Raw genomic sequence first — 130907 nt, forward strand, 5'->3', positions numbered from 1 at the left:
TTAACCACAAGGCAAACAAGGCATTTGCCTAGGGCGGCATTTTTTAGAGTGGGAGCACTGCCCCCTGGAAGAAGGGACATATGCAGCATGGGGACAAGATGGGATCTGAAAGAGGCTGCGGGCTGCTTAATGGTGTATGCAGAGCCCAACTGTCGTTCCTTGGGATGTCCAGAGCTGTAAAGGTGAGTGTCTTTTTCTCTGTCGCCAGGCAGGTGGGTGTTAGTGAAAGGCTCTCTTGGGTGGGGGAGTAATGGGGCAGGGGTGTTGTTGGTCACTATGAGGCTCTCTCCGTGGGGGGGGGGGAGGGGGTCTGGTGTTGTTCAGTGTCAGGCTCTCTATGCCGGGGAGGAGGGGCATCTGATTTTTGTGTTGCCTAGGGCAGCACAAAACCTAAATACACCACTGCATCCACTGCAGTTGTGTGCAAGCAGACTATAGAAGTAAATGCAGACAAAGCAGCTACACAGCCCCAGTGCACAATATCTGCAGTCCAGATGTCACAAAAGCATAGATGGGCCAGAATGTCCAAGATATGTATGTCAGTTATGGCTAAAAATATTGGTACTCCTGCATTTCTGTCAGATAATGCACCACTTCACCCAGATAATTGTTTCAATTACAATTGCATTGTTACAAGGCATTCTAATTTTTTTAATTTATTTTCTTTGTATTGGTATGACACAAAAAAGCAAAGCAACAAAAAGCCAAATCTGACATTCCACTCAAACTCCCAAAAATGGGCTGAACAAAATTATTAGCACCCTCAATTTAATATGTTGTAGCACACCCCCTGGAAAAAATAACTGAAATCAATCACTTTCTGTAACCATCATTGGGTTTTTTTTACACCTCTTTACTGGAATTTTGGACCACTCTTCTTTTGCCAACTGCTCCAGGTCTGTCGGATTGGAAGGGTTCCTATTCCCAACTGCTGTTTTGATATCTCTCCACAGGTGCTCTATGGGATTGAGATCTGGACTCATTGCTGGCCAGTTCAGTACTCTCCAGCGCTTTGTCTGAAACTATTTCTGGTTGCTTTTTGACGTGTGCTTTGGGTCATTGTCCTGGTTTAAGACCCATGACCTCTGATGGAGACCCAACTTTCTGATGCTGGGCCCTACTTTGCAACCCCAGAATTCTTTGGTAGTCTTCAGATTTCATAATGTCATGTACACGGTCAAGACATCTAGTGCCTGAAGCAGCAAAGCAACCCCCAAACATCATTGAACCTCCACCATGTTTAACTATAGGGACTGTATTCTTTTCTTTAAAGGCCTCATTGCTTTTTATGAAAACAGTAGAATGCTGGGCTTTACCAAAAGCTGTAATTTTGTTTCGTCTGTCCACAGCACATTCTCCCAAAAGGCTTTTGGCTTCCTCAGGTAAGTTTTGGCAAACTTCAATCTGGCTTTTTTATGCTTCTGTGTCAGCAGTGGGGTCCTCCTGGGTCTCCTAAGATAGCGTTCCTTTTCATTCAAATGGTGATGTATAGTGCGAACTGACACAGTTGTACCCTGTGCCTGAAGGTCAGACTGAATTTTCCTGGAAGTTGATCGAGGTTCTTTATCCAGCATTTGAACACTCCTTTGTTGCAATCTTTGATCAAGTTTTTCTCTTTCATCCACATCCAGGAAGATTCGCCATAGTGCCATGGGCTGTAAATTTCTTGACAATGCTGTACACAGTGAACACAGGAACATAAAAATCTGTTAATCGATAGAGATGAGTTTAATTACAAATTACAGATTTGGCTTTTTGTTTCTCCACTTTTTTGTGGCATTGCAATACAAACAAAAGAAATAAACATGAAAATGCCTAAACATTTGTAAATGCAACAATTTTCTGGGCGAAATGGTACAGTATCTGACAGAAATGCAGGGGTCTTGGACATGACTGTATATCTTCTGTTTCAGTAATTATATGCTTGGAAGGAATTTTGATGGTTTGTGTGGTTTACTTTCTGGTTGGTGTTGTTTTAGTGTAGGGGTAAAGTTAAGTCTGTACTCCGTCCAAATGAATTCAGGTATGTGTTTAGTTTTAAAAAAATATTACACGTATTAAATCATAGAGACCAGATGGTTGAATTAATCAAACTGCTGATTCCCTTTCCAGCCACTGGCTAGGAGTAGGTAGGTGGAAATACAGAAAAGGCGCAAAATGGGTAGTCACTTCTAAGATAATTAGTCCAATGTATTAGTCCCAAAGATATACGGGTGAAACTCAAAAAATTAGAATATCGTGCAAAAGTTCATTTATTTCATTAATGCAACTTAAAAGGTGAAACTAATATATGAGATAGACTCATTACATGCAAAGCAAGATAGTTCAAGACGTGATTTGTCATAATTGTGATGATTATGGCTTACAGCTCATGAAAACCCCAAATCCACAATCTCAGAAAATTAGAATATTGTGAAAAGGTGCAATATTCTAGGCTCAAAGTGTCCCACTCTAATCAGCTAATTAAGCCATAACACCTGCAAAGGGTTCCTGAGCCTTTAAATGGTCTCTCAGTCTGGTTCAGTAGGAATCACAATCATGGGAAAGACTGCTGACCTGACAGTTGTGTAGAAAACTATCATTGACACCCTCCATAAGGAGGGAAAGCCTCAAAAGGTAATTGCAAAAGAAGTTGGATGTTCCCAAAGTGCTGTATCAAAGCACATTAATAGAAAGTTATGTGGAAGGGAAAAGTGTGGAAAAAAAAGGTGCACAAGCAGCAGGGATGACCGCAGCCTGGAGAGGATTGTCAGGAAAAGGCCATTCAAAAGTTTTGGGGACTTTCACAAGGAGTGGACTGAGGCTGGAGTCAGTGTATCAAGAGCCACCACACACAGACGGATCCTGGACAAAGGCTTCAAATGTCATATTCCTCTTGTCAAGCTGCTCCTGAACAACAAACAACGTCAGAAGCGTCTTACCAACAAACAACGTCAGAAAAACAGACCTGGCCTGTTGCTCAGTGGTCCAAAGTCCTCTTTTCTGATGAGAGCAACTTTTGCATCTCATTTGGAAACCAAGGACCCAGAGTATGGAGGAAGAATGGAGAGGCACACACTGCAAGATGCTTGAAGTCCAGTGTGAAGTTTCCACAGTCTGTATTGATTTGGGGAGCCATGTCATCTGCTGGTGTTGGTCCACTGTACTTCATTAAGTCCAGGGTCAACGCAGCCGTCTACCAGGAGATTTTGGAGCACTTCATGCTTCCTTCCGCAGACAAGCTTTATGGGGATGCTGACTTCATTTTCCAGCAGGACTTGGCACCTGCCCACACTGCCAAAAGCACCAAAACCTGGTTCAATGACCGTGGAATTACTGTGCTTGATTGGCCGGCAAACTTGCCTGACCTGAACCCCATAGACAATCTATGGGGCATTGCCAAGAGAAAGATGAGAGACATGAGACTGAACAATGCACAAGAGCTGAAGGCCGCTATTGAAGCATCCTGGTCTTCCATAACACCTCAGCAGTGCCACAGACTGATAGCTTCCGTGCCACGCCGCATTGAGGCAGTAATTACTGCAAAAGGGGCCCAAACCAAGTACTGAGTACATATGCATGCTTATACTTTTCGGAGGTCCGATATTGTTCTATGTACAATCCTTGTTTTATTGTTTGCATGTAATATTCTAATATTCTGAGATTGTGGATTTGGGGTTTTCATGAGCTGCAAGCCATAATCATCACAATTATGACAAATCACAGCTTGAACTATCTTGCTTTACATGTAATGAGTCTATCTCATATATTAATTTCACCTTTTAAGTTGCATTACTGAAATAAATGAACTTTTGCACGATATTCTAATTTTTTGAGTTCACCTGTAAGTATGGTTCATCCAAAGTAAAATAGTAAGATGATTGTCCATCCACTCAGGGCAGCCTCTTGCTGGAGCAGAAGCAACATCCAAAGCACATAGAAAAAAAAGGGAAAGAGAAGTTTAGACATCCAGTAAAAATGTATTAATTAACCACTTGCTGTCAAAAAGATTTACCCCCCCCCCCCCTTCCTGGCCAGGCCATCTTTTGCGATAGGGTGCTGTGTTACTTTAACTGATAATTGTGCGGTCATGCAATGCTGCACCCAAATTAAATGTATATCCTTATTTTCCCACAAATAGAGCTTTGAGTATTTGATCACCGTTTTTTATTTTTTGCGCTATAAACAAAAAAGACTGACAATTTTGATTAAAAAAAACCCAATGTTTTTGTCTTTTTGCTATAAAACATCCAAGTAAAAAATTTAAAAAATAAAATGTTTTAGTAAATTTAGGCCAAAATTTATTCTGCTACGTGTCTTTGGTAAAAAAAATCCCAATAAGTGTATATTGGTTTATGTAAAAGTTATAGCATCTACAAATGGCGGTACATATAATGGAATCTTTCTTTTTTTTATACTAGTAATGGCAGCTATCAGCGACTTACAGCTGGATTGTAGCGGGCATTCTGACACTGGGGGGGGGGGGGGGACTGGCAGTTAGTCAGTCCCCAGTGACACTAATACAGTGATCAGTGCTAATAAAAAGCACTGACACTGTAATAATGACACTGGGCAGGAAGGGGTTAACATCTGGGGCCATCAAAGGGTTAAAAGTGTGCTATGTGTGTTTTACTGTGTGTGCTGTGTTGTATTTTACTCCGGAGATGTGCTGTTTTGTATCTCTCTGCCGTGCACAAATACAAAACAGCATGTCCATGCTGACAGGCTAGAGATCAGTGTTGTTTACACACAGATCTCTCCCCTCTCACGACTCCCGATGATCACTGAGTCCCAGTCTTTGGAGTGTGGGAGGAAATAGGAGTACCCAGAGGAAACCCACACAAACACAGGAACAACATGCAAACTCCAGGCAGGTGGTGCCGTGGTTGGGATTTAAGCCAAAGACCCTAGTAATGCCAGGCAGAAGTGCTAACCATTTAGCCACTGTGCTGCACGATAATATATCTTTTTTTGGAACATCTTTGGAACAGTTCTGTATATTATATAATAAAAGGGTGCAACCTACAGGCAAAACTAATATGGGAGACAGAAGGAGAGTAGAGCTCTTCCCGAAGGCTGAAGGTTTTTTAGCTTAATGCATTCTTAATTAATTTTCAGCCCCCCCCATCATATTTACCTGAGACCAACCTCAATCCAGTGAGGTGCACGCGAGTAGAGGTTCTCTCAGCTCTCTCTATCCTCACTGGCTCACAGAAAGCAGCAGGAGCCATTGGCTCCTTCTGCTGTTAATCACAGCCAGCGAAGAGGGAGACAGGTTCAGAGCCTAACCATACTCTGTGTTTATGGACACACAGAGCTCGCACACAGGTGTGCCCCGTAGCAAGCAGCATGCTATGGGGACACTTGGGGGGAGGGAGGAGCCAGGAGTGCCAGTGAGGGACCTGAGAAGCGGAGGATCAGGGCTGTTCTGCCCTGATTGTACATTGCAGGTAATCTTTGCACAGAGCAAGTATGTATGGCATGTTTGTTTGTTTTAAACTTGAATGTTACAATCACTTTACTTAGCCCTGGTTCACATCGATGTGACTTGTCATGCGATTTTACCATTCCAAATCGCATGACAAGTCGCACCCTTTTGCTGGCAAGGGAACCGTTCAAATCAGTGTGATCCTGACTCCACTGGGGTCACACCAAATTTAAAAGTAGCTCCTGTACTATTTTTTGAGCTCTCAGGTGTGATTTGTATTGACAGCATTGCATGAAGCCACTGTTATGTCAGGCAAATCGCATGTGAAATCACACAGTGTCCCAAATTTGAAATCACACTACTTGAAGTGAAGTGGCGCTATTTCAGTTACGTTTGGTGTGAAGCGAGGCTAACTATACTACTAGGTTTGTGTGTGAGAACATAAATCAAAGACAAAATAAATTTGCATGGCAGAACCTGTAGCATCAACACAGTATGAAAAGCCATTCTGTGTACTAATACATTTTCTAGCATACTAAAGGCTGATCATAACTGCATACAGTCCTCTAAACATCATTCTTATCATAACTGTCAGAAATTACATAAACTGCTTTTACATAAACTGTAATTGTTTTTATCTCTTCTAGGTCAATTTCCTGTATTAAGCTTGATGGTTTGATCAACTGTGATGAGGTTAGTCCCAGGTCCTGTCAATGAGGATGGAACAGTGAATTTTAATGTATTAAATGACACAGATGAATTGGCAATTGCTGAACAAAGAGTTCTTGTTGCTGCATCTGTCACAGATTGGTATATCTGTTGGTATATTCCAGGTCAGCATCTTACTCATGTAGCACAAACTATATTATGATATTATACTAGTAATTGTCATTGAATGTATGAGAACTATTAAAAATGCTAAATATTTTCTGATCATTTCCATGGTCTAAAACAAATTAGATCTATTTAGATTCTTCAATTATTGAGATGGAGAATGCCAGGACCTAATAAACAGTCTCTGAATGGTTCAGATACCGGCCTATGTCATCAGTAGTATGCATTAGAACCCCTGAGGAGTGTCTAATGAGTGTTGTTCCTTTAAAGGGGCCAGTTGGGTTGGGTTTGACACTTCCACAGTATTCCTCTACTGGCCCTAGCTAAGTATCAGGCTACTGAATTGACTGGCAAAAGGTTATCCAAAAAGAGGTAGAGGCTGTGGCCAATGGTATTTAGGATAGCTGAATTCAGACAACAAAAGAACTATTGCATCACTGAAAATCTTCTCTGCTGCAATTTTCCCTGATTTGTTTTGTGTAGGGTAGGCCTGTGTAAGGTGAGTGAAGTGATCAGTAATAACCAATATGTATTCATAACCACCTCTGCTCTTCTCTAGGTAAAGAAAATCCACTGAGACAAGTTCAAAGGAGCAATAGATTTAAAGCACCCCAAAGGTGCTCACTTGTTTCAGACAACTACATCTTTTCATGACATAATCGATTACCGTATCTGCTTTTGCATGAATGGCCAAATAAAATCTCTCTCTAAAGCTCTAAAATAGAGCTTTCTTTTAGTGGTATTTGATCACTTTTTTTTCGTTTCTTGTGCTATAAATGGAATAACACAGACATTTAAAAGGAAAAAAATATATATTTTTTACTTTCTCCTATAAAACATTTCATTTCTTCATAAATTTAGGCCAAAATGTATTATGCTACATATTTTTGTTAAAAAAATCCTAATAAGCTTATGTTGATTGGTTTGCGCAAAAGTTGTAGCATCTACAAATGGTGGTATATAAACTAGAAATTTTTTTTTATGCTAGTAATGGCGACAATCAGCGACTTATAGTGGGACTGTGATATTGCGGTGGACAGTCTGACACTTACTGACACTTTGTGAGAAGCAGTGACACTAATACAGTGATCAGTGCTAAATGTATACACTGTCACACTATTATGACACTGGCTGGGAAGGAGTTAAACATATAGGTTGATCAAAGGGTTAATTGTGTGCCTAAGCCAGTGTTTATGTGTTTACTATCTGCTGTTTTTGCTAGGCAATCTGCTAGATTTTATTCCCCGAATAAAATCTAGCAGACTGCTGTTGACATAACACAGCTCTGCCTTGTTTACATAGGCAGAGCTGTGTTATGTCAGTCTCCTCGGCGATCAACAGATGCCAGCGCCCATCCATTGGCTTGTACCTGTTGATCAGATTCTGCTGTGTCCAATCACAGCAGAAGCGGTGATGCAGTGGTAGGCGTGCACCCCCCAGTGGTGGAAGTGCAAAATCATGTTTATAAATCTGCTATAGGACGGACGGCAAGTGGTTATAGTGGCAGCCTAGGCCACATGGAAAAGCACATCAGTCTGTGTTAGGGAGTAACCATTACTAGCATATAGGATACTAAACAGGAATAGTGAATGTCAGAACAAACACAAAACTGTGTAGACCAGAAAGACCAGAACGAATAGCCCTTTAACGTTCATGTGTTTTATGTACTGACTGCCTATCTAATTTCTTGAGGTCCTAACATGCCAGGACAGTACAAATACCCCCCAATTGACCCCTTTTTCGAAAGTAGACCATCCAAGGTACTTAAGAAGAGGCATGGTGAGTTTTTTGAAGTTGTCATTTTTTCTACAATTCTTTGGAAAATTAAGAACATAGATAAAATTTGGGTTTTATTTCCACAAAATTGTCACTTTAACACATTAGTTCGCACACACAGCATAGGCATACTTGAAATTACACCTGAAAACACTGAGTATAGCACAACATGTGGGGACTTTTACACAGCCTAGCCACCTAGAGGTGTCCAAAATCCAAAGAACACTGTTGCAGATGTTGATGGAATACTTGTATAATGTGACAGATGTTGATGGTACACTGGCACACTGACAGCTGTTTTGTGCACTGGTACACTATGACAGATGTTGATGGTACACTGACAGATGTTTTTGTGCACTGGTACACTGTGACAGAAATTAAGACACTGGTATACTGACAGATGTTTTTGTGCACTGGTACATTTTGACAGATGTTGGTGGTCCACTGGGGACACTGACAGATGTTTATGGTCCACTAGGGACACCAACAGATGTTGATGTTTCAGTGGGATATTGTTGCAGATGTTGATGTGCACTGGTACACTGTGACAGATGTTTTTTGCACTGGTACACTGTGACAGATGGTGATGGGACACTGATACACTGTGACAGATTTTTTGTGCACTGGTATACTGTGACAGATGTTGACAATCCACTAGGGTCACTGCCAGATGCTGGTGTTGCAATGGGGCACTGCTACAGTGTGACAGATGTTTTGTACACTGTTCATTGTGACAGATATTTTTGTGCACTGTACACTGTGACAGCTGTTGATGGGACACTGGTACAGATGTTGATGTGCACTGTGGGCAGGGACATATGGTGCTTGGTATGTGTATGATATGGCTGCACTGTGAGATCTGTGTTTAGCTGCACAGTAAAATCACAAGCTACATACAGACCACTAACAGGCTGCAGTGGTTCCCCTCTAACCCTCCTCAGTAAGCTCTCTGAGCTCAGAAGGAGAGCTGATGCAGAGGCACACGCCTCTGTTGACATTGTGTGATGTTTGTGATTGGACTCAGCATCACATGATCGGGAGGGCAAGTCAGAGAGCCCATGTCCCGATCTGTGATGCGCTGTGTCTGAGGGTAACAGCCATCATGGAATCATGTGCAGCACAGCCCCGAGGCCGCGCATGGCACAGGTTCTGACAGGACATATGGGTATTTCCAGTCAGAACCAGGGGCGGACTGACCATTTGGAAACTCGGGCACTGCCGGAGGGCCCGGGGTCAGCAGGGGGCCCCATGACATGCCCCTGGTACCTTTTTCATAGGCTTTTTTGAGTTTGGGCAAGGACACAGGGGCCCCATGATCCCCTATTGCCCGGGGGCCCCATGAGTTGTAAGTCCGCCCCTGGTCAGAACGGTGCTGGTCCCACTCAGACGTTTATGTACAGTGGCCTGGTGGGAAGCGGTTAAAACCATCTTGCCACTGGCCAATTTTGTATATCTATAATATCTGCGGGATGACAATCTTAAAGTGGTAGTAAGCTCTCTAAAGAAAAATGAATTAAATGGTCCCCCTGCAGGTTAAAGTCAGAATGTACTAGTATGCACTATTATGCAGAAGTTAGCCAGACCGAGTTGTACACAGGAACACAGGCAGGAACACACTGGAGATCATAGATCACACAAGGAGGGAATGAGCTAAGCTGCTAAAATAGCAAAAAGGGCTGGCTGCAGGCTAGACTAATGAGGCGGGTAATGCTATCCAGGTGAGTCACTGTGGAGACGAGTAGCTGGTAATTAACCAATAGCTGAGCTGCTACTGAGCACTGAAAGAAAGGATCTGCTTGTTAAGTAGCAGGAGCCCAGCCCTGACAGAGAGACTTACCTACAAACTTACCAACTGAGCCCTCCAGCTCTGGACTATCACGGCTCCCCAGATCCCCTATGGCTTCCATGTTAACCTGCTCTTCCTTCCAGGTTCCGAAACCTTCGGCTGCTTGATTGGCTGGGCTGCGGTGATGTCACTCAGAGTCACTTTGCCACGGCATGCAGAGTGCACTGTAGATGCGTTCAGAGTTGCACATGCACAGCTCGGATCACATCACCACTGATGGCAGGGGTAAAACTTATGACAGAAGAGATCTCTAGAGTCCCTTCTATTATAAAAACCCTGTCTGTTAGTGGATTCTGGCATGCGGGAGTTTACAAGTACAAAGATTGTCAAACTTGGCACTCAGAAATGGACACCATCACTCTAGCTGTGATCCCACAGACTTTTCACAACCAGGACTGGAAAGAAATGGCGGTGCAGCCCTCTTCAGACCTGGGAAATTACCAACCTGGAGCAATATGAAGACTTTGACTTTCTGTATTCTTGTTCTAAATCAGTTACTCAGACAGCAACTAACAGATGGCCAGCCCCCATATTTCTTCCAGGACATATTCACTTTAAAGGCTAAGTTCACCTTTTTTTTTCTAAATTCCAGCTCCCCTATGTACCAATATACCATAAATGTACTGGTTTTGCAGAAATACAAAAGCTTTCTATTTGTCCTACCCACCCTTACCTCAGTGTCCAGCTGGCTGTGTAAAAAACATTTCCATTACTTCTCCATGACTTCCTGGACAGACCTTAGGACCTGACACAGGAAGGAGTTCACCAGCTGACCTCATTAGTGCACACCCTGCATCTGCCCTCCCCCTAATTGCAGCAGATTACTACCACCCAGCGAATACCGCTCTCACTAAATACACAGCCATAGATCATTCATATGGCAGAGTGTGCAGGAGCTGAGCGATCACAAAACAGCCTATGGATGTGGATAGAGCTCTAGTATTGAAAACAGGAGAAGTATGTCCTTGGTTCTGTAAAGATCACCAAACACTACACAATCTGATTGTACAAACTCATTTCTCCTTTTTTGATCTACCACCAACTATGTAATACAAGGGCCTACCTGATTGGATACAGAGGGATTGGATAGCTGGTGTGTCCTCCTATTACATAGTTGTGGTAAATCTAAAAGAGATCATACAGTCAGATTGTATAGTATATGGCCACCTTTATACAGCTAAAATTAACTAAAATGAAAAAAATGCTGCTGCGCTTATGAATGAAAGCAAAAAATGTCAAATAACTGTAATGTGTAGCAGTCCTAATTGTGAACTCATATATACACAATTATAAATAAATACCATATGGACCGCACTCAGCAGTGCAAACAATAGCAACTTAGTGACAATAAATAAATAATTTGTGACATTCAATAAACCTTTGTTATACTGGTATTAGTGATCAGTCCCAGTATGTGAGAATAAAGTGCACACGTGCTATGCTCTTGATTGTGAACTCCGTAATAAATAGACAGGTGCTCCACTGTGCTCAGACTGGTGCCCCACATGGATTTGCACTCACCGTCATCCCATGACCACCTATCTCTAGGATGGTCATCTGCGCTGTTGGGACTATCCCAGTGTGCAGCGTTGCTATGGTAACCAGTGTTACTTCACAGGGGCTATGCAGCTTTGCTGAGCCCTGACAATCATAACATGCCAGACAAACAGATCCTGATCACTACTTGCTTTACTGCCTGAGGAGGAGAGGAGGAATTTTGGTATTGATATAGCCCCTGTGAAGGAATATCGGTTACCATTAGCAACGTTGCATTGCCCCTGTGAAGGAACACTGGTTACCATAGCAACGCTGCACACTGGGATAGTCCCAAAAGCGCAGACAACCATCCTAGAGATAGGTGGTCATGGGATGACGGTGAGTGAAAATCCATGTGGGGCACCAGTTTGAACACAGTGGAGCGCCTGTCATGATATTACAGAGTTCACAATCAAGAGCATAGCACTTGTGCACTTTATTCTCACATACTGGGACTGATCACTAATACCAAATAACAAATGTTTATTGAATGTCACAAATGATTTATTTATTGTCACTAAGTTTCTATTGTTTGCACATCCGATGCGCAGTCCATTGGTATTTATTTATACCTAAAATTATCTAGTTGAGTTTTCAGTGCCATTAATTGTTAATGGCACACCAAACATAGAAGCAACACACATTTTGTCACATAAAAATATAGCCGACAAACGCAGCAAAGCACACACCAAAAAAAGTGCAATGTAAAATGTCCAATGAGCTACTTTGCCACTTGTAGGGCAGCCTACTGAAGACATTGGGTTGCCCTATGCGTGTCATGGAAAAAATAATCCAAAAAACGTGCGCTCCAACTACACTATTATTATTATCATTATTATTGTTATTGTACAGGATTTATCTAGCGCCAACAGTTTGCTCAGTGCTTTACAATAAAAAGGGAGACAATACAGCAACGATACAGTGCAATACAAGAGGGTTAGGAAGGCCCTGCTCCTTGGAGCTTACAATCTAAGAGGGAGGGGCTGGTGGTGCAAAAAGGTAATAACTGTGGGGGATGGACTGGTAGAAGGAAGAGAAGATTCCATTATTAGGCAGGATAGGCTTCCCTGAAGAGAGAGGTTTTCAGAGATCGTCTAAACGTGGGTAGGGTAGGCGATAGTCTGATAGATTGGGGTAAAGAGTTCCAGAGGATGGGGGAGGCTCTGGAGAAGTCCTGGAGGCGAGCATGAGAGGAGAGCTAGAGAGCAGGAGGTCATGGGAGGAGCGGAGAGTACGGTTTGGGTGATATTTGGAGACAAGATCGGTGATGTAATTTGGGGCAGAGTTCTAAATGGTTTTATATGTTATTGTCAATGTTTTGAATTTTATTCATTGGGCAATGGGAAGCCATTGGAGGGATTGGCAGAGAGGGGTGACAGATACAGAACGGTTAGTAAGGTGGATGAGTCTGGTAGCAGTATTCATGATAGACTGAAGAGGGGATAGCCTGCGATGAGATAGGCCAATGAGGAGGGAGTTACAATAGTCAAGGCAAGAGATAACCAGGGAGTGAATACGTTGCATAGTAGTTTCAGAGGTTAGATGTGAATGGGGCCTGAAAGTGAAATTGATGTGTTTACACAAGAACAAAGAGGCTCCATTCACATCTGTGTGTTTCAAAATGCATGGCAAACCGCACAGAAAATGCATGCTTTGCTGTGCCTTTCAGAAATGCCCTGCAAATGCACCAACATGCACCATAAAAATGCCCGTGCTCCACTCTAAACAAAAATTCTGGAGCGTTTGTTGCACGTAGGGCAGCCCATTCAAGTAAATGGGATGCCCCCCTGGTGAACGAGGCCTGACAGCTGAGTGTCTCCATCCACTCCCTCCTATGTACTTGTATAAAGATGGCCATACACTATGCAATCTGATTGCACAATTTCTGTACAATTTCCTTTAGATTTAACAGAACTAATGAATAGGAGGATCCATCTGAACAATCTACTGAATTTATATCAAATCAGGCAGGCCCTTGCACTACATAGATAATGTAGATCTAAGGGAGAGGGAGATTGTATAATCAGATTGAAATGTGTATGGTCACCATAAGGGGAAAAGTGAGGGAGGTGTGGTTTACAGTGGTAATACACGCCCTACCACCCCCTTTTCTGTGATGCAACAACACAATGAATGATAGGAGATGACCTACAAGAAGTGACGTAGAAAGATTTTTTTAAAAGTCAGACAGAAACATGAAATTTCAAACACTCTGTGAATGAGGTAAGTGAGAGATAAGAACATTGGGATGACTGGGCCAGAAATGATATTACAAAAGGATTCCATTTATTATGAAAAGTGATATTCTGAAAAACGTGAACATAGCCTTTAACGTGTTATAAATGATATATACTTTAATAAAGATGTAATTTTAAAGACATCAGTCCCATGAGCAATCCTGTTCCTGGTAACAGGCACGTTGGCATTACTTTCACCTACTGACTTTATGTAAACACAGTGGGGTTGATTTACTGAAGGAATAGAGTGTGCTCACTTTGAAAAGTGTATGTACGCTTATTTTAGCAAATGGGGTGAAGCTGTGTTCACTTCAATCCTCTAAACATATGCTGGCAAAAATCCTATTTTTTCTTAATTTCTCTTCCAAATGATTGGGTATTCAAAGGGAACATGGCTGAGGTGGTTTTGGATTGCAGGCAAAGCAGGTCAAAAAATCCTTTTCTTGACAAAATCTTCATATTCCATTTGAATGCATGTGTATGAGCAGCACTGCGTATCCTAGAGGTGCCAAATATATGCTTGAATCCTGGTCCACTCTGATTGGCAAAGCTACAACATTTCCTGGTAAATGCCCACTTCTTCCCACCTTCCATACTTTCCTACTGACTCATCAATATAATGGGCTCCTTTACTACCTTATAGAAAGTTGTATTAATCAGGATGGGGAAACTTAGCTTTGATACCATCAGGAAGTTCAGGAGCTTGACCAACCAGATCAGCTCAGGGAGCCTGTCTTACATTACGGTGGTACATCTACTTTTTGGAAATCAGTCAGGGTGGCAGAACTACCACCTCCTCCTACAGTCATCTTGTACATTCACTGTTGAGTTGTCTGAAACTCAAGCTGCTTATACACCAGTAGAATCTAATTCCAACATTGGCATGGACATTTAGAAAAAAATGTGTCTATCTTGCCATCATCAAGTCAACTTATTTTGTGCGAAAGTCCTTTAAATGCCTGCTACTTAAAAAAAATTCCAAGCTTATAAAAAGGTTTCATTTGTGCCCAACATGTATGCATAACAATATGTATAATTTCTTCCCAAACATACAGTTAGAATTCATTCTAGAAACATTTTTCATCATGCTCCTTCAAATATTCTGATCACAATGGTCTAAAATGATCATCATTGTGACCCCACTATCCATTAGAAAATCAAACAAATGTTTAAAAAACAAACGCTTTCAAACAAAATTCTACTGGCATATGGTCAGCTTCACTCTGGCAGTCCAGAGTGGTCAGCACTTGCTAGCTTTTAAGGTGTTGTTTTATGACACAGAGAATAGCTGTGATTCAGAGGATCGCAGCTACTCTCTGGTCATTCACAGTTTATAACACTCAGGAGATCAGCGGAGAACATGTTCAGCCCTTCAATGGAGATCTTTGTTCTCCCTCCAGATTCTCCAGCCCAGAGCTGGAGAATCGGAGGGACCGCAAACTAAGCAGCGATAATTTACCTCTGTTTAGTAAACTGATCTTTTACTGTAATCTCGTGAGATTATAGTAAAATCAGCCATTTTCCAGCGTTTGGAGACCGTTCTCCCTTCATTTGGAGAACTGATCTACATCTGCTTCATAAACGGCATTCACAGGAGAACTGTGTTCTCCGAGAATGCCGGAGAACTGAGCAGCGATCTATTACCGCTGGTTCATAAACGGACACCTTAGTTTGCAGAAAAGCTGATATTGCCTGTTTGAATCAACTATAGCCAGAAGAAAGGGAACTTGTTTTCCTGTTTTTAATTGAAAGTAAAATAAAAAGCAATTTCTAACCATATCTGTATGGATATATTAAAAAATAAACATTCTCAAAGGAACTGTGATATCAGTTCTTAAATCGATTGAAGTCCCAAAGGTCACAAAATCTTCTTCTGATTAGTCAAGGTTAATCATTACTATAGGCAGTCTGAGCCTGTACGTGAACACGTGTAACATTAGTGGAAGAAACCTCTATCCTCCAACACCTTCTTCTAACGGGAGCTTACATTACACCAGTTGTTTTCTTTCTTGGAATGACATGAAAGGTAAGAAATTCTTACACAAATGATAGCATTTTACAGCAAAATGGCTTTAGGTTGTATTAAAATGTGCATGAGATAACTCAGGTAATTCACTTTTCACTTCGTAAAGTGTATGTGTACTTTGTAAAGTGAATGTTCACACATCTTAGTAAATGAGATGAAATAGTTTTCTCTTTAATTATCCAATCCTTTGCAAGCAAAATCCATTTTTTTTATTTGCATTGTACATGATTGGGTATTCAAAGGGAACACAGCCTTAGGCGAACAGCCTTTACTTTCTTTAGTAAATCAACCCCACTGAACTGTGTGACGAGCTTAATAAATCTATTTTTGTATAATAGACTGTATGAAAATTAAGGTCAATTAAGGCAGAATCATTTTGGACCAACAACTTTATGAAAACACAAGAAGCGGCATTTATAATTTCCATCACATAACAAGGGAATGCATAAATTCCTCCCTCAGCTGCTCTAAAGTAGACAGAATGAAACTTGCCCCAATTGCTACTTAGTCCCCAATCACACTTAACGTAAGTGTAGTCAGGCATATTTTTTGTACGTTTATATGCAACTTGTACTACCAGAGCAGAATCTGACATTTTTTGCCCCATAGACTCATAATTCAGAAGCAGATATGTGTGTATTTAGTCACATAGGCTTTTAGTATAGGAGCATAATCAGGGATTTTGGTCCCATAGACTTGTATTACAGGAGCAGAATTGGGGACCATTGGCCCTATAGTCTTGTAGTACAAGAGCATATTTAGGCATTTATGGTTCCATAAACTTGTAGTACAGGAGCAGAGTTGGGTGTTTTTGGCCCCATAGACTTGTAGTACAGGAGCATAATGAGGCTTTTTTGGTCCCATAGACTTGTAGTACAGGAGCAGAGTCAGGTGTTTTTGATCACATAGGCTTGTAGTACAGATGCAGAATCAAGCATTTTTGGTGCCATAGAAATGTAGTACAAGAGCAGAATCAGGTGTTTTTGGGTCCATGTACTTGCAGTACAAAAGCAGAATCTGGTGTTTTTAGTGCCATAGATTTATGATACAGGAGCATATTCAGGCATTTTTGGTCCCATAGATCTGTACTACAGAAGCAGAAATGGACATTATTGGCCCTATAGACTTGTATTACAGGAGCATATTCAGGCAGTTTTGGTCCCATAGACTTGTAGTACCGGAGCAGAGTTGGGTGTTTTTGGTCACATAGACTTGTAGTACAGAAGCAGAACCAAGCATTTTTTGTCCCGTAGAAATGTAGTACAGGAGCAGAATCAGGTGTTTTTGGTCCCATGGACTTGTAGTACAGGAGCATAAACATGCATTGTTCATGCATTTTTCAGGCACTCCCATTGAAGTCTATGTGGCCAGAAACTGGTTATTCTTTCCCAAAGAAACTCATATAGTTTTTTGAGCTTCACATTACAAGCGACAAGCATTTTCAGACACACATAATAAAATCTATGGAGGCAAAAGTATGTGATTCCCCCCAAAAGGAGCTCATGTAACGTTTTTGACACAGCTCTTAGGAGTGAATGGGGGTTTAATTGTACGTTGGTTTAAAGAGGAAATATATCACAAAAAGTGATAAATAATTTTCATACCTGTGCAAATCTGTCGCAGTTGGTTGCCCAGGATTTCAGTCGCAGGAGTTACAAATACACAAAAAAAACTGTTGCATGAACATTGATAAGTGAAAGGCAGCCTGATTTGCATCTAATAGTGTTGCTCATTTGCTTGATAAATATTACCCAGGAAATCTATTATATATTCCATGTCTCTATATGTATGTGTTTGCATGTTCAAACTGTTTATTGGATGTAAGCTAGATTAGGTCTTTTGTATCCCTCTTTTACATTATCTTTGGCTTGTTGTAGAGGATTTTCATTGTCAGAACGAACATAGGTAATCTTTTTATACAAAAAGTAACAAAATGAACCAGATCAAACCCTTTGGCATTGCAGGAAAATCTACAGTGTCCATAAACTAGAGGCAGCTTAAAGCAGACCTTCCGTGGAAATTTTAGCATAATTCCTGTATATTTTAGACACATGCACTTTCAACTAAAGTATATAGAAATGCATAAAAAGGAATGTCAATGAACATTACTACATACTGTACATTGATATGCAGTTTCATGGATTTGATTGATTTCAATAAAAGCACATGTGCATTAAAACAAAAAAAAATATAAAGAAAATAAAAAGTGTGAATGCAGCCTTAAGAATAGATACTACCCAACTGGTTTCCTAACACAAACCATTAGAAAACTCCTCTACCACTTTATAGTAATTGTCTAATGACAAACAAAGCCAATTGATAGTATACCTCTAGACACAGGTGTTTTTTTAAGTAATCTTTATTTTTCAAACAAGGGTTTTCATATACATAAACAGAAAAAAAGAACAGTAACATACATAGAAGTTTGGGTAACAGTGTTAGCATGTGTCATGGCTAACACTGAGTTTAATGTAGGCATGAGGGAGAAAGTCTCTGCAAAAATAAATACACAGCAGAGGTTACTCTGTGATCATTTGGCTCATACTGCAATATGTACCTAGAAGCCATGAGCAATAAAGTAGGAAGAGAACAAAAAGGGTAAGCAACAATAATAAGAAAAAAGGTGGTGGTGGTGGGGGAACACAAAACATTCTCAACCACTCTGTTATGTAGGCAAATCTACAATAATGGCAAACTCGCAGTTCTGACTCAGGCATAAACATACAGAAGCTTAGGTTCGGATATCATATGAACTCAAGTACATGGGAGCATATGAGAAAGTACTTTGGGAGTGAGTATCAGGAAGGCCCTGGAGGGGGGGGTTGTGAAGCCCCTGAGGACCCTAAGGTCTCTGAAGTGTAGTGAATCCATGTAGCCCAGATGGAATAAAACTTGCTGTATAAGTCCTTGCATGTGGCCATTCATTCCTTCGCCTTCATCACATTGTTCACCAGCTTGATTTACTCGACTCAAACAGGAACCTGAGACTTTTTCAAACACATTGGGATCAAGTGACGTGCGGCGTTTAAAAGATGTGGGAGAACAGTTTTCCTGTAGTGGTTGAGAGGGATGGAGGGCATGAAGCAAGAACTGCAGAGGGGATTCAGGTCCATCAATGTCATGGATCATTTTAATTTGAGCTCTAATGTCTTGCCAAATGGGATGTAGCTTGGGGCACTCCCACCAAATGTGGATGAAGGTACCACAATGGCCACAATATCTCCAACATAGGCCAGACACAGAGGGGTAAATCTTAGCTAGTTTAGAAGGGACTCTGTACCAGCTAGTGAGCAGTTTGAAGCTGTTTTCCTGCATTTTTGTATCAGTCGAGCTGGTATGGGTTAAGTGGTATAGGTGGTCAAGTTGAGTGTCTGAAAAGTGATGCTGAAGGTCTCTCTCCCATTCCGCATGAAAAAAGGTTTCCCAGATGGATCCTTCGACTGGAACAGTTTGTTCAACACCGAAAGGGAGTGAAGGACTGTGGCGTTTCCAAATTGTGTCATAGCAGAAGGAGGGTGAATTTTGCGTGACTGGTTATGAACAAAATGATGGAGCTGTCTGTAGTGTCATCTATCCGTTGGGAAACACCCATACTTCTCCCGTAGCACTTCCAGGGTAAGCAGACCCTACTCATGAACAAATCTAACCACATCGCATCTCACCGTCCACCGCCCACAACCTGAAAAAGGAGTTGTTCACCTGGTTCAAACCAGGTGAAACCCCCTAAACAGGTGAGAGGGGAGACCAGGGGTGACAAACTCCCTTGTCTATTTAACACATCCCAGAGAGTCAAAACATGGGCGGTAGTGGAAGAGGTGGATGCAGCAAGTCCTCTGAATGAGCAGGGTAGCCATGAGGCATGAGACAGGTTGTGGCCGGTCAAAACCTTCTCCAGGGAAACCCAGCGTTTATCCGTAACATGATGGTGCCAATCCAATAACTTCTGTAGTGCCATGGCCTCATAAGAGTGGTGAAGGGCTGGGATACCAAGACCACCCACTTGTTTAGGGTGCTCCAAAATGTGAAATCCCAGATGAGGGCAGAGCTTTATCCAGACAAAGCATATGAAAAGGCTATTGAGGCTTGAGAAGAAAGACCTGGGCAAAAATATAGGTACCATTTGTAGATAAAAGAGAATCCTAGGCAAGATGTTCATTTTCAATATATTTACATGACCCATCAAGGAGAATGAGGTGTGGTCCAAAGTGGTAAAGTCTGTTCATATAGTGTTGAGCAATGGGGCATAATTACAGGAATATAGCTATAACAATGAGTCAGAAGGTGGATACCTAAGTATTTTAAGGAGTTCTGGCACCAAGTAAATGAGAATGAAGCTTGCAACTGTGTTCAGGGATGGAAAGCGGCAATATATCAGATTTGCTAGTTTATTTTGAAGTTAGAGAGTTGATGAAATCCCTGTAATTCAGCCATGATGTTAGGGAAGGATATCAAGGGGTCTGTCACATAGAACAATACATCATCCACGCATGCAAAAAGCTTATGCTTAGACATAGATGTTTTATATATAATATCTTAAATTAGAAGCCAACAATGAATACCCAAGTATGTCAGATTTTTTAAGCCCAGTTGAAGTCTGACATCTTTTTATCTCTTTATAGTCTTGAACCCAGGTTATTTTTTGTGACTGATTTTGGAATGGAAATGTGTTAAAGTACCTGTCCCTCAAAAATACTGCCCTTCTCACCAGTGTTCTGCACTGCCAATAGTCGCAACTCTCAGTACAAGTATCCTCACACAAACTTGTATTACAGAAAAAGGGGTGGAGGAAGCTCTCAGACCAGCTCTGTTGCTGAGTGCTGATTATTGACAGCACTGGATCTAACTCTGGTGACCATTGAACATCACAACCATATTCAGATACCCAGCTCAGCTGCTGTATCAGAAAAGTGGAGTTATGACAATAGGACAATGTCTAACAATATATTTCAGTGATTTCAATTGTGACTGAGGCTTGTGTTGCACATCTGTAGTGCAGTAGAAAGATGCATGTAATATTTTTGTAATACATTGTACCACAGTGCACTGTTGCCCCACACATCATGGAGTGCTACAAAGCATGCTTATTTACAGGTGCACAGTATAGCAGTGAGAGTCCAGCCTTTGTACTTTCCAGGGAGCAGGTAGATCCCTGGGAATACTTTTCTGTTTCAATATTTTTATTAGGAAAGTTTTGTTTTTAAGAATATAACAAGCTCAAAATATGCCCTCGCAGGGGCAGAGCAGAATAATAGCATATAAACAGAGACCTCCTGCTGACTTGTATTAGTCAAATAACGAAATGTCCAATGACATCAAGAAGGGATGGCAAAAAAACTGAGCCAAATAGCAGCAGTAATCCAACATAACATCGGAAGAAAAGAGAAAAGAAGAAAGGTTACAAGAAAAGAAAATAAAACAAAAGGGAATCAGAAAGAAAACATTAAAGAAGGGAAACTAGAGGGATCACGGATCCGGGGCTATCACAGGCAGCGACTATAGGAGGCCATAACTAGTAGGAGGCAGGGATGGTAAGGAATAACGTATCCAAGGTTCCCAAACCTTAAGGAATCTCGGATGAGAATCATGAAGAATGCTAGACATCTGTTTATTGAACAACATAGCATTCATCCGGGTCTTCACCTGGGAATACTTTTTTCACCTGACAAGCATATTCACAGTGCTGAGTGGCTGAGCTGTGAACAACATCTTTAGCTTACAATAATTCAGTATGTAATGCAAAAAATAATTAGAAGTCAGCTGAAAACTCTGCCAGCCACCTCTCCCCCATATTTATCTTTGCACTGGTGCCAAAAGCTATGGAATTGATTTACTAAAACTGGAGAGTGCAACATTTGGTGCAGCTGTGCACAGTAGTCAATCAGCTTCTAACCTCAGCTTGTTCAATTAAGCTTTCATAATAAAATCTGGAAAATGGTTTCTATGCTGAGCTGCACCAGATTTTGCACTCTCTGGTTTTAGTAAATCAACCCCTATGTGTTGTGGTAATTATATTCCAAAGATGTCAGACTTATGTTTCTGGCAATGACCACAGTCAGTATTTTTGTTAAAGGACAGCTTATCACTTGGAGCAACATTTATTCTCAGTGACAGCTTCCTGCATTGTGGCACAGCATAACAACTTAAATTTCGATATGCTGCCCTTGATGACCATCATTGCTTTCCTATCGCAGTATCTTCATTTTTCTCATTTCTTTGCTTTTTTCAATTCTCCAGATACTTGCAGGGCCTGATTTTCCCGATTGGTCATGGTCCAATAAGCACAATTATTTCTAATTGGCACAATGTGAAGTCTTTGTTTATTGTCTGGATGTCTAAAATGCAAATCCACAAATTTGAATGTGAACTTTGAAAGTGTTTATATCATGATTTATATGTTTTTTATCATGTTTTTGCAGTTTCCCAGGCAACATATATTCAATAATGAACTATATCGATCAAAAACGTTATCTGTCTAAAGATTACATACACTCAGTGGTGTAGTTTGTAGCTGCCCTCTTTTTCTGTACAGTAGAATTTTCGTAACAAGTACACCCAAATTAACTTTTGACAGCTACAAAAAAAAAGCACAATTCCTTGCCTAAATCTGCAGGTAAAGTACTAAAAGGGCACAAATATGCTAATGTAATAACTTACAATAGCTTAAAGCAGAAATAAAGTCATACTTACCGCCTCACTAATGGCCTGAAGTCTGCAAGGGGTCCCTTGCCAGCACCCGCATGTTCATCCCAGATTCTTTTGGGTGCTGGTCTTCAGACATTTTCATTGGCTGGTGCAAGATTTAGTCATCCCAGCACACAAGGACTATGCCAGCAGTGCAAATTGAGCTGCACATGTGCGGCCACAGAAGACTGCAATCATGTTTCTTTAGAAACAATTAGCCTGCCTGCTCATACATTTTTGTATGATGACATTAATTCCACTTTAAAGTAACAGCCTCAGCATTGGTTCAAAACAGAAAGGGCATGAGATAATAGTTAATAATTTTTTCTGTCTCTGTGAATTTATTTCTGGTTCTGACCACTGACCTATGGGGGAGGAGGGTGTAAATGTAGTCTGCAGTATTTTACAGTGTAAACATGATTTTGTAGCAACTATTGGAACATTTTTTCCAGTGTTGGGGACAGAAACAACTAGAGCAGCTATCATCTAGCTTTTTTATTTAATATTACAAGTTTATTGAGAATAAAATTACAATATAGAAAATGAAATACACGAACATGCTCATATTCATCTCTGCATAAAATGGAATGCCAACAAGGTTGGAATCAAAGACTGTCATTGATATAAAACAGTTTTCATCTGTCTAACACATACAATATTGTTCCATGCTAGTTCAGCTGGTGCTTATAAGAAAGTGGTGGTAGACCAACTCATCAAATAATAAGCCTATGATGTTAGTTATTCTCAAAATCTGTGCAAATGTTAATCAAAACCATGTAGGCTATTACGAGATAAAATGTTAATTAAAGAAATAAAGCAAAGAGGTTAAGAAGAAAAGAGAAGAGATACCCCACACTTTCCACAATAAAAGAAACCTGCACATCTGGAAAGAAATACGAACTCAAAATATTTCCACAGAATGCACACATAGTAGATCATCTTCTGTGAAAGGGCTGCTCGTTTCTCAAACTTTTTACACCTTACATTTGTGGTCAGTCGAAAGAATGTCCCCTGTACCCCATTCTGGTGGTGGCCAGAATACACCCTGTACAGACTGCTAAAACAAGTACTGGTGTCATGCAGCTGTCTTTGCCAAATGGCATTGACCCCGAAACTATGCAAGCACCATAAAATGAGATGTCAGTCAGCCACAGCTTAAGGAACCCCTAGCAACTTCTGGAGGAACCCTAGGGTTCCACGGAACCCTGGTTTATAATGACTGTACTAGATAATATGTAAACAGCATTACTTTTTTAGATGCTTCAAACACACTTTGTTTTTATATCAGCTATGTGGTTGGGATGCAAGGTAGGACCCGATGTCAGAAAGTTGGGTCTCTGTCAGAGGTCATGGGTCTTACAGCAGGACAATGACACAAAGCACACTTCAAAAAGCAACCAGAAATGGTTTCAGACCAAGTGCCGGAAAGTACTGAACTGGCCAGCAATGAGTCCAGATCTCAATCTCATCAAGTACTTGTGGAGAGATCGCAAAACAGCAGTCAGGAAAAGGAACCCTTCCAATCTGAGAGAACTGGAGCAGTTGGCAAAAGAAGAGTAGTCCAAAATTCCAGCAGAGAGGTGTAAGAAACTCATTGATGGTTACAGGAAGCAATTGATTTCAGTTATTTTTCCAAGGGGTGTGCTACCAAATATTAAATTGAGGGTGCTAAAAATTTTGTCCAGTCCATTTTTGGAGTTTGGCATGGAATGTGTCAGATTGGCTGTTTTTTTCTTAATTTTTTTGTGTCATATCAATACAAACAAAAGAAAGAAACATGAGGACGCCTAAACATTTGTAATTGCAACACTTTTCTGGGCAAAGTGGTGCATTATCTAACAGAAATGCAGGGGTGCCAATATTTTGGCCATGAATGTATCTTGTGATTGTACAACAGGGTATACCATTTGGCTGATTCTATCATGTAGCAACTTGACCTCCAATGGGGGAGATTTACTAAAACTGGTTCAATCAGAATCTGGTGCAGCTGTGCATGGTAACTGTCAGGGCAGGAGCTGAGGAACGGACAGGCAGGCCTAACAATGTAACGCACTGGCTGACGACAACCACCACCCACAGACCGAAGTCCCTCAGGGCGCGGAGTCTAAGTCCCAGGCTGCCCTTCACCAGGGCCCCTGATGGTGGGGATGGACTTGACGCAGCCAGGAACCAGGTCGCGGCCCCCGAGACACCTCAGCTGCGGTAATGGCCGCCGCCAATGGCGTGTAGCTGGTGGAAGAGACAAAAGAGTAGTCAGACAAGCCGGGGTCAACAACAACAGGACAGAACAGTACAGGACAGCAGACGAGAATCACAGGTCACGAGCCGGGTTCAGCAACAGAGGGTCAGATCAAAGGAGAATACAAAGAATAGTCAAGACAAGCCGAATCAGATACCAGGAGAGTCACGAGAGTCAGAACAGAGTAACAGCAACACAAAGACACAAGACACAAGTGCAAAGAGCATGTGCGGGCCACAGGCTTATATGTCATCAGCCACACCCCTCTGGAGGATGGACCACAGAAACCTGAAGGCATAAAAGGGCTCCCATCATGCACAGCAGAATCCAAGATGGACACCAGCACATGAAGTAACATAACCACAGGGAAAAGGTAGGACCTTGACAGTACCTCCCCCTCAAGGGCCCCTCCCCCTCCGCGGCTCAACAAAAGGTTTCTGAGGAAAGCGGGTATGAAAAGCGCGGAGGAGGGCAGGAGCATGGACATCCGCGGAAGGAACCCAGGAACGCTCCTCGGGACCATAACCACGCCAATGAACCAGGAACTGTAATTGACCGCGCACCAATCGAGAGTCCAGGATCCGGCTCACCTCATACTCCTCATGACCGTCAACCCGGACAGGACGGGGCCGAGGAAGAGAGGTAGTGAAGCGATTGCAGATCAGAGGTTTCAACAGGGAAACATGAAAGATATTGGAGATCCGCATCCCAGACGGAAGGGCAAGTGCATAGGCCACCGGATTCACTTTGCGGAGAATGCGGAAAGGACCGACAAAACGGGGAGCCAGTTTGGGTGTGGGCACCCGAAGATTGAGGTTGCGAGTAGACAACCACACCCGATCGCCGACCTGGTATGAAGGAGCGGGCAACCGTCTGCGATCAGCCTGGAACTTCTGGCGCTGAGCTGAGTCCCTCAAGGCCCTCTGGATCTGCCCCCAAGAAGAACGCAGGGCAGCAAGATGGTTCTCCACAGCCGGAATGTCCTGTGGTGAGAACCTCTCAGGTAATACCGCGGGTTGAAACCCATAGTTGGCCATGAAGGGAGACATCCCGGTGGAGGAGTTGACCGCCGAGTTCCTGGCAAACTCTGCCCACGGCAGGAGATCGGCCCAATCATCCTGATGGTCTGAAATATAACACCGAAGGAATTGTTCTAAGGCCTGATTGGAACGCTCCGCAGCCCCATTGGACTGCGGGTGGTAGGCTGATGAAAAGGAGAGACTAATACCCAACTGGGAGCAGAAGGCACGCCAGAATCTGGACACGAACTGACTCCCGCGGTCTGAGACAATCACCTTAGGTAACCCATGCAGGCGAAAAATCTCCCTGGAAAAGACCGTGGCCAGTTCCTGCGCTGTGGGTAATTTCCTGAGTGGAATGCAATGGCACATCTTGGAAAACCGATCGACGATCATGAGGATGACCGTATGACCCCGAGACACCGGGAGGTCTACAATAAAGTCCATCCCTAGATGTGACCAAGGACGCTCCCCATTGGGAATGGGTTGCAGAAGACCCAAAGGGAGATGCCGTGGAGACTTATTCTGGGCACAGATCGAACATGCCGCTACATAAGAGGCAATGTCGGCACGGAGGGTTGGCCACCAGAATAAGCGAGAGACGACCCAACACAGCTGGTTCTTCCCTGGATGCCCGGCAGTTTTGGCGTTATGGTAGGTACGCAGCAGGCGGGTGCGCAATCCCTCGGGTACGAAACATCTACCCTCCGGCCTCCCGGGAGGAGCATCAGTTTGAGCCGCCAAAATCTGCTCCCCAAGGGGAGAGGTCAGACTGGTGCGAATGGCAGCCAGGATCTGATCTGGAGGTATAAGTGAGATTGGCTCAGAGTCCTCCCTGGAGAACTCAGAGTATTGCCGTGATAACGCATCAGCCCTGACATTCTTGGAACCAGGCAAATATGAAACCACATAGTTGAAGCGTGACAAGAACAGAGCCCATCTGGCCTGGCGGGGTGTCAATCTCTTGGCCTCCGAAAGATAAGTCAGGTTCTTGTGATCGGTAAGAATGAGGACCGGAACCGCGGAACCCTCGAGCAGGTGCCTCCATTCCTTGAGAGCCAGAATGATGACCAACAACTCTCGATCTCCAATCTGGTAGTTGCACTCAGCCGAGGAAAGCTTCCTGGAGTAGAACCCGCAGGGAAGTAGGGGTCCATCGGGTGACCGACGCTGAGACAGGAGAGCCCCTACTCCCGTCTCGGAAGCATCAACTTCGAGGACGAAGGGCAACCCAGGATTGGGATGCGAAAGAATCGGAGCCGAAGCAAAGGCAGCTTTCAGAGCCTCGAAAGCTCTGATGGCCTCGGATGGCCACTCGTGAGGGTTACTCCCCTTCTTGGTTAGGTCACAGAGAGGCTTTGCCAATGTGGAGAAGTTCCTGATGAACTTCCGATAGTAGTTGGCAAAACCCAGAAAGCGCTGAATGGGCCGAAGACCATTGGGACGAGGCCACTGCAGAACTGCCGCAACCTTCTGAGGGTCCATGGAAAATCCCTCCGCGGAAATTATGTAGCCCAAAAAGGCAACCTGGGATCGATGGAACTCGCACTTCTCGAGTTTACAAAAGAGTCCGTTCTCACGCAATCGTTGCAGCACCTGCTTAACATCCTGGACATGGGACTCCATGGAGGTAGAGTAAACCAAGATGTCATCCAGGTAAACCACTACGCATTGCTGCAACAAATCACGAAGGACATCGTTTATGAATTCCTGAAAGACCGCGGGCGCGTTACACAATCCGAAGGGCATCACCAGGTATTCGTAGTGCCCAGTTCTGGTGTTAAACGCGGTCTTCCACTCATCCCCCTGTCTGATCCGTACGAGGTTGTACGCCGCCCTAAGGTCGAGTTTGGTAAAAACCGTTGCTCCCTTAAGGCGGTCGAATAACTCAGAAATCAAAGGAATTGGATATGCATTTTTAATGGTAATCCGATTGAGACCCCTATAATCGATGCAGGGCCTCAATTCCCCACCTTTCTTCTTTACGAAAAAAAACCCCGCTCCTGCTGGGGAAGTAGACTTACGAATGTGCCCCCGGGAAAGCGCATCCACCACGTACTCCTCCATGGCCTTATTCTCCGCAACCGAGAGAGGGTACACCCTGCCACGTGGAGGAGTGGCCCCGGGTTGCAGGGATATGGCGCAGTCGTAAGGACGATGCGGTGGTAAGGTACCAGCACGTACCTTATCGAACACGTCCCGGTATTCCCCATAGTCGGTGGGCAACGCAGAGTCTGAGGAGGCACACAATACCTTAACCGGCCCCCGGATGCACCCGGCCCCACACTGTGGAGACCATGAGAGAATCTCGGCTGTTTGCCAATTGAAGGTTGGATTGTGCCTCTGGAGCCAGGGATACCCCAAAACCACCGAATAGTGTGGGGAAGAAATCACCTGAAAACAGGCCAACTCCCTGTGAACAGCCCCAATGGCTACCTCTATTGGCAGGGTCTCGTGGGTAACCTGCGGCGGCTGCAGGGGCCTGCCATCTATTGCTTCGAGAACCAATGGGGCAGCACGAGCCTGCAGGGGAATGGAGTGCTGCGCAGCAAACGAGCTGTCCAAGAACAACCCACCGGCCCCAGAGTCTACCAACGCCTGGGCCGTCACCGAGCCCCCTGTCCAAGAAAGGACCACGGTGATCAGTGGCTTATCCTTGCGGAACGCCGGGGACGAGGAAACTCCACCCAAGATCTGTCCCCGACATGATCTCAGGTGCGAGCGTTTCCCGGACGGACCGGACAAGACTGCCGAAAGTGCCCACCGAGGCCACAGTACAGGCAGCGACCCTCCCGACGCCGAGCGGCCCGCTCCCCCTCGGAAAGGCGAGCAAACCCCAGCTGCATGGGTTCCCCACCAGACAAGCTATCCCCAGGAGGAGTGGGAGGAGAGGGAGGAACGGGTGGGACAGAAAACGCAGGTGCCAGTCGATTGGAAGGCCTCCGCAGGCGTTCCTTGAGTGAAGGCCTCTCCCTGAGCCTGGTGTCAATCAGGATCAGGAAAGAGATGAGCTCCTCCAACACCACAGGCAGTTCCTTAGCTGCAATCTCGTCCTTCAATGAGTCAGAAAGACCCTGAGAAAACGCAGCCACCAGAGCCTCATTGTTCCAACCGACCTCTGCCGCCAGGGTACGAAACTCTATAGCGTACTCGGCCACGGTCCGTGAACCCTGATGCATGGTCATGAGCAGCTTGGCCGCCGAGGCGGAACGAGCCGGTACGTCGAATACCCTACGGAAGGCATCGACAAAACCAGAAAAATCTTGAATCACCGGGTCGTTCCTCTCCCATAAGGGATTTGCCCAGGCCAAGGCCTTGTCTGAGAGCAGTGAGATGAGGAACCCCACCTTTGACCTCTCAGACGGAAAGGCGTGGGGTATTAATTCAAAATAAATACCCACCTGGTTGAGGAACCCACGACACTGACTCGGCTCACCCCCAAAGCGCTGTGGAAGAGGGGCTGAACCGGTCATACCTCTGGACACCGCGGGTGCCGCATCAGCCGCGGCGGTAGGCACAGCAAGCGGAACAGCAGCGGAAGCGACCACCGGAGCGACAACCGGCCTAATAACACCAGGAGTAAGGTGCGCGGTGCGTGCAAGCAGAGTTTGCAACGCCTGAGCGAACTGATCCAACAGGTGATCCTGTTGATCGAGTCTGGCGACTAGCATTGGGAGCGAAGGCGTGCCTGCACCGTCAGGGTTCATGGCACTTGTGTAATGTCAGGGCAGGAGCTGAGGAACGGACAGGCAGGCCTAACAATGTAACGCACTGGCTGACGACAACCACCACCCACAGACCGAAGTCCCTCAGGGCGCGGAGTCTAAGTCCCAGGCTGCCCTTCACCAGGGCCCCTGATGGTGGGGATGGACTTGACGCAGCCAGGAACCAGGTCGCGGCCCCCGAGACACCTCAGCTGCGGTAATGGCCGCCGCCAATGGCGTGTAGCTGGTGGAAGAGACAAAAGAGTAGTCAGACAAGCCGGGGTCAACAACAACAGGACAGAACAGTACAGGACAGCAGACGAGAATCACAGGTCACGAGCCGGGTTCAGCAACAGAGGGTCAGATCAAAGGAGAATACAAAGAATAGTCAAGACAAGCCGAATCAGATACCAGGAGAGTCACGAGAGTCAGAACAGAGTAACAGCAACACAAAGACACAAGACACAAGTGCAAAGAGCATGTGCGGGCCACAGGCTTATATGTCATCAGCCACACCCCTCTGGAGGATGGACCACAGAAACCTGAAGGCATAAAAGGGCTCCCATCATGCACAGCAGAATCCAAGATGGACACCAGCACATGAAGTAACATAACCACAGGGAAAAGGTAGGACCTTGACAGTAACCAATCAGCTTCTAACTTCAGCTTGTTCAATTAAGCCCTGGCAAAAAAAAAACTGGAAGCTGATTGGTTTCTATGCAGAACTGCACCAGTGTTTGTGCCATGCAGTTTTAGTAAATAACCCTCAAAGTTTTTCATTTTTTCAAACGACTTGTGAGTGCCAGAGATTGTTATTTGAACTTCATAATTGAATATATTGTCAAGATCCTTCAGCTGGTTATCTTAATATATTGATATTTTTTGTTTTTCAGATCAGAAGGTCAGTACTTTTATTTAAAAAAGAATTAAGCTTTTCGAGCAGCCACTTGCATTTTTAAAATGGAAGCACAAGAACAGGATGCAAAGAAAATGGAGAATAAATATTTGGTATCCAGACCTATCTATTCTGAGGATTCCTTCAGTGCTGATCATGAAATAGTAGAAAGATCCCATACCACAATAGTGGATCTCCTGAAACGGACATGTGGGTAAGTAGAAACAACACTTACAAATACAGTACATATGTTTCATCAGCTTACCCAGCACCTTGATATGCTTTTAATTAGGCCATATTTGTCATTATTTCACTTCAAATGCTGTTCCATTTTAACCTGCAATTCCATCCCATCAAAAAGTATTTGAAAGAAGAAAGTAGGAAACTGTTTATATTTCCAGGAAATCCAAGCTATCTGATTTATCTGCCCATATTGCATTTTGTCTTGGAGTATGACAATGACCTGTTGAATTTTAATAATTCTCTATAATGTTGTGTTGTTTGCAAAAACAACAACATTCCTTTCTATTTTATCTATCATTAATATACAATAAAAGACAATTCTAGCCAACAAATACAACTGAACAGCAAACTCTGCAGCTGTGCTTAAGTCAGAACATTCACATCATTTAGCACAATCTGAGTTCTTTGTGATCCTTTGCAGCCAGATGGCACAGAGTTCTTCTAAGTCAGTGGTCACTAAATGGCGGACTGTGGTCCAAGAATGGCCCCAGCAGTGCTCCCTTCTGGAACGCCAGCCCGCAATGACAGATCTGCCACTGAGCAGGGCGGTCATCATGGCAACATGACATCACAGTGTGGGCCCCACCCCTTGCAGCAGGGGTATAGATAAGGGGGAAGTCAGGGGGGTCTGAACCCCCCCCACCCAGAGGAGAGTTGCCAACCATCCCTGCAGCCCTCGAAATTTCCACTCGCCCGTGAGTGGAAATAATGTGGGGGACGGCAAGCAGTGCTAGGACTAGGGGTGTGTGGGAAGGGTGGCAGTGGAGGCAGTGACAAGCAGCAATCTCCTGTATGGCTTTCACTAAATCAGCTGGAAGCTACAGGAGACAGAGGAGGAGGTGCAGCTTCCAGCTGCTTTATTGAAAGCCATACAGGAGATCGCGGCTTGTCACCGTCCCCACCGCTGCAAAGAACATACTTGATGACTCAGTTTTCTTAATACCCCCCTGCCCCCCTCCCTTCCACCACTGCTGTGTTCTTCTCAATGCCCAGCCCCTCCCTCCATCCTCCGCACTAATAGGAGAAGAGGGGAGAGAGACTGGATATGCTCTGCCTCCCCCTGTGCCCGCGCACACTCCAGTCCGTGCAGCTTCAGAGGATGTGTGAGTGGGAAACTAAACACAGCAGCTGACATCACTTTTGCATCTGAATGAGTCATGTGAGTCCAACCTACCTTTCACCCACCCACCCCTCCCTTCCTTCCACCCCTCCCTTCCTTCCTTCCACCCCTCCCTTCCTCCCTTCTTTTCTTCCACTCTTTCCTCCCTTCCATCCACCCACCATTTCCTTCCTTTCTTTAGTGACCGGACCTCCTTGAATTTTAATTCAGTACCCCTGATCTAAGTGGTGTGCAGTGTGAGTGTGTAAGTGAGAGACAGCAAGCAGCCTGCAATGTTTAATAGCTTTCTTCCTAAAGAAATGGAATTTTTCTTAATAACTGTATGAATCTTCAATTTATTATTAATCAATATTACACCCAACACCACCCTCCCTCACTGACTGTATCTCAGACTATCCCTGTATTTGAGGGATGATGTTGGGAAGCGTGGTGCTCAATGGCAGCTTGTATTCTCTTATCATTGTTGGGGCAGGAACATGTTTATTAAATTATATTAAAGAGCATGCAAAACTGATACGGGATAATACATCTAGTATTACGCCATTGTAATTAAAAAATCATTAACCTTTGGAATTATTCATGTGGCAAACATGCAGAGAACAGCAGAGTAATAATCACCGATAATACTAGTTCACCTTCTGCCTATATCAATTCTAAACATTTACGTTGGTTTGTTCTTGATAGTTTACGATTGTCCTCCCTATTAGAGTTTAAAAACATTTTCAGAATTTTAAAATGAGGAGACAGAGACCTGGGAGAGCCACTTCTCTCATGCACATAACTAGGTCAAGATGGGGCTCAGGTGGGTATAAGAGGGGGTGCTGCACCCGAAGGCTTTTTTCCTTAATGCATAGAATGCATTAAGGCAAACAACATTCTGCTTTTATAACCACTTTAATTTTATTTTTAGCCTGAAAGCAGTCCCTGATTGATAGCTAGGAGCTCTTTTTCCCATCGTTGCTACTAGGTATCTGTATACTTAGTCCAAAAAAAGGTAAATTAGTGAAGAGGCCAACAGGATTCTGAGCATAAGAGATGAGAGCAAAGGGGAAGCCTCACTGTCAGAATCAGGCTCAGAATTTAAACCTGTAGAAAGCAGCAGCACCCTGACAGCTAGCTCAGAAAATGTTGAAGAGGTCCCTGCTAAAATTAGGCGTGCCCAACCCCACGTTGCTAAAGTGCTAGACGTGCATGATTATGCTCAGCTGTCGCAGGGCACAAATGCTAGCTCTGCATTACTTTTTGGTGATCTGGCGAGCACCAGCGATGTAGTACATCCTGGCCTTTTAGACATCAGCAGTACAGTATTTCATGGTGAAGTGGCAAGCACCAACAGTGCAGTGCAAGCTGGTGAGGTGGCTAGCGTAATGTAACCACAGCCACCAAGAATTAGTAGACTTCCAGAGGTGCTTGCAAACCTCTATTGGCTGCCCCCAGATTCAGCAGCACCCATTATCCCCCCATTCACACCCCAGGAGGAAATAGCCAGCTTACCAATGCCCCATGACTTTTTTTTAGCTGTTTTTCACCGAAGACCTCTATAATTTGATTTGATGTGATAGTGTGGAACTTGTTATCACCCTTATTATGTAAGGCATACCATTTGTACATGGTCAACCTTTATGCAAGCATACCATTTTTTAGACATTTGTTCCTTCAAAAAATTGGCTGCTGTGGTACCATGTGATCTAATCGCAGGGGCTTCCCCCAACAGTTGGTTAACCCCCCACTTAGAAAGGGGGAGAAAGCATGCTTTCTAACCTGCTACCAGCAGGAAAATGGAAGGACAAATGTGATGTATTCATCTTGTTTTCCATTCACCCAGACTCAATGGTCCAAATTAACACAGCGTCTGGTGTCATTGAAAAGGCTCCCTGCATCCATTACTATAATCTAAATAAGGGAGCTGTAGACTTCAATGACCAAATGATGAAGCCATATTTAGCCTCCTACAGAGCTAGACACTGGTTCAAAAAAGTTTCTATATATTTATTTAAATTGGCTCTATACAATGCGTTTTTTTTTTTTACAAAGGTACTGGAAGAACCGGATCCTTCCTAAAACTGTAGCCCATTAGCATAGCATAGTGTAGGGATCTATACAATTCTGCGCAAGAAGGGTCTCTAAAGATGTTAGGTAGTCAGGAAACAGGCTGGACAATAAAAAGAACTTTGCATGTATGCCCAACATTAGGGGTGTGGCAGAATCATCTTATGCTTTCCATACATGCAATGTTTTTAAAGGCCATAAAATGCCAAGACAGGTAAAATACCCTTAAAATTATCCCTTTTGGAATGTAGATACCTCAAGGTATTTGCTGAGAACCATGTTATGTCCCTGAAAGATTTCATTTTTTTTAGTTTTTAGAAATGCGAAAAAAAAATTATATTTTTTACACAAAGTTGTCACTTACTGTAAATGATACAGATTCTGCTACTTTACCTGAGTATGGGGATACCATATATGTGATACCTTTTTGGCATACAGGGGTCCAAAGTTCAATGACCACCTTCAGGATTTCAAAGGTTGTAAAGGTTGGGCATTTTAACTACCCATAAATTGACTGGAGTAATGGTACTGATGGAACAGTTAAAGGGCAAACATTTTTAAGCCTACTACAGGACAATTTTATGGTACAGTTTATAGAGGCCCCAACTAGGAATGATGCTCTGCTGGACTTGGTAATCTCAAACCATGCAGAGCTTATTATTAATGTCCATATAAAAGAACATTTGGGTAGCAGTGACCATATCATGATTTCATTTATTGTTAGCTGTAAACAGCAAGCACATATGGAAAAAATCAAAATGCTCAATTTTAAAAGAGCTAATTTTCCAAGGATGAGAGCTGCTCTCCAAGACTTAGACTGGGAGGGAATATTGGCATCAATGAACACAACACAGAAATGGGAGTTCTTCAAAAAGACTGAATGTGAACACACTGCAAAATATATTCCCATGGGCAACAAGTTTAAAAGGCTAAAAATCATACCTATGTGGCTTATGGCCAAAGTTAAAAAAGCTATAGATAATAAGAAAATAGCTTTTTATTAAATATAAAAATGAAGGAATGTTATCATCGTTTAAACATTGCAAATAATATAATACAATATGCAAAAAGGAAATAAAGGCCACAAAAATTGAAAACGAAAGACACATTGCAAAAGATAGCAGGACCAACCTCAAAAAAATTATTCAAATATATCAATAGTAAAAAGATCATGTAGGCCCTTTACAAAATAATCTAGAGTGGGTGACTGGGGACAAAGAGAAGGCAAATGTATTAAATACCTTCTTCAGCTCTGTGTTTACAAAGGAGCATGGGAAGCTCTTGTCCATAATGGGCATGGTATTGACACAGCTCCAGATGATCCACATTGGCTCACAATTGATATGATCCAAAAATATTTAGACAGAATAAAGGTGAATAAAGCACCTGGACCGGATGGCATACACCCACAGGTCCTTAAAGAATTGATCTCTGTCATTTCAAAGCTATTGTTTCTAATTTTTAGGGACTCTTTAATGTCTGGCATAGTACCACTGGATTGGCATAAGGCCAATGTGGTGCCAGTATTTAAAAAAGTGTTAAAATATTTACCAAGTAATTATAGACCTGTTAGTTTAACTTCTATAGTTGGGAAGATACTGGAGAGTTTAAATAAAAGACCACATAGATGAGTTCTTGCTGGAAAAAAATATTTTAAGCAACAGACAGCATGGATTCATGAAAGACAGAAGTTGTCAAACAAATCTGATTTCTTTTTATGAGCAGGTGAGCAAAACCTTGGACAGAGGGGTGGCATTGGACATGGTATACCTGGATTTTGCAAAAGCATTTGTCATACACGGCTTATGAGTAAGGTAAAGTCTACAGGCTTGGAAAAATCTGTATGCACCGTATTTTCCGGCGTATAAGATGACTTTTTATACTTAAAAATGTACCCCAAAAATTGGGGGTTGTCTTATATGCGGGGTATACAATGTTAACCTTTAGTTCGTTTGGGTCAAGCTGGCTCAAAACAATCGTCCCTAATCTGTCAGCCCGCTGGATGTGCGGTAATACTGTATGTACGGTAGCTTCGGCTACATACAGTATACAGTTTTACAGTATACCGTGCTGAGCCAAGCTGGCTCAAAACGAATGTCCCTACAGTATAAACCATTAACCATTTTAATTAAAAAATCTGATGTTTTTAAATGGTGTTGCCTCAGAAGGGGGGTAGTCTTATTCAACGAGTATAACCCAAAACCTATGTTTTAACTGGAAAATTAGGGGGTCGTCTTATATACCCAGTCGCCTTATACGCCGGCAAATATGGTAAATGGGTAGAAAACTGGCTAAAAGATCATATTTAGAGAGTAGTGGTTAATGATTCATACTCTGAATGGTCTATGGTTGTCAGTGGTGTACCCCAAGGTTCAGTGTTGGGACCCTTACTTTTTAATATATTTATAAACAATATAGGGTCTGGGATTAAAATTACCATTTTGGTCTTTGCAGATGACACCAAGCTGTGCAGTGGAATAACATCCTTACAGTGCGTCTCCAACTTACAAGCCGACCTCAATGCACTGTTTAATTGGGCAACTATGTGGCAAATGAGGTTTAATGTTGATAAATGTAAGGTTATGCACTTGGCGGCTAAGAATATGCATGCATCATACATACTAGGGGGAGTACAACTGGGGGAATCAATGCCAAGCCGTGGTTTCTAAAGCGAGCAAAATCTTCTCTTGTATTAAAAGAGGTATAGACTCCAGAGAGAGCGATATCATTTTACCCCTTTACAAATCATTAGTAATACCTCATCTGGAATATGCAGTTCAATTTTGGGTACCAAATCACAAAAAGAACATTGGGGAACTAGAGAAAGTACAGAGAAGGGCAACCAAACTGATGAGGAAAGATTATAGGAACTGAATTTATTCTCTCTTGAGAAGAAGAGATTAAGGGGGGATTTGATCAACATGTATAAATACATCAGTGATTCATATAATGAACTCGGTCGGTCACTGGGAGCCCACCATGTTACTGGACTGGAGCTCCCTCAGAATAGGTAAGTATAAACATCTTCTTTATACAGTGTAGTTATTATAGGATTTAGAAGGGGTTGGAAGCAGATTTAAGCTTAGTAATTCTAGCCTGGAATTCTACTTAATATAACAATGATTTTGTGCTTTCTGTTTTTAAAGGATGCACAAATAATCGTACACATCAACATTTTGCTTGAAAACTGTACATTACTGTAAATCTGTTTAGAGGCACTAGCCTGTGAAATCATATATGTGGCCACAGCAGGCATATCTGTGCATGTGCATTGTGAAAACCCCAGTGCAGCATGCATCATGGCCTTTTTACATTTAATATTTTTTGATAGTTGTCTTTAATTATATCAATATGTGGTTTTGTTACAACATGGGAGCCAAGTGCAAAAAAGCAGAAAATCCCATTTCGTATGTCAGACACACCACTGCTTAGCTGGCATATACTCCATTAAATGCCACACCTATTACTAATTAGCCATATGTACACTGTGCATGCATGTGCAAGTGAATCACAGGCCTATTGTAAACAGTGCAAGAATATGATATGCACATCATTTTTGTTAAATCAAGCTCAGTCTGTGTAAGGTCAGGCATTTGATACAGCAGATAGTGCCCATATGACCTCTGAACTTTGACTCTCAAGCTGAAAAATCAGATTGATATGAAGTAAGTAATACAAAATAAGGAGTCAACTGAGAGGTTATGACAGGTAAGGTTGTACAATTGTAATAAATTAATAGAGAAGAGTTAAAGTTCTTGCATAAGTCCAGTTGTGACTGGTTCTCTTTAAAGTTGTCCATATGCTTGTTTGGCTGTTATACAACTATTCAACTATTGAAAGGCCTCTGCCTCCATCAGCGCCATATTGTACAAATGTGCAGTTGTTGTGTCCAATGCCATTGCACTTGTGGTTGATGTTCAAATTATTGAAAAATGGATACAATGTATTTTGTAACTAAAAGCTATTTTCTGGACAGAGTTTCCAACCCTGTTTGTGTGACAGGAACAAGGGGGTTGGCTTTTGCAACCTATGTGTTTTGCTAGCTAAAAGTATATTTTATTGATAGTCCTCATCAATAAAATATACTGTGAGGGTCTATGCACAGTCGATATAAAAAAATGCCACTGTTTGAGGCGTTCTGCTTTTTTTTCCTGCCTGCATTCGCCCCTCCATGTTAGCCTACACTATATTGCCAAAAGTATTGGGACACCGCTCCAAATGATTAGATTCAGGTGTTCCAATCACCTCCATGGCTACAGGTGTAAAAAAATCAAGCATCTGGGAATGTGGACTGCTTCTATAAACATTTGTGAAAGAATGGGTTGTTCTCAGGAGCTCAGTGAATTCAAGCATGGTACAGTGATAGGTTGAACTTGTCACCTGTGCAATAAGTCCATCCATGAAATTTCCTTGCTACTAAATATTCCATGGTCAACTGTTAATAGTATTGTAACAAAATGGAAGCAACTGGGAACAACAGCAACTCAGCCTCAAAGTGGTAAGCCATGTAAATGACAGAGCGGGGTCAGTGCATGCTGAATTGCACAGTGTGCAGAGGTCGCTGACTGTCTGCAGAGTCAATAGCTAAAGACCTCCAAACTTCATGTGGCCTTCAGCACAACAGTGTGTAGAGTGCTTCATAAAATGGGTTTCCATGGCCAAGAAGCTGCATCCGAGCCTTACATTGGATTCAGTGGTGTAAAGCACGCCAACACTGGACTCTAGAGCAGTGGAGATGTGTATTCTGGAGTGACGAATCAGGCGTCTCTTTCTTGCAATCTGATGGATGTGTCTGGGTTTGGTGGTTGCCAAATGAACAGTATTTGCCTGACTGCATTATGCCAAGTGTAAAGTTTGGTGGAGGGGGGATTATGGTGTGGGGTTGCTTTTCAGGGGTTGGGCTTGGCCCTTTAGTTCCGGTGAAGGGAACTCTTAAGGTGCCAGCATACCAAGACATTTTGGACAATTTCATGCTCCCAACATTCTGGGAACAGTTTAGGGATGGCCCTTTCCTGTTCCAACATGACTGCGAACCAGAGCACAAAGCAAGGTCCATAAAGAGATGGATGAGCGAGTCTGAGGTTGAGAAACTTGACTGGCCTGCATAGTGTCCTGACCTCAACCTGAAAGAACACCTTTGGGATGAATTAGAGCAGAGACTGTGAGCCAGACCTTCTCATCCAACATCAGTGTCTGACCTCACAAATATGCTTCTGGAAGAATGGTCAAACATTCTCACAAACACACTCCTAAACCTTGTGGACAGCCTTCCCAGAAGAGTTGAAGCTGTTATAGCTGCAAAGGGTGGGCCAACTCAATATTGAACCCTATGGACTAAGACTGAAATGGCATTAAATTTCATGTGCATGTAAAGGCAGGCGTCCCAATACTTTTGGCAATATAGTGTATGTGCCCATGCACACAAAGGTGATTAGAGGAGCTTAGAAGCAGGGGGGGGGGTTAGAGGCAGAAAAAAACCTTTCCTTTTGCATTTAAGAGTGGAGTATTTTGACATAACAAATGGTAAAAAACACCAAATGTGGCAAAAACGTGTTAACGTGGCAAAAATTGCATGTCAATGCGTGTTAATGATAGACTTGTTAAACACTTGGGTGTTTTTTCATTACATTCTGCCCAATGAAATTATGAAACGCCCAAGAAGTTGACACGCATAAATGCATTTACAAAACCATGGTTTAGGCACGTTCTTTTCAGCTACTTTTCTCCTGCCAGGAAGAAAACGTTTAGGATAGTGCCAGTGTGCATGCACCCTGATACATTTTATGCCATGGTCATTATAAACTGTTATTATGTGAGACTAAAATGAGTCACTTTTACTTTCATTGTAGATGTTCCTCTCAGAAAGCTAAGAGAGTTGCCTTATCTTTCTTCCCTATTATTTCCTGGCTCCCTGCTTATCGATTTAAGGAGTGGATTCTCAGTGACATCATATCAGGAGTTACAACAGGGCTTGTAGCTGTATTACAAGGTGAGCTCGCCTTACACAAATACAAAAAAAAAATATTTGAAAACATTGGCAGGCACATTCACCATGCTGCATGCAGAGTGAAAGGGTTGGAAGTCCAAAGGACCCCTAGGACCTGTTAACAACAGAAGATGTGGCTATTGCACATAGGTTGGTGGCACATAAGTCCCCTCTCCTTATTAAAGGGGGATGCTGAAGAACCCTGGCATATCAGCATCAAGTCTGGTACTTTTAGAGAAGTATTTTTGGGAACCCCTAACAAAGCATGGACAATGTTGAAAGCGATGTGAGTTGATGTATTCACGACAGAGAGGCACATGTTGGCTGGGGATAGCAACCTATCTACTTGGTGTCCTGGACCAGTAACATTAGAAAGGAGGCAAAGAAAAAACAGCACTAACCTGCGACATTCCAGCCTCACAATTACTACTAAAAAGGTGCTGCTTGTATGCATTATACATTATAAATACAAAAAAATGTTACGCAAATGTTAGCAAGTGCAGACCTGTACAGTAATATTTCAGCTAGCAATGTTCCATTGAATGTTAAAAAAAGAAATTAGTCTTTTGTATTCATTTTTAAATTTCAAATCCATTATTTTTCTCCCACTAAAATATTCAACAGTTTATCCTATGAAACATATATCCATAACATAGAGTATTTATAAGCTAAAATACCAAAATCAACTTAACTGCCAAAAAAGGAACAGGTAACGGGACTTCATATGTGCCACTGAGAAATCATGTTGAGGTAATAAAAGGTCCTAGACTCCAAAGACTATGAAACTGTCTATATATACGGATTCATTGCTTTTAACGTTGTCTTTGTATCTCGTTGAGGTTTTTATGATCACACAATAAAAGGTTGAGATTTTATTACCTCTCTGTGATTTCTCAGTGGAACATATAATGTCCCGTTACCTGTTCCTGCTTTCATCAGTAAAGGTGATCTTTGTATTTTTTGTGTCTACGTGGGGATGGTGTCCACTGAGAAATAATTTGTTCATATAGTATTACCAGAACATAACTCTAAATTATTTAACTACTTGCCTACTGTGGCCAATTCTGACATTTCTCACATTTTCTCAATGTAAAAATTGACATTTTGTTTGCTAGAAAATTACTTAGAACCCCCCGTTATATATTTTTAAGCAGAGTCCCTGGAGAATAAAATGGTAGCTATTGCAATTTTTCTTATGTCACATGGTATTTGTGTAGCGGTTTTTCAAAAGCAAATTTTTGTGAAAATTATTAGTGAACACAAACACAATATAATACCCATTTTTTTTCATAAAATATAAAAGATTATGTTATGCCAAATAAATAAATACCTAACATGTCACACTGTAAAATTAGATATGACCATGGAATGGCACCAGACTACAGTACTACCTAAAAATCTCCATAGGTGATGCTTTAAAAGCCTTTACACTTTACCAGTTTAGAGTTACACAGGAGTTCTGGTGCTAGGATTATTGCTCCTGCTCTGGCGTTCGTCACGATACCTCACATGTGCATTGCCATTACTGTTTACATACGTGTGAGGGATTTACGTATGTGCTCACATTTGTACACACGCACAGGTGGATGAGGGTGCTTTAAAGACAATTATTTATTTTATTTAAAACTTTTTTTTACACTGTTCCTTTAATTTTTTTTCAATCAACTTTATTGCTTTCACAAGGGATGAAAAACATCCCTTGTGATAGCATGGGCTGTGACAGGTCCTCTTTATGGAGAGATCTGGGATCTATTAGACCCCAGATCTCTCCTCTGGTCTTCAATGCAGCCGATCAGAGACAGATTGGCCTGATTGGCTGCTTCACTGGCCAGCAGGGGGGGACTGACCATTTGGAAACTCGGGCACTGCCCGAGGGCCCGGGGTCAGTAGGGGGCCCCATAAGATGCCCATGGTACCTTTTTCATAGGCTTTTTTGAGTTTGGGCAAGGACACAGGGGCCCCATGATCCCCTATTGCCCGGGGGCCCCATGAGTTGTCAGTCCGCCCCTGCTGGCCAGTAACAGGCCAGAAAACAAAGCACCAAAACGGAAGTGACAAAACCATGCAGCTTCCAGTTTCTGATCACACAGAGAGGTAGGAACAACATTAGTTCTTCTCCCTCTCTGCAGTGCACAGGATGCAGCTGGTCAGAGCAGTCTCAGACTACCCAATGGGGCAGGAAAGCCTGGGAAAAGAGGGGACAGCGGTGGTGGGACACCTCCTTCCACCATTTGTAGAAGTAATTGTGTGGCTGTAGAGCCACTCAAATCAATCCTACAAAAAAGAGCATTAACGGCTGCAAACTTTGATATTGGGAGCATGCCTGTAGCTGCAGGAATCATCCTGGTACAACCACTTAAACCTGAGGATGTCATATGCACATCCACCCAGAATTAAGTTGTTAATAGGCTAACTCCACCTTTTGGACCATGTTACATGTTATGCCTGTATTTATGGTGTAACATGTAATAAATAAGTAAAACCTTGCCAGCAGCTCAGACTCACACTTTACACATACTCTTTAATGTGCTATCTAACAAAAACCCAAACAATGTGCCGCGCTGTATCATTAACATACTGATATCCCCAAACTCATATGTGTCATCAAATTACCACATAACTGTGTACATCCTCTGTTCAATATGACAAAAATGAACAATAAAAAAGTGAACGTGAAATAAATAAATGTTTTAAACCAATAAAAGTCCCATAAAAATAGTGACATCCTTATTAATAATTTTCCTAATCAGTATAGTGCCACCAATCAATGAATATCCTAAATATATGCTCAAATCTTCTCTCAATTTGTGCACCTTCACCAAAACACCCGATGTGCTCTCACCTGGAGCTTTTGATCTCACATATAAAGTTTGGTCAAATAGCACTTGTGTCCCTTTAATTGGACTTTGTAGGGATGTCTCCTGGATTATGATTCTCTCTTGTGGGCAGATCAAATCCTCTATGTGCAACCCCCTCCTTTTAACTCCACCGCTCAGCATGCAGAAACACATGGGCAAAACATAGTGCTTTATTGTTTAAAACACATTGATACCAAAACATAAAAGCTTAACAATGAGCCACTCATATTCCCTTGGTGCTCAGTCTCACCAGATACAGCCAGCATGTATAACAGCAATATGTCTTATGCAATACTATTGGTGTTCTCGTGTTACCAATCCGCCGGACACTGATTGTCATGACGTCATCAAGAGGGGCTTGCTGCACTATTGCTGCACTTGTGGTCCATTCATATTACACACATGCGGCGCTTAACAAACTAAATAATGAAAACAGTCCATATAACGTGTAAATAATTTCATCCAGGGGGAAGGAAAAAGTCCCAACACCAACTTGAGTGCGGAAATATTCAAACACAACACCACAGTGGTAGAGCCAAGCAGCTTACAAAATTATAAGACTCTCAAATTAGAGTGGTCTTAAGTGCTTGATGTACTAGTAGGCATCCTGGCTTTATACCACTTCATCCACATCCAGCATTCTAGGTTCTTATCAAAATCATTCTTAATGCATCAATCTCCTTGGACTCCAAATAACGTAGCCCAAAAGCATAATTTGGAGATTTCGGGGCGTCCCTCATGACGTCATTCTGTGATGAAACGCATAGAGCGGGACTTGTAATGTATGACGTCAGCGCGCTGAATGCTGCGGCCATCTTGATGTTTGTTTACATGCATTTTATACTGGAATTCATGTGAGTGTAATACTATTAATAACATTTACCATTTCAAACTTTCTTCACTACGGACGTTTTTCTTATCCTGTTTGAGGTAAATTCTTTTCATCCAATGTCATCCCGAAATGATGCTTTTGGGTTACATTATATGGAGTCTGAGGGGATCGATCCACTAAGCATGATTTTGACCAGAACCTAGAATGCTGGATGTGGATGAAGTGATATAAATCTAGGACACCTACTAGTACATCAAGCACTTAAGGCCACTCTATAATTTGAGGGTCTTATAATTTGGTAAGCTGTTTGGCTATACCACTGTAGTGTCATGTTTGAATATTTCTGCACTCAAGTTGGTGTTAAGACTTTTTCCTTCCCCCAGGATGAAATTATTTACATGGATTGTTTTTGTTGTTTAGTTTGTTAAATGCTGCATGTGTATAATGTGTCTGTTTTATTCGTGATCAATCGAATGTATGCTGGCAGCTTTTTTATTTAGGTATCCAAGCGCAGTTAATGCTTTTTATTTTGTACTTGTAGTCCATTGACACTTCCTTCAGCTCTCCAACTTAAATCCCACACCTTGTAAGGGCAGAGAGCTGGAAGAAAAATTTGTAAGAGTCTGGCATTGCACCGATGATCCACTGATAGTGATTGCGATGATTTGCAAAAACATAATAAATGCACATTATTATTATCTATTACAGGTACTTATACTGTATAGTGATGCCAATTTGTGCAGCGCTTTTTCATATATATTGTACATTCACATCAGTCCCTAACCCTCAATGGGTGTAAAATCTAAGGTTCCTAACTCACATTCATACACATACTAGGGCCAATTTAGACAGGAGCCAATTAACCAACCAGCATGTCTTTGGAGTGTGTGAGGAAACCAGGGTACCTTGAGGAAACCCATGCAGGCACAGGGAGAACATACAAACTCCAGGCAGGTGGTGCCATGGTTGAGATTCAAACCAATGACCCTAGCACTGCAGGGTGGAAGAGCTAACCATTTAGCCACTGTGCTGCACATTGTTTGCTGCAACTATATGAGCTTTTTTTTTTTTTTGCAAAAGCAGACTTATCCTTTAAATACAGACATTTCAGCAATACAGGTATCGGCATTTCAGTGACAATTGTCTGCCAATTGTAAAGACATCTTTAAACAATTTCCCTTTTGTAGTTTCAGTGGTCAGGATAGCTGTGTGTTTGGGTCATATGCAGACAGTTTTTTTCTCAGTAATACAACCTTGATTTAGAACAGTTGTGTCAAATGTGAAATATTATCACTTGTGTTTGTGTTTAAGGTTTGGCTTATGCACTCCTCGCAAATGTCTCGCCTGGCTATGGATTATATACATCATTCTTCCCAGTTGTAGTCTACTTTTTCCTAGGAACTTCCAGACATATATCAGCAGGTAAGTTACATGACAACATAATATAAGAGATGTGTGATGACAGTCAGTAGGTATACATTGTGTAAATAGACACAAGGCTGAAATGTGTAATCATTTCTATCATTTTATCTGTTTAGGCCCTTTCCCTGTCGTGAGCCTGATGGTTGGCTCAGTTGTAGCTACACTTGTACCTGACGATAAATTTGGAAATACAAACTCCAGCACTACTAACTCTACTTCTGAAGATTTACTGAATAACGAACGTATCATTGTAGCAGCATCTCTTACGTTTCTGGTTGGAATTATTCAGGTCTGTCTGGTCATAAAACAATGATTTCCAAATAATGACATGAGCTGCCTTAAAATCTGCCTTGTCAGATCAGTCCCTAATCTATAACTCATGTTAGAGTTGGTTAACTTAAAATGGATGTATAGCAAAAAACATAGTTTTAAGTAGCATATGAAATGTTTAAAACACATTTCAGTTGTTTTGCCCTTTGTTTCCTTTTATAGAGACTACCCTTCAATTGCTATTCCATGGATGCAACAGTAAAGTTGGCCATAGATCAATCAGAATTTGGTTGGTTCAGCGGAGACCGGACTAATTTTGATCTTTCTGTGGCCACTGCAGTTAACTACTTCCCACCCGGCCTATAGTAATATGATGGCCGGGGCGAGCCTCTCGTCTCCCCGGGAGGACGTCCTTCCCGGATTGCGCCTTTCGCGTGTCCACAGGGCCACACTGTGGCGAGATCTGTCACCGGCTGTGTACCTTGGACACGGCCGATGATAGATCTGTGTACCGGCCCCGTTGCCAGTACCATGTGACGTGCTGTGATCAATCACAGCAGGTCACCTGACAGTTGTAAACAATGGATGGCTTCATTTCATGCCATCCATCGTATACAAGTGTGTCTAGCTGTGAATGGTCACAGTGATCACATGCACAGGCTGGGCCAATCACAGCCCATCTGTGTCATGTGATTAGCTGAGGCCAATCACAGCTAATCACAACAAAAAATCTGAATGAATCGATTTCATTCAGTTAAATGCTTGCTTATAGCAAAGAAATTCTTTGCTATAAGCAATCAAATTGTGTAAAAAACAAAAATACTGATCTCTTCCCCAAAGTAGTACCATGTTCTTATGGTAAAATTATACTACTTTGGTCATAGTGTAATATGAAAAAAAATCTTACAATAAGAGAACAAAATGTAATAAAAAATGTAAAAAAATTTAAATTGTTTACAAAATTATCAATCTTTTTTTTTTCATACTGCCACCAGTCAGTGTCCCTGATCACCACCACACCAGTTATATGATGACGCTGTACGGCACTGGTGACAATATGTAAAAAGGAATTATGAAAATAATTTTTTTAATTTCTTCATTTTCCGAAAAATTATGACAAAAAATTACAACTTCAAAAAACTTGCCATGCTTCTTATGAAATACGTCGGACTGTCTACTTTGCAAAACAGGGTAATTTGGGGGATATCTATACTGTTCTGCAATTTTTGGGCCTCAAGAAATTAGATTGACTGTCGCTACTTCAGGATTGATCAGTTTTCAGATATATCTCATAGTTTGTGAAGTCTATACCTTTCCTACAGACTAAATAATAAATACTGATTTGAGGGTTATCTTCACCAAAGAAATGTAGCAGAACACAATGGCGCTGCAGGAGGCATTCCCCCATCAACACTGACTGTGTTGATGGGGGAATCAAGTTGTTTTCTTTCCTTCCACCTATGGTGGAAGGAAAGCAATTGAATCATATATGGACTACCATATTCTGCAATTGTTGAGAAATTCTTGTAGTCTGCCATGAGGCCTTTTCCTCAGAAACATCCAAAAAGGTAATAAAAAAAAGGATTTTAGGTATGCTTTGTGAATGACAATACATAACAAACATACAGGATTAGCGTTGCTAAAACTGGAACACTCACAATCTGGTGCAGCTGTGCATGGTAGCCAATCAGCTTCTAACTTCAGCTTGTTCAATTAAGCTTTGACAATAAAACCTGGAAGCTGATTGGTTTCTATGCAGAGCTGCACCAGATTTTGTACTCTCCAGTTTTAGTAAATAACCCCCATAGTGTGTTTTTTTTTTTTAAATTTGACTGTGATTGGGGAAATACATTTTAGGCAACATACATAGAGGCCCAGATAAGAATAATTTGATTGGGTGAAAAGATACAGGTAAGTGGAGTCAAGCTTTGGCGGCTGGACTGAGAGGCTATGCAGAAAATAGTTGTCAACAACACGTCTGCATGTAATATGTCAACTTCTTTATTTTTCATGTGAAAACAGTGTAGTGATGTTTTAGAGCCATCAAAAGACTAATCCCTAAAGGTCGTTAAGTGACATGGTATTTTAACAGTGCCATAAAGCAAGGGTGGTTCCCAAGCTCCATGATGAAAAGTGATGTCTAGGCAAAAAATGTTAACATACATATGCGCAAAGATAGAAACCAAAGTAATATTGTATTGAAGTCAGCTTGCAACTAACTAATATCTAACTGTTATTAGTAACCGTAATAAACATATTTTAGCTTTTTTATTTTTTGTTGTTTTACATTTCTGTTTCAGTTGGATAAAAGTATAATACTATTATTGTTATATTTTTTTGCAGTTGGCTTTAGGACTTCTACGAATTGGCTTCATAGTCATATATTTGTCGGAGCCCTTAATTAATGGTTTCACAACTGCTGCAGCAATTGAAGTTGTGGTGTCACAGTTAAAATATGTTTTCGGAGTTAAAATTCCTTCATTTAGTGGGCCTCTGTCCAATTTTTATGTAAGTATGGCTGGCATTGTACATTTATATATATATAGATATAATGACAGTTTTATTCTTAAAATCCTTTGCTGTGCATGTGGTTTTTAAATGGAGGTGAGGAAAAATCTCGCCAGTAGGGCACAGTGGGTAATGAAAACATGACAGCGGCTTTAACCTTGCCCCTTCCCCAAAAGGGTAATGAAATAAAAAAGGTTTGGCTTGAGTTTAGTTTAAATATTCTCAGCCCATTTGATGACTAGACAAATGCAGTTTGAAAGTACTTAAAAATTTTGTTTTTAACATTTGATTTTGGATTGTATGGAGTTTCCCAAACAAAAACCACATACACTGTTAGAATTTCATTTATAATAGAAAACATTTACGTCGTGCTCCTTCACATTTTCTCATCACTACAGTTGAAATGAATGTCAATTTAGCCCTGGTTCACACTGATGCGGTGCAGAATTTGCAGCGTTTTCTGTGCGAATTCCGCACCACATCAGAATCGCACCCCGTTCATGTGAACTGCTGTGGGTGTGTATGTTACGTTAACAACACCCCGAAAGTGGTCTGCAAAACGCGGTGCGATGTGCAGAATCGGATCGCATAGGTGTGAATACCCATGTGATCTGATTATAGTGCGGACCAAAAAAAGTGTCCTGCGCGTTTTTGGTGCGGGTGCAGTGCAAATAGAGCCATACAAATGTATGGCTCCAATCGCACCGCGCACAAATCGCATGTGATTTGCACAGGAATGCGGTGCGGTTCCTGTGCGAATCACGTGCGATATACCACACCGCATATATGTGAACCCAGGCTGTAGCCCACTAACAATTAGAACATCATATGTTAAAAAAAAAAATTACACAAAACAAAATTCTACTAGTGCATGGCCAGCTTTGCATACACAACTACTAGTAATTAACCAGCTCCCAACTGGCCTATAGACAAATGACATCCAGACGGGACATTCACCATTCTGGGTGGACGTCAAATGACATCCTTCCAGAATGCTCCTCAAGCGCACCCCACGGACCGCGCCACAGTGAGATCTGTCACCCGATGTGTCCACCGGCCACTGCCAGTACCATGTGATTGCTGTGACCAATCACAGCAGATCACATCAGATTTGTACACAATGGATGGCTTTGCAATTCATTGTGTACTATTGTGTTGATCTCTGTGACTGGTCACAATGATCACATGGTACAGACAGGGCAAATCACGGCCCATCTGTACCATGTGATTAGCTGTGGCCAATCACACCTAACCAAAATAGCAAAAACTGAAGGAATCAATTTCATTCAGTAAAAATGATTGCTTCTAAAAGCGAAATTCACTGCTATAAGTAATCATAATGTGTAATGAAAAAAAAAAAATCCTGATCACTGACAGTGCTGAAAGCTGAAAATTGACCTGGTCAGGAAGGGGGTGGTGTTGAAGTTTTTAAATTGGAAAATGGAAATTAAATATCAAAACAATGATACTACTCTTCTACTCTAAAGTAGGTGGGACCTTCAAGAGATAAGAATGATCTTAGGACAGATATATAACCATCTATTGCCTGTCATAAATGCATAGCTTTCAGTGCTCTCGGTATCCATCAACAGCTTGCATATTAAGCACCCGCCTGGTTAAGGACTAGTGGAGTGATTTCAGAGAAATTAAATTAGTCACCAAATTACAGGTTTATTTAGGGTAGCTAAATTGATACAAGAATTTGATACAAGATTCATGCAACTTTCACCCAAAATGTACACATTTTTCTAATTGGCTATAATTGTAAAAATGTGTGAATTCTTCGTAAACGTTGTGTGGATCTTGTGTAAAAATATTTATAAATAGACTTTATGGGGTTTATTTGCTAACGGCAAATTGGCTGTTTACTTAACTTGTGAATGAGGTGAAGCTTTGCTGACTTCCACCATCCAATCACATGCAAACAAAATATTAATCTTAAGTCCTCATGCACACTGGACGTTTTGATAATATTGGTAACATTAGCTGTGTAATGTCACATTAAAAATGTGAGTTTTTCAGCTTTTTTAGCATTTTTGCATTAGCATTTAGTGGCGTTTTGCTGCGTTTTTCCACTTTTGTGTTTTGTAGCGTTTTTTTATCCAAAAACATTTTTTTGGGTAAAAGAAAGTCCAAAAACGCCGGTTTGCAGCGTTTTACCACGTCTTGCCGCATTTTTCAGTGTTAGAGCGTTTTTACAGCTGAAAAACTCCTCTAGAAACCCACTAGTCCTGGGTTTTTTTCCAGCCAAAAAATGTCCCAGCCAAAAAAAGTTGATTACAGGCTATGTGTACATGGACACATAGGATAACATGCTGGGGAGTTTATTGACTGTAGAAAAAAATGTCAAATGCCAAAAACACCAGCTGTAAAAACATCAAGTGTGCATGATGGCTCATTGTTCTTTTATTTGGTTGTGTATTCTTTGCAAAATGAATTTTTACCACATTCACTAAGCTAAGGGAACATTCTCTTGCAAAGTGAAAATTTTTTTGTAAAGTAAAACTTCCTATTTGCCTTTAGTGACACCTATGTGTTCTTTTGCACTGACGTTTTTTTTCTTTTTGTGTATTTCGTTGTTATTGGTCTAATGTCATTTTAAAATTTTTTATTGAACTTCTTCCCTGTTTGGACACTCTTTAGCCTTGTTTATATGGGTGGCTAAGGGGGCAGTAAACACAGGAGGTTGGGCCACAGTTTTAATCCCCCCGCCACCCCAAATGCTAAGTGGCAAGTTAATATGGTTAATGAAATTAATACCACTTATTGCGTTTGCCAGGCAAAACCAGTGCCAAGTGTGACTCATTCAAGTGCTTGTAATGCATGCGTAGGTGGCACAGTGCTGCAGATTTTCTAAGGTTAACACAGGAGGAGCAGAGGTGACATATCACCCCTGAACCACCTGTTAACAGCCAACAGCCTCTTCTGTTCATTAGCTCTAATATATTTCACCAAAATGTAACTGTTTTGCCAAAATACTTTGATTATTATTCTTGGACATTTGGGAAAATGAAAACTTATCCTTATTCCTAATGTGCCAGCTTTATTATAATTGTATTGCACTAATGCTTATAGAATTCAGAGCACCTCCTGGAATGTTACCTTCTGGAAGGAGAATTAGTAAAATATGATGTTCGTTATAAGAGGTTGCACAGATACCAATATCAGTGCCAATACTAAGCATTTTCACGAGTATCGGTATTCATGCAAATACTCCAATACCTGAAATCGATACCTTCAGGCTCAGTTCTTTCAGCTCTCAGCAAGATTCCCCCGCTGACAGCTGAAATATACATTTTAAAAAAAGCTGGCAAATACCAGTTGTTAAGTAGTGGGGCCACCACATCCTTAACAACCAATAACTTATTCAGCTGTCATCGGGGTTCCCCTGCTGACAACTGAAGTGTAAACAAGTCCAGACAATAGGAACTGTCCAAAAAAAAAACAGCCTGACAATGTTCATCAACAGCCACTAAAACAGAAAGATAAAAATAAACATTGTTTCATTTTGTATCTTTCTGTTCATCTAAAGATCAAAGGGATTTCATGTAAAAAAAAGTTTGTTTTTAATTAAATGTTCCTCTATTAACCCCTTATTAACCCCCTTTTACTAACCAATTTACTCTAATCAACCCTAATTACCTCCTTATTCTTCTTCTCCATTTAAACATTTTTCTTCTGATTTTTTTTGTTAATTTCTATTTTATAAACTATTAATAATTCATTTTCTGTTTTGTTTTGTTTGCTTCATTTGTTAGTATTTTTACGCCTTTAACATATATTCACACTTCACACTGAAAAAAGCGCAACATTTAAAAAAGTAAATACATTTGTAAATAACCTTTCAATGCTTTGTACCAGAATCATAATTTTAGTGTCCTTTTAAACAGAAAAAACTAGAGAATGAAATGTGCACTTTTTATGTGCAGTAACACTATTTATTTTAAAACTAACACTGCTTAAAAAAAAAGTGTGTTTTTTTTTTAGTTTTGCTAAATTTAATTGTCTGAGGATTGTGGAATAAATATCATTGTTGCAAGACAATATTCAAGAACAAAAAAACTTGTTTGTCCTTAATAAACAATATATATATTATGTTGTAATCTTAAGTAATGACAAAGTTATCACTGAATAAACAAGTCCATAGCAGAAATGTAAAAATTGTTCTAGTCCATAAGGGGTGAACAGGTGTGAGAGCTGAAGTGGTTAAGGGGCAAGGCACCCTTAACAACAGATCACTCATTCAGGAACCCACTGACAGCTGAAGTGTAAACAAAACTGTTGCCAGCAGGTATTGGTAATTGGTAACTGCGGGTACAAAAAAAAGTACTCATACTTTCTGTAAAAAAAATGGTATCGGTGCATCCTTTATTCATTATATTTAACTCAAACAGAGGAGTACGTTGACATAAAAATCAATTAGTAGTGTAAATCAGTTGGTAGGTTCAGATTATTCTTTCAGTAGTAATTCAGAACTGCATATGTACTATACAATTTCAAAATTTTGTACTTGTAAATATTATATGACTTTCCTACATCTAGTCCTTGTGTTTTTTTTAACTTTAATAACTATTTTTTCTATTGGAATTTATAGGCATTGGAGAGTATCTTTTCCCAAATCACAAAGACCAATATTGCTGATCTTGTCATAGCAATCATAATAATGGTTTGTGTTTATGTTGTGAAAGAACTTAATGCCCGTTACAAGTCGAAATTACCTGTGCCAATTCCTATAGAGATCATTATGGTAAGTCCAATTTATCAGTATCAAATATGAAATAAATGTCTCATTAAGAATGAGCACTGCAGGTATGAGGAATTTAAAGTTAGGAAAACTCTAAATAAACTTCTCTTATTTGTTACCTTGCAGTCTGTTAAATACACCATTCAAGATATTTTGTTATATCTAGTCAATAGTACAAAAAAGACAAACAAATGTCTGTTGATCCTGCTAGAAATACAGGGTGTCAGAAATCCTGTACACTCTACAATGTTATCTCAAGCTGTCTTATCAGCCCTGCCCAGTTCAGTTCTGGTGACCGACTAAAAACCTCACCATATAGTATGGAGAGGGGTCCAAATCAAGAGGGAGCAGTCTAGGATGACAATGCAGTCACTAGATAGACACAGTACAGTAACTGAGTGTTATCATCCTAGGACAAGAAATGTGTTACTGGCAGGATCCCCAGGAAAATAATGAAAGGAAATGAGTCTGGGAAAAGAAGACTAATGTAACCACCACATCTAAGGACTGGCAAACTGCAGTAAATAACATTTATTTCTTGGACTTAGATACACTTTAACCCCTTCACGCCAATGTAACACAAATATGCGGTCTCACAGAACAGGGCTTTTTCCATGAAGCCGCATATTTGCATACCTGTCTTTGTGCTGGGAGCGCACCAAACAGCCCACTCCCAGCACAAAAACCGGAGTGTCACTGACAGCCCTGGGTCCCGTTCTAATGATCAGTACCCAGGACTCCCTATTCTGGGTCACATGATCACTGTGATAGCCCCTGATTGGCTATCACAGTGATCAGTCATTGTACAGCCCGCCCCCTTTGTTTTTTTGTCTATGAATGGAGGAAAGAGATACATTGTATTTCTCTCTCTCCTTGCATAGAGGAAATAAAAACAAAAAAACTGTTTGTTAAAAAAAAAATACCTAGATCAAGGTTTGATCTAGTTCAGTGCTAGGGTCAGGGTCAAAGGTCAGGATTTTTTTTTTTTAATTGGTATCAGTTAGTGTTAGTGTGTTTTAGGTAAAACAGAACCAAAATGCGCACTACTGTTTATGGGCTGTATTGTGGGTACAGACAACAAATAACACACATATGGTATCGCTACGATCGTCCAGCTGGAACATTTATTTTGGATTGTTCTTTGGTGGTAGATTATGGTAGTAATAAGAAACACACAGCTACATTTTATTTTCCTTTGATAGTAAAAAAAAAATCAGGAGATATCCATTACCATTTACCACCAAATGAAAGCCTAATTTGTCCTGAAAAAACAAGGTATAATCCATCTGGATGTACAAAGTAGTTGTGATGATATGTACAGTTTTAATAACACATGTCAAGGTTGCAGGATTGAGCTTAGGCGTTAAGATTTGTTTTACCCTTAGGCATGAAGGGGTTAAATATTTATAAGAAATGATCATATATGCCTCTTCATGTGCAAATTTACTGTCTTCTGCTGGTAAACTTAATTATTTATATTACACAATCAAGAAAGGTTTCTTCTGGTAATTCCCTAGAAGTTTAAAGCACTTGTAACATCTTGTTGTTGACTGCAGCTCAATAATTTGTAGTGTATTATCTGCATAAGGACTGGCTTATGTTTGTTTGTTTGTTTATTTGTTTATTCCTTTTTCTCTCCTCCCACCTCCTCTTACACCCTAACCCTATTTCCCCACCTTCCTTCCCCCTCCTCTCTTTCTCCTTCCCCCTTTCCCTTGTTTTAGTCGTGGACTTAATCGTCCAGTGCTTATCTGTTCCTGTCCTAATTTATGACGCTAGCTTTGGAATGTGCGCACATTGGAAGGGACTCACGCTGACACACAAGTTCAGTCTATGAATACTTCTAGTTTATTATAATGAAAAAGTGAACTTATATATGCAGAATGATGCGAGAGTCATGTGACAACAGCATAAGCATTATATTAGTCTTTGATTGGTCATTTCCACACAAAAACAATCTCCGTCATGGTATAGGTGTGATCTTCTTCCAGGCCTTATCTTATAGAGAAGAAAAACATTCCTTTGTTTCCCAAATCACACGGTGGGAGGGGGTCTGTGTGTGTGAGCAGACATTTCTTAAGCAAGGATTTCTTATAGTACCACAAAGCCCAGCAGGCAGAAAATATTCACACAACATATGTATTAAAGTATAAAAGTAAATATTTAGAAAACTTATAGAAATAGCGTATATATATATATTTAATAGGAAACGAAATAGGCATTTTATCAAATCCATCACACCCTCAGAGTTGAGGTCAATACTGTTTACTAGTTGAGATAAGTTCATTTTACTTACTCTTTACCATTGCCTTGCATAAGGCCCCTTTCACACGGGAGGATCGATCAGGTCCAACTGTCAGTTTTTTAGGTGGAACCAATTGGACCCTCCATTATCCTTTATGGTGAATGTAAACAGATATCTGTCCATTTACACCCACCTATATCCAATACGGTCCACTAAAACAGACAGATGAGGATCCATTCCCCATCTGTCTAGAGCACAGGTGTCAAACTGCTGCCCTCCAACTGTTGAGAAACTACAAGTCCCATCATGCCTCTGCCTTTAGGAGTCATGCTTTCCACTGTCAGCCCTGCAATGCCTTGTGGGATTTGTAGTTTTGCAACAGCTGGAGGGCTGCAGTATGACACCCCTGGTCTAGAGGATCATATGGCAGTCGGGTGTAAAAGGACAGATGGCTCGTTCACATCCGATCGCTCATAGAGGAGATCGGACTGCGCCTGTATCTGTTCTCCATAAGCGGAGCAGACACGGACCAGCCAACCGTTTGCTGAGCGGGGATCAGTGAACAGATTCTCTGCTGAGCAAGAAGACGCAGCGTAGTCTGCCCCACATGGAAGGGGACTAACTTGTTGATGATTATGTTCTAGTTGTTGTAATCCCAGTTACTCACCTCCTTGCTCTGCATATTTACTGGCTTTACTTCTATTAAAGAATTATTGAAACTAAAGTAGTTGTAAAGGCATATTTTTTTTAAATAAAGTAATAAACATTTTATACTTACCCCCCCCACCCGTGCAATGGTTACTTCTTCTGGTGTCCCCTGCGGGGGCTATATCCGCTTCTCCTTTTCTTTGAGTGCCCCTATAGCAGCTTGCTGTGGAGGCACTTGTGCGGGCACGCTCCTGATCTGGGCTGTGTGTCCATAGACACACACCGAGTGGCTCAGCCCCACCCCTGCTTCCTCATCATAGTATTTTATTGACAGCAGCAGGAGCCAATGGCTCCCACTGCTGCCTCTGTGTCCTGTGAATACAGGAAGAGAGCAGCAGCCATGCTGCTGCAGACAGGCACAGCACTCAATTGAAAGAGAAGCCAGGTAAGTATTTAAAAGGGGGGGGACTAGATGGAGCTGATCATGGGAGTTTTTTTTACTTTAATGCAGAGAATGCATTATGTCTTTAGAACCATTTTAAACTTCTACTGAAAAAAGAATTACATAATTATTACACATTCAGAGACACTGTGCAGCAGTCTTCATGTATGGATGACTTTTTTATGGCAGCAATCATCTTTTTTTATTTTTTTATTACAGGTACTTATATAGCACTGTCAATTTATGCAGTGCTTTCCATGTGTGTATATATATATATATATATATAGTACATTTACATCAGTCCCTAACCCTCAGGGAGTATGCAATCTAAAGTCCCTAACCCACATTCATACATACACATATTAGGGCCAATTTAGACAGGAGCCAATTAACCTACCAGCATGTCTTTGGAGTGTGGGAGGAAACCGGAGTACCTGGAGGAAACCCATGGGGAGAACATGCAAGCTCCAGGCAGGTGGTGCCATGGTTTGGATTTGAACCAGCAACCCTAGTGCTGCCAGGGGGAAGTTCTAACCATTTAGCCACTGTGCTGCCCCATTATTATCGCCATTGTCTACTCTAAATCATGTACTAAACAGCATTTAATCTGTAGAGTGAAATATAGAATGTACTGTATATTCTAATAATGATAAACATATATTTGCTGCTTCTGGTCTGCTAAATTTACCATTGAAATTGTCATATTATATCTGTATAATTATCAAAAGGAAACAAAACACACACTAGGGCCCCAAATCCTACAACAGTACACTGCAGCTAGCACAGTAGCTTAACACACAGTACCTTAAAGATTCAGTAGAACAGTGCAGTGTTGTGACATGAATGTATAAGTAACATTTTACACATTCACGTTACAGTACTGTACTGTTGTGTTGGATATCTGTATGATTAGTGCAAAAAATAGCTGTTCATTTTACCAGAAATCTTGTGAGTACACTACATGTCTTATGAGTACACTACACGTAATTGTTTTTTTTCTGTAGTTGCATTGTGCTTCAAGAGATGAAACATGTAGAAATGTGCACGTATTCTAGAGAGGCAATAAATATTTTTTTTTTAACTTTTTTTTGTTTTCTTTGATACACATTTTAAGTAATAAAATCTCATGGAGAATTCTAGAATACCTGATGTTTCCACATTATGGCTGGACAGTCATACAGACTACAGCAAAATTATATGAATGGAAATAAAATTTCAGTTTACTTTACATTTGGTTCTCTAAATATATTTCATTATTCACTTTTTCCAAACATTGTTAGTTTTCAATTAATTTTATTCTAATATTTCTTATGCTTGCAGACAATTATTGCTGCTGGTGTGTCTTATGGATTTAATTTTAAGGTCAAGTACAATGTGACTATTGTAGGAACTATACAAAAAGGGTAAGAGTCTTATAATTTTTTTTTAATATTTATAAAATAAAATATTATTTTTTTTTCCTTAAGCAAGCTTAAGATCACAGAGATATCTTTCATCAAAAAAGTGTCCCAATTGTAATTCCCCAGAAGTCTGTCAAACACATAAACCTGGTTGCCCTCAGCACACTCCTTCAGCATTTGTATGTAACTGGCACATCCATGAATGTTCCCCTACATAGCCCATACGGCATGGGAAAAATGTGAAACTGAAGAAAAGAAGAAGTTTGTGGCTGGGAAAGGATGTCTGGTCTGACCTTCTCAGATTGTTTCCCTGAAAACCTTGGAAAGATGTTGATTTGCGGTAAACCTTATCTTAACAATAATATATCATGTCACGTTTCCTGTATGGTTGCTGTGTGGGCTTTATATGATTCTATGTTGGGTATACATCATTAATTATACTATAAACGTAAAGAGCCTTTTTTGTATTTAAATAATAAAAATGTAAAGGAGAAGTATAGGGTTATAAAAAAATAAATAAACAGCTATACACACCTTTATGCTGTGTGATGCTGCAGCTGTTCCAAGTAGCTCTAAGACAGAGAACTAAGCAATCAAATGACCTCTGATCACTCAGCTCTTGGTCTGCTTCAAGCAGACAGCAGCGACTGTCAGTCACTGCTCTCCGTTCTGCCCCTCCAGCGTTCACAGGAGTGCGAGGCTGAGGAGAGGGTTTGTGCAGCTGGCTGCTTCTTTCAGATATATGCTGAGTGGCGGAGCCAGCTGTCAGTCAGGCAGCTGTGTGAATCCTGGCAATATTGTCAGGATCCTTCCACAGCCTGGAGTGGCTTTGCCTTGTCAGCTGATAGCGGGCACTAGCCTGTTCTCAGCTGACTCTGGGTAATAGGAGAATAAAAGAAAGTGAACTCCTGACACCCACAAGAGAAGTATGACCAAAAAAAGCATTGGCCATACTTCTCTTTTAACTGAATAAAGAAAAAACTAACTGAACTACTACATAGCAGACACTGACCTGCTAAAGGCTTTTTCTTTATAGCACTTCCATCTTTTTGTTGTAAGCCTGACTCCAGACCCTCCAATCTTGTAAGCTTCAGTGTTGACCAATCACTGTGTCAGCCTTACTGGGCAACAATGATGACTAAGAGACAGCAGGGGGCAGAATTGGGCTCTCCACCATGGAAGGTGTGCCAGAAATTGCATTTTAGAAGACGCCAGTTTTATGGGAATAGGGAGTGATATAAAGGAAGCATTTTTTTTTTTTTTTTTTTACATCGTCTTCACTTTTAAGAGAATATTCTATTTAAAACTGTAGTCTTGTATAACTATACTAGGCTAATCTTTTAGAGTAAACATTTAAGTGAATGTAAACTCTAAATGTATTTTTCAGGATGCCTGGCATCGTGTCTCACTGCACAGTTTTTATAAGAAAATTGTTTAATATTTACCTGTTGGAAAGTTTCTTAACTGGAGATCCTGCCCGTAACAGCACTTCCTGTTGAAGGATGATGACACTAAGGCGCCGCTTTGCAAGTATCAGCAGCTTTGTCAACCTGCAAATTCCTTAAAGCGGAGTTATACTAATTTTTACATTTTGCTGATATCAGAAAGCCCACCCATAGTACAGTTAGAAATGGATAGTCTTTTTTTTTAAATACCTTTTATTCCTGTTTACAGGTGGTACTTACAGGCCCGGCCGCCTAGATGATTTCATCATTAGTAGATTCCTGAGGTCTCTTGGGATATCAGCATCATCTATCCCAGCAGTCCTTGGGAAACCTAATAAATCGCATGGTATTTCGAGACCAGAAAAGACACGATTGGGAGGAGTTAGGCGCAAGTTAGAGAAATGGGATGTGCAGGGAGGAAGTACAGATGCTGTGTTTGGGACACCACTGAAATAATTGATTGACAGGTTGCCATAATAATGGGGCAGGAACTTCTGCCAATGCTTCCATTGCAATGGCAACCTGTAATCAACACAGTGCACCGCGCAGTGTCATTACTGCGCAGGCACAAGATCTGGAGGTGCATGCTGGGTAGCCAGCTGCACCAAATTCTGGAATTCTCGAAACAAATAGGAGAGGGCTCCAGATGCCCACATCATAAATGGCCACTGCCTGCCTGCCAGGATCCTGTGAGTAATGACAGATTTAGAAGTAAAAATAATGATTACACTTGTAACAGTATCCTATTTTGATTGTACAAGTAAAGGGAATAACGGGGGTGCTTTTTAAAAAACATTTGCCAAAGAGACTGGAGCTCTGCTTTAAGCTGGCCTTGAACTACCTTTAGGATGGATCTGATAGGTAGCTCAACTGCAAACTGAAGCAGTGCACATGGCAGACTGACAAAAGGTTGCATGTGTTGCCCAAAGTTTCCTATATTGTTCAAGTTGTAATTTCCTCATTTACATTAGAAGAAACTAATCTGAAATATAACCGAAGGCTGCAAGAAAAAATTTTTTGCTTACTTATTACAAATCATCAACTTTTTTGCTAGAACTTAGTACAATAGATATTTAAATGGATTTACTACTTAGTCTTAATATGGTTGCTCACTTTCTGAATATGTGTATATATATATATATATATATATATATATATATATATATATATATATATCATAAGACTCCCACTTAGAAATACAATGGCAAGCTAACGATGGTCACTTCTCTCCACAGATATCAGCCGCCTGCAGCACCGAGTCTAGCTGTTTTTCAAGCTTGCATTGCCAATTCTTTCTCTATTGCTATTGTTGGATTTGCTGTGGCCTTTTCTGTTGCTAAGGTTTATTCAATCAAGCATAATTATAACATTAATGGAAATCAGGTAAGAAATGTTGATGCTCAACATATAACTGAACTTTGGAAGTTACTCTGGAAGTTGAGCCCACAAAACGGTGGTCAGGGTGCAAAAGACTAATCCCCAGTATTACCCACGAGGGAAAGTGAAACAGAGAAACTTCTGCTGCAAAATCTGGGGATACAAAATTTCAACAGCAGCTGCAGTGGTCAGTGAGCTTTTTTTAAAGCTTCCTTATTGCTTGTTAAGAATATGCATACCTGCCAACAGTCCCAGATTGCAATGTCCCACACTTCACCTAAATCCTGCAGTCCCATGGACCTCCAGTTTGCCCTCCATCACCCTACCTTTATTCTACTGCCTGTCTCCTTAATCATGGGTGACACTGCTGTGTCATCTAAATCCTGCCCACTGCTAAGTGCTCTGTTATGTTCTAGAAGATAAGAAAAGAAAAAGTACTTTGGTCACTGTAAACTTTGCTGCATAGCAGACAGCTTGGAGTGCAGAAACTGAGGAGTGAGCACCTGAAGGAAAATATTAAAAGTCCGCTGTATACACTGTGGGACTCTACAGGGAGAGGACAGACAAATGTTTGAGTATTACAGGAATATTGTTGCATATTTAATGTGCTTTGGTGTCTCATTTGCTGGCTTCAGGTACATTTTATCTAAAGAAAATGCAATAATGTGTTGGAAAGCAGAATTTTTTAATGACTGCAATCTGAATCTAGAATTTTCATCCCATCCCTCATTGAATCCTATTGTTTTCCCTACTAAGCAATACTGTTCCTTCCACTGAGCGTGATTGTTCTCCCCACCCTGCCACTAAGCTAAGCATCAATGGCAATGTCTCTCATACTGAGCATCAGTGTTCTCCCTCACCCCACAGTAAGCATTAGTGTTACTATCCTCACCCCCCACCCCCACCCCACCCCACTGAGCACCAATGACCCACACCAATGCCCCTCTGACCCCATTGCCTTTTTACTCCCCTCTTCCCCCAATGACCACTGATGGGGCAATCTTTTTCCCACAGACACTTTTGCCAGGAAATTTGTTTACTCCCACTAACTATCATTGCCAGGCATTGATTCCCCACTGACAACTGACTTTGTTTTTCCTACCACTGACTACTGATTCTGGATGTTTTTCTCCTTCCACAAACTAACGTTGGGTATTTTTATACATATATTTTTAATATACTGTGCATTTTTTTCTTTCCCTGACTATAAGCAATGACCATTTTATCCTCTTTCTGATTCCAAAGAATTTTTGGGGACTGCTGACCCCTGGGCGGTTTTCTCCCTCCCCACAACTGATACTGGGAAATGATTTCCGTCCACTGTGCAGTAATTTTAGAGGCCCTATGATACACACATGCCTGCTGCACTCCATGCACAATTCTGTATATTGCATTGTCCCAACCACTCCACTCTATAGTCTGTGTAGAATGTTATATAGATCTGACTCCTGACCAAGGTGTATATTGTCTCAATCGTTGCTGATTGGCTTGTAATTTGCAACTATTTTAATGACGTTTTTCTTTAAGGTAGGCTTAGACAAAGTGTTAGCCCTTTGTATATATTATGTTTTGTTTATTTCATTTTTGTATTGATTCTTTAGAGTTATGTTATTGAAACTATCACTCATAGCAAAGTATTTAGGGAGTATTTTGTGGGTACAAGGATTGCAGATTGTGTACAGTGTATACAAGTTGCATGCTCAGGTTCTAGTTAACTTGTCCAATTTAAGCCACGCCCACTACTTAAATTGACATTAGTCACACCCATTTTTCCTGTGGTGTGTTATGTGCACCTCTTGTCTTCTCCATGGTGAAGTGTCCTTCTTTCTCAAGTTCCAAAGCTGGAAGGTAGGAATATGTAAATATGTTCATAACTTGGCCATAGTATTGCTTTGAACTGCACCTGTTCCCTGACTATGGAACAATTTATACATTCATAAAACACAGTAAAAAGCCTAAACACAAGCCATCTCTGACATTTCCAGATGCTTTTAATGTCAAGTACTCTCAAAAAGACTCAAAGATCACAACAAAGTTTGGAGTTGGGTGCCAGTTGATTTCTAGAAGCTTAGGAACACCTGTTGGTTGCAGGGGAGGACTGACCATTCGAGCACTCGGGCACTGCCCGAGGGCCCGGGGTTAGTAGGGGGCCCCATGAAATGCCCCTGATACCTTTTTTATAGGCTTTTTTCAGTGTGGGCAAGGACACAGGGGCCCCATTATCCCCTATTGCCCGGGGGCCCCATAAGTTGTCAGTCCGCCCCTGGTTGGTTGAATGAATTTTCTCACAATGCCTATGGATATAAAGATGGAGGAGGGCTCATTTTATTGTCATTTTATTGCTTGTTTGTAATATATAAATTCTTTGGTGTACATGACCTGGGTACAGGGTTGCTTTAGGTGCAAAATGTGGAGTTCTCAGGGAAATTGTGGATACAAATGCTATTGAATAGGTTGCATATGAAATGTGCATCTTTAAAGTGAGTGCTTGGAACTGCATGAGCAATAATGAAATATGACAAATAAACAATTATAACAAAATACAATTATCACCATGTCTTTTACAGGAGTTAATTGCATTTGGGCTGAGTAATATTTTATGTGGGTCATTTAAAGGATTTGCTGCAAGTACATCTTTATCAAGGTCATCTGTACAAGAAAGCACAGGAGGCAAAACCCAGGTATTATTATTATTATACAGGATTTATATTGCGCCAACAGTTTGCTCATCGCTTTACAGTATAATGGGAGACAATACAGAAACAATACAGTTCAATACAAAAGGGTTAGGAGGGCCCTGCTCCTTGGAGCTTACAATCTAAGAGGGAGGGGTACTGAGAGAACATGTGATTAATATCTTCTTCTCATCTACCAGTGAGCGATAGTTGTGTTGTGTGTATATATATCAATATATCCACTTAAAGACCAAGCCTTTTCTGGCACTTTTTGTTTACATATAAAAATCAGTATTTTTACTAGAAAATTACTTAGACACCTCAAAAATTATATATTTTTTAAAGCAGAGGCACTAGAAAATAAAATGGTGGATGTTGCAATTTTTTTATGTCACACAGTATTTGCGCAGTGGTTTTTCAAACCCTTTTTTTTATTCAATTTTTGTGAATTTTAATACCCAAAAACACAACATAACACCCAGTTGTGTGGTAAAATATAAAAGATGATGTTAAATAGATACCAAACATATCATGCTTTAAAATTGCGGACGCCCATACAACAGAGACAAACAACGTAAATGTTATTACCCATAGGTGATGTTTTAAATGCCTTTACAGTTTACAACTTAAGATTTACACAGATGTCTAGTGCTAGAATTACTGCCCTCAGTCTGACATTTGTGGTGATACCTCACGTGTTAGATGATTACTTATTGCACGTGTGTGGGACTGACGTGTGCTTTCACCTTTGCGTGTGAGCACAGAAAACAGGGGCGCTTTAAATTTGTAAAATTAATTATTTATTTGATTTTTACACTATTGCTTTAATTTTTTAATCACTTTTATTTTTATCACAAGGAATATAAATATCCTATCTGATAGCAATAGGCAGTGACAGGTGCTCTTCACTGTGAGATCTGAGGTCATTTAGACTCCGGATCTTCTCTTCTGTTCTTCACCAAGATTGGTGCAATAAGATGCTTTCCCAATTTAAAAATGGTGCTGTTTACATCTGGCAAAACCAGGAGTGATGAAATTCCTTTTCTTATCATCCCTTTGGTCAGCTCGTGGAACTGCAAACTGGATGCTCTGGCCTTCTGGTGCGACGGGAGAGCCTGAGAAAGCCACAGGAGATGGGGGGGGGGTGGCAAGACACATCCCTGCCTGCTGTAAAAGCCATAGGATTGCTTTTACAAGAAAGCAGACTGTTGGCTCAAGAAAGCAATACCAGGATGATGCCCGAATACCGTTGCATCTCTGGTCATCAAGTGTATACAGGTGAAACTCCAAAAATTAGAATATCGTGCAAAAGTTCATTTATTTCAGTAATGCAACTTAAAAGGTGAAACTAATATATGCGATCGACTCATTACATGCAAAGCAAGATAGTTCACGCAGTGATTTGTCATAATTGTGATGATTATGGCTTACAGCTCATGAAAACCCCAAATCCACAATCTCAGAAAATTAGAATATTGTGAAAAGGTGCAATATTCTAGGCTCAAAGTGTCCCACTCTAAACAGCTAATTAAGCCATAACACCTGAAAAGGGTTGTGCAGAGTTGTGCAGAAAACCATCATTGACACCCTCCATAAGGAGGGAAAGCCTCAAAAGGTAATTGCAAAAGAAGTTGGATGTTCCCAAAGTGCTGTATCAAAGCTATCAAAGCACATTAATAGAAAGTTATGTGGAAGGGAAAAGTGTGGAAGAAAAAGGTGCACAAGCAGCAGGGATGACCACAGCCTGGAGAGGATTGTCAGGAAAAGGCCATTCAAATGTGTTGGATCCTGGACATGGGCTTCAAATGTCGTGTTCCTCTTGTCAAGCCACTCATGAACAACAAACAACGTCAGAACTGTCTTACCTGGGCAAAAGAAATACAGACCTGGTCTGTTGCTCAGTGGTCCAAAGTCCTCTTTTCTGATGAGAGCAACTTTTGCATCTCATTTGAAAACCAAGGACCCAGAGTATGGAGGAAGAATGGAGAGGCGCACACTGCAAGATGCTTGAAGTCCAGTGTGAAGTTTCCACAGTCTGTGTTGATTTGGGGAGCCATGTCATCTGATGGTGTTGGTCCACTGTGCTTCATTAAGTCCAGGGTCAACGCAGCCGTCTACCAGGAGATTTTGGAGCACTTCATGCTTCCTTCCGCAGACGAGCTTTATGGGGATGCTGACTTCATTTTCCAGCAGGACTTGGCACCTGCCCACACTGCCAAAAGCACCAAAACCTGGTTCAATGACCCTGGGATTACTGTGCTTGATTGGCCAGCAAACTCGCCTGACCTGAACCCCATAGAGAATCTATGGGGCATTGCCACGAGAAAAATGAGAGACATGAGACCGAACAATGCAGGAGAGCTGAAGGCCGCTATTGAAGCATCCTGGTCTTCCATAACAACTCAGCAGTGCCACATGATAGCTTCCATGCCACGCTGCATTGAGGCAGTAATTGCTGCAAAAGGGGCCCAAACCAAGTACTGAGTACATATGCATGCTTATACTTTTCAGAGGTTCGATATTGTTCTATGTACAATCCTTGTTTTATTGATTGCATGTAATATTCTAATTTTCTGAGATTGTGGATTTGGGGTTTTCATGAGCTGTAAGCCATAATCATCACAATTATGACAAATCACGGCTTGAACTATCTTGCTTTGCATGTAATGAGTCTATCTCATATATTACCGTATTTATTCGAGTATAACGCGCACACGTGTATAATGCGCACCCCTAATTTTCGATTAAAAATCGGTATAAAATTTTGTTTCACTTTTCCTCAGCTCAGACCAAGCATTGTAATTGACAAACGTTGTTGAACACGTGCGGCCATGATAAAAATCATTTATTGACAAGGTAAACACAATACCGACATAAAATTACCGGTAACAATATTTATTTAAAATGCTTCAAAGTCAGATTCATCATCATCAGATACACTAAAGAGTTGTTCCCATTCTTCTAGAGTTAATTTATCATCAGTGTCCCAGTTGGCAGGAACATCTGTTTCTCCAGCTTCTTCGCTTTCTTCTGAGTCTGAATTCCACAGCAGGTCGTCTTCTGTGCCGTCCATTTTATTGCTGATGCCTGTCTTTAAAAAACTCTTGATGATCATTTCTTTTGGCATGTCTTCCCATGATGTTTTAATCCAAGATGTCACGAGAGATAGGCCAGGTTTCTTGAGGTTTCCTTTTGCAGTCAATTCTTTGTCTTCGGATTTCATCCAGGTAATCCACTTTTCCCTGACTCTGTCTTTGAAGGGTTTGTTTAAAACAACATCGAGTGGCTGAAGAATAGAGGTTAGTCCACCTGGAATCACAGCTTGAAATGTCTTTAGACTTTTCAGTTTGTCTTTCACAGTGTCTGTCAGGTGTGAGTGGAACTGGTCCCATACAAGCATGGATTTCTTCAGTAGTGCGCCTGGTCTAGTATTCCAAACTTTATTTAACCATAAAATGATGCCCTTCTCATCCATCCATCCTTTAGGATGACAATGGATCACGACACCTGGTGGAAATTTAACTCCTTTTGGAATAGTCTTTCTTTTAAAAATCACCATTGGTTTAAGTTTAAAACCGTCTGCCATACAGGATAACGCAACCGTAAAATGAGTTTTCTCATGGCCTGTGGTTTTAATCTGGACTGTGTGCTTCCCTTTGCTGTCAATTGTCCTGTTGCCTGGTAGGTCAAAACACATGGGGGTCTCATCCATATTGCCTATCTGTGAAAGTTCAAAATTAATCTGCTTGCGTTGGTTGATTATAAAGGTATGGAATGAAGTGATCTTCTCTGCTAAATCATTTGGCAGCTTCTGCGCTATCTTTGTTTTCTGGCGTATTACAAGTCCATGCCTTTTCATAAACTTTTGTGTCCATCCATTAGAGGCTTTGAAGGTTGAATCTTTGCAAAACTTTTGGGCTTGAAGTCTAATGTGGAGTGATGTGACAATGTACCCACTACTTCTTTGGTCAATGATCCATTCATAAAGTTCCTTCTCCATGTCTGGGTACATGGCTTGTCTCCCTTGTTGTGCTTTTTTGGTTTTATTCATATCTTTCAGGACAACTTTCTGTTTTCTCCATTCTCTAACATTCGTCTCTGGTACAGTGAATTCTCGGCTAGCTGCTCGATTTCCGTGAATTTCAGCATGACCAACAACTTTGAGCTTGAATGAAGCGTCATATGCAGAACGTTTTCTCTTGATTCCCTGAGTTGCCATCTAACGGGTACCAGTATATCAATAAATAATATGAAGAACACTGAATATGATTATAAAATGAAGAACACAGCAAAACAGCAATGCTTACCGTAACGTGTGGGCGAGGAAAGGAAATGAAGAAGCGACCATACGAAATGAAGAGGCACAGGGGACGTTTTTTCTTCTTCTTTCTTTCTACAGTGAGCGCATGCGCCCTCAATGGACCGGCCGCCACTGCGTCACCCCACCAGTGCATCTCGCCAGTTCGGGCCGCCCACTGTACGCGACAAGGGGACGTAAAAAAAAAAACGATCCCCTGTTTTCGCAAGCAGTGCTGGCACTTATTTTACAACTATCATAACACAATCTTTGTTTTCTGGCGTATTACAAGTCCATGCCTTTTCATAAACTTTTGTGTCCATCCATTAGAGGCTTTGAAGGTTGAATCTTTGCAAAACTTTTGGGCTTGAAGTCTAATGTGGAGTGATGTGACAATGTACCCACTACTTCTTTGGTCAATGATCCATTCATAAAGTTCCTTCTCCATGTCTGGGTACATGGCTTGTTTCCCTCGTTGTGCTTTTTTGGTTTTATTCATATCTTTCAGGACGACTTTCTGTTTTCTCCATTCTCTAACATTCGTCTCTGGTACAGTGAATTCTCGGCTAGCTGCTCGATTTCCGTGAATTTCAGCATGACCAACAACTTTGAGCTTGAATGAAGCGTCATATGCAGAACGTTTTCTCTTGATTCCCTGAGTTGCCATCTAACGGGTACCAGTATATCAATAAATAATATGAAGAACACTGAATATGATTATAAAATGAAGAACACAGCAAAACAGCAATGCTTACCGTAACGTGTGGGCGAGGAAAGGAAATGAAGAAGCGACCATACGAAATGAAGAGGCACAGGGGACGTTATTTCTTCTTCTTTCTTTCTACAGTGAGCGCATGCGCCCTCAATGGACCGGCCGCCACTGCGTCACCCCACCAGTGCATCTCGCCAGTTCGGGCCGCCCACTGTACGCGACAAGGGGACATAAAAAAAAAAACGATCCCCTGTTTTCGCCGCCCCTTAAAGGGGCGGGGCCGGCACAGGGGACGTTTTTTTTTCTTCGCGTACAGTGAGCGCCTGCGCCCTCAATGGATCGGCCGCCACTGCGTCACCCCACACCAACCCTCGTTTATAACGCGCACCCAAACTTTGATTTCTTTTTTTGGTTGAAAATTTTGCGCGTTATACTCGAATAAATACGGTAGTTTCACCTTTTAAGTTGCATTACTGAAATAAATGAACTTTTGCACGATATTCTAATTTTTCAAGTTTCACCTGTATATACACATATATATATATATATATATATATATGAAATACATATTCGTAAGCAGTGCTGGCACTTATTTTACAACTATCATAACACAATCAAATACCATATCATAAAGTATTACATTAATGGGAGTGTTGTAAAATATAAATGTTAATAAATATGAATTAATGCTTAAAGTGTGTATCTATCCAACATTTTACAGCTGTCACCAAAACAAGTTGTGAGAGTAAATGGGGACATCTTGTTAGTGACAAGTGTCTAAGAGGAGAATTCCTCTCACTTTGTGATTTGAGATTTCTTCTCACTTTCAGAGGCTGATTTACTAAAAAGGCTGACAATTTTCACTGAATATATGGAGGATAACTTATTAAATAATGCAAAAATGATGTAGCGCTGGTACCAGTAGCGAGTAATGTGAAACGCACAATCACAAATACACAATAATAAATTGCTTCATATAGTAATATTATAACAACATTCCATAAGTTTGTATAAACAATATAAGTAAAAAAAACATGCAAAGTGATACAACCACTTAGGCGCTGCCTTTAAGAAGAGGTCAAATGATATAGTGAATAACCCATAAACAATGAAAAAATACACATCTAAAAAGTGCCAACAACACTCGCACAACAGTGTGTGTAATATGATCCTCCTGGGTCATAAATGTGCCAAGAAAAGTCCAAGTGGGACTAATGCATCTGTTGTGCCAAAATTATCCTAAATTGGATCAGGAAGTGATGGGAAGACAAAGAAGAAACCTTTTTCAAAGAGTCCAAATGGGACTAGTAAATCAATAGTGCAAGTGCTGACAAACCCAAATGCACTTATTGCATACAAATAGTTCCCCCAATCTACCAAAATAATCCAAACAATGTAAACCAAATGTAATATAACGCACCTAAAATAACATGCGTGATAATAAAATACAAAAAAATCACATAACGTGCACAGAAAAATATATCAACAAAAACGCATAAAACTGAATATGCATTTACTTCAATACAAATAAAGTGTCCAGTGTGGTGAAAGAACACCATAAATTCCTATAGGGTGAAAACTCCTCGTGTTGGTGGATGTTTAGGTGTATCAAGTGACAGGAAGGTATCCAAAAACATCTGCAATGCACGCTCACCTCCTTGTCTCGACCCGCACAGGGCAAAAAACACTTATAGGATCACTACACTGGATCCTCCATATATATGGAACTCATCTGGGATCTGGTCACTCTCCCCACAATCGTCTCCCCTCAAGTATAGGCTTGCTGGTAGTAGACCTCCTTTCCAGGCAGATATGCAAATTGTGGCCAATTATCTCATCATAAAACATAAATAGACACTTCCATAGTATAATACCATTTATTTAAGAAAGAATAGAGTAAAATCCTCCTCAGTATGCACTCACATTTTAGTTCATCTTGGTCACAGCATTGATATACAAACCTCATGTATCAGGTGTAGTTGCATTGGTGGATCAATATGGCGTCCAAACCGGAAGTGCGTCACCACGTGCCAACGCGTTGCATCATGTTGATCATGTGACTTCATCAAGTTATTAAAACAGTTACAAATGTTCACACAATAAATGTAAATAATACTTCAATTAACCGATAATGTACAGATGAGTATGCTGGAATTTGCTTTTCAATATTTAATAATTAAATAGTATATTCAGGCAATTTATTGTATGAACATTCTCACCTCCTATGTATGAACATTCTCAAGCTCACTGTGCAAATATTCACTTATTCAATTATGTGAAAAGTAAATTCCTATTCACTTTGAGTAGCCAATCATGTGCAAATTAAATAAGTAAACAGGGATTTGCTTTTCACATAATTGCATAACTGAAGTGTATATTCACACAACTGAAGGATTTTCAGCTCCTTTGGGACCAAATTACTGTTGTCGTACATTAGCTCATTCTCATTTACATGTGCTATAATTCCAAATCCTAATGCACCAAATTGTATCAAAAAACGCATGTAGCTTTTTTAGCAATGTGTGTGTTTTACTGTGCTGCATTTCACATTGTGAGAGGACTCATAGAAAATCAGTCTCTGGTACTGTATATGTTCACAAAGGAATGCATGTTGCACTTGCATTACCATTCGTTAACATCTGCGTCTTTCCATATGCACATAAGAAAATGCATGGCAACATGGATCACACTTGCATTACCATTTGTTTGCATCTGCGCATGTCTGAAAGCACAGCAACCCACAAGAAAACGCATGCTTTGCTGAGAAGTTTGAAAATGTGAGGCAACACGGGTCATGCTTGTGCTATCATTTAGACCGCATTACACCTGTGCATTTCAGAACTTGGGGCAACCCACACAGGAAATGCGCACTTTTCCACACATTTCAGAAACTTGCATCACACTTGCCTTGCCACTATGGCGACGCAAGCTCAATACGCATTTGCAGCTCATTTCTGAAATGCACGGCAAACCATATGTTTTCTGTGTGGGTTGCTGTGCATTCGGAAACATGTAAATGTAAATGCATCTTAATTGTTAATAACACTCCAATCATGGGTAGCAGATGTGTGTTTTTGTTTGCAAATGTGCACAGAAAAAATGTGGCACTGTATTAAAGCCCATTAAAGTGAATAAGCTGCCCTATGTGAGATGCACATTTATGCTTGAAAAACACACACAAAAAACGCAAGTGGGAACATGCATTTCCGCTACACTCAGAAGGAAGTTTTTAGGCAGCAGGGATGACCAGGGAGGAGAGGTGAGGGTTAAAGAAAAAAAACACTGATACAGTCATAAAGGAATGCTTCTTATCAGTAAAGCTGTTTTAAAATTGCTTTGAAGTCATACCATGTTGTTGGGAAGTCATACAGCAAAATCACTTGGAAGTCACAGCAACTTTCATGTTGTGCTAGTGCAGTGGTGGGCAACCTTTTTTTTCAACTGAGCCAAATCTCGCCAAAACCATGATTGAAATTTATTTTGAGAGCCACATTTTTAAAACTGAAAATACATCTCCCATATAGTAATTCATCCCCCATAGTAATTCATCCCCCATATAGTAATTCACCCCCCATAGTGTAATTCATCCCCCATAGTAATTCATCCCCCATATAGTAATTCATCCCCCATCGTAATTCATCCCCCATAGTAATTCATCCCCCATATAGTAATTCATCCTCCATATAGTAATTCATCCCCCATAGTAATTCATCCCCCATATAGTAATTCATCCCCCATATAGTAATTCATCCCCCATAGTAATTCATCCCCCATATAGTAATTCATCCCCCATAGCAATTCATCCCCCGTATAGTATTTCATCCCTCGTATAGTATTTCATCCCCCGTATAGTATTTCATCCCTCATATAGTATTTCATCCCCCATATAGTAATTCATCCCCCATATAGTAATTCATCCCTCATATAGTATTTCATCCCTCATATAGTATTTCATCCCCCATATAGTATTTCATCCTCCCATATAGTATTTCATCCCCCCATATAGTATTTCATCCCCCATATAGTATTTCATCCCCCCATATAGTATTTCATCCCCCCATATAGTATTTCATCCCCCCATATAGTATTTCATCCCTCATATAGTAATTCATCCCTCATATAGTATTTCATCCCTCATATAGTATTTCATCCCCCCATATAGTATTTCATCCCTCATATAGTATTTCATCCCTCATATAGTAATTCATCCCTCATATAGTAATTCATCCCTCATATAGTATTTCATCCCTCATATAGTAATTCATCCCTCATATAGTATTTCATCCCTCATATAGTAATTCATCCCTCATATAGTAATTCATCCCTCATATAGTATTTCATCCCTCATATAGTATTTCATCCCCCCATATAGTATTTCATCCCTCATATAGTAATTCATCCCTCATATAGTATTTCATCCCTCATATAGTATTTCATCCCCCCATATAGTAATTCATCCCTCATATAGTAATTCATCCCCCATATAGTAATTCATCCCTCATATAGTATTTCATCCCCCCATATAGTATTTCATCCCCCCATATAGTATTTCATCCCCCATATAGTAATTCATCCCTCATAAAGTAATTCATCCCTCATAAAGTAATTCATCCCTCATATAGTATTTCATCCCCCCATATAGTATTTCATCCCTCATATAGTAATTCATCCCTCATATAGTATTTCATCCCTCATATAGTATTTCATCCCCCCATATAGTAATTCATCCCTCATAAAGTAATTCATCCCTCATATAGTATTTCATCCCCCACAGTACTATTACCCCCCCCCCCCTTCTAGTAAGCCAAGTCCCCCGTGTCAATTCACTTACCTTTTGCGTTCCTCTCGCTGTCTTCCCGCGCCGTTCGGGTCTTCAGGGCGGACTGTGAGAGGAGCCTAGCTCCCCTCCCCTCACGTTCGGCACGCTGCCCCGCCTACACACCCGACAGCCACATCCGCGGGCCGGATAAAAAAGGTCCGCGCGGACTTTTGGGGCTGCCAACCGAGAGGAGGCAGGGGAGCGGCCGACCGAGAGGAGGGAGGGGAGCAGGCGCCCGGCACACAGAAGAGCCGCATTAGAGTGGGTAAAGAGCCGCATGTGGCTCGCGAGCCGCGGCTTGCCGACCACTGTGCTAGTGTGAACCAGGGCTTAGCCTATTAGTTTTCTACACTATAGCAAATGAAAAGCTAATATTGAAAAATTGCTACTTTGAATGAGTGTTGCAAAATAGTTTTGTTACTCTTTCCTATGAACATTTCACAGGTTGCTGGCATCATTTCAGGTATACTGGTATTAATAGTGACGTTGGCTGTTGGATATCTTCTAGAACCTCTTCCAAAGGTAATTTATTTGTGTAAATGTGTATATGTTTTAATTGTGCTTTAAATCTAGCAGTAATAAAAGAATAACATAGTAATTCTAAATAATAAAATCTAAAATAAACAACAATCTGATTTGAAAACATTTTGATAACAAAGTAAACACTTTTCATGTTTTACTTTATGGCAAATGGGAAGATTAACAAACAACTGGTCCTAGATTAAATAACCCTTTCTATTGGGATGGCTGAAATAGACTCATAAAATATTATCTCTGGCTATAAAGATAAAACAATCTTGGCCTTATATGCTTCGAAATTTGACCTGTGGCAAAACTAGTATATATTCAGACAAGGTGGATGAAGGTATCCCCCCTCCACAAGGACACTGCATTCTGACAGCGGCAGGTGCACTGATTGTCTGCAACCACTGACTAATGGAAATAAACTCAACATGGCCCTTAGGCAGAAGTCGATTAACCTCCCTGGCGGTATTCCCGAGTGTAACTCGGGGTAAAGTTTCAGCAATACAAGCGGTAACCCCGAGCTACACTCGGGCTTACCATGCGTTCTGCTCCGGGATCTCTTCTTCACCTACCTTGTCCTTTGCTCCCGCGATATCCCCCTGCAGTGTCCCCGGCAATGTAATGCGGCCGATGCCGGCATCTGTCTTCCGGGTTCCGTTCCCTGCGACATCGCAACGTATGGGGACGGAACTGGTGGGAAATTTTAAAATTTTAAAAGTGACATTCACAAAATACAGTAAAATCACATAGTAAAACATTACTGTATCAACCCATTTCACATACATTTTGTCCCTAGTGCTTTGTCCTGTGCCCTGCCTGCATTTTTACTGTTCTTTCTGCCTGGAAACTGAGAAACATCCATGGCATCCAAAAAGTGTCCCTTTAGGTCAAAAGTGGTTTTAGATCAGCTAGAGAACAGCGATAGTAAATTAGAACCACTTGCAGAATTGAGTGATAATGATTCGTGGGGAAATTCGCCATCAGACACTGAAAACGATTTTACGACTTTGCTCAGTGATGTGCGAACTTGGAGCTATATTTCAAATTTCAGTGTTTTTGGTTTGATTACATTATTGAATTAAATTTATTATTATTATATTATTATTTTTTATCATTATTTATTAAATTATAATTTTTTATTTAGTGTTTCAAATTTTAACATACCCGTGATGTTTACTAGACACTTGTTCAGACAGATTTCAGTGAGTTATTCCTAAAAATTACAGGCCTACACTAAAAAACAACATATTTCCATGCAAAAAAATGTATTGCTTTGAGCACAGAAATATGGACATAATCAGACCGCTAGGGAGGTCACAAAATTGGCTTCTGTCGCATGGGGGAGCCCACGCAGTGATCGAAATTAGGCTGGTTCCCGTTGATCTGGCTGAATATTGATCAGTGTATAGCCAGTTTTGCATGTGAGCAAATATTTTCCTTTCATGTATTGTATGTGCTTCCTGTGGATTCTGTCTTTTTTCACGTACCCCATAAAGATACTAATGTATTGACTCGCATCTGTAAAAAATGGACTCCAAAGTTTGGGCTTATGTGATTGTCTCAAGAACATGACATTGATACTTCTTCGGGGGGTTAGCATGAATGGCTGAAAGCTAAACTCTAGAAAAAATATTTTTGGACATTTGCAATGGAAGAATAAGTTACTACTAATGACGTGTGCCCCATGTGTGGAAGCTGCTGCGTTCCCTAAGCTGATAGTTTCATTACTTCCTTACACTGACGCTGGCCATAGATAGAGTGAATTTCTTTCAGTGTTGACAGGGGAATCCCTCTTGTGGAGCCTTTGTGTACTACTGGGGGGGGAGCAGGGGAGGTTGTCCCTTCCAGGACAAGACAATAATTATTGATAGCACCTATAACTGCCACTAGCAATAGTCGCATGTAAAATCTGGAAGGACCCAAGTCCAATCAACTTGGGTACATTAAGCCAGCCCATACATGGTTCAAATCTTGGCTGGTCTCTGCTGAACTGACTAAGATTCGAACCATCTATGGCCGGCTTAAAGTAAGAGCTGGCGCTATAACATACAGTTCCAGCTGGAGTAAAGTCCTCATAGTGGTCTATGCTCTCCACCTCCTCCATTCATTCCTTTAACTGAACACAAGACATTCTGTGATTGGAGGAGGGGAGATTGTAATGTTCATCCATCCCTCCTCTAATCACAGAATGCCAGGTACTGTATTCCAGCCAAAATTGATATTCGGCGGATATTGTAGTGTACGAGTGCAATGAATCTAACAGTTTTAGAGAGCTCAGCAGCAGCCATATTTGGGATACACATCACTAGTGGTAACCATGGGCGGCTTCACACTGCTCCAGTGTAGTCCCGCTGCCCTTTGAGAAAAGCGCATCTAACCCATGCCTTCATACATGTTATGCTTTCCCATACACTTCTATGATGTTCCACGTTTTTGTACGGTTTCAGAAAGTGCACCAAAGATGTAGCATGCAAGAGTTATAGCACGCTTTCTGAAACTGCACCACAACTGTAGGACATCATAGAAGTCTATGGGAAAGCTCAGCCAACCCACACAAAAGCTACAAGTTAGCTGCACTTTAGTTTAGCAAAATTGCAGTGGGGCAGTGTGAAGCTGCTCTTATTCTTACATTGTTCAAAATTAATTATTACCAGACTTCAGCTTTATTCATCTTGTTGAACTTCCTCAGTCAATATCCTTTAAATTAAAAATTATTTTGTACTTTTTGTTTTATAGTCAGTTTTGGCCGGTATTATCCTGATAAATTTAAAGGGGATGCTGATGAAATTCAATGAAATTCCTGTGTTGTTTAGGAGAGACAAATATGACTGCGTAAGTAGATCTTTGTTTGTATTATTATTTTTTTGTTCTATGCATTGGATTTGTATGTTTACCATCTAATTATCAAGCATGTTATATTTTATTTTATATAGATCTGTGAACAAACACGCCTACAGAAATGATAAGATTACATACATATATGTAGATATATAGCTTATCAAACATACTGGGATTTATTTATGAAAACTGGAGAGTGCATAATCTGGTACAGCTCCTCATAGGAGCCAATCAGATTCCAGGTTTTTTTGTCAAAGCTTAATTGAACAAGCTGAAGTTACAAGCTGATTGGCTACTGCTCCTGGCTCCTCCCCCTCAAGCAATGCCCCCAGGAAAAGCTGCTTGCCCTGGGAGCACCACTGCATGCTCATCCCCAAGCTGCTGCTCTATGTGTCCATAAGGGCTCGTTCACACTAGGCTGTTTTGCCAACGCTTGCCAAACGCCCCTATAGCGTTTGGCAAGCGTTGGTCCGGCGTTTGCGGAGCGTTTTTAACGCGGTTGCTAGGCGTTTGCCGAGCGTTAATAATGCCCCACAAACGCCTATAATGCAGTTTGAGTGGTGTTACCGCTCCGCAAACGCCCCGCAACCGCGTCACAACCGCACCGCAAACGCCGGCCGGGCGTTTGCGGAGCGGCACCATAGACGAGAATAGGAGGCTTCAAAGCCTCCTGACTCGACCAGAGGCGTCCGTTTTGCCGCGACGCAACGCGACGCGACGCGACGCAAACGCTCCCGTTAGAACAGCACCATGTGCTGTAATGTGCAGAATTGGCAGAGGCGTTTGGGAAGCGGTAAAAACGCTTCCCAAATGCCTCTCTGCCGCCTGCACACAAGGCTAGTGTGAACGTAGCCTAAGACACATTGGCTCACTGGCTGTGATTGACAGCATTGTGAGCCAATGGGCTCCTGCTGCTGTCTCTGTCAATGAGAAGGAAAAGTCTTCAGACAGCAGAGGCTGTCAAGAATGTTGCAGGATCGGACGGGGCTCAGGTAAGAATTGGGGGGGAAGGGGACTGGGGGGTCCCCTGCACACAGAAGTTTTTTTTTACCTTCATACATAGAATACATGAAAAGAAAAAACCTTGAGCATTTAGAATCACTTGAAGTTGTACAGCTGCTAGTTGGTTTGGGGATCTTACCCTGCTTTCCATTTGTCTCCATGCTAATCGCTCAACAATCTGATTAAGGGCTTGTTCACATCAGAACATAGTGCGTCAAATCTGCATTCTGCATTCAAAATGTACTGGGTGTGCATTCTGCTGCGGGTGTCAATTTATTGCTAACAACATCCCAAACGCAGATTGCAAATGCAGTGTGTGTGCCTACACCAAATTGCATGGTACTGCAGTAGCTCATGCACTACTTTAGGTATGATGCAGTACGATTTCAGCCCATTCGTGTGAATGGGATGAAATCAGCACCCCACTGAATTGCAGAGGAATCACACAGGAATGCAGGCTGTGTAGGTTGTGAATTATGACTTGAAAAGCTGTGATGCTGGTGGATGAGCTTGACAAGCACAGAACAAAAACCTACGAAAAGCTTGGCAATGGCGATTTCCTTTTTTACTACATTACAGCACCCACTTTTTTAAAGCTGAACTCCAGACAGACAAAAGTAAAAACACAAATGTGTGCAGGTTTTTCTAATTAATATCATTAATTTATTACTATTACTAGTAATTTTAAGTTCATGAATATTATCTGGTAGCAGCCTCTTGAATATCATGCAGCAGAGCTCAGAGTGATGACAGGGAAGCAGCACGAGAAGCCATTCAGTAATGCTGCAGAGTTCTCATGATAACAATCAACATGGACAGGAAAGGAGAGCAGAGTTACAGAGAAATGAGCTCATCAGTCTGCTGCTTCTCCTCATCTGACCAAAGTCAGGTCTGCAGACTGGCTTTAGTATGTCCCAGAGATGTGTAAATCTCAGAAAAAATAGAAATAAAAATCTTTTGGCAAGCAAAATAGCTCTCATATACAGGAAAATATTGCATTTGTTTATTTAGCTGTTTTGCTGGAGTTCAGCTTTAACGTGCCACTAAACCCACAACAATAAAATCTGTATATGCAGTAAAGCATGCTTGTTATACTCACTGTGAAAGGTAAAGGGGTTAATCCTCTGCATTTTGTAAAAAGGCTGTTTTATCCTGTTTTTTATGCCCCTCCTCTTGTTCAAATGTCCACCTGATAAAGCAGACTGAACCATAGCCATTCTGCACATGCTCAGTTTGGTGGGTATTGCTAGAGAGGCTTTTTTTTCTCGGGAGAGTGCATGCGATCAGCACAGGGCCAATCAGCACTGTCCAGACAGAGGTCAGGGGTTCTGCATCCTCCTAGACCGGAAATAAAACTCCTCCTACAAGCTTTAACCAGTGTTCTGCTGAAGTCACAAGGCTGCTCTAACTGATGATGGGAAAAGGTATTTAGCAGTTTATATTTACTAAAATCATTACATTTCCATGTTCTGTGTACTGTGGGAGACCAGATAGAGTGAATTCAGGGTCCTGGGTTTAGTAACACTTTAATAGAAAATAGACTACAAATGGGGTAGATTGAAATAAGCTGCTTTGTAAATTCACACAGATAATTAAAAATCACATATATCACCAAATCACATAGTACATGATACTGCCTAAAATCCCCGTGCTGAATTCAGACAAACGGGATAGTTGTAAACTTCATTCTCATTCAAACAAAGTACAAATTTCATATGCAAGTCCTGCTTTTAGTGATGTTGTGCTTATTCTGATCACTACAGATTAAACTGTGTGTTTTCCTGACAGCTTGTCTGGATAATGGCATTCCTAGCCTCTGTAATTCTTGGTCTGGATCTTGGGCTCGCTGTTGGTGTGGGAATTGAACTTCTGACCGTGGTGTTCCGTGTGCAATTGTAAGTGAACTTACCTATTTTATAATGCTAGATAAATAGAAACATCTTTACATGCCTTACAAAGAGAAATCACAGTATGTATCATTAATGTATAAAATGCTGCCTGATGTTGCAGAAATGTATATTCACATAGGCAATCTTAGGGTTCTTTCATAGAGTCATTCAGCTCAGATCTGCCTGTCAGTTTTTCTGGCAGATCTGAACAAAAGCTCTGTATAAGTCTATGGGCAGGCAGATGGATGTGTATATGTTTACATCTGGTTACTTCTGAGCCCTTATAGGGCAGAAAAGACACACCAGAAAAAGTCTGCGTCCTTTTCCATTTTTTTTGGAGATAAACGTGATGGATCAGAGGTAGTGGGGTGTAAGCAGATACACATTCATTTACATCTGCCTGTCCATACTCCTAACAAGGGTCCATTAAGGTCCAGGCAGAACAAATTGAAAAGACCAATATGTCACAAAAGTGACATCCATACTGTTTGGCTCAGATTCAGCAGGAGATCTGTTCATGGATCCCCAGCTGATTGAATGGATACAATTTGTGTGAAAGGGGCCTTAGCTTATCATAGACCATTCACTACACTAACTACTGCACTGTCTAAATTAGGGGTGCAAAATTAATTTTCCTAAGGGGCCTCATGAGAAACTGGGACTGTTGAGGAGGGCCAAATGTAATTCTGCTCAACGTTAATTTTTAAACTGGGAAGGTCCATAGGTACGTACTGAAACCATATATATGGTGCTAGGAATAATAGGTTCATGAAATAGGTCTCTTTCAGATGGGCAGTCAGGGATGGGTAAAAACAGGTGGCTGTGCCACCCTGCCGCCCACCCAAACTGTGAAATAACAGCCAGAGCGGCTGTTCACATGCCGTGGTTGTGTTGCTTTGATTCATGACAGCAGCATTTTTACTTGCACTGCATAGTTTGACAAGCAGCACTGCTTGTCAAACTCACCCATGCAGTTCAGTGCAGCTGCGCCACAACCACATACAAAGCATGGAATTGCAGCATGATAGTGCAGCATTCTTAGGGCTAAAGAGGAGCTCCATTTTCCTGTGTAAACCTTACAAGTCAGTGGCTACAGAGACAGACAGTTACCTGTCCCAAGATCCAGCACTGTGCTCAGCCAAGCTGTTTTCACCTCCTGTAGTCTGTCCACAGTGCTGGCATCTTAACTGTGGGCACTCGGCTGTGACAGCTTGCGGCTTCACAGCTGGCTATTGCAAGAGAGGCATGCTGACAGTGGAGACATCGAAGGCCAGATAGGGATAGCCAATTAGCAGGATGTGGCCCTTGGCTGTAATTTGCCTAGGCCTGGTCTAAACTAACAGAACATTACTATTTTCTTTAATCTTTTGTTCTTTTTGGAGCTTTTGAGCTATCATTTTGGCAAATAAAAAATGTTATGCTTTCTTTGGTCTGCCTATGAAACAATGAGTCTATACTATACATATTGAGCCCTTAGGATAGTATGCCCAGACGTGGTTATATTCAACAGATACAGCTGTGTGCAACAATCAAAATTTTAGTATATTTAAATCAATCAACATTTATTAGTTTAGCTTCTTCTGACTTCTTTGTTTATGCTTGGCATAAGACATTGACGATGTCGTGACCAATACATACTAATATATTTTTTTCTGCAGCCCCAAGTTTACAGTGTTAGCCAATATTGAGCAAACTGACATCTACAAAAATAGGAAAGACTTTTATGACGTAAGTCTTGGCAAAATTAGAACTAAATGTTGTGTGTGTATAACAAGAACATTTGACTTATGAACTAAAGCTGTTAAAAGTACAATGGTAATGTGTAATGTGCAGAATCCATAGCAGCCAATAAAATTCCACTTTTCTAAAGTTAAATATGTAAGGCATAAATTCTGTCTGTACTGTTTGTTATAAATGAGCCTTTTTCAACCAGGGTGCCTAGGCACCATGGGGTGCCTTCTGGGTTCTTCAAAGTAGCTATAAATTGCCCCAAATTGCCCAAACCAGAGTGTGGATCAAGCCTGCTTTTTTGTTATACAAAGTCATGGGTTTTATTGTGCAACACGCAAAAAACACAGGAAGCGCCTAAGCACCGTTACTTGGAGATAATATTGTTTATCGAAACAGAACAAATTGTGCCTGTTTGTAGTGGAGATCACAATGTTGGAATAGGAAGTGTTCTACTGCCCTTAAGCCTATGGTGTGCGGTATAGAAATATATAAAGAACTGACATCTAAAGATAGCCAGCAATAAGTGGGTTCCCAGGAGTATTTTTGGAGAGTATAGATAAGGTGACTAGAATCTCAAATGTATGATGGTAGCTGTTGAACCAAGGGTTGTAAGAAAAGATCAATGTATTGAGCTAATCCATATGTCACACTACCCATGGAGTTTACAATGGGTCTACTAAGTGGATTGGTAGGATCTTTGTGAACATTTGGTAGATAATAGAAATAAGGTGTTTGATAAAATTCCCTCAAGAAAAAAGCGGGTTCCTTGTTGTTGATAACTTTATTTGCTTTAGCCGCTAGAACAAGATGTTTCACTTCATTGACAAAAGCTTCTGAGGGATCAGCACGAAGTTTGTGATAAGTATTAGAATCGGAGAGAAGTCTTGAGACCTCAATTAAGTTGTCTGATTTACCAAGGACTACTATGCCTCCCCCCTTATTGGCAGGCTTGACAATGATGTCATAATTGTCCTTAAGTGCCTTAAAGGCTATAGATTCAGTTATGGAAAGGTTGTGATAGCTTCTAGCGCCATTACCAGCACGATCCACACGCCTAACCGGGTTAGCCTTGAACCTTGCTTTGCCATCCCAGCGACGACCCTGCCGAGCTCTGCAGTCCTCCAGTAGATGTGTGTTCATACATGCTTTTATCCTTTTAATAAATGTGAGCGCAATTCTTAATTTATATCCTTCCTTGGAATTCTTTTATACATGCTACACTTAGGTAGTGGTGCTTCCTGTGTTTTTTGCCTATTACTACAGATGAGTGCATCCAATCCTCTTCCTGGGGAGCTGCAGCTGTACTGAAGCAGACTTTTTAGGATTCATTTATTGTTTATTTTTACAAAAAGGACTGCATTCAAAAGAGACTATTAACAGACTGTGTCATAATATTCTTTCCCTTCCCTTTCCACTTAGTTACCTATACATACACAACACCATAATATTGTTTTTGCTTTATTGTGCAATATTACAACCTTGGGCGCTGTCCAGGCCAGCTACCAGCATCTTAACAACCACTGACATCCGTGGTTGATAAGGAGGACATCAGGCACTTGCACAGCATCTTTTTTTACCCCCTGCCCCTCTATTTCAGCAGTGGGGTCATGTTAGCTGTGAGGGGGAAAAAAAACGAGGAAGAAGAAATGGAATACTAGACGGACACCCAACATAAATTGCCCCTAATGTTGGGTTCTTACATGTGTGGAGCCTGCCCTATGTAAGACTAAGTTTAGTCTTTTACATTTTAGAATGAGGTTCCTGAAGATTGTGCTTAAAGCAGTAGTAAACCCCTGCATGCCAAAATCCGCTGACAGGCAAGGATTTTATAACAGATAAGGCCCTAGAGGTCTCTCCTGTCATAAATGTCCATCCTGCCTGTCAGCATTAATGTGATTTGAGCCACGCATACGCAGCTCGGACTGCATTTACAGCATGCTCTGCAGTTTTCAGTTTAACTCAGTTAAATACATTTTAGTTGCTTCAAAACAAAAGGTGTGCAAAATCTTAGGCTGGCTATGCACTATAAAATCTGAGATTGTACAACCACCTTTAGGCTGACCATACACAATACAATCTGACAATCAACCTTAGATCTACCCAAAAATATGTAATTTGAGCACCTACCTAAACTATCCAATCAATTTATATCCTATCAGGGAGGCCCTTCCACTACATACTTGTTGGTAGATCTATAGAGGATTGTGCAATCAGAGTGTAACCTATATAGTGAGCTCTACAGTTGTGTTCTCTGGAAAGCAATAACATCCCAAGTAAAAAAGCCTGCCTCCTGCCAGCATATTGTAAAGTTGGATCCTTGCTCTCTATGTGGAAGCAATGGCATTACAAAGGTCCAGCATGCCCTCTGCTGATTCAGAGCTACAGCTCTCTGTTCAGGAAACCTCATGCTTTCTGCCGATTGGAGAGCTTTAGCTCTGACTTATCAGTGGTTTGTTGGATTTCTACAGAGAGACCACTGTTTCCTCAGAGAAGGAAATAATCTACTTCTACAGCATGCTGGCAAGGGACAGGCATTTCTACTCAGTCTGGGATTGCTTTCCAAAGAAAACACAATGTAAGACTTTACACACTTTTTGTTTTAAAATACTCACACTATAAAAATATAAATAAAAAGAATTAAGAAGAAACTACTTGCCACAATACATATACAGTATAGTGTCACTTCTATAATGACTACAATCCAACATGTGCTCAATCACAATGTCCATATTTTTGTGAAACATTAGCGTCCATGTGCTTGCTGCACAATACCAATATATAACAGTGCAATATGTTCCAAATAAGACTTTCATGTCATCCACTACTGTGAGATAGAGCTCACTTCACACCAGGGGTGGACTGACAACTCATAGGGCCCCTAGGCAATAAGGGATCATGGGGCCCCTGTGTCCTTGCCAAAACTCAAAAAAGCCTATGAAAAAGGTACCAGGGGCATCTCATGGGGCCCCCTACTGACCCCGGGCCCTCGGGCAATGCCCGAGTTTCCAAATGGTCAGTCCGCCCCTGCTTCACACACCACATTTCAAGAATGCTCACTCACCAAATGGGTTTTTACCTCTTTAAGAAGGTCAAAATGTGCTTTATATAGATGCCAGGCCACTCTGCTCCCATGCTTCAAGTGGTTAAATGTCCTTTTTTTTATAGTTTTAGAGTACATCACTACAGTAAAAAAAATTAGTGCCGTCCATTTTTTTTTTGTAGTGTGGGTTCACACGTAACGAAGGGCAGCTGTTATTTGTTTATACACAGTAGGTCATATATCTAGGTTTATCTGGCTAATGCCTTGTACACACAATCAGAAAATAGGATAAAAAATACTGCTTTCAAAGCGGTTATCCGATAATCTGATCGTTCGTGCACAGCTCTCGAGAACCGATCACAAAAGTTCATGCGGAATTATGCGAAGGGACAAACGCAAAAGATTTTCTTATACGATAACAGAACATACAATTTTAATTTAATCAGTACAGTATTTGTCCGAAAAATATCGGAAATCCAAGACACATGCTCAGAAACTAAAGAATACAATACAATACATTATACAGTATCACTTCTGTAATTGTATTCTGTTGCATGAGAATTTTTGTAACTTTAGTAACCTCTTCATTTTCCATATGAGACTAGCATACAAAAATAAATGGCTGATATTCTCATCGTGTGTATGAAGCTTAAGGTGTTATTAAAATGTTATATTTTTGAAAAAATAACAAATATGTTATACTTACCTGCTCTGTGCAGTGATTTCACACAGCAGCCCAGATCCTCCTCTTCTCGGATCCCCCTGCCACACTCCTGGTGCCTCCTCCGGTTGAGTTCCCCCAGAGCAAGCAGCTTTCACACACAGAATCGTGGCTTGGCCCTGGGCCCCTCCCTCTCCTGATTGGCACAATGGCTGTGGCAGAGAGCCGAGGCTCTCGTAGACATCGCTGGATAGAGAGGGGGTTCAGTTGAGTATTAGGGGATCTGGGGTGCTGCTGCACACAGAAGGTTTTTTACCTTCATGCATAGAATGTTGAGCCTTTACAACCACTTTAAATGCAGGTTTTGTACTGTTACACTTTTTGTTTTGATGCACCTGAAATGTATTTAGCTGATTTAAAATGAAAGTTCAGCTGGATTAATTAATAATTTTTTTGTTTTTGTACCAGATTTGTCAGCCTAAAGGAGTTCGAATTTTCAGATGCCCAGCTCCTGTTTTCTTTGCCAATAGTGAATTCTTCAAAGACAAACTCATTGCTGCAGTAAGTTTTTCTTTTGGTTTGATCTACCTTTTTAATAGTTTTTTAATAATAATTATTCTGCCCATGCTGTTTACACTAAAGTTCTTTTTGTTCTCAGGCTGGATTTAATCCACTGTGGGTACTTCGTAAGCGAAATAAGGCGCTGAGAAAAATTAAGAAGCTGGTAAAGAAGGGAGAGCTACAAGTCACCCCGGTAAGTACATATTTAAAGGTATTATCATAGGCGTGCGCACAGGGTGTGTCAGTTCTGCCTGGGCACACCCTAATCATCATGTGAGGTGCAGATTCCCCCGTACTGCCTGGAATGTGTTTGTTCATCACTGAAGCATAGTAAACTGTGTTTACTAAGCTTCAGTTTGTAAATGCACAGAAAGAAAGTGCTTTCCATTTATTCAGTGTCCAGTGCAGCTGAAGCTTCAGAAAAAGGGTCTGCAGAATCTCTGCCCTCAATCCCTTTCTCTGTCTCAAAAGTGAGACATTAGGACTCTGCTTAGACCCCTGAAATTTCCCCAAAGTACCCAATGAGGCTCCTAAAAGAAATAGTAAAAGAAATAAAAGAAATAATAAAAAATAGTAATGTTAAAAATAAAAGTATATCTAAAAATAAAAAACTACTGACACCATCCATTGCCCTCCTTACACCGTCCACTGCTCTACTGCCACCATCCACTGCTCTATTGACTGAAACATAGAAACATAGAAAGGTGATGGTAGAAAAAGACTGAGTACTCTGCCGTTTTTTTTGGGGGGGGGGGTTTTGGGGGGGGGGTTGTTTTTTTGTTTTTTTGTTTGCTTGTTTGTTTTTTGTTAACGTTTATGTCTGAGTATAGATCTATACTTGTCCCAAGCATGTTTGAAGCTATGTACTGTTGACTGGCTCACTACCTCTGCTGAAAGTTTATTCCATGTATCAACTACTCTTTCAGTAAAATAGTACTTTCTGAGATTAGTTTTGAGCTTTCCTCCAGTTAAATTAAGGTCCTTTCCTTGTGTTCTTGATTTTGGTTTAATGTTGAAAATAGTGCCCTCCTGAACCCTATTCATCCCCTTGATGTATTTAAAGGCTTCAGTCATGTCTCCCCTTTCCATTCTTTCTTTCAGACTGTACATGTTAAGTTCCTGAAGTCGCTCTTGATATGTTTTATTCCCCAGAGCTTTCATTGTTTGTATTACTCGTCTCTGGACTTATTCTATCTTATCAATATCATTGAGGTCTTTAGAAGTAGACACAGTATTCTAAATGAGGTCTATCTAAAGATCTACAGTTGCAAGAAAAAGTATGTGAACCCCTTGGGAGTTTTGCATGAATTGGGCATAAAATGTGCTCTGAACGTCATCTAAGTCACAACAATAGAAGAACACAGTCTGCTGAACATAATACTACATAAACATTAGATGTTGCCATGGTTTAATTGCACATAACATGTAAACATTCACAGTGCAGGGAGGAAAAAGTATGTGAACCTTTGGACTTAATAACTGGTTGACCCTCCTTTGGCAGCAATAACCTCAACCTAACGTTTCCTGTAGTTGCAGATCAGACCTGCACAACGATCTGGAGAAATTTTGGACCACTCCTCTTCACAAAATTGTTTCAGTGTAGCAATATTCTTGGGATGTCTGGTGTGCATCGCTCTCTTAAGGTCATGCCACAGCATTTCAATCGGGTTGAGGTCAGGACTCTGACTGGGCCACTCCAGAAGGCGTATTCTGTGCTGTTGCAGCCATTGTTTTGTTGAATTACTTGTATGCTTTGGGTCATTGTCCTGTTGCATCACCCATCCTCTGCGGAGCTTCAGTTGGCGGACAGATGGTCGTACGTTTTCCTGCAAAATGTCTTGATAAACTCTGGAATTCATTTTCCCATCAATGACAACAATCCGTCCAGGCCCTGAGGCAGCAAAGCATCCCCAAACAATGATGCTCCCTCCGCCATGTTTTACAGTGGGGATGAGGTTTTGATGTTGGTGTGCTGTGCCTTTTTTTCTCCACACATAGTGTTGTGTGTTCTTCCCAAACAACTCAATCTTGGTTTCATCTGTCCAAAGTATATTTTGCCAGTAGTGCTGTGGAACATCCAGGTGCTCTTTTGCAAACTTCAAACGTGCTGCAATATTCTTTTTGGACAGCAATGGCTTCCTCCGTGGTGTCCTCCCATGTACTCCATTCTTGTTTAATGTTTTCCTTATTGTAGATGTGTCAACAAAAATGTTAGCATGTGCCAGAGATTTCTGTAGGTCTTTAGCTGACACTCTGGGATTCTTCTTTACCTCATGCAGCATTCTGCGCTGTGCTCTTGCAGTCATTTTCACAGGACGACAACGCCTAGGGAGAGTAGCAACAGTGCTAAACTTTCTCCATTTGTAGACAGTCTGTCTTACCGTGGACACATGAACATCAAGGCTTTTGGAGATACTTTTGTAACCCTTTTCAGCTTCATGCAAGTCAACAATTCTTGATCGTAGGTCTTCTGAGAGCTCTTTTCTGCGAGGCATGGTTCACATCAGACAGTGCTTCTTGAAACCAGTAAACCCAAAACAGGTGTGTGTTTTTTAAGGGCAGGACAGCTGTCAGCAACACCTCCAATATCATCACACTGATTGGAGTCAAGGTTGGCTCACTCCTGGCTCCAATTAGCTCTGGGAGAAGGCATTAAGCTAGGGCCTCACATACTTTTTCCTCCCTGCACTGTGAATGTTTACATGTTATGTGCAATTAAACCATGGCAACATCTAATGTTTGTGTAGTATTATGTTCAGCAGACTGTGTTCTTCTATTGTTGTGACTTAGATGATGTTCAGAGCACATTTTATGCCCAATTCATGCAAAACTCCACATAATCCCAAGGGGTTCACATACTTTTTCTTGCAACTGTATATAGGGGAATCAGGAGCTCTTTCCTCCTGCTAGTGATCCCTCTAGTGATGCATCCTAGAATTCAATTTGCTTCCTCCACTGCCTGGCCACACTGTTTGCTCATTTTGCAATTATCTGAAATAAGTACCCCCTAGTCCTTTTCCTCTAAAGTGCTGGCCAACAATGTACCTCCAATGCTGTACTCTCAAGTGATTCTTTTTCCCTAGGTGCATTATTTAACATTTAGAAACATTGAACTGCAATTTCCACTTTTATGACCAATCTTCTAGCAATGCCAAATCATGTTCCATGTTACATACACCTCCAGGGATATCAACCCTATTGCACACCTTTGTGTCATCAGCAGAAAGACTTACCCATTGCCATACCATAAAAGACATACCCATTGCCCAACAAACCTTTAGTTATATCACTTACATATAGATTCAATAGGACCTAGTACAGAGCCTTGTGGTACACTACTAGTGACTGGTCTCTTTTCCGAGTGAACCCCATTTACAACTACACTCGGTATCTATCCTTTAGCCAGCTGCATGTCCACTGAACCACCCAAGGGCTAAGTCCTAGCTTGTACAACTTTTGTATTAGTTCATTATGTGGAACTGTATCAAATGCCTTGCAGAAATCAAGATATGCTATGTCCACGGCACCACCCTGGTCCAAAACATTGGTAATATAGTAAAAAAAATCCAATCAGATTAGTCTGACATGATCTGCCCTTTTTAAAGCCGTGCTGCTTTGTATCCAGCAAGTTCTGTGTTTTTAAGTGATCAATGATCCTTCTTTTCAGGAATGATTCCATTACCTTGACAACAACCGATGTTAAACTCACTGGCCTGCTTCTACCTTTCTGCCCTGCTTGTGGATAAGTACAATATTAGCTGTTCACCAGTCATAGGGAACTTCTCCTGTTAGAGTTTGATTAAAAAGATCAGTTAATAGTCCAACAACTATACCTCCAAGATTGGGCTTACGCCAATCCAGTGGTACTATGCCAATCATTAAAGAGTCCCTAAAAATTAGAAATAATGGCTTTGAAATGACAGAGCTCAATTCTTTAAGGACCCGTGTTGGGTGTATGCCATCCGGTCCAGGTGCTTTATTCACCTTTATCCTGTCTAAAGATTTCTGGATCATATCAGTTGTGAGCCAATATGGATCATCTGGAGCTGTGTCAATACCATGCCCATTATGGACAAGAGCTCCCCCATGCTCCTTTGTATACACAAAGCTGAAGAAGGTATTTAATAAATTTGCCTTCTCTTTGTCCCCAGTCACTCACTCTAGATTATTTTGTAAAAGGCCTACATGCTCAGACTTGATCTTTTTACTATTAATACATTTAATATATGCTTAAAAGGCAACATTGAAAATACACAAATCCTTTAAGTAACATGCTGAAAGGATTGAGGGATGAAGATTGCATGTGCTGTTATGGAACAGTATGATGTAATCCTTTAACAACTTGACCTCCGCAAGGTCTTATCGCCTTCCAGGACTTTTTTTGCTATTCTGCATTACTTTAACTGGCATTTGCTCGGTCATGCAACACTTTTATTCAAATTAAATTTTTATCATTGTGTGCACACAAATAGAGCTTTCTTTTAGTGGTATTTAATCACCAGTGGGGTTTTTTATTTTTTGCTATATAAACAAAAAATAACAAAATTTAAAAAAAAAATTTCTTAGTTTGTTATAAAATTTTGCAAATAAATAATCTTCCTTCATAAATTTAGGCCAACATGTATTTTGATACATTTCTTTGGTAAAAATAACCTAAATCTACAAAATATGGTATATTGTATATATATTTGAAAATTGATTATTTCTTATGTACTGTCAGCATATCTCATTCCTTGGGGCCCTAAAACACCAGGAGAGTGCAAATAACCACCAAATGACCCCTTTCTGGAAAGTAGACAGTACAATGCAAAAGGCATTGCAAGTTTTTTGAAGTTGTGATTTTTTTGTCACAATTTTTAGGAAACTGAATAAATTAAATTATTATTATTATTTTTTTTTTTTTACATACTATCACCAGTACAGTACAGAGTCATCATATGACTGGTGTGGCAATGATCAGGGATACAGACTGGTGACAGTATGTAAAAAGAAAAAATAATGTTTTTTAATTCAATTTTTCAAAACATTTTTCTTTATTTTTAAACATTTTGCTTTTTCTTACGATTTTTTTACATACTTTCATCAGAGTAGTTCAGTGTCATCATAGTGACACTGTACTACCCTAGGGGGTGATCAGGGATTTTTATTTTTTAACACTGTGATGATTGGTGGTACAGTGATTATCACTGTGACAGAAATCATTTGAACTGTCATGAATGGGTTACATTCATAACAGCTGGGCTTATTGTTGACATGCTGTGATTGACTACAGCTAATCACATTGTACAGGGTCCAAGTAATGATGTGTAATCATCACAGCTTTTAAACCCCTATTCAATCAGCGCAACACACCCAAAAATAATATGATAGCGACTTCACAACACCTGTACCAAAATTAAAGTCCCATGAAAAAGTCTCTTATAACACCTCTATGCAATGTGTATAAGATAAATCTCTCTTCTTCAGTGCCAACCGTGCCACCACCAATAAGTGAAAAACCTGCTCACCTCACTTTATGACCTCATCAATAGTTCATTTTGCGCTCAACATGTGGACAGACTTAAAAGAGGTGAGAAATCGAGCACTGGGTATAGAATATGTAGTAGCCTCCCTCTCCTGAACGCAGAAGAATCGTGTTCAGGATAGTAACGTTTTGACCGCCGACCGCAGGAAAATGCAATGCGATTTGCGTTTCCCCGCGGTCAGGGTAGGCTTGTGTACACGGAGCCTAATGGGTCTAATTGGTATGCCTGACTTTTATTTTTTCCATGGTGATAGGGGGTCTGTTCAAAATCAGTGATATAATGTGAAGTGGTTTAGGCACACAGAGTTTTATTTACCGTATTTTTCGCTCCATAAGACGCACTTTTTTCCCACCAAAAAAGGGGGGAAAATGTCAGTGAGTCTTATGGAGCGAATATAAAGTGGCCGGTCCGGTATTTTGCGCCGCCACCATGTCAGAATACCGGGCCGGCCGCTCAGCTGTTCTCTGCGGAAGGAACTCACCTGTTCCTCAGTCCAGCGCTGTAGTCTTCCCGCGCCGGCTTCTTCCCGCCCCAGCATCTTCCCTCCCCGGCATCTGTGACAGCCGGGTGCCCACTGCGCATGCGCGAGAAGCGCTGCACTTTGTGAATGGTCCGATGTCTTCTGGGACACATGACAGGTCCCAAAAGACGCTGGGCCATTCACAAAGCGCAGTGCTTCTTGCGCATGTGCAGTGGGAACCCGGCTGTCAAAGTCGGGTGGCCACAGTATAGGAAGGAGAACTCCACGGAAGTGGGAGCGGGTACCTGTCAAATTCAGGTACCCGCTCCCCATCCCTCCCTAAAGGTCCGCAGTGTCTGGTCATGCCCTGTACTGTCTGCAGTCTCTGGTCATCTGTACTGTCTGCAGTCTCTGGTCATCTGTACTGTCCACAGTCTCTGGTCATCTCTTGTACTGTTTGCAGTCTCTGGTCATCTCCTGTACTGTCCGCAGTCTCTGGTCATCCCCTATACTGTCCGCAGTCTCTGGTCATCCCCTGTACTGTCTGCAGTCTCTGGTCATCCCCTGTACTGTCTGCAGTCTCTGGTCATCTCCTGTACTGTGTCCGCAGTCTCTGGTCATCTCCTGTACTGTGTCCACAGTCTCTGGTCCATCTCCTGTACTGTGTCCACAGTCTCTGGTCCATCTCCTGTACTATGTCCTCAGTCTCTGGTCATCTACTGTAGTATGTCCGCAGTCTCTGGTCATCTCCTGTAGTATATCCGCGGTCTCTGGTCATCTCCTGTACTGGGTCCACAGTCTCTGATCCATCTCCTGTACTGTGTCCACAGTCTCTGGTCCTTCTCCTGTATTATGTCCACAGTCTCTGGTCCTTCTCCTGTATTATGTCTGCAGTCTCTAATCATCTCCTGTACTGTGTCCGCAGTCTCTGGTCATCTCCTGTACTGTGTGCGCAGTCTCTGGTCATCCCCTGTACTGTGTCCGCAGTCTCTGGTCATCTCCTGTACTGTGTCCGCAGTCTCCGGCCATCTCCTGTACTGTGTCCGCAGTCTCCGGCCATCTCCTGTACTGTGTCCGCAGTCTCCGGCCATCTCCTGTACTGTGTCCGCAGTCTCCGGCCATCTCCTGTACTGTGTCCGCAGTCTCCGGCCATCTCCTGTACTATGTCCGCAGTCTCTGGTCATCTCTTGTACTGTCTGCAGTCTCTGGTCATCTCCTGTACTGTGTCCGCAGTCTCTGGTCATCTCTTGTACTGTCTGCAGTCTCTGGTCATCTCCTGTACTGTGTCCGCAGTGTCTGGTCACTTCCTGTACTATGTCTGCAGTCCATTGGTTCAGAATATTTTTTTTCTTGTTTTTCTCCTTTAAAACCTAGGCGCGTCTTATGGTCAGGTGCGTCTTATGGAGCGAAAAATACGGTAGTTTAAATTTTCTTTCAAATGATGCATTGCGAGCTGAGAAAAAAAGACAGCTCCAAGATACGATAATCAGGAAAATGTAAATACTATACTCTGAGCACTCCGAAATTAAAAAAGTCCTATCAACAAAAAATGTAAATTAGCAAACCTTCAAAGGAAACAAAAATCTCAAAAAGCCAACCCTAAAATAAAAGCTCCCTTTTTTTTAAAGGAAAACATTGATAAAAAAAAAAATTTAAAACAAGTTTAACGTCAAATAAATGCTCTAACAACACTGAATAAAAAAAGCAGTATGCCTCCCAAAATAAATAAATAAATAAAAACAAAATACTGCGCAGCTAAAGCAAAAGTATTTTTAAATGGAAGCCTTGCAGCAAACAAAAGGTGCTTGATATGGATGGGACAGCATGCTAAAAGTGACCACCTACCTTAAATCAACCAAATAACAAAATAAAAAAGATAAAAGGAAAAAAAAAGACAGCAAAGGGGTCAATGGTTTGATTGTCCAAAGAACTATTATTCAGAGTTAAAGTACAGTTTCCAAACTGACCCTGAATTTCTCTATATGCAGTTTGACAGCTTTCACTATCTTTTCCCTACAGTTTTTTTCCAATACACTGACTCTATGTTCTGTGCCCCCTTTTATAGTGAGGTGGTTTGCACATAATAAATAGCCTATTATTGGTCATTCTGAAGCAGCTGACCAAAGGTCCCTGCAGTGCCTTATCATTATAGTTGATGGTGGGCGGGCAAATTGCTGGATTTGTTTGATGAGACCACATACTCTGATTGGCTTGGGTTAACCTGGAACCTCATCCCTGCATCCTGGTATTTCTATATACATTGATGCTGTTATAGGCCAACACTGCTTAATTTGATATATCAAATTATAGTTGGCACTATTTGTTTTAATAATTCACTGAGGATCCATTGACAAGATGTTCCCATAACCATGTGTGTATCTGCATTATCCCTCAAGTCAATAACAAAGATCTTTCTTGTGGTTAGATTTCTGGATTATTTTTTCATCCTGTGTCTGTTTTCTATGTTCACTGAAAAATTCTGTTTAGCTTACTCCTGGTACACGTCTTCCCCAATTTACAGAGAAGAGAATCCAGAACATAGAGACCAACCTTGGCCATGTACTTTGAGACATCAAGTGTACCGTATGTCTCAGAATCATCAAGTGTACAGTACAGGTGAAACTCAAAAAATTAGAATATCGTGCAAAAGTTCATTTATTTCAGTAATGCAACTTAAAAGATGAAACTAATATATGAGATAGACTCATTACATGCAAAGCAAAATAGTTCAAGCTGTGATTTGTCATAATTGTGATGATTATGGCTTACAGCTCATGAAAACCCCAAATCCACAATCTCAGAAAATTAGAATATTGTGAAAAGGTGCAATATTCTAGGCTCAAAGTGTCCCACTCTAATCAGCTAATTAAGCCATAACACCTGCAAAGGGTTCCTGAGCCTTTAAATGGTCTCTCAGTCTGGTTCAGTAGGAATCACAATCATGGGAAAGACTGCTGACCTGATAGTTGTGCAGAAAACCATCATTGACACCCTCCATAAGGAGGGAAAGCCTCAAAAGGTAATTGCAAAAGAAGTTGGATGTTCCCAAAGTGCTGTATCAAAGCACATTAATAGAAAGTTATGTGGAAGGGTAAAGTGTGGAAGAAAATGGTGCACAAGCAGCAGGGATGACCGCAGCCTGGAGAGGATTGTCAGGAAAAGGCCATTCAAAAGTGTTGGGGACTTTCACAAGGAGTGGACTGAGGCGGGAGTCAGTGCATCAAGAGCCACCACACACAGACAGATCCTGGACATGGGCTTCAAATGTCGTATTTCTCTTGTCAAGCCGCTCCTGAACAACAAACAACGTCAGAAGCGTCTTACCTGGGCTAAAGAAAAACAGACCTGGTCTGTTGCTCAGTGGTCCAAAGTCCTCTTTTCTGATGAGAGCAACTTTTGCATCTCATTTGAAAACCAAGGACCCAGAGTATGAAGGAAGAATGGAGAGGCACACACTGCAAGATGCTTGAAGTCCAGTGTGAAGTTTCCACCACAGTCTGTGTTGATTTGGGGAGCCATGTCATCTGCTAGTGTTGGTCCACTGTGCTTCATTAAGTCCAAGGTCAACGCAGTCGTCTACCAGGAGATTTTGGAGCACTTCATGCTTCCTTCCACAGACGAGCTTTATGGGGATGCTGACTTCATTTTCCAGCAGGACTTGGCACCTGCCCATACTGCCAAAGCACCAAAACCTGGTTCAATGGTTCAATGACCATGGGATTACTGTGCTTGATTGGCCAGCAAACTCACCTGACCTGAACCCCATAGAGAATCTATAGGGCATTGCCAAGAGAAAGATGAGAGACATGAAACCGAACAATGCAGAAGAGCTGAAGGCCGCTATTGAAGCATCCTGGTCTTCCATAACACCTCAGCAGTGCCACAGGCTGATAGTTTCCATGCCACGCTGCATTGAGGCAGTAATTGCTGCAAAAGGGGCCCAAATCAAGTACTGAGTACATATGCATGCTTATACTTTTCAGAGGTCCAATATTGTTCTATGTACAATCCTTGTTTTATTGATTGCATGTAATATTCTAATTTTCTGAGATTGTGGATTTGGGGTTTTCATGAGCTGTAAGCCATAATCATCACAATTATGACAAATCACGGCTTGAACTATCTTGCTTTGCATGTAATGTGTCTATCTCATGTATTAGTTTCACCTTTTAAGTTGCATTACTGAAATAAATGAACTTTTGCACAATATTCTACTTTTTTAGTTTCACCTGTATGTCTGGGAAAAAATATGAAATTGATATTTGTTACTTCTCTGGAATACATGCACATTTCCCCATGTTTTTGTTCTCTTTAAAATCATTGCAATTACTGGAAAGTACCCATTGACATGACTAGAATTTCAATGAGCTCAACGAGCTACTATCTTCCTGTAGTTAGCTGAAATCCAAATCAGTGTTGAATGCACTGCCTCAGTTCTTCCCTGCTGGACTACAGAATTTCTCCTATCTATGCCCTTCTGTTGCTTTCCGTATTCTTATATTGATTTCTTTCCCACAAGATGTGTTGTGGCCTTGACCACCAAAAGCCTGTCTAAATTCTGTGTGTATGGAAAGGGCTTTTGGTTGATGTAGTTCTAGGGAATATGCCTACATCGATAGGATCTAACCTAGTAAGCTGAGAGATCACTGGATTTCTAGCAGGGTCAACAATGCTAGCAGGATTTTGAAGGAAGCTAAACTTGAGGAAATGTGCATGTTTTGCATAACTGTACTGAATATGTTTCTTGTTTATTTTGCCCAGACATACACTGGAGTACACATCTGTAATACCTACCCTATACAGGTGCGTCACTGTCCACCACATTGAACTCACATTCTTGATAAATTACCCACAAATCTGCTGGGAAACCTACAATTATGTGAGTATCAATCAGCTGGGTCCCTGAAGCTCTCACTGGTTTCTTCTGCTTCTTCCATGGTAATGTCATCTCCTGTAATAACACTGAGTTCAACAAGAGAAACAATCTGAACTTCAGCCTTCAAAAAAGACCTATTATGTTTCTAAACAGCTAAATTACACACTGATATGTACTGTATTTCATAAATGATTTGTAATTTGCTAAAGCCTTTATGAAGAAGTGACTATAAGAAGCAGAAGTTGAAGTCATCGGAAGTTTCCACAGGGGTGCATGTTGCACTAGTCGAGAACCTGTGCTCCAGACTGTTTTAGAGAGCTTTAGCCTTTGTATAGTAGGGTTTTGAAGGTGTTGTGCACTAAAGGCGAACAAAAGTATTTTCAGAATAGAAATAATATTTTCTATAAAATGTTCTACAGAGAGGTGTGGTCTGCACATCATATGATTATAAAGAGTCTGATGATGAAGATGAACTTGACAATAACAGGATAGAAGAGCTGGACAAACCAATAAACACAGAGGATCTGCCTATTGTCATTGACTGGAATTCTGATCTACCAAACAACATCATGGTTCCCAAAATTGATATTCACAGTTTGATACTTGATTTTGGAGCAGTATCTTTCATCGATATGTCTGGAATGAAAGCACTGAAAGGGGTAAGTATATAAGAAGTGTTTTTTTTCCTTTGTTACAACTACAGTACATATTGGCAGAAATTCCACTCTCTGGTATTTGAAGTTAAATAAATTTAGTTTTATTCATGAAAACAGTGTTGTATAGTAATAAAAATGTACACAATTGTTTCCTGCTCCCAAAATTAAAGTAGTATTAAACCCAAAAGCAAACATATAGTATTTTGCAGCGTACCATTTGTTAGATGTGATGACTGGATTAGTTTCCTTTTTTTGGCTTTCTTTCTTCTATTTTCACCTGGTGTTTCAGCCAGCAACTTTGCTGTTTTTCACAGCACAAGCTCTCCAGCAACATGTATCAGTTTACATGGATGAGACTATTAATTTACCACTGGCAGTGATGATTAAAAAGATCAACTTTTATTTATTCATGTAAAACCTTTATCCCAAAAGGACAAAAAAATTGTTGTAACTGATTATAAAGTGTAAAGCTAGAGTTTGGCTTCAATCTGTTATTTGTATTCAAATGTGCTAATACATTTAAAGGTCTCCCCCACCCCCACCCCCTCCCAGACTGACAATGCTGCTGTCTGCAGTGTCCTGGCTTCCTGGCTCAATCCTCCAAAGTTGTGTCTCAACAATACAGGAGGCGTGTTACTGGCCAGATTACCAGGTGAATACAGATGGAAAAAAAAGCCTAAAAAAGAAAACTGATGCAGCTACCACATCTAATGATTGGTAAGCTGCAATATAATACATATTTGGTTTTGGGTTTTAATAGCGCTTTATAATAATTTACCAGCAAACTGAAGTGCATACCGACATTACTAATATAAAATCAAAGGGGCAACCATTGAGATATACCGTATAGCTGCTAAAGACCAAATATAGACAGTGTAATCATTCAAGAACCATCAAAGTAGCATAGAATGCATGTTTAAAAACTGATCATGGAGATTGACATATTACCGGAATAGAAACTGTTCATTTAGTAAAGTGAATGTTCGCTAATTTAAAAAAATTAAGGTTTGTTCATTTCCAGCAACCATTTAGGTACTTAAAAAATGTTGCCTTTAAATTCTCTAGCATGTGGTTAGTCAAAGCACATGCAGAGTAACCTTCACTTTGTAAAGTTAACAAACTCTTTTCAAAGTGAACAGCCTTTACCCTCATGGTGTATACAAATATGTTCATTTAGTAGCAGTGTAGAAACTGTTCACTTTGCAAAGTGAATGTTCAGGCTTAGTAAATAAGGTGACACTATTTTCTCATCCAGCAATGTGCAAAAAGAAACTATGTTTTTTATTTTCCTAGGCAGATGATTAAGTCTCAGTTCACACTACTGCAACCTGAAAGTTACGGGACTTTACAGTGCAACTTGGCAGGCGACTTGACTGCTACTTTGATATGACTTTGAAGCAACTTTGAAGCAAGTTTCAGGGAATGCCTGTTTAATCTCCCTGTAATGTCAGATCCAAATCACATCAATATAAATAGAAATCCGACTTGGAGGCGACTTCCATTAAAGTCTATGGGCACAAGTCAGAAGTCGCCTTGAAGTAGTACAGGAACCTTTTCTAAAGTCAGAGCGACTTCAGTAGTGCTAATTAAGACAGCTTTTGTTGACTAACATGGGATTTCAAATGTCAGGTAACTTGGGGTCTCACAAGTTTGATCACAAGTCATGGCAGTGTGAACCAAGCCTAAGTGTTTAAAGTGAACACTGCTTCATCTGTTTACTATGTTCAGTGAACATTTACTTTGCAAAGTGAAGCGTTCTACTTAGTAAATTACCTCTAATGCGTTTAAAAAATGTTGTGATGATGGTGGCTGCACTTCCATAGCAACAGCAAAGTATAAATTCCATTATAGTATATAATAACAGTTTTATTTACTAGAGTGTTCTATTTAATAAAGTTAGTCAAAACTTTTGTACCAGCAACAGAAATCAAAGTTTTTGTAATAATTTACTAACTCAAATATCTAGCTTATTCTAGCATTTCTTTCATTTAAAAAATGTTGATCACTGTTTCCCGTCTCCTTTGAATGTGATTACCAGTTTACCTTAGGCCTCTTCTTAATCTGAATACTGTAGCCTAAGCAGCTGGCTACATTTTTCTGTTACTCTTCATATTTTAAAATTATTTCAATTGTTAACTCCTTCCCACTTGCTTTTGTTATATGTGATTGCACTGTTTTCAGTTTTGTTTTTTTTTATCAATTGTTCAACCAAGAGTTGAAGTCAGGAGGGTATTCTCAGTGTACTTAAATATCAACATATTTTACTGTATTATAAACTTTAAAAGACCTAGGTTTGCTTTACAAAAAAACTCCAGAGTTGCAATGCTTTTCAGGAAATGACACATCTCATGACAGTGTTTAATACATCACTTGAGGGTTTGGCTGTTACTTATGGATAATTCCTAATTTTTCAGGCAAAATGCTAAAGTTTTCCATAAAAAAAAATCACAAAACAGTAGAATTAATTTTAAATGGGTAAATGTGAAAATCACCTAAAATTGAAGGCCAGCAAAATATAAGAGAGTGAAAAAGGCACATTTCTTATGTTATCTTTCACCTTTTAAAAAGTTGCCACATAGTGTACAAAGAGCTACAGAATTATACTGTTAAAGTCTTAGCTTTAAAATAGTTACTATTACGGAAGAAAATATTTCAGAAATAGTGCAGAAAAGAGATCTACTAATTTATATGAAACATTTGCTTTGTTAGTACCACATCTTCTTAACCCACAATCTGCAGGTAAGAAATAGGGTAAGATCTAGTTCTACATGGCCTGGATAATGGACCGTGGTTTACTGATTTTCTTCATTCAAAACCTACTTATGAAAAACAAAATCATCAATGGTAAATGTTGTCATACCTGTCATCAGAATTAATTTTTTTGTGCAAATTGTGCCATTTTTACAGATTTTAAAAGAATTTATCAAAGTTGAAGTGGACACGTATATTGCTGCTGTGGATTGTAAGTAAATATGCTGTATCTATTGTAATCACAACTGTTTAATGACTAGAACTACAAAAGTAGAAAAAAGTAGATTTTCATCTAAACTGAAAATTAGAATATATACCAAAAAAAGAGACCTGAAAATGGGGACTTTTGAGGCACAATATAATCATAAAAACATCATTTATTTTGTATCAAAATTCAATATGGAAAATAACATTCTATTTCACAACAACAGTACTAAAACGTGTAGAAAATTAAAAGTTTACAATATCAAGGAGCAGCAAATCTCTTTCCATGTGATCCAAATTCTTTGTAAACTTTGGGTTCATTCTTATTGGTGTATCGGAATGAACCCAAAGTTTAAAGGATCAGTAAATATGTAATTTACCGGCCCCTTCCTTTTCTTAATGGACAGAGTTAGTGATCAGTACTGATCACTGACTCTGTTTATTCATAACTGAAGCATAGTAAACTGTGCTTACTATGCTTCAGTTTGGGAATGAATGGGAAGCTCTGTGCAGAGATACCCCTGTCTATTCATTCTGTGCTGCTGAGGCTGCAGAGATGGAGATTGTGGGCTCTGTCCTCAATATCCTTTTTCTACCCCAAAGGTGAAACAACAGAGGTCTGTTTAGACCCCTGATATCTCACAAAAGCTCCCCAATGGGGCACCTAAAAATATTTTAAAAAGAAAAAAATTGCAAAAAAAATATATTTATAATGACAAAAAAAATGAAATAAAAAAAATAACAAAAACAATAAACTACTGACAACAGGGTTGCAAAGGTTGCACCTGAGACCAGGCCCTGACAGTCCACCACTGTAGGAGGGCCTCAAAGCAGTTGAAAGGGGGACCGCTGCAGAGCATGTGAAAAGGTCCCACTGCGGGACCATAATAAAGGGCCCCACAAAGGGAGTATAGTGCCTCAGGATCAGTGGAAAGGGCCCCTTCGTGGTTTCATGTACTGGGGCCCTGAAAGTTCTAGTTACGCCTCTGTGCTGTAGATATATGCAGGCCTTTTATACTCAGAGCAGTTTATTTTTTATTTTGAAAACAAATTCTCTTTAAGTGAATGCCTTTAGTTGTGCTTTTCACAAATCATTTTCTGAGGCAGGGCAACTACCTTTTGGGGCCTGTATTCCACTCAGCTTACAAGGCACCACAAAAACCATGTTGTGAATGCTGCCTGTTTGCTTTTTACAGTTTCCTGGATTCCTTGCCTGCTTTGCAACTTCTCCTTTTCTAGGACTATATATCCCATGGCACCGTACTGCCCGCAATCAGTGGTTCCTGTACTAACTCCACCTCTTAAAACTCCTTCCCTCAGCACCTTTGTAGTTCAGACAACAGGCCCTGTGAAATGTGTGACACAGCAGTGCCTGCTCACAGGGCATAGTGAATCTGTGTCACAGGATTCAAGATAGTAAATGTGTGGGGTTCTTCATGAAGTAAGTTTACAAATGTTAAGATCATTTATATTATTAGGAGTGGGCTAGAAATAATTAGAATACAATGTGGAAATTAATCTACGATTTTACATTTTTATCATCGATACACTTTACATCTTCACTCTGTGGGGTTTTACAGCATCCCCTTTCTGTGAAAAGGGGTCAAACTGTGCTACATTCACATTTCTCTAAATAAGGGATATTACATTTGGCCCCTGTTTTGTGCCATAGTCACAGATCACTCCATGATTATGGCACCAATCATTCATGTAAAACCAAACTTTTGCTCAGCCTTTCACTAAATATATCTTCCATAGAGTCTCAGTGTAAAATAATAACATAATAAAAAAAACAGAAGATAAAATAAGGAGCTAATTTAAAACCCTACAACATGAATTAAAAAAGAAACCTCCATGTGCATTTCACTTGAATAGTTTATCACTGATTCATTTTTCATTCCTTAGGTTCTGTAATGGAGAAGTTAAAACGCTGCTCATTCTTTGATGACGACATTAAAACATCAATGTTTTTTCTCACTGTCCATGATGCCGTCCTATATGTCCTTGAAAAGAAAGGCCTTCAGCATGCGTTAACACATGAGATCAACAAGGTAATTTTAGTTCCTGCTTTTTCACCATATATTTAAAATTGAGTTTCTTTTATCTGAAAACATGTGATAAACCAGATGATATTGTACATTGGCACAATTAAGCCATAATCAACTTTTTATTGGATGAAACCCCTATGAAGTGGCGAATTAGTGGTGCAGCTATGTGTTTAATTACATTACATTACATTACATTACATTGAGTTTATATAGCGCCAAAGGGTTTGCTCAGCGCTGTACAATAGAGGGGGGGACAATACATGAAACATTACAGCAACTACAAACAGCACACGAGGGGTTATAGGGCCCTACTCTTTCGAGCTTACAATCTAGGAGGGAGGGGGTAGTGGTACAGGAGGAAGTGGCTGTGGGGGATGGAGTGGTAGGAGGAATGAAGGAGAGCAGCAGTTAGGTGAGGGTGGGGTAGGCTTCCCTGAAGAGGTGGGTTTTCAGGGAGCGCCTGAAGGTGAGGAGGGAAGGTGACAGTCTGATGGATTGGGGTAGTGAGTTCCAGAGGATGGGGGAGGACCTGGAGAAGTCTTGCAGACGTGCGTGTGAGGAGGAGACCAGGGAGCAAGATAGAAGAAGGTCCTGTGAAGAGCGAAGGGTACGGGTAGGGTGGTACTTGGGAATCAGGTTGGTGAGGTAGTTAGGGGCAGTGTTGTGAATGGCTTTGTAGGTCAGAGTGAGTAGTTTGAATTTGATGCGTTGGGCGATAGGGAGCCAGTGGAGGGAGAGGCAGAGGGGGGTGGCAGAGGTGGAGCGGGTGGTGAGGTGGATGAGTCTAGCCGCTGAGTTGAGGATGGTCTGAAGCGGGGAGAGCCTGCACTGGGGTAGGCCGGTGAGGAGGGAGTTGCAGTAGTCAAGGCGTGAGATAATCAGGGAGTGCACAAGTAGTTTAGTGGTGTCTGGGGTAAGGAAGGAGTGTATTTTGGCGATATTGCGGAGGTGGAGTCTGCATGTGTTTGTGAGCGATTTGACATGAGGTTGGAAGGAGAGGTTAGAGTCCAGAATGACTCCAAGGACTTTGGCTTGCGGGGCGGGATTGATGGTGGTGATGTTAGTAGTGATGGATAGGATGGGGGGGGGCGCGGGCAGGAGGGAAGACGAGAAGCTCGGTTTTGGAGAGGTTGAGTTTGAGGAAATGGAGCGACATCCAGTCAGAGATGTCGTTTAGGAGGTGAGTGATGCGGGCGGAGAAAGTGGAGGTGAGGTGAGGGGTGGAGAGGTAAATTTGAGTGTCATCAGCATAGAGATGGTAGTTGAAGCCATGGGAGTGTATGAGTTTGCCAAGGGAGGAGGTGTAGATGGAGAAGAGAAGGGGTCCAAGGACAGAGCCCTGGGGGACCCCAACAGAGAGGGGGAGTGAGGGGGAGGTGGCACCATTGTAGGTGACACTGAAGGAGCGTCGGGATAGGTACGAGGAGAACCAGGAGAGAGCGGTGTCTCTGATGCCAAGGGAGAGTAGTTTATTAAGGAGGAGGGGGTGGTCAACTGTGTCGAAGGCCGCGGAGAGGTCCAGGAGGAGGAGGACAGAGTAGTCGCCTTTGGCTTTGGCGGTTAGTAGGTCGTTGGTGATTTTGAGGAGGGCGGTTTCAGTGGAGTGTAGGGGACGGAAGCCGGACTGTAGTGGATCAAGGAGGTTGTTGTCAGTTAGGTGGGCGCTTAGGCGGTTGTAGACTAAGCGCTCCAGGAGTTTGGAAGTGAGTGGCAGCAGGGAGATGGGTCTGAGGTTGTTTGGGTCAGAGGGGTCCAGGGAGGGCTTTTTGAGTATGGGGGTGATGTGCGCATGCTTTAGGGGGGAGGGGAATACGCCGGTAGAGAGGGAGAGATTGAAGATGTGGGTGAGAGAGCAGATGAGGGAAGAGGGGGGTGACTGGAGGAGTCGAGAGGGGATAGGGTCCAGGGGGCAGGTAGTGAGGCGGGCTTCTGAGAAGACCCTGGTGACTTCCTCAGTGGTATTAGGGCTGAAGGAGTGCAGAGCTGGTGGGGTTACGGTAAGCGGGGTCTTGGGTGTGGAGGGGGGCAGTGCGGTTGCGAGGTCAGAGGAGGGAAGAGATGAGGGGGAGATAGGGGGGGGGAGGCTAGGTGGGGAGGTAGATTGCGAGTTGACTATGTCCTGACGGATTGCATCAATTTTGTTGTGGAAATGAGTGGCAATTTCGTGGGCGGTGAGTGAGGTACTGAGTGGAGGAGGGGGGGGGGAGAGCAGGGAGTTGAAGGTGGAGAAGAGTCGGCGAGGGCAGGAGGAGAGGGTGTTAATCAGGTTTACGAAGTAAGCCTGCTTGGCGGCGTGGAGGGAGGAGGTGTAAGTGAGGAAGGCAGATTTGTAGAGGGAGAATGAACGGGGGGACCTGGTTTTGCGCCATAGTCTCTCTAGCGCGCGACTGCGACGTTTGAGGCATTTAGTATGGTCGTTCTGCCAGGGTTGGAGGGGTCTGGGTTTGATGTAGCGTGTGGTTAGGGGTGCCAGAGAGTCTAGGGTAGCTGATAGTGAGTCGTTGTACGTGTTAGTGGCTAGGTCAGGACAAGACAGTGGAAGGATGCTGTCGTGTAAGCGGTCGGCAGCTGAGTGGAGGGGGGCCGGGTTCAGGTTGCGGAGGTTGCGGCTGGTGATGGTTTGGCGCTCTGGGGGGGGGAGTTAGGGGAAGGGGAGATGGAGAACGTGAGGAGGTGGTGGTCGGAGAGAGGGAAGGGGGTGTTAGAGAACTGGTTGAGGGTACAGAGGTGGGAGAAGACGAGGTCCAGGGTGTTCCCAATGATGTGGGTGAAGGATTGAGTGTGCTGTGTGAGCGCGAAGGAGGAGGTTAGGTGGAGGAGTTGGGAAGTAGCCAGGCTGTTGTCATTGATGGGGATATTGAAGTCCCCGAGGATGATGGTTGGTAGCTCAGAGGAGAGAAAGAAGGGAAGCCAGGCAGCGAAGTCATCCAGGAAGCGGGGTATGGATCCGGGCGGCCTGTAGATCACTGCGATCCTAAGGGGGGTGGGGGTGAAGAGCCGGATACAGTGAGCCTCGAAGGAGGAGAAGGTTAGGGAGGGAGGATTAGGGAGGACCTGGAAGGTGCTCAGCGGTGATAGGAGCAGGCCGACCCCACCACCTTTGTGACCGCTCAGTCTTGGTGAATGGGACCAGACGAGACCTCCATAGGAGAGTGCCGCAGGGGAGGTGGAGTCAGTGGCCTGTACCCAGGTTTCGGTGATGGCTAGGAGGTTAAGGGAGCGGGAGATAAAGAGGTCATGGATGGCAGTAAGTTTTTTGCAGACCGAGCGGGCGTTCAGGAGTGCAACCGAGAGAGGGGGGATGGATGCGGGGAGAAGGGGCACAGATATGAGGTTGAGGGGGTTACGGCAGCTGGCGGGAGCAGGGGGGTCCCTAGAGGAGGGGTGAGGTGGCGAGGGGCCAGGGTTCGGGGAGATGTCCCCAGCAGATAGGAGAAGGAGAAGGGTGAGGAAGGTGGCATGGGGATGGGAAGTGTAGGAGCGTGTGGGTCTGATAGTGGTGGCACGTGGGTCGACGGGGGAGTGGAGTAGCAGGAGGAGGTGGTGAGTGCCGTAGTGGGGAGAGGGGAGAAGTGAAGGGGCAATGTAGAGCTGTTTTGGTGGGGTAGGCGGGTAGAGGGAGGTGATTTTTTGGATGGTGGAGAGGAAAATGAGGAGGAGGAGTGCAGGAGGCATGTTGGGGTGGGTGGGGTGACAGTTGGGTCAGGGGAGGTGAAGGGATACAGGTCAGGGCAAGGTGGTGTGGGGAATCTGTATTACCGTGGGATAGTCATTTGAGTCCTTCTGTAGGGGTAGAGTGAGGGTGGAGGGCGGCAGCTGGTTGGCAGCAGTCTGTGGGTGCAGTAAGCTGGCGACCATGGGTGCTGTGGCATGTCTTCAGTGGGTACGGTGGTTCGGCTAGTGGAGGGGTCGTAGGGTGCGATGGCTGGGGGCGATGGTAGGCACAGCGACTGGTGATGCTGGCGGCTCGGTGTCTGGGGTTGTTGAGGCCAGGCATCGGGTGCTGAGGGCTCGGCGTCGTGAGGCGCTGAAGGTGTTGAAGGATCGTCATCAGGGTCGAGCGGGGCGTTGCGGTAGCGATCGTTGGCCCTGCGTGGTTTGTGCTCAACCGTGATCTGTTGCGGCCGGTAGGAGAGACCGCGGCTTCAAGGGTCATGGTGGGCCATTAGTCGCCGGGGCATCGCCAGAGGGAATAACGTGCCGGAAAGCAGGGTGCTGGGCGAGCGGTCCCTGGTGTGGTGGCTGGCTGGTAGTCCCAGGGGGGGTGGTGGGCAGGGGATCCCCGGTGGGATGGTGGCCGTGCTATCCCTGGTGGGGTAGTAGCGATCCCTGGAGGGATAGTGGCTTAGGGTCCCTGGTGGTTTGGGGTTTCAGGTGGATGGTGGGACCCCTGAGTGAGTCCCTGGAGGCTGGCGGTGTGATGGTGGTTGGGCTCCCTGGTGGGTAGTGGGCGCCCCTGGTGAAGTACCTGGTGTCCTGGAGCGTCGGGGTGGAGGTGGATCCCTCCTGGGTTAGCAGGACCGTTGGTGGTGGTGGTAGCTTCCCGGAGGAGCGGAGGCGTCCCGCCGCGGCCGCAATTCCCGCCGCGATTCCAGCCACGGCTGGCAGGAAACACCGCGGCTTCGGGTGCCGTGGTAGGCCTCAAGCTGCTGCGAACCGCCGGTGCTCCGCTGGAGGGACGGAGTGAATGTGGGTGTTGGTGGGGACCTCGGCAGCAGGCACAGGGGCCCGGATGGGCCCTGATGGCAGCGGTAGGGGCGCAGGGGTGTTTAAGCTGACCATCCAGTGGCTGCTCCGGGCGATCTGGTACCCGGTGGTCGGGGATGGACCCAGAGTCGGTGAGGGGGGCCCTGGGGAGGCTGGCTGATCGGCGGGGACCGAGGAGCGGAGCGGCAGTAGTCCGGGCTGATGTCCGGCGATCCTGGTCGGCCGCGCCAAAAATCGAGGCCGCGGCTTCAGGTGCCGGGTAGGCCGCAAGTCCCGGAGCTCCGGGAGAAAGGTCCAGTGGCCTTCCCTGGCTGGCGAACAGGGACCGGAGGGTCGTGGGGCCCCCGTCAGGGTCCGCTGCCGCCAATTACATCATTTCCCTGCAATTGAAGACACATGAATTGGAGTATGTCTCTCTTGTGTTTTTTATATCATGTATAATTTATCTGCAAACCTTTGAGGTATACAAATATATTTAATTTAGTGTGTATGCTTCTCCTCTGTCTTTATTCCAAGCACTTGTAAATTTTCCATCTTCATTGAGTGCCTATTTTAACTCTTCGCCTAGCCTGGTGCTGTACACAGTTATAGTGTACTGAACTTAGTTGTCAACGCAATCTCTCAACAGCCACATCTGTCAGTTGTTGTATTATGTGCTCCCAGCTCCACAGGCTGCAGACACTACCAGCCCTCTTGGCTGCTCTGATGATCTCCCAGGACAAGGATAAAGCTTGCTACATGTGGCAACCTCTCCCCTTGTAGATCCCTGAGTGTGCTGATGTACAAACTCTGTCCTCCTTGCTCCCATTGCTCTCATGCCTTGATCCTGTACATGCTGTGATGCTGCACGGATCCTCCTGAGCCAGCCCAAGCCCAGCCTGGAGGCCAGCCCCCCCCCCCCTTCCCAGGTCACCAACAGTCTCCTCGGTACGCCATCTTCCACCTGACTCCCCTACCAGCCTGACTATCCCATATGTATAGGTTGGTCTCCCCACTCTACCAGGGCCTCTAAACCTGGGATTGGTTAAACTCCTATAAACATGCAGAGTAGGTCTTCACCCCCACCTGGCTACTGGAAGGTTCTATGGTCCTTCAGAGCCAGGTGGACACAAGTGAGTCCAAACCTGTTAAGCCATTCTGCCTAACCTGCTGTAACCTGACCTAATTACAGATTCACACAGTTACCATAAGTCATGCACAATAAATGTACCTATGCTATTCTAGTAGCACACTAGAGGGTGCTATGTATAGGCAAAACTTGTTTTTCATTTTGGATAGAATAAGGAAGGATTATAACCCCTGTCAGATTTTGTTTGTCATCTGTGTCCCATTGGTGATATTCCCCTTCACTTCCTGTTCCATAACCAAAACAAGAAGTGAGAGGAGATTCCTGCAAATTAACTGCTTGCTGAACCCATCATTTACAGTAGATGTGCGGAAGCAAGGCAGCTCACCTGCGCTGTATCATGTACCTAGTAGATGATACAGCTTTTCCAGGTAGGGGCGTGCACCTGGTGCCCTGGCTGTACTGTGATTAGACACAGCACAAGCCAATCAGTGGGTCCCAGCCAATGATCCCAGGTGATCGGCAAAGAGGCTGACAGGACAGAAATCTGTGTATGTAACCAATACAAAGCTCTGCTCTGTCAGCGGAGATGTGCTGGTTTTTGTTTCCCTGCAAAGCAAAGATTAAAAATTGGTTCATCCCCTAGAAAAAGCACCACACTGTACATGCACAAAGCACTGTTAGGCATACACTTAACCCTTTGATCACCCCTAGTATATATCCCATAGTTTGTAGACCAGAGGTAGGCAATCTTAAAGAGGTGAAGAAGTCAAAGCTCACCGGACACAGTGTTGCCCAGTGTCATCTCCTCACACCAGATTTAAACCTCTAATTGCACAGCAATCACCTGTTAAGCACATTCAGATAGCTTTTCAGAGGAGCAGCAGTGCCTGCTGCACTTGTGAATGAGCCCTTAGTTGCATCTGGCACTCTTAGAGCTTGTTCACATAAAGGGGGGTGGTAAAAACCTGTGGTTGAGTAAAAGGTGTACACATACCTTAACTGTATGCTTCTGCAGGGTCGAAGGGGATGAAGCAAGTGGCAAAAAACTAACACACTGCTGCCTGTTTAACCCCTTATTTGCTGTACTACACAAGGTTGCAGGGCACTTGCAGAGCGACCTCATTCACTTGAATGGGTCAAGCTGGCAGGTGCTACACCTACCAACCATGACAGGGCATAGGATCCAGCACTACAGAGGAGACATGGGCTTACACGGCTCTTCCTCTGTACTACGGCTCCAGCTTTACAAGTAGTCTCTCTGTTTGATGCTCTGGGATGGGGTCAGCAAGCCCTGACTGTGATCTACCAGTCACCTGGCCGAGATGTACTGGTAGATCACGATCTATTGGTTGTTGACCCCCATTGTAGATGCTCCAACTTTCACACAATCCAATCAATATACACTTATTGGGATTGAAAAACAGTTGCAATTGACTACAGGTTTTTCTTTTTTTTTTTTTAAGTGTTTCTTAAAGCCAGAAGGTTGGAATGTTAAATGAAAATAGTTTTGAGGCATGTCTGTGATTAATTTTTTTCTACACAATTAAACAATTGAATGAACATTTTCCAAGAGTGGTGATTCCATACTTTTTGCCAGGGGATGTGACTTTCCTTTTTGCTATAATGCCCTCTCTCCTCAAACTCTCATTTTTTTACTGCTCCTCTCCACCTCACAACCTATACATATCACCCTCACCTCTGCCCTCTCAATATTACTGCACTTATCTTCTCTTGCTCTTTCTGAGCCAACTTAAAGTCACCGCTTCCAAATCACTGCAGTATTTGCCCTCATATAAATCCTGCTCCCACTTCACCTCCCTCACCCTCGTACTACCACTAACTTCCGATATTGCTCCAAACCCTGGCCCTCCACCATTAAACTCCCTCCAGCAGGACCAGCAGTCTTCCTTCTCTGACAGCAGCCGCAACTCTCACTCACTTATATCAATTTCCGTGCTTCCACAAGCCAGACCCCCTTATGTGCCTTCTGGAATGCCTGCTCAGTCTCCAACAAACTTTCCTATTTCAAAGACCTATTTCTTTCCCACTCCCTCAACCTACTTGCTATTACCAAAACCTGGCTCCAGGAATTCAACTCTGTCTCCTCAGCTGCCCTGACTCATGGTGGTCACCCAGGATGAAAAGGGGGTGGAGTTAGACGTATTCTTTCCCCACAAAGCACATTCCAGGTTCTTCCTACACCTCGTTATCTGCCCCTCTGCTCTCATGAAGTGCACTGTATTAGTCTTTTTTTCTCCTGTTTGTCTGAGGATTGCAGTCATTTACCGGCCTCTTGGCCCAGTGTCATGCTTTCTTGATGACTTCTCCACATGGCTACCCTATTTTCTCTACTCTGAGGTACAGTACCTGCCATCATCCTCAGTGACTTTAACATTTCAGAAAATATTAACACCTCGGACACTTCTCAACTACTCATCCTAACTTCCTCTTTTAACCTAACACAATGGACACATGCAACTACTCAATCCAATGGCAACACCCCCGACCTTGTATTATCCCACCTATGCACTCCCTGTAACCTCTCTAGTACTCCTTTTCCTTTCTCTGATCACACTTTATCAATTTCACACTCTCCCTGTCTCCTACCTCCCATGCCTCCAACCAGCAACAGTTAGCCGTAGAAACCTCTGCCACCTCAGCCCTTCCCTTCTTCACTCTGCTACTGAGTGCCTTTATGATAAAATTGAATCCCTGTCCCACCCTGACCTGGCCACATCTGTGTACAGCAACTTACTATCATTCTCCCTGGACACACTTGCTCCTCTCTGTACACGCAGAACCACGCCTCACCTGCTAGAAAACTGGCAAACCAATGAGACAAGAAGTCTCAGGGCTAAAACTTGCCTACTAAAACTCACTAACAACCTACTAACTGTAAAACCAATGGCTATTACTCCATACGCATACTCTTAGTCCTTTTTGCTGCCTTTGACACAGTCAACCAACCACTCTTCTTTAGTAACTCCAACTCCACTTCCTTGGCTTCTGCTCTTTCCTGGTTCTCCTCTTACCTATGTCAGCGCACTTTCAGCGTAACATAACATACAACACCAGCTCTTCCGCTCTTCTTCCTCTTTCTGTTGGGGTACCCTAAGGCTCTGTCCTTGGGCCCCTCCTTTTCTCTCTCTACACCTACTCCCTGGGCAAATTGATAACCTCCCATGGCTTCCAATACCACCTTTATGCTGATGACACCCAGATCTATCTCTCTACTGCTCAGCTCACCTCCTTGATCGCCTCACATATCACAAATCTACTTAGCAACATATCAGCATAAATGTCACACCAGTTCCTCAAACTCAATCTTTTTAAAACTGAGCTTGTAATATTTCCTCCTCCTTGATCCCCCACTCATGACTTTACCATCACGATCAACAGCACAACCATTGGTCCCTCCCTACATATCAGGGTGCTAGGTGTAATCCTAGACTATGACCTCTATTTTGGACCCCACATCCAATCACTGACTGAATCCTGCCACCTCAATCTCACCTACATTCCCAGAATTCACCCCTTCTGACTAATGGCACCACAAAACAACATATCCACGTCTTGGTTATATCTTACCTTGATTACTGTAACTCCCTCCTCATTGGTCTACCTTTACACAGGCAATCCCCCCCCAGTCCATTATGAATGCTGCTGATAGGCTTATACACCTTTCCAACCAATCAACGACTGCTGCCCCTCTCTCCTTCCATGCTCGCCAGTATGACTGGTCAGACATCCCCCCCCCCCCCCCCCGTCTGTCTTTAGATAATCTTTGAAAACTCACTTATTCAGATAAGCCTACCCTACCTCCACCGAAGAACTGTACTTGAGTCACCTCCATTAGATCATCCCCTGCAGCTACCACCTTTTGTACCACCTCCCCCTTCCTTTAGATTATAATCTCCATGAGCAGGGCCCTTCTATTCCTTCTGTATTGAACTGTACTGTAATTATACTGTCCCCCTTTATATTGTAAAGTGCTGCACAAACTGTTGGTGCTTTATAAATCCTGTATAATAATAGCTGCAGTGACCTTTCCCATACATCCTCCTTCAGTTTATATCAACAAACTCGTAGCTGTATGCCAAACACCGCTTATCAGTGCTTTGATAGGACTAGCAGAATCTAATCCCAGTGCACATCTCAGTGCCCTCGTAAAACCATCAGACTTGCAAGCTTGAGCAGTCAGAAAAACAACCACAGATCCTGCCAGATTACCCCCATCATAAATACCTTGGCTGGAATCTTTAGCAATACACATTTCTGTCTTTCCCCTGTACAATCAATAACCCCACTGTACTTCATAACTTCTGAAATAATAACAGCAGGGCCCAGGCAGGCAGGTGGATGAATCAGTTGAGGGCTGGGAGGGTGATCTGTGGCAATTACTGGAACCAATCCCTTGTATGGCTTTCTCTGCAGCAGCTGAAATCCAGCTTCTTCTCCTCTATCTCCCACTGTCTTTCAGCTGCAGCAGAGAGAGCCGTACAGTATATTAGTTCCAGTAATTGCCCCCCCCACCACACCCATTTCCCTCCCTGTTCACAATACATTCCCCCTGCTGCCCATGTCCCCCTGTGTGCTCCCCACCCCCACAGTGCTGCTAGCTTCCCTCTTCTCCATCCCACCAGCAGCTGCAAACACACCTTTCCTTTCATGAATGAACACAATGAGTGATCGGTACCGATCATTCTTTGTGTTCATTCATAACTAAAGCATAGTAAACTGTGTTTTTTTTGGGGGGGGGGCATGTCAGGTTGGCTGTATGGGGCCCTGTGGTTTCTAACAGCAGCCCTGGATAATAGTACAGCCAGTGTAGGGACATATTTACCTCCATCAGTTAATTTGTATTGTTTTTAGTCCGAACAATGATACTCTAGGTGTACCGGGAGCAGAACTATCACAATTCCTCTCCTAGGAGAACTAGGCACTTGAAACCTGCCATATTTATAGCCATTGAAGAGGTTACTACACACATGACAATAACATACAAGTTAGCAAACAGCAACATGTAGGTATTCATGAATATTAATGCCTATAGAAAACTGTATCTGGGACATGGTCATAAACACAGTGACATCCCAGCAGCCACACTTTAGACTGGTCGAGTCATTTCTGTCAACACCCCCTCGAGGTCCAGAAAAGGGGACTGCAACCATATTTGACAGCTCTCATTTAATCAACACAAAAAAGAAATATCTGCAAAGACCTAAGAGCAACTTTTCTCAATACTTGGACTCACGTGAACACACTGAATCAGGAGATTGTTAAGTATTCTTACCATCAACTCATTTTTATTTCTCTGTTGCATTATTTGATTTCTATGTAATAACTTTTTTTTCTTTAAATATTTTATTTGCACCATTTTTTACTTAACGATCATCAATAATGCATATCAACGCTCATAAGAAACACATGTTGATGCATGACAACAGCTGCTTAATAATACAACAGAAGCAGCTCTTTGCACACACATTGATCTAAAGCGGCCCTCAAGTTGAATCTATAATTCTAGAAACCCAGACTCTGCCATTACTGACTTGTTTGTCAAAGGTTTAGTATCAAAGGCTTGACTTGGCCTGGCCTGGATCAAGTATTCAAATCAATGGTTTAGACTTTTTAGACTAAGTTAGTTGCATGCATGTTCCAGGTCAAAGACTTCCTAGGAAATTAAATTCCCAAATATCTGTATTTATCGGCTCTTGAGTGTTATACTATTAGATGTCTTCTTTTCATAATTTTGTGTTTTTAAAACAGGAAAACAATATTTCTTTCTTTGCGAATGGATTTACAAATGGAAACATCCACAGAGAAGTCTTTGATGTAAGTTGCCATGATATTCATACGTAAGAGTTTATTAAAGCTGAAGTTTAGCTACAAATAGTCCAATGTAGTGCAGACAGCTGGATTCTAGTGAAATCATCACCTCGGAGGATGCCTGTCTCCTTCCTGTTTGTTAAATTCCATCTTTACAGTGGTTTACAGCTTAAAGTCCTAAAGCAGAAGAGCCATACAGATGGTCTAACAGGGAAACACCCTCTCCTTCCTTCTCCTCCTCAGTTGAGGAAAGTTCTTTCATGGATTACATTGCTTGTAACAAGATCTTTGATTGGGGGAGAGTTTGATCAGTCACTTGAATCTCTCCTACATTCACAGATCTTGTTACATAAAGTGTAATCAATGAAATAACTTTTAAAGCTGTTAACCATTGAAGCGCTGTAACGTTCAGAAACTAGAAGAGTACAGGCCATTCCTGTAGTGAAGAATTCTTCAGGATCCAACTGCCTGCACAATATGGGACATACCCCATTACAGGTAAGTGATGTGACTAAAGCAGTAGGGTTTTTTTTTAGCTTCAGCTTTAAACACGATGTACAATAAACAGTATATAACAATTTAAATTCACAATGCAAATACAGTTTTTAATCATGATTATTTTAATAATTTCACCTTTTTTGCAGGAAAAAAAAAATACAAATACCATATGAACTGAAGAATTGTCAGGGACAAATAAGAACTGCTTCATTATAATTGTTTAAAGTGAACCTGTGGTTAGATCATGCACACTAACGTATTTATATATGGACAATCAGCAGCTGTTTCTAGCTTTTAGAAACCAACTGAAACCCAAATCTAGAGTCTTTAGTGTGATCTGTGAGGATGCCTGAGAAAGAATACTCTTTACAATAAAAGCTTGTTAAAGTAAAACTAAACCCTTCTATCCTTTGCAGCCAAGGACGCTGCTATGTTATCTTCTGTTTGCTCTGCCGTTTACATGGTGCTGCACATATGATCAGCTATGACACCAGCCATTTGATTGGTTGACAGTGTGGTGAGAACTAACATAAGATTACTAGTAACTGTAACAGTTATCATTCAAGACATTCCTTGAATGTAAATGTTTTGGTAAACAGTTAAATTGATGGGATATTGGTAATTTTTTGGTGGATATCACATATGCTCCCTGTGTCTTTATCTTGCATCCTTAGCTATACCCCATTCAAACACTGAAGACCACCACTACATCACCACTAGTTAAATTGGTGGGTTTGGTTCTGCTTTAAAGGGTTAGTTCACCTGTGCCACATACTTGCCTATGTAGTTTAAGGGTGCCTACAGATAAAAACAAACTTTGCAGCTTTGACTAAAGTTGGATAATGTCCATATTATATGTACAGGCTATTTACAAACCTCCCAAAGCCTGACTGAAAAACTCTCAAAGATGGCATGAACCCATCCTGCCTTCTTGCTAGGACATTGCTAAGACACTCCCAATTGTTACTCACCCCATCATCACAGGACCAAGTTCTAAAACCCCTGTACATGTATAGTTCACAATCTCTTCCATTGCAGAATCACTGAGCTCAGAGCTACAGTGAAAATGGAGAAAGAGTGCAAGCAAAGGGTTTGAAAAGGCTGGGAGCATCTTAACCTCCCTAGTGGTCTGATTATGTCCATATTTCTGTGCTCAAAAGCAGTAAATTTTTTTGCAAGGAAATATGTAGTTTTTTTATTGTAGGCCTGTAATTTTTAGGAATAACTCACTGAAATCTGTACGAACAAGAGTCTAGTAAACATCCCGGGTATGTTAAAATTTGAAACACAAAATCATAAATTATAATTTAACCTCCCTGGCGGTATGATTATTTCAGATTTTTGGTGCTGAAAGCGGTACCATTTTTTTGCATGGAAATATGTATTTTTTTTATTGTAGGCTGTAATTTTTAGGAAAAACTCACTGAAATCTGTCCGAAAAAGAGTCTAGTAAACATCCCGGGTATGATAAAATTTGAAACACAAAATCATAAATTATAATTTAATAAATAATCATAAAAATAATATAAAAATAATAAAATATTTAATTCAATAATATAATCAAACCAAAAACACTGAAATGTGAAATAGAGCGCCAAGTTCGCACATTGCTGAGCTCAGTCGCAAAATCGTTTTCAGTTTCTGATGACGAATTTCCCCCACGAATCATTATCACTCAATTCTGTAAGTGGTTCTGATTTACTATCGCTGTTCTCTAGCTGGTCTAAACCGCTTTTGACCTAAAGGGACACTTTTTGGACGCCATGGACATTTCTCAGTTTCCAGGCAGAAAGAACAGACAAAATGCAGGCAGGGCACAGGACAAAGCACTAGGGACAATATGTATGTGAAATAGGTTGAAACAGCAATGTTTTACTGTGTAAAATGAAAAAAAAAAAAAATGACATTTTTTTAAATTTTTAAATTTCCCGCCGCCGGCGGCGGCGGCGCCCGTACGTCCTGACGTCACAGGGACAGGACACAGAAGCCGGATGCCGGCATCGGCCGGAGGAGATGGCCGGGGACGCTGCAGGGGACACATCGTGGGAGCGCAGGGTAAGGTAAGTGAAGAACACATGCCGGAGCAGCGCCGCATGGTATTCCCGAGTGTAGCTCGGGGTTACCGCTTTTGGTACTGAAATGTTACCCCGAGCTACACTCGGGAATACCGCCAGGGAGGTTAATAAGTAATCATACAAAATAATAATATAATAATAATAAACTTAATTAAATAATATAATCAAACCAAAAACACTGAAATTTGAAATATAGCACCAAGTTTGCACATCACTGAGCAAAGTCACAAAATCATTTTCAGTGTCTGATGATGAATTTACCCACGAATCATTATCACTCAATTCTGCAAGTGGTTCTGATTTACTATCGCTGTTTTCTAGCTGATCTAAAACTGCTTTTGACATAAAGGGACCCCTTTTGGACGCCATGGACATTTCTAAGTTTCCAGGCAGAAAGAACAGTAAAAATGCAGGCAGGGCACAGGACAAAGCACTAGGGACAAAATATATGTGAAATGGTTTGATACAGTAATGTTTTACTATGTGATTTTAGTGAATTTAGTGAATGTCACTTTTACAACTTTCAAATTTCCCGCCAGTTCCGTCCCCCGTAAGTCCCGACATCGCAGGGGACGGAACCCAGAAGACAGATGCCGGCATCGGCCGGAGAACATTGCCAGGGACACTGCAGGAGGGACATCGCGGGAGCACAGGACAAGGTAAGTGAAGAACTGATCCCAGAGCAGCGCTGCAGGGTATTCCCGAGTGCAGCTCGGGGGTTACCGCTTGTGGCACTGAAACGTTACCCCGAGCTACACTCGGGAATACCACCAGGGAGGATTACATTGTCTTGGCAGCAAGGCAGAATGGGATGATGCCTTCTTTGGATTTTTCAGTCTGCCTGTGGGAGATACATAAATGGCCTACACCTATAGCAAGGCCCTTATTTAACTTTGGTCAAAGCTCTACAGTTGTTTATCTACAGGTGCCCCTTATCTGCATAGGCAGTTTTTTGGTAAATGAAAATTAACCTTTTAAGTAGTGTGAAGTTACGAATATGTAAATAGTTGAATGCCCATAGTCTGGGCACAGGCGCACTTTGAGCATCACAGTACAAAAATATTTGTGTCCATGAATGGCCCAATTATCTTCTTAGCTGGACTTTTTTTTATTTGTTCAGCCAATAATCAGCTTCTTTATGTGAAGCATACCACTCCCCCACCCAGTCTTTATTACATGGCGTATTGTATTGTTGGGACAAAAATGTGGCCTGATGGTCACCTATTGATCCCCTTTAGAAGGTCCGCATGTGACTTTTTCTTGTTCCCCTCTAAGTCCAAAGTTTTGAAGGGATAACAAGCTTCCAAAATTTTCAGATTTGTCCATATATTTATATAAACATATCAATTCACGAATAGGTCATTTCATTTGGGGTCTGATTTTGCTGTGAAGATATAAATATGTATGCTGCCATTCCAGACATCCTTTAACCCTTTCGCTGTTAGAGCCGTTTTTGTATTTTTTGCACGTGTTTAAAAAATTATTTCAGGCCTAAAGATTACACAAAACCCCCAAATATTATATATTTATTGAAGGCAAACACCCTAGAGAATAAAATAGTGGCAGTTCCAATTGTTTTTATGTTACACAATATTACAGCAAAGGTCTAGGAAACTAAACTAAACTAAAAGTGAATTTTAGGGCAATCAGATGTGATAAATTACCCACATTTTTGGTAAAATATAAAAAATGAGGTTTCACTGAGTAAATAGATACCCAACATATCAAACTTTAAATTTGCGAGCACCTGTGAAATGGCAACAATCTTCAGTAATCTGTATTTTCTGTAGGCAACACTTCAAAAGCCCCCTATAGGTCATCAGTTTAGTGTTATGGAAGAGGTCTGGTGCTAGAATTATTGCTCTGACTCTAGCATATGCGGTGTTATGTAACATGTGTATCACAATTGATGTTTCCACACATAGGTGAAAAAACACAGGCATTTACGTTCATGGGGGTCCTCAGATATTTTTTTACAAAAAAAAAAAATCCTTTTTTTTTACTTAACTTTTTTTTTTAATCGCATAGGGGACAAAAAAATCTCCTATGTGATGAATTTGGTGACAGGTTCTCTTTAATGAGACAAGCAGAGTTTTTAGACCCTGCATGTCTCCTTTGGCCTCCACTCAATGCATTGCAATGCAGATCGCATTGCAATACATTACTTCCCGGCTGTGCTAACCGTGAAAGTGACAGGGGTGGCTTGGTAGGGACGTCATACATGTTGCTTTCTGGGTCACAAGAAGAAGGGTAGGAGAGGGGACGTGTTTCTGCTCTCTGCCCCTCCACCCACTGGTACCCGCCATGTTGGCCAAGAGCCCACAGATGAGCAAGTAGAGCCCAGAATACATGGCGGGGGCGTGCAGTGGAAGGGGCGCCAGTACCAGGGGTGTGTGGAAGCAATCAGGCGGCAGTGCAGCCACCCGACAGGAGACTGCCTGTCAGGTTTAGACACAATCCCAATGGCTGTAGTCACCAAATTCTGTGTTAACTTCCATCCGATGATGTATGGACCTGGCAGCGAAAGGGTTAAAGATTCAGGTTCTGGCGCTTTCGTCCTGATCCTGTCTTTGCTGCTTGGTAAGTCACTTATCTGATGTAAGAATGCCGCCAGTGATGTCCGAATAGTCTGCATGTTTATTTCAGATCCAGGACTTACTAAGTAATAAAGCTTAGCTAAAAATGGCAGTCCTGGGACCTACAACGTTAGGATCATTTATCAGTGCAATGTTTCTGTCCCCAGAGGTTCACTTTAAATTGGTCTCCAACAGGCCACAATTCAATGTATGTAGTTTTTATGTTATTTATAATGTCATAATCTTAGTCACAGACTGTATCTTATAGTAGTGTTTGCCTTTCAGGTGCCAAACGAAACTAAATTCTAAGATGGTGATTTCTGTATGATACTTTTCATTGAATGACTGACCCAAAACTTGACATTCTAAACAGGAAGAGGATGTGAAGAAGATTAAGACTTTACCATGACTGGAAGGCTGTTAGGAGAATAACTAATATGAACAATACGCTTTGTCTGTAAATGCAGGTTATTTTACATTTTTAAATTAATTATTTGATTTTTTTTTTTTTTAAATATACCTTTTTCAAACCTCTGGTTTTAAATGAAACATATATGAATAATATATGTAATTTGTTCTTATTTAACCATTTATAGTATATGTATTTATTTTTATTGATGTTGTGTAAATATAAAATTTATTGCTACTATATAGAAAACAGATAAATTACATAAATTACAATATTAAAGACCTTTTCTAAAATCTAGATGTCTAAGTGTCAAACAATGCCTGTTTCTTTAGGCTTCCACACTTACATTGAGACTGATTAACTAAAGGAGTTGTGTGAATATAAATTGTGTGAATGTTCGCTTCCTGTATTCAGTCACGTGAAAGACAAATTCCTGTTTCCTTATTTCATCTGCATATAACTGGATAATTAAAGTGAATGTTGACAAAATGTATTTGGACAGACTTACTAAAAAAGTTGGGAATCTTCACACAACAAATTGTGTAAATCACTTTAATTATCCAGTTATGTGCAGAGATAAGTAAAAAGGCTTTTGTTTTTACATGACTGGATAACTGAATATCGTCACAATTTATTATGTGAAGATTCTCAACTCATTTAGTAAATCAGGCCAGTTATGAAATATGGCTGGGCTGTATCAATTAGGGCTAAGCTACATGGGTGATTTAATATCTACTATAAGATTTAACTAGTTGCATGCAGTCACCTGAATGGGATAGAGGAAATTAAAAGAATGAATACTTATAGTGCTAGAGATAATGGTCAGAAACCATGACCAACATGACCATGACCATGACCAGGAGTTGTTGATTGAAGTCATGATGTAGGGGGCAATCAGACACTAAGGGCCAGTTCATACCACAAAAACACACTCCAGATATGTTTTTGCTTACAGTTCACACCACACTCCATTCCGCTCAGTTTTTGATGATTTTTGCTATGTTTCAGTACATTTCTGTGCAGAAAAAAATCAACATTGTCTAATTTTTTTTTCTGCACCAGAATGCACTGGAACTGACTGCACTGGTGTGAATTAGGGCCATTAGAATACATGGCTTGAGAGCCACCCTACGAAAACCAAAGGAATGGGGGTGTTTTTATTGGAATGGGAGTGGAAGACTTGTTGCTTTGAAGGTTACTTTTTGCTTTTTTAAGGTCATTTATATATCAAGATTTATACAATACAAAACGTAGTGCAATGTAACATAACACAAAACAGAAAAATATCAAGATTGGGGAGAAGGTAAACCCTGGGTACAAAAGTCAAATACAAGTATATGCATACACTGGCATATGCCAGCAATAGGGTGCCAATGACTAACATGCTATTACCAAGGAACGCAAAGTAAAGAAATTTAGTGGGAGGAGAAGATAAATACAATGTACAAGAAATTAAAAGGACATCACGATTTAAACTCACAATCTCACTGTCTTGGGGAGAAAGCATCAAGAGGAGGATGCCACCTCCAAATGATTTCTGTTAGATGCCACCTGGGTCTCCATGGACATTATGTTATTAAGAATCTGCACTCATTTCACAATGGAAGGTAGCATAGACAGTTTCCAATGACAGGAGATCACAAATCTAGCTGCCATAAGGTAATGTCATAAAATGCCTTTTTTAGTCTTGGATAGGGACCCAGGTATCATCGACAAGAGTGCTACTTTAGGGGAATCAATTACATTACAGGAGGACTTCATGCAAACTTGTGATAAAAGGATTAAGGGAACTATTACTGTTGACTACATTCTGAAAATGCTAATACCCAAGTATTTTGCTGACCCTCTGGCTTTAATACAATTTTAGTTACAAACCTAAAGTATGCACATTAGGTAAGCCAGATAGAAATCAGACATCCTTAAATGACCACTGGTTCAAGATCAGTCACTCAAACCATTAAAGCAAGAAGGTCATAATGACAGTCAGACAACTAGCATTTTCAGAAAGCAGCATTGACAATGGCAGCCTCAGTGTTTTTCTGATGACAACTGCTGATCCAAAGAGCAAACCAAATCAACAGAAAAACAAAGTCGAGCATCTTCCAGAATAGTATCAAATCTGTTTGAGTATGAGACATACTGAAAATATTATCATCAAATTGATTGTTAGCATTAGATGGCCAGAAGTGTTTTCTATTTCTCAGTTTTGGGCATTGACCAACCAACTTTCTGACTCAGCAATAAAGCATGGTAGTGGTGTTGGATAGGTCTCAACCTCTGGAAATTCCACAAGGCAAGAACATAACTGAAGCACCCAAGACCAAGAGAAACAGCATCATGCAAGTGTGGTGAAGAGGCTTTTACAATTGCCCTATGCTCCACCGTATTAGGCTGCATTACCTTTGCTAATAGAGAGGCAGTCTCCAACGTGTTCAGTATAACATGTGAAAAAATAAAACTATATAGTGCCTTATCCTTATAGACACATAATACTTCATATAGGTGCTATTAAAATGCAGGAAAGGCCAGCTCAATCTGGGACTTTTGGGAGGTATGTACTTGATGGTGTAATCCCTCTGGCAGGTTTTATCTGTGTGCAGTCCGCACCCCTCGCACCCCCTTAGCAATTCCACTGCAAAACTCACCTCAGACTGTCCTCCCAGCATCATCCATCAGATCCCGCGATACCTGACGGATGAAGCTAGGAGGACGGTCTGAAGCAAGTTTTGAACAGTTTTCTATACAGGCTCACAACAATATTGTATAACGGTGGTTTTGGCGTGTTTTGGAAGGCATGTGTTTAAAGATCTAAATGTGAGTTTTAAATTGGCATTAGATGAATAAAGAGTTTTAAAGGATAAAGCACTATTGCAACTTTTCAGATTTTTTTCATGTGGCTGAGTGGGAGAGAGGACTGGAAGGCACTTGGAGGAGAGATTGTCTGATCGCAAATTTAAGTGAATTTAAGTGTAAGGTGAGGGGGCCTGCAATGGAGAGGGTATAACCTCATGCTGAAAAATTATATCATACAATAACAACGCATAAAGTTTCTGAGTAGTGATGAACACATAAATAATAACTGATTAAAATCAAGGATAAGACACTATATACATATTCTTTTTCCTGCATGTGGAATGAGTGGAAGAAAGAGAGAGAGAAGGCGTAAAGAAACAGTTCTGTTGGCCAACATCAGTTTGCCATCTAAAAACAAGGGAAGGAGCATCTAAGTTGAGAGAAGAACCATTGCAGTTGACTTATAAACCTGATATATTAAAGGGACCAGGTGAGGTCACATCTGGTGAAGGTGGCACATTTGGTTGTATGTAACAAAAGCATGGTGCATTTTTATTTATGTGAGTAACACCTATTTGCAGTATTATGTGTCTATAAGGATAAGGCACTTTATAGTTTTATATTTTTAACATTAAAAAACATTAAAAAACATTAACATGTTATGAGCACGTTGGAAAAGGAAGATTTGTTTGAAGCACACAAGATAATTGAGCAGATACACCATTTACATTGAATATTGGATGATTTGTATGATTTAAAGTATTTACTGACTATACTTGAATGTAAGGTCAAATAAATCAGGTGATAGCACAGCCTATCTGTTGAATAAGCACAGGAGGAAGAAGATCACATATCACAGAATAAAGACTTTTATTGTATGGACTGTTGTGATGGAAGAATACTGGATTTGGTTGATGTTATAAGTGGGAATAGCGCTGCACTGATATTGGAATAATTGTACACATTTGTATGAAAGTTTGAGTGCTGGCAGCTGTTTACTACATTATGTTGTAAAGATTTACAGCAGTTCATGAGGTATACAAACTTAATTTTTCTATGTTTGTTATCTTTTCTTACAATACAAAGAATAGTCTGAGGAAATCAGCTTACTGCCCAGCTTACTGCCCAGTCACAATTTTTTTCATTCTTTTGTGCTGAACCTAATCATTCCAGAAGAGGGTAGCTGTGAATCATCTTTTGTTAAGTCTTTTCTCATTTCAGAAGTCATTTCGACAGTTAGGAAATTTCTGTGGACCTGGTTTTCATATTTCTATATAAGCTTTTAAAGAAAGGAAAAAATTAATCTTTGTCAATCTCATGTTCCTAATGGTACTTTGCTGTCATATTGCTAATGCATACTCAGATACATACTTTTAAGGGCTCCTTTATTTTTCTGAATAATAATACAAAAAATAGAGGTGTATTTATAAAATGTTGCATACCAATTTAGCAAAACATGTACATTACTTCTGTGGGGCAAAAAAAACTATGTTATAAGGCTATTATCATACAGAACGAATGTACATACAGGTTCCCTGGTAGAATAGCTATGGATTTTTTTTTATAAATGCACCTCTATATGTCTATTAAAAAATAACACTCTATATCTTTAACTATTATTATTAATAATAGGACTTTTGTTGTGTTGCTACTACATACAGAATTTTTCATTATTATTTAGGTAAATTAGTTTCTGTTTGAGATTTTGATTCTTTTTTTTTTTTTCAAAATCTGTGGATTTTCCCTGTCTTATCTTCTGAGCTGGACTCAAATTTTTTGTGGTCTTGCCAATCCATCTCCAAAACTTTTTTTACATAAATATGTAGCACTACCCTCCTGAGGGCCGCTGAGTGTTTTTGGAGTGTTTTTGGATTCCCTGTCTGTCCTGAGCCTGCTTTGAAAGCACAGCCCCTGCTGACACCACCATGAATCTTTGACCAGGAGGACTCCCTGGCGTTGAACCATAAAATAAAAAAACACAGTCTGAAGTGAGCGAATATTCTTGTTATATTGAGGTCAACAAGAACGACAGTGGATGTGCATAAAAGAAAAGGTAAACACTCTGAAGGGTTCAACAAAGTAATAAAACACAGTATCACTTTAACCTATCCCAAATGTCCTACAAGATCAGCATTTATCAAATTAATTCCAGCTTCTGGGATGTCTCTCCCTAAGTGAGCTGGAGTATACTATCAAGCTGTCAGGCTAACTCACTTTTGGTTTCTCAGTTGCTGGTGACTGGGTTCAACTATAGATATTAATACTTTTGTTAAAAGCAATAGTGTCCCCTTTTTGTATCTCTTTAGGCAATGGTGTCAAATATGCGTGCTTGATGGGGCCCTAGTTGGTGCACCTTAAGGTTCAGATCCTTCCTTGTGTAAGAGCAAGATTTCCTTAAAATGGTATAATCTCAGAAAGATTCCTCCTTTCAGTGATATTGAATTTGGGTAAAGTCTCTTCAACACAAAAGGTGAAGGCAAGATTGTAGAAAGGGGCAGAAGCAGACTTCAGCAGAGGTTGACCCCCTACAGATGGTGAACTAATCTGGCGAAGCAGGTTCCTTTGGAGTTGGAAGAGACTTGAAATGAGATACTAGTGTAAGCCTGTCCACAGGGGACATGTGCTATAGTCAAAGTTCTGTGGTTTTAGAGTGTTAGTGAGGCACCAAAGCAGTAGCCCGTAATACAGAATTGGCTAGGCAGTCTGGGCCTCAGTGTGATAAGCTGTGGTGTAAGGTGTCCTGAACTGAACAATTGAGAATAACACAGTCACGTGCAACTTGTGATGATCTGGGTATGGAATCCTCTCACCCGATCTGTAACCTTTGCAGCATAAGAGGTCGTCTCTCCTGTGTTCTTTGGTCCCTCTGCTGATGACAGCACTATGATCCGCCTACCTGCAGGATTGACTGTTCTGCTTGTCAGCGATAGCTGAGCACAATCTTGGCAGCCTGCTAGCTCAATAATGTAAACAAACAGCTTGTAAGGGTCCTTCATTTGCTTGTGTGTTGGTGTCAAAGCCTTGCAAGTCCCCACTCTGCTTCTTTCTGAATAGGACAACTACTTACTTGCTTGTAGATGGATTTCTTTGCCTTCTTTGGTCAACTCCTAGCCATAGGCCCACTCCCAACATCCCTGGCCATAGACCTTAATTTTTAAGAAAAAAGGAATGTACACACAAAAATTATATTTTCCACATGTTACTGTAGCTTTTCAAAAATGACTGTGACTTCTAATATCACATTGACATACTGATAGAATTCTTCAGCATGGAATGCCACACACAAGAGCAGACAATCTGTAGCTTTCATGTAGGCATGGAACACAAATACATAATTTTTAAGCTATCTTCCCTTTTTCACCCCCTCTCTTATTGGGCGCACCACAGAGTTGGGATCGTCTTTCGCTATGTATACAAAGTCCACAGCATTCAGCTTCCAGTGTAGAGTGTAGTCAACATGCCTTCTTTAGTATACCAGTCTCTCTCACTGTGCTTTTCTATAGCTTTGACCAGCTGGGCACTCTCCCAGATGACACACTCCTTCCCAGGTGTACTAGTACTTACTTCAGAGGACCTTTAACCTATCCTAAAAGGTCTTTTGCATCCTGCTCACAGCCTGCAGCAGACCATAAAAGAGTCAGGGCAACTACAGCTGGACCTTCTGGGTGTTGAACTACCTCACCTGGAGTTACAGCCCTGTCCATGGCCCTTGGCAGTAGCTGTCCACATCTGAATAGCTCTGGGGTATTTGGCTCCCATGCCCTGTCTCTTTCATGTTCCTCCCATTTATTACATAACAACCACTTTCCCTTTACAGTATGTCCCCTACTTATGAACGAATTCCTTTCCAGGAGTTTGTTCGTAAGTCCAACTTGTTCTTAAGTCTAACAAAGATCAGTGCTTGCAGACAATGGCTGTGAGCGCTGATCAGTGTGTTTTGGCAGACACAAAGGCACAGTGGGGGAGATCGCTACACCTACATTGCTTGTGTTGGTACGGAGATCTGTTTTTTTTTTTCGTTCAGTCCACTGGATTGAATCAAAAACACGTGTGTCACATGTGAACACATGTCCGCATCTTTGAAAGTTGGCAAGTTGAACGTTCTTATCTAGGGGACTAAGTGTACCAGACTATATTGAGAACAGAGTTATCTAGTGACTAGTCAGCTAACTGCACCTGCTAACAAGCTGGGGTTTATAAGCTGTTAGAAACCAATAAAACCCAAGGGTCTTTGCTAGGATCTTTGCTAGGATCTTTGGAGATCTTCAGGAATCAATTACTCCGTGGTACATGAAGTCTAGGACTAGGATGGCTTGTTTTAGAGGTCTAGGATGGCTTGTTTTACTGCTCTTACTGCTTGTAAAGAATATGTAAGTAATTTATTTTATAACTAGCCTTTGCAGCAAGAAGCAGTGCTAACTCTATAATTTTGAGAGTCTCCCAAGATGGAACACATATATAGTAATAGATAGGTTAAGGGCAGGTATGCCTGGAGGGAGCCCACCCCTCCCTAAATATAAAGAGATGCACTGAACACTCAGCAAGGGCACAATGGCAGCTAAAGGTATCCTTGCACCAATTCACCAACTGTACAAACAAATGGCAACCACCCAGGGGCGGACTGACCATTTGGAAACTCGGGCACTGCCCAAAGGCCCGGGGTCAGTAGGGGGCCCCATGAGATGCCCCTTGCACCTTTTTCATAGGCTTTTTTGAGTTTGGGCAAGGACACAGGGGCCCCATGATCACCTATTGCCCGGGGGCCCCATGAGTTGTCAGTCTGCCCCTGCAACCACCTCAACGTATTTACAGAAAGGAGCACATGGAAGGGCAATGCATGGCAAAATTTCCCAGCTCCCATTCCAGCCAGCCTGCAACAAACCAACTAAACCTGTTTAACAGTTCATGCTAAAAACAAGGGGTTTAGTTTGCACAGCATTGCAAATATATACTTACGCTGCTGTGGTCAAGTCAAGGCACCCTAGTGTACTTCAGTCTTAAGTCTATAATTTTGAGAGTCTGTCAGGAAAGCACTGGCTATATTACAGATGAAGACTCAAGGTACATACAGATGCACAGACCTGTGGGTGCTCGCTTGGCACCTGCCACTAACACTGGGCACCAAATGGACTATTTAAGAACAGTAATTGTACAAGTCAGTGCTGTCTGACCTACAGCTCTGCCTGTGCTCCTGCATCTGTTCCTGTGTTTGACTTCTGTGATTGACCCGGCTTGCCCTAACCATGCTTAAATGCTACCTGCCCTGCTCATGTACCTGCTCCAGTCTTGCTGACTTCTGCTTGTATCTTGCCTATACTCCTGCCTGTTGTCCATGCTTGTACCTGACCGTCTGTTGCTGACTTGGCTCATCTGACCACACATTTAGTTGTCTGCTCAGCTCTGCATGCTACTTACCTGGTCCCTGCTTGTCCTTCACCTGTCATATGCTGTCAGCCTTTCCTGCACCTGTGACCAGTCATTTGCCAGTCAAGCAGCTATCTGCCTGCTACCTGCCAAGTCCAGGATCTGCTTCTGCTGCTGCCACCTGCTGTTTTGGCCATCTAACCTATCCATGGCGAAGCACCTGCTATTTACATATACGGTCAACTGGACACCTTACAGGCATTCCTACCTTGCCGTGCTCTCTTGGTCACTGTCTCTGAAGGTGTACATTGACATAGGGATTAGAACGTTAACTGGAGAACAGTTTATTATTCAAGTGTACACGTGTACCACCATCTCTAAAATTGGAGGTCTGCCTTAAGGTTGAGTTATCCCTAAAAGCGGCCTCCCCCCTGTCCTGGGGCATTGTTGAGCACAGCACAGTAAAGGTACCCCATGTGCAAGGCGAGTGACCTGTCCAAGTTGCCTAGTGTAGCCCAGAAGAACCCACCCCGGGGTAGGCCTCCCATGTGACCAACAAGGAGGGGAACAAAGAGCAAGTGTCACTTGCCTGCCCTACAGATGTCTTACTTGTGCCATTGATCACTGGCAAGTGTATGCCTAACATAGTCTTTCTCTGGCAAAAAAAGAGAGTTTCTCCTGATAAGATGGCTATGATTTGTAGTTCTGCAAAAAAGAGTAGTAATGTGCAGGAACATTAACAACCATTTAGTAATATAAAATATTGTGATTGGTAATATTTCTACTAAAACACAACAAAGCTAATTTCCTGTACTAATGCCCCCCCCCCCCCCCAGTTCCCTAACAACCTCTATCTGCAGAACCTGTTTCTAGTATTGTACCGACTATATTGACATCTCTTTCTGCTACCTGTTCCTGATATAGACATACTGTATTTTAAGGTCAAAAATAGTATTGTCACATCTGACACTGCCAGGTGTCACTGAGAAAAGTTGCCCTGGGCAGAGGGCCATCCATATTTTGATATGAAGTCCCATGATCTGTAATTATGCCTCTGGGTACAGCTACACATATATTATACTATCTCCAGCACCCTCTGCACGTCTTATAGTCACCCAGTAATATGCAGTGTCATGTCAGTTCATACTTAATATTCTATACCATTGAATGGAGTGTGTACTGCACATGCATGTATGTCGATTGGAAGATCTTAATGAGCAGCTTCAAGGCTTTCAGAGCGATATGATAAATTGATTGGAAACAGTATAAGATTTTCAGGGGTAGATGGCAGTATAATGTAAGGCCCCTTGCACATGGTCAATCTGATCAGGTCAACCTGTCAGTGTTTCAGGAGAACTGGACCGTAAGGTCCATAAAATCCTATGAACAGGTGGGTGTTAATCTGCTAAAAAATAAAAAATAAAAAAATACACTGAAGAGAATCTATCCTCTTCCATTTAGGTGGACTAGAGGGTAGTAGGGTGTATACAGCAGAGTCTGTTTACTCCCAGTTGTTCATAGAGTAGAGCGGACTCTGTCCATGTCTGCTTTGCAAAAACTGAGTGGACACTGACCTGTCATCCTCCCCTTCTGCCCTGAGCAGCAGGGGATCTGTGAGTGGATCCCCTGCTGATCAGAGTGGAATCAGCCCCCATGTGAAGGTATTTCACGGGGTAAAATTACAATGGGATTGATTTACTAAAACTGAAGAGTGCAAAATCTCGTGCAGCTCTGCATAGATAGATATATAAAGTAAAGTCACATGGTGGTAACAACCACCATGTGACTTTAGTTTATTTTGTGTTTGCTCACTTTACATTTCCCTTTTATTTATTTTAGCCCTGATGAAGCTCCATTTAAGAGTGAAACATGTAGAGTTTCTTCTTGTTGATCTTTGAGCACTTTTTTTGATTTAAGGGAGCACATGGTTTTTCTTCCCCAAATACTTTTTCAGAGGTAAACAGCACTGAACACAGTAATGCATTTATGGTGATCTTTATAGCCAGATAGAAAAATGTTTATGTGTACATGGTGACATATGGGGCTCGTCCATTAGTGGTATGATTTATGGCCACATGGATAAGTGAACCCATGTTACATATCTGAGTGAGGCAGGCTATGTACACTGCTCAGAAAAATTAAAGGAACACTCTCAAACCACATCAGATCTCAATGGGGAAAAATATCATGCTGGATATCTTTACTGATATGGACTGGGTAATGTGTTAGGAACGTAAGGATGCCCCATTGTTTGACGGAAATTAAAATTATCAACCTACAGATGACTGAATTCAATGACACCCTGAAAATCAAAGTGAAATGCAATGATGATGCAGCAGGCTAGTCCATTTTGCTGACATTTCATTGCAGCAACTAAAAATGGTACTCAGTAGTTTGTATGGCCTCCACGTGCTTGTCCTGGGGTATTTCCTGCCAGATCTGGACCACTGCATCACTGAGCTCCTAGAGGTGTAACCTGGCAGCTTCAGATGGACCGAAACATGATATCCCAGAGGTGTTCTATTGGATTTAGGTCAGGCGAGCGTGGGGACAATTCAATGGTATCAATTCCTTCATCCTCCAGGAACTGCCTGCATACTCTTGCCACATGAGGCCGAGCATTCTCGTGCACCAGGAGGAACCCAGGACCCACTGCACCAGCGTAGGGTCTGACAATGGGTCCAAGGATTTCATCCTGATACCTAATGGCAGTCAGGGTGCCATTGTCTAGCCTGTAGAGGTCTGTGTGTTCCTCCATGGATATGCCTCCCCAGACCATCACTGACCCACCACCAAAACGGTCATGCTAAACAATGTTACAGCCAGCCTAACATTCTCCACGGCTTCTCCAGACCCTTTCACGTCTGTCGCATGTGCTCAGGGTGAACCTGCCCTCATCTATGAAAAGCACAGGGCACCAGTGGTAAGCCTGCCAATTCTGGTGTTCAATGGCAAATGCCAATTGATCTCTATGGTGCTGGTCAGTAAGCACAGGGCCCACAAGAGGACGTCGGGCCCTCAGGCCACCCTCATGAAACCTGTTTCTGATTGTTTGGCCAGAGACATTCACACCAGTGGCCTGCTGGAGGTCAGTTTTTAGGGCTCTGGCAGTGCTCATCCTGATCCTCCTGCAATGGCACGTATTCAAAGATAATTCTAAAGAGAATCGAATAACCCTCCCACTAAACAATCCCACCCAACTCAAATCAACATACAGCCCACACCCCTCAAATTAATAATTAATAAAGTGTCCAACCACCAATACTCATAAACCATATAATCACTCAAATTATAATGTGCAGTGTCTCAACAGTCCAAAACAAGGCGTTTTTCTTTTTATCTCTGGTAAGGGTATATATGCCTTGCTTAGCAGAAGTGTTACACCACTGGAGTTGTTTGCACTGAGTGAAGCACATCACTGTTTGGCACAAGTGTTGTTTGCAATTTTCACGGTTTTTGCACTATTTTCTGCGTTTTGCACGCACTAAGTGATTTTTTGGAAGAGTAATTAAGGTAATACACTATTTTGAGTTTTGTTTAATTTGAGGTTTTCGTGGAAGCCACTGGAGTGTTTCAACACCTATAAGAAATTCCATGTATAATACATTCATCTATCTTTCATCATTGTTTTGGACTGTTGAGACACTGGACATTATAATTTGAGTGATTATATGGTTTATGAGTATTGGTGGTTGGACATTTTATTAATTATTAATTTGAGGGGTGTGGGCTGTATGTTGATTTGAGTTGGGTGGGATTGTTTAGTGGGAGGGTTATTCGATTCTCTTTAGAATTATTCTTTGATTAGTGTACTTTCAAGGGTTGAAAGTTTTTCTATTTTGAATCTAGATATTGATTGGATTGTTTTGAGGTAATACCGTATTCACGCTTGTACTTATAATGGCATGTATTGGTGTGCCATCCTGGAGGAGTTGGACTGCCTGAGCAACCTCTGTAGGGTCCAGGTATCGCCTCATGCTGCCAGTAGTGACACTGACCCTAGCCAAATGCAAAACTAGTGAAAAACAGTCAGAAAAGATGAGTAGGGAAAAAAATGTTAGTGACCTGTAAAACCTAATCATCTAATTGTTGCCCATCTAGTGCACCTCTTGTTAATTTCATTAACACCAAAGCAGCTGAAACTGATTAACAATCCCCTCTGCTACTTAACTGACCAGATCAATATCCCAGGGCTTTAATTGACTTGATGCTATACTCTGATTAAAAAGTGTTCTTTACATTTTTTGAGCAGTGTATTTGGATACATCTAGGAAGGAGTTTATTGGAACAAAGCAGTTTTGAGATGGACAAATATGCTGTGAGATTGCACTAAACTGTCAATATTACCACCAAGCTGTATGGGGTAGGTTATGTGCAAAATGTTATCATTACACTCTAGCAGAGTACCTGTTCCTTTATATCCTATGGTCTGTCACAAATGTAGGTCATCTCAGATCACAAAGACCTGTTCATCATTTTGCCTTTCATATCTATTTTAAATTGAATAGGTTGTTTTAAAAGGTGAGGG

General features: G+C 41.6%; 1 protein-coding gene across 1 annotated transcript; it reads left to right on the forward strand.

Annotated features, from left to right (window-relative positions):
- The first annotated feature begins 15585 nt into the window (after window positions 1–15585).
- Window positions 15586–118519, forward strand: LOC149472905 (chloride anion exchanger-like). Its single transcript, XM_089685132.1, has 21 exons — window positions 15586–15662; window positions 30199–30414; window positions 39462–39601; window positions 44600–44710; window positions 44827–44999; window positions 47324–47488; window positions 52083–52235; window positions 56888–56970; window positions 59648–59795; window positions 62357–62470; window positions 72737–72814; window positions 75554–75649; window positions 78446–78552; window positions 80205–80274; window positions 84447–84539; window positions 84637–84732; window positions 95820–96059; window positions 98964–99018; window positions 100917–101062; window positions 112605–112670; window positions 118099–118519. Exons 2-21 carry the CDS (start codon window positions 30266–30268, stop codon window positions 118120–118122), a joined length of 2307 nt encoding a protein of 768 aa, XP_089541258.1. The 5' UTR covers window positions 15586–15662; window positions 30199–30265; the 3' UTR covers window positions 118123–118519.
- The last annotated feature ends 12388 nt before the right edge of the window (window positions 118520–130907 follow it).

Source organism: Staurois parvus, unplaced genomic scaffold (assembly GCF_062004578.1).
Source record: "Staurois parvus isolate SC_StPar_1 unplaced genomic scaffold, SC_StPar_1.0 ptg000019l, whole genome shotgun sequence".
NCBI lineage: Eukaryota > Metazoa > Chordata > Amphibia > Anura > Ranidae > Staurois > Staurois parvus.

Coding starts and splice junctions, on each gene's coding strand:
- LOC149472905 (XM_089685132.1), top strand. CDS start 30,266: ATGGAAGCACAAGAACAGGATGCAAAGAAAATGGAGAATAAATATTTG. Junction 72,815..75,553: donor TTCTAGAACCTCTTCCAAAG/GTAATTTATTTG, acceptor TTTGTTTTATAG/TCAGTTTTGGCCGGTATTAT. Junction 78,553..80,204: donor GTGGTGTTCCGTGTGCAATT/GTAAGTGAACTT, acceptor TTTTTTCTGCAG/CCCCAAGTTTACAGTGTTAG.